This window comes from Neolamprologus brichardi, chromosome 16 (genome assembly GCF_056152115.1).
Source record: "Neolamprologus brichardi isolate AB-2024 chromosome 16, ASM5615211v1, whole genome shotgun sequence".
Lineage (NCBI taxonomy): Eukaryota > Metazoa > Chordata > Actinopteri > Cichliformes > Cichlidae > Neolamprologus > Neolamprologus brichardi.
The window spans coordinates 24580336-24722582 of record NC_142119.1 but is presented as its reverse complement, the minus strand read 5'-3'; the positions used below and the strand labels follow the sequence as shown (position 1 = coordinate 24722582).

Genomic DNA, 142247 nt, shown 5'->3' with positions numbered 1-142247 from the left:
CAGATTAGGCTTTTTATTTGCAGCTCTGCCTAGATTCTCGTCGCCTCCTCACTGTCACTGGTGGGGGTCTTTATTTTACAGGAGCCATTTATTAAAGCTGCGAGCTGAGGATGCTTTCTCAGTTTAGATAGATGTACTTGTTTTCTTTCTTGGTTGTACACAAAGGCCTCCCACTTCTGTTTCTATTCTGGTTAGAGCTTTTTATGCACATCTTCAGAAGAAAGTTCTGTTGGCAATATCATCACATGCACCAAGACTGACAGATACTCAGCTAACTACGTTGTTGCTTCTTTAATCATCAGTTTTTAGCTGTGCCAACATAATTAGTGCTATTAATGAGTTAGCTTTTTAAGGTGATATAGTTGAATTAAATAACATGATGTGCAACAGGAACATAGGAATGATGGATCTTGAAAATGGGCTTCCATAGGCACTAGATATCTTGATATTCTGTTAAAAAATGTCTTTATGACTGAAATTATATTTCAGAAGGAGAAACAAACAAAGCAAAGTGAGGGGTTGATCCTGACAACTACAGTTCATCAGTCAATGAGCATTCCCTTCATATTCCTTATTTCTAACACTTAAAATTACCTTTGTTTACAAAATGGAGTTAATGATTTCGTCAGCGTGGCCGGAAATGAGGGACTGAGCAGACTGGCAGAGGAGCTGGCGGTCTCTTTGCAACCACAGGTATCAGATGGCCGATAAAAAGAAGGCAGGTTGTTCTAATATACTAAATATAGTTTAGATCTGAACAGGGCAGGAAATAAAACATACTACAAAGGAACAAGTAGGGGAAAACTTTTAACATTACATTCATTCTTTTATTTATTAAGTCATACCGTTTTTTGCAAAAAATTGTTGTTGTGTTTTGTGTGTTTTAGTTGTGCTTAGGTCCAACATGTGACCGTTTCCAATTTCGTTGAACCAAGTATGACTGTGCAATGAAAAGAAAGTGTTATCTCTTATCTTATGTTACAGCAGCTGCAGAGTGTTGCTTAAAGAGCTCACAAACACAGTGGCAAACACACCAACGTCCAGCTGCTTTTAAGATTTATTGGAAAAAAAACCAACCTTGATATTTCTTAGTTTTATCATTTACCCATAATCCCAAACTGTAACAAACTGTAAAGATTCCTTTTTAATATTTGCATGTCGCCGGGCTTTGTTTGAGAGGATGTTTAACGGCTCGGTTAGGAGGGTCCGTGTTGAGCAAATGAAACGCTGCGGGGCCGTCCCTACAGATCAATAGGTGGGTCAGAGTCAGCTGCAGTGAGGAAGAAAGAGAGGATTTCCTTTCATTCCTTAAAACAAATTCCTTCATTGTAAGCTTGATGGTCAGCTAACATGTGAAGTGTTTAGATGACTGTTAGTGTAAAATGCGTCAAACTATTGTTTTGGTGCCAACTGGTCCCCAGTGACTCACATCCTGTAGTCTGATGTGTTCTGTTCACTGGCACACAGCTACAGTGTATTAAAGTTTAAAATCAATCAAGCCTGAATATCAGACGTCTGTATCAAATGGCAAGTGTCACAATTTTCTGTTAAGAGCTGAGATTTATGTTAAGATTTTATCTATTTGTCTAAATGATAACAATAATATTATTCACTGTGTCTTTGACCTGTGCAAGAACCACAACACAAGGAGGGAAGAGTTGTAGTTGAGTCTTGATGCATGCTCAATCATCCAGCGAAGGAAATCCCAGAAAGTTGACGTAGCATTTTAATCCAACCGACTTCTTCAGTCTGTGGATGAGGTGATAGTATTTGTTAAAACTTATATGGCATACTGTTATATATGATGTGAGTTTACTTAATCACAAGTAATAACCTTTATTTCCTTTTATTTTTAACAGGCCATCTCAGTTGTGCGTTCAGTGTTACTTTTAGTGCAGGAAGTGGTTCAACCCCACTCTATCTGATCAAGACCTGCTTGTGGTTTTTCTCCCTCACTTTCTTGCACATTTACATGGCTCTGACACTGTGTAAAAAGTCACAGAAAGCAGGTGCTCACTGCATTTCATACCCAGACACAGTATCTAATTACAGATGCACTGCAACTGTATTTGAAGCTGCTGAATGAATCCTAAAAACTTTTTTAAAAAGTGTTAACAATTACATTTTCAAGCCAAGTAGTAAAATGTACTTTATGAGAAGCGCTGTATATCAGTGTATTTTGTACAGTTAATTCATAGAAATTTCATGTTTTTAGACCCTTTCACTTTCTTCCTGAAATAACTGTAAAACACGTTAAAAAATGCGTAAAATGTGACCGTTGCACACTGCACTGCACAGGAGGGACCATGATTCATGTGCAGTAAAAGCTCGAAAGCAAAACATAAAAATATTCAGATATAGTTAAGTGCAAATATAGGTGTATAATCAGCATAATCACACCCAGTCTTACTATTTCATAGTCCTGTAAAATAACCTGGTCTGCACATAATTTTTGGCAGAAACAGGCTGGGTTTTTGAAAACGATTTGTTCATGCATTTGTCTGTGTTTCTTAAATCAATCTGTAAAAAGACAGTCTGTTGAACCCCAGTGACCTGTGCGTAGGTGCTGCGTATGTCATCGCACTGGCTGCTGCTGAAAACATATAAAACACAGAATCTCTTTCTGAGATGTTAAAAGATGTGTGAGTCTCTGCGACAGCGCGGGGTTTTAAAGGGAAGTGTGTTCAAGAGAAGAGAGAGCAACAACCACAATACTGAAAAGCAGTAGTCTGGTTGAGTTCCCCCTTGCCCTTTGCAGGGTGTGAAAACACTAGTTTATTGCCATATTTGGAACTTCTCTAATTTTTGTTCTTAAAAAATAAAAGATGCTCCTGAGAGCCAAGAAAACAAAAAGGTTTTGATGTTTTATTTTATTTTAAACAGTTTAAGAATCGTATTGTAGTATTGTAGCTTAAAGAAACACGCTTTTCAATTGTCAATTGTTATTTCTTTTTGATCTTCTGCTCCTGGTAGTGGACGTCTGGTGCTGCTTGATCCCAGAAGGATATGATGTAATGATATTGTTTTCATTTTTGTCTGGCTTTCTGGTGAAAGTTCTTTTTATTTTACAAATTTTAAAATGAAGCAAACACATCTGAACATTAAAACATTATTTTAACAAATAATTTCTCATAGTCAAGCTTTTGTTAACTTACATTCTGCATATCTGATAGTCACCTAAAGCTGGGTTGTTAGATCATGTCACCCATTGTACTAATAGGGATCATGAAAGGCATGACAGAGAACTGAGTGAGGCAGAAGGGATTTTACTCAGAATTGTGGAAGTGGAGCCATAAATTAGCCTCAGAGATAGGAATACTAGCTCTTGAGGAGCCCGAGCAGGGCCAAAATGATGACACCTGTCCTTTATAGGCAAGAAGCATGGAGTTAAGTAGGGCTCTGAAGTTGTGGGATTTGGTTTTTCTAGCACAAACTGGAGTGTGGGACAGCAACCTGTGAAGGCAATCATTCTTCCATGGACTCCATGCAGATTGAGGCAACCTCATGGCACTCTGTTTAAGAGAGGTGTCGCCATGCAGAGGTTATCATTCTTTTTTCAAGACATTGTGATCATTACTTTGATGGACTGTCTAATCTTGAAGAATCTATCTAGACTTATTGAATTGACAACAACTAGAGCCCCCATATCTGGACCTCAGAATGTCTGAATCAGGCTGTGAACATGGGTATGATGAAGGATGTTTTCAGCTGCAGAATATTTTCAGTTTTGAGGTTGCCTTCGGAGATGAGACCCTCTCTCTGCTTTGTGTGCTCTGACATTTCTTTTCATAAACTTGTCTGTCTGTCTGCTGTTTAAGGGCCTCCAGTGTTGGCTGGGGCATTCTCCTGTTTTCATGTTTCATGTTTAACCAGTTTCAAGCCAGTTCCAGGGTTGAAACCTAATTGTGCAGTTTAATGCACTTTTAGCAAATATAGTTTTAAAAATTCAAATTGACAAAGCAAATAGATTAAGTAACCAAAATTTTAGTTGATTGTTCACAAGTGTGTGAGAGCCAAAAAGGCTCTTACACATTGCTTCCTATTCATTATGCACAGCTCTTGGTGAGTCATATAGTTTGTATAAATTGTGCTAGGTCTGAGACTCGTGCCCCCCCCTAAAGGACAAGAATGAGAAACTGAATGACAGGCTGAACCTCTTAAGCCACCCATCCTGTGACTGTGCAGAGGTGTAAATAAACAGGTTAACTTTGGGATTCTTTAATTGATGCAACTTTATGAACTATAATTATTTTTATTATCAGAGGGGGCTTTACAGTCTAGTGTCTGAGGCTCTAGAATTGAAGATCAAAGTCTGGTTGACAGTGAGTCAGTGTCCTATAGACATGTGACAAATTGAAGGAAAGGCCTGAACCCTTGACCCCTAATTTGAGGGGATCCGGCAGCCCTGTTATCCACTCTTCCTTCTAAGTATTCAATTGTTCCTTTAGAATGAAGGGTCACTTTAACTCAATTAAAAGTTGTTCTGAGTGATAAACTTCCTATCCCGTCCTTTTATCCTAATGAGTGTGGTCTGTTCCAGGATGACACTGCACTCATCCATTGGGCATACTGGGTCAGTAAATGGTTTGATTAACATGAATATGGTGCAGTTCATATGCCATGTGCATAGTCATAGCATATAGTCATGGTCACCACATATCCATGTATTGGAAAGATTTTCATCCCTTGGATAAAAGTTGGTGCCCAGAACTGTGTCTACACCTTACTTATATTTCGCCAAATATCCCACTAACTATTGCAAAGATTTCTGTTCAGAGATTCAAACAGAAACATTTGTCCCCAGTTCATTTATCTGAAAGATTTTGATGATTTTCTCGCTTTTGAGTTCTCACCAACAGTTACCACAGTTACATTTATTCCAGAGATTCATGTTACCCTCAGGATGCACTGTAGCTATAATAGCTATTCTTTTCTTTCTAGGCAAATTTGTGTTCCAAACTGCCTGCAAAATTCATGATATTCCCATCAGCCGTAACATACTCCAGGTTTAGTTTGCATGTCTTATAAAATCATCAGATTCAATAACTGACAGCAATGAACTGCACCCAGTCAGTTGTATGCTCCTGTTTTCCAAATCTGTACATACTGATTCAAGCAGGTTTTTAATGTGCTTTTTTTTTACCGGGAAAAAAAGCAAAATAAGGTCGATTCAGAGCAGAAAGCATGCACACTAAATGCTGTTAGTTTTGTGGTGTGTTGAAACACACTTAGTCACTCTGACTTTGGCTTTCTGGTCATCATTTTGCAGAAGTGCAGCTTCTGTCCTCCAAGCTGCAGGTCGAAGAGTTAATGAGTCTCCTGTTCTGCTGAACAAGCATCCACTTTTTTCTTTTATATTTAGCCTGCACATCTTTTTACACAGAGACTCTTTGAACAATATTTTGGTCTGTTTGCCTTTACTTGATAATAGCAGCGATAAGACAGTCAGAAAACCACTGTGATAAAAATAAAAAGGCATAGCGAAACAAATGAGGGGTGGTGAGGTTGTCTAAACCAAGCCACAAGATGTCACCATTACAAAAGAAGTAGAGGAACCAAAGTCCCCTTTAACCATCAGTATTGTACTCATTTGTTGTTTCCCTTCATTATCACTGTTGATGTTTTTACATATGTGTGTGAAATTCTACAAGCTGTGGCTTTGTTGAATGGTATCCCAGCAAAGGTAACTAAAGCAACAGTTCCCAAACATTTTATGAAATAAGTTTTTGATAAAATATATTTCTGTCTTGTTTTTTGTGTTTTTTTTAGGGTACTGATTGGTGCACCCAGAGCCCAGTCTTTGCAAAACCAAAAAGCCAATATCACTGGAGGCCTGTATAAATGTGAAGTCACCCAGTCTAGTAATTGTGAGCGTATCAAATTTGATGATAATGGTGAGAACTCTGCCTGCATACCTACCTAAACAAAATCCACTGCTTTGTCCAATCCACTTTGTAATTTTGACAATTTGTAGAAACCAAGCTTTCCAAGTAAAATGTTCAATTATGTCTGTTGGCAAATTTTCAGCGGATCTAAGACTTGAGAATAAAGAGAATCAGTGGATGGGGGTGTCAGTGAAGAGTCAGGGACCTGGGGGAAAGATTGTGGTGAGTCAAACTAAGTATTAAAACCATCGTTCTGTGGATCCTCGAGCCCTGGTTCAGTAAAGGTCTTACTCGTATCTTTTTCTTCAGACATGTGCTCATCGCTATCAAAGGCGTTTGAATGTGAATACTCCAGAGGAGACTCATCACATCCCCGGACGTTGTTATATTCTGAGTCAGGACCTAACCATTGACCTTCAGTCTTCTGAGGATGGAGGTGAATGGAAATTCTGCGATGGCAGACCTGAAGGCCATGCAATGTTTGGAACATGCCAGCAAGGACTGGCGGCTACTTTCACCAATGACTACCATTACATGGTTTTTGGAGCAGTGGGAGCTTACAACTGGAGAGGTCACTATGTGATTGTGTCTTTATATGCTGTTTATCTTCATTAGTGGATTTAAGTTTTGTACATGAATCTCATTTTTTAATCCTAAAATGCATTTTTCTCATCACTTTGTGCTCTTAAATCCAGGGATAGTGCGACTGGAGCAGAATAATAGTACTTTTCTGGACATGGGAATATTTGATGATGGCCCATATGAAGTTGGGAATGAAAAAGTCAGGAACCCTGATTTTGTGCCTGTACCTGCAAACAGCTACCTCGGTGAGTTGAACACCCATAGTTTTTTTTTTTCCGTCACTTGTTTGATGTTAGTTCATTAATTTGCACAAGCAAACGTGAATGAGCTAAAACAATAATGTAAAAAAGAGTGAGCCAAAATTCCTTTAAAAAGATGTAAAGACCAATATGGTCATACGGAAATATCCAGATAAACAGAATCAACTTTCTGGGATTTCCTTACCTGGATGATTATGCATACATGAAGATATCCATCAAGTTATTATTGCTGCTACAGGTGACTTTACAAACTACTCAATTCTGGGGTGTACTTAGTTTTTCAGAGGACTTCAGAGAGACCTGTAAAAACGTTGGTTTCATATCATTGTATGAAGGCGGTCATGGGGTCCTTTGTCCCTCTTTGGGGGGAAACTCCCACTGGGTTTAAATCTGGGACTCTCCGCAATTTGACCTTAGAACTGAAGAAGCTTCTCGGATGAGAGGTGAAACGTCTTCAAGCAACTTAAAGAAGTCCAGACGCTTTCCTTGCAAGCTCCTTTGACTACGATGACCTGGATGACTGAGAACCTTCACAGACATTGTATAAAAGTACAAAATTAGGCTTACCAAGCAAGCATGTCCCTCAAACCTGCTCAGGCCAACATCGAAAGAAGAGCTTTGATTGTCCTTCAAGAAGCCTGGAGAACTATTTCTAAAGACGAATTAGAGAAATTACAAGAAAGCTTTCGTCAGAGAGATTTGAAGAGTAAAGCTGGTCATACCAAGCAGTGACTTTCAAGTTTGTTAGATGTTCAGACTCACATGTTTCTGCCTTAGATACTATATTTCCTTGTATTTTTGTGTATGTGTCAATAAACTGCTGCACCTACTTTCCATTTTTCTCGCAAAATATAAAGCAATGAGAGGTAGCTCAACACTTTTGCACAGCACTATAAATCTACTTCATTTAACGCACTTTAGGATTCTCTCTTGATTCGGGACACCACATCACCACTAGGGGTAAGCTAACAGTGGTGGCTGGAGCGCCCAGGGCCAATCACAGCGGAGCTGTAGTCCTGTTCAAGCAGGACATGGTAGCAGGAAACCTCTCAACGGAGTACATTCTGCATGGTCCGGGTCTGGGATCCTGCTTTGGATACGACGTGGCTGTAGTGGACCTGAATAACGATGGGTGTGTAACATTTCTGACTGCCTTTGGGTACATTTATTAGATTGTTCAGAAGAGTAGACTCGATCCAAACTTAACAAGTCACAAAACAGTATAAAACACATAAATTTCAGATTTACACAACTTTCTTTAATATCACTTCATTTTAAAAAATATTTTCCGTTTTTAAATACAATTTACTGTTAATAGCGCTTTTTTTTTTTTTTACTCTATGTGATACTAGGTGGCAAGACATAGTAATAGGAGCCCCTCAGTTCTACATGAAGGGTGAAGACATTGGGGGAGCTGTTTATGTTTACATCAACAATGCAGGAGTTTGGGAAGGAAACACTCCTGTCCGTCTAATAGGGACCAAAGACTCAATGTTTGGAGTGGCAGTAGAGAACATCGGCGACATCAATCAAGACTCATATAAAGGTGATTAAGCTGACCTTTTGCGCTGTGTTTGTATTGTCTTTGTCATTTGCAGTCACATAAATTGTGTTTTTTCCTCATACAGACATTGCGATTGGAGCTCCGCAGGAAGATTCTGGGACAGGAAAAGCCTACATTTATCACGGCTCTGCACAGGGAATCAAAACGACCCCTGCACAGGTGGATATTTGTTTAGAAAATTATATTACATCAGTGTTTTGTTACAGTCTGAATGCTTTCATGAAGTCTGGTTTATGCTGTTGCAGAACCATGTTGCTAGTGATAAACCTCTAAAGCTAGCTGCCAAAGTTCAAAATGACTTTTTTTTTCACCAGCATTTTCCTGATGAACCTAATAACTGCTCCAAATGAATAAAAGTGTTTCTCCATAACTGCTGGACTTAAGAAACATCGGTTTGGTACAGTTTAAAAAAAAGAAGAAGAAAAATACACGGCTACCCCTAATAGTGAGCCTTAACAGTCTTGGAAAAACAGGATTTTGCATCTGAAACTTTTTTCAGACTTGGGATCAAGAGATAGAAAGCCTGTGCTACAGCATTTTCTCATTATTAATATTTCTTCTTGCTCTTAAACTCAGACATACTAAGGTAAAGTAAAATCTTCAGCTAGTTTGGCTGCTAATTTAAAAAACCTCATTGGGACAACTTTGTCTTTACTGTGTTTTTTTCCTCGCTTAATTTCAGTTCTTTAAGTTTCCATCTTTATTTTCCAGATCCTTTCAGGGAAAGACCACAACATTCGATTTTTCGGCTATTCTCTGGCAGGAAACATGGACCTGGATGGTAACTCTTATCCAGACTTGGCTATAGGCTCTCTGTCAGATTCAGCTATGATTTACAGGTAACTGTGGCCTTAACCGTTAGTTTAAATTTAGTTAAAGTCCTACTGACCTCAATCACAGTTTTATTTAACCATCTTTCTTTTAGAACAAGGCCAGTCATTAGCCTCAACAGTGTTGTCAAAGTGTCTCCAAATGAAATAAGTCTTACAAATAAGACGTGTGGGGACCGTGTTTGGTAGGTGTTCTTATATTCTTATATTCAAACAGACTTCAGAGTGAAAACTTTCTTTTTCCTAACAATATCTGTTTTCTGTCCATAGTTTCACTGTGATGGCTTGCTTTTCCTACAAAGCTAATCCTGCATCTTATAATCCAAAGCTTAGTACGTAAAAATTTATTACATTATTTTTCCATTTACAAATGTTTTTTTTTCTAACACACATATGTGCATTTTACTTCAACACTGCAGCTGTTAGCTACACTGTGGAGGTGGACAGAGCTCACAGGAGAGGACTGACTTCCAGAGCGATGTTCTTAAACGACTCCAGCTCTGAACTAGAATACCAGTTCAATGGCACCTTAAAACTCAAAGAGCAAAATCAGCAAAAGTGTATCAAACTAATAGCCAGACTTAAGGTAAATCAAGTGTCACACAGCTACATCACTGAGAAAAAGCTAGGAGCCTCTCTCAGCTTTAAACTGGAGAAATGATTAAAAAAATGAAGACATGTACGTTGACGATAGTAATAACAATTTCTTGGAGATGTCAGTATTCAAAAAATGACCGTGCATGAACATATGTAGTGCTAACTTTGAGGTAATTTATAATAAATAAATAGTGAAATTATATAAATCAAAACTGTAATAATATATATTAAAACAGAGACAGTAACAGTAAATCATATTAATAAATGCATTAAATGCCTTTTTTTTGTGATTCACGAAGGATAACATCAAGGACAAAATGCGTAGCATTCCCGTTGAGGTGTCGGCAGATATAAGTACAAAACAAGAGGAATCAATTAATGGCCTCCCTCGCATGAGTCCCATTTTAGACGCCACTCAACCAAGCAAAATCATTTCTGAGGTAAAGACAACTTCTAAATGTAAACACTAAAACTGTGTCGAGTTTGTTATGTAACATTTGTATATTTGTCGTCATTTCCTGTTGTTTCAGGTGAACTTTCTAAAAGAAGGCTGTGGAAGCGATCATATTTGCAAAAGTAACCTAAAGATGAATTACAGTTTACACTACAAAGAAGCCAACAAAGAGGAGTACCCCGCGTTAAATAAGAGGTTAAAACTCATTCTCAGACTGTAGTAATATAAAGTAGCCTTGATTGAGTTTTGTAATGGGACCAGTTGGACTTTAAAACCCACCCTGCTTTTTCATGCCTTTTGGATGACACACATCAGAGTGAATGGTTGAGTCTCACTGGGCCACCAACCCTACTTAATTTGAAACCACAGCCAAAGACGAGCTCAGACATGCTGATTGCACAACATACACAGTTTGCTACACGATTGTTATCACTGAAGAAGCATGCTTTCTTTGTTTTGGTTTTTTTCATCACTGGTTATGACTGTGTGTCTGCAGCAAGAACGGCATCCCAGAGTTTATTGTGAAATCCCAGAGGAAGGACTTGGCTGTGTTGGTGACAGTAAGCAACATGAATGGTGATGATGCTTATGAGGCAAAGCTGGTGGGGACCTTCCCAAATACCATGTCATATTCTGGAGTCCGAACCGATCAAACAACAGTAAGTCGACTGTAAAATTACTTTGTTGTATTGTAAGAAAGTTACAAAATTTAAAGTCCTTTACCTGCAATTGATTCAAGCCTTAAAAGCATTAATCAAAATACTAAGAAATGACTTCCACTGTGGCTTAAAATACCTGGAACTTGGTGCATTTCCGCTGTTTAATATGCAGGAGGTATGAATACACAGTATGGATATGGATGATGATGATGAGAGAGGTGGGACTGGCAAGAGGAAAATTCAGTATTCAGATAATTAAATACAAATCCCTGACTGATTGAATCCATGACAGTGACTGCTTGTTCCACTCTTCTGGCATATAAAAAAACAACGTAATGGGACTGTTACGGGTTTAAAAGCTTGGCCTTCTTTGTGCATGTTCTTTAGCGTTTGTAATAGTTTGCATGCTAGCAGCTAAGCTCAAGTACAGTTCTACATCATCAACAAGAGAGTCGCCCCCTGTTGGCCCTTTGGAAAATTGCAGGTTTAAGGGGCTTTACCTTTTCTAAAGCCTAGTGGCTACGTCCATTTTTTATATACAGCTTATGACCACGTCATAAAGTAAATACTTGGATATATTACACATGTTGTCCGACGTGTTCTTTTCTAGATGGAAAACCTGATCACCTGTGATGCAAATGTAAACAGCTCTCAAGCAGAATGTGAGCTGGGAAATCCTTTTAAGAGAAACTCAAAGGTACAGAAATGTCACGCTCCTGTGCTAATGCTTTCTAAGACACTTGGCTGTTGTAATTCATATGTAAGAAATGCTACTACTTTTTCACAAGGTTACCTTTAAAGTCATCCTGAGTGCTGCACATCTGACTTTAGACACCACTGAGATTGAGATCAATCTGCAGCTGAATACGTAAGTAAAGATGCTGAGATTCGCTTTCTGTTATGTGCTGCACACTTTCAAACTGGGATGTGTTATTGTTATTAATATTACTATCCTTTTCATTTAGGACCAGCTACCAAGAAGCAATCCATGTAAAAGTAAAGTGTAAAGTGATCATTGAATGGCTTTTGTCTGTCTCTGGGTAAGTTTGTTCTCGCAGAGATTCCTTGACTTGTTTGACTTCACCTTTATACCTATACAGGACCTCCAACCTTCTCGCTTGTTGTCATCAGGGAAGCTAATCCTACCCAGGTGTTTTTTGGAGGTGTTGTGAGAGGAGAAAGTGCAATGAAGTCAGAAGAAGAAATTGGAAGTTCGATTAACTTTACTTTCACAGTAAGTTTATACATTTCACCTATTTTTTATATTAATATTGTTTTCATAAAACTTTCTGGCCACTTTATTAGGTATACCTGTTTGTTAATGCAAATATATAATTAGGTAATTACATGCGAGTATTGTTGCTGACCACGTCCATACCTTCATGATCACAGTGAAACCTCTCAAACTGGTTTCTTGAACATGACAATGAGGTGATTGTACTCAAATGGCCTCCAAAGTCACCAGAACTCAGGCCAATAGAGCATCATTGGGATGTGGTGAAACGGGGGATTCAGATATCAGATATCATGTCAATATGGACCAAAATCTCAGTGTTGAATATTTCCAGCACCTTGTTCAAGCTATAATATGTAGATTTAAGACAGTTCAGGTTAAGGGAGATTCAACCCAGCGCTAGCAACGTGTACCTAATAAAGTGGCTGGTGCGTGCAATGTTTATGTGAAATTGCAGAGTTGTTTCCTGTTAATTTCTCCTCCAGATAAACAACTCGTGGAAGCACTTGAAACCTTCTTTTGAAACCTCACTAAACATTTTTTGGCCCAAAATTCAAAAAAATGGGAAATGGCTTCTGTACCTGATGAGCATCACTTCTGAAGGACCAGAGAAAATCCTTTGCTCCCCTAAAACTGAGATCAACCCTCTGAATATTGCTCAGGTAGCATATTTAAGCGTCCAGCTTCACGTGTTACAGCTGAAATTAGACCATTGATGAATGGGGCCATTATGACACGCCTGCCCTGTTTGATTCTGTGTTGAATTAACGAGAGGAGATGTTCTTTCAGCGGTCCTCTGTGTCTCGAACAAAACGAGAAATTATGAAAGAAGAAAGAAAAACTGGTGGAAAAACGTCGTCACTGAAGGACAAGAAGAGAGTTTTTGTAAGTGATATAAATGGACATGCACAGTTTAATAAAAGTGTTTATATGATGTTTGACTGTGTATTTGCTTTCTAGTCCTGTGAAGATGGGATGGAAAAATGTGTGGTGTTCAAGTGCCCCCTGCAGGGGCTCGATGGTACAGTAGTCGTATTGAGATCCCGTCTGTGGAACTCAACCTTTATTGAGGTAATAAACAGCATATTTTTTGTGTTCACATGTCTCTTCATGTGAGATAAATCAAATCTCATGATTTTGCTTCATTAATAATTGTTGTTTTTTGCACACAGGAGTATGCCCCTAGTTCAACTTTGTCAGTAAAAGCCACACTTGAATTTGATACTCAGAGGGAAAACGTCATACTGACCAATCAAAACACGAATGTAAGCAATTCAAGCTGCATAACGACATTAACCTTATTGCTGTGTTGGTCCCAACTCAGTCTCTCGGTTTTCCTCCCTTTTATGTTTTTTTTCCCAGGTGAACGTGAACGTGTCTCCTGACGATGAAGCAGCTAAGCATCAGGGAGGAGTTCCCTGGTGGATCATCCTGGTGGCAGTTCTCATAGGACTCTTGATTTTGATTCTACTGGTTTATCTGCTGTGGAAGGTGAGAACATGGATGTCACACCTACAGTTACACAATGGACATGGATATGAGAAAAGAACATGAATTTAGAGAACCCCTCGTGAAAATTAGCCAATTAGAAAAGGTAAATGAAGCCTGAAAATAAAGCTAAAGATACTTAAAAATAACATTTTCACCTTTTTTGCTAGGTTTTATGCTCTGATTGCTATTCTCGGTTTGGTTTTATTGTTAGTATATGAGATATTGATACACTATATGGACAAAAGTGTTGGGCCCCACCTCTTATTCTTTGAATTTGAGTGTTTTCAGTCCAATCCCCACAGGATTATAAAGTCAATCACCTAGCCATGCAGTCTGCCTTTGCAGACATTTGTGTGGAAACATGGCCTGTATTTGTATAGCGCTTTACTTAGTCCCTATGGGACCAAGACACATGGCTTTCAAAACAAGTATTTCAGTGCCTTGACATTAGTTGCCAGCCAAGCTCTGATCAGCTGTAATAAAATCTGCCAACCGGCTCCATTAACCCTTAAGAGCCCAGACCTATTTCTACTTTCATGAAAATTACGGGGGTCTTATATCAAATGAATCATATATAACCAAGTCTCTAAGTGTAAAGAGGCAGTGACACCAGTGTCACTGTGGGTCCTTAAGGGTTAATAAAAACTTTCCCCCTTTTTTCACTTTACAGAAGCTGAAGTGTAAAAATGAATATTCACTCTTTAATTATGGCAAATAGCTCTGCACTGGAGAGCTTGTCAGCTTTAAATGATAGTTTATTGTTAGATTTGCATTAAAAGTTTGCACCCACATAAATCTGTTATTTGGTGACTAAAATACACTGTTGGGTAAACTTACTCAGGGTCTGGGTGGGTCATACCAAAACCTGGACATATAACTGATAATAAAACTTGCCACAACACAGTTTTACGAAGGTATAAATCATAACCCGAAGTTTAATATTTTCTATACGTTTGTTATTTGTCATTTAACATTTGCACATCAACACTGAACTCCGGAGGAAGTATTTGCTTTAAAAATGTATGTTTGCTCCTGCTGGACACGTTTGTAACACTTCACCACCCTTGCTCCTCCTCAGTGTGGTTTCTTCAGGAGACCATCTAAAGACCAGTACAATGCTGCATATCAGAAGGCAGAGATCAACATTCAGCCGTCTGAAAAAGACAAACTCAGTGCTGAGGACTGATATATGCTCTCTGAACGTGGGTAAAGTCAGCATGGCGTGTGGTTACTGCAGTGACTAATGAACTTGCTTTTAAGCAAATTCTGCTGACTTGTTGAAGGAAAATTCAAATCAGACTCATATTGCACGTGTTATTTGTGGGGAAAAGGTCACTTTGCTCCTAAATTGAGTGAAATAGACATGCTGAAGAGAGATATTTTCTTCTACATAAGAAAATAAATGTATATATTTTTTTATTAATAAGCTCTTTGTGCAATATGGTTCTGTGGATTTTTCAAGAGTAATGCATTTTCTCGCCAGTAGACTTACTAGTTTCCCCTAGTGCTTCTGCAGGCGCTTTTCCTGACATCCCTGCACCTGTTCTGCTGCAAAAGTCGAGGTTGCAAGCATGCTCTGTTGCCACTGAGCATGCTTCCTCAGCATTTCTGCACAGATCCTTTACAGACTGTGCGAATATTGCTGATACATTTTTTTTAAAGTCCTTAATGCATTGTGTTTTCTTTAAAATTTCTCTTTCCTAGTGTGGATTCTTCAAACGCTCCAAAGAAAACGACAGCGTCCCTCGTTACCACGCAGTGCGGATAAGAAAGGGAACTCTTGAGCACAAAGATGGAAAAGTGAAACCCGATCCTTTTGAAAAAAAGCAGTGGATGACGACTTGGATCGACAATGAAAGTTACTCATGACCTTTTTCTGCTCAGATCTTTGAACAAAGACAAAACTGAACTTAATTAATAATTTCATTAACATGTTGCTCAGATATAGCTTTTTTTTATTGCTAAATGCAGATAATGCTTTTTACACTGTATAGTACTACTATTTTTTCTAATCGTTGTATATATTTGAATATGTCTGCGCATTTTATATTTATACTTTTTTTTTTTTTTGAAAAAAAGAAATCAAATCAAGCAACCAAAGTTTTATCCACTCATGTCTGAAGCTGAATAACAACGGGCAAAGTTTACTGCTGTTTTTAAAGTTGTACTGTCTCACTGGAGGCCTGAGGTCTGTTCACAGAAGGTACAGCCAGTCACTGTAATATGAATGTAAATGAGATTTTTTTTTTTCTGTGAATGGTAAGTATGTAAATTTTCTGTTTTTTCTTCTTTGAAATGACATTTAGGTACATTGTCTTGTCACAAAAAATAGATATTTGAAAATAACTGTGTGTGAATCTAATGTGAGAGCAGCTCCATTTTTCCTCTCTGCTCACATTAGCTCACCTTGGTTCTCACATATGAACCGCATCTACTGTACTACGAGCCTCACTTTTTGGTCTCTGTGGGCAATTCAAAGCGAAGACGGTGAAAATCAAGTGAAACGCTGTAATTCAAAATGCCTTTAAAAAAAAAAGTTTTTGCCAAGTAAAATAAAAATGCTTAAAGAAAATCTTTTCCTGTTTAATTTTCTTGTCATGAACATATCTGACATGAAAGCAGGGCTGAAGTCAGTTATCTTTATAAAGTTATTTCACATTCAGCTGTAACAAACTCCTTTCCAGTAGCGAGTTTTCAGATAGTCAGAAATCCAAACACATGAAGTATCTGATTCAATTCAATCTTATTTATACACTGCCAAATTACAACAACAATCGCCTCAAGGCGCTTTATACTGTAAAGTAGACCCCACACTAATACAACGGGGAAAACCCCAACAATCATATGATGCCATATGAGCAAGCGCTTTGGTGACAGTGGGAAGGAAAAACTCCCCTTTAACAGCAGAACCAGGCTCAGGGAGGGGCGGCCAGGGGTGGTTGGGGTGATGGAAGGAAGACGGGATAAAGACATGCTGTGGAAGAGAACCACAGATTAATAATAAGTAGTGATTCAATGGAGGTGTATAAACACATGGTGAGTAAGAAAGGTGTCTGAAAAAGAAATACTCAATGCATCATGGGAATCCCACAGGAGCCTACACCTAATGGAGGATAACTAAGAGAGAATTCAGGGTCACCCAATCCAGCCCTACCTGTATGATTTAGCAAAAAGCAAAGTTTTAATTAATTATTTGTCTTCAACTTCCAGACCCTTTCTGCCCGACTCTTCCAGCCCAGTCAGGCAGAATGTAAATGAGTAATTACATAAACCATAACAAACAACTATTTAAGGCACTAAAAATTGGAGAATCACTTCCTCTTAATAAAAGCTGTAAACTGAAGAGTTTTTTTTTTTTGTCTGCATTTTTTTAAAAAATAACCAACACATGAAAACTGAAATCTTAGCTTGGCTATCACTAGTTACTCCAGATTTTCAATGAAATGTGTTTTGGGGTTCCTATTGTGGTGAGCCCAGCTTCACTACACAGGAGTAGAAATTGATAGAAAGCTTCTTTTTTTTTAACCTGCTTTTTAAAAATAAATTTCATTGATTTTTTTTGTTTTTAAAATTCAGTTTCATTTTGGTTTGATTCCACAGTGGGTTTCCTTGCTTCAGTTTAGCTGTCATCATTTGAAAGTCTTTAGTTTTTATTAGTTTGGGTGTTTTTAATTTGCATATGTCAGAGACAAGAGTTAGGAAAATCAGTACAGGTAATACCTTAAAAACAGAAATCTTTGAAAGCAGTTGACTTTCAGTCTTGAAGACATTCAGAGTCTCGATAATCATCAAAGTCTCATCAGTTGTAATATTGTAATAACCGATGCTAAAACTAAGATTTACAGTAATTTTTTACTTTTCAGCTAGTTATAATTTCTTGAAACTTTCTATTATAGTTATAAAAAAACTTTTTTTCTTGTTTGAGATCCAGAACAAGTTTCTTCTTCAGGGAAAATAAGTAAATTAAAGTTATACAGTGGTGCTACTGGATTGGCCTACATGCCAGTTTAAGCTATATTTGGCCCATGAACCAAAATGAGTTTGACACCCTGCTTTAGAGGCTAAGCCAGCCGACTTACCAACAAGTGCCAAAATCGGGAAATAGCACTTTAATGAAGTCCCAGAAACTTAATTTAGCATGGTAGAAGTTCATGTTTGCCTTATTTGTCCATCAACAGTTTGTTTTTTGTTTACTGCACAAACTTAAATCTGTAAATACAACAAATCAATTCCATCCACACCTCTCTTATCAAAATATACATGCTTAGCTGTAATTCAGCTATTACAGGGGCACCGGATATGTGAACAAAGCATTCCCTCTGACACAGAAAAGAATTATGTACTTAATGCCCGATAATTAAAAAAACAAACAAAAAAAAAGACTTCCATTCCAAAGGTTTATTTAATCAGACTTTTTAAAACAAACATAACAATTGACATAGAAAGAGAGGATCCTTTTCACTACTCTAAAGGCAAATGCACTGAAAATATCAATCTTTATGCAACCAAGAAAACTCAAAATAACAGTAATGAAGGTTGGATCTACACCATCTAAAGCCCTGATGACACCTCTGATTACAGAGTAAAAATGTAAGCACACAAGTAAAAGTATTTACTGCAGATCAGTCAAATGTTAACCGGAAGGTTTTCTCCTGCTCCTTTCGCTGGGTGTCGCAAAGTTTGGACACTTCCTCGACCTTTCTCTGCAGCAGAACAGAGTTCTGATCGATCCACTGAAGTGAATCCATGTGGGCGTTGAGGATCTTACAGATCTGCTGCAGCTGATGATGAAAAAAGGAAATTAGACATGAATTACGTGAGCAAATCTTTGTTAATCTTATCGATTATCAAAAACTGGAGGCGTCGTCTTACCGGATCACTGGTGTCAGCCGGGCCGCTGGACGTGTTCAGGTGCTCGATGATCTCCTTCAGGTCCTGCGACATCCTCTTCAGCTGTGCGTCCACGTTCTCAGCGAGCTTGTATGTTCTTTCACGCTCCTCGTCGGCGTTCTGCATGTAGATGGTTCCACTTTGTTCTTTTACCGACTCCTCGAGGGGGCAGAGCAGATCTTCCAGCTCCTTCTGTTGGGACAGGATGAAATCCAGCTCCTGGTTCAGCCTCCTCTGATCCAGCTTCACTTTCTCCATCTCCTTGTGGAGGGATGTGATCTTCTCTCCATTCTCCACCAGCATGCGGTCCCAGGCATTCACCTGAGTTGCCTGCTGTAAGAAATGTCTCTCCTGGTCCTCCAGCTCAAGACTCCACTTGTTAATGAGCCCCTCTAGCTGGGCATAGGTCATCACTGGAGGAGCTGTGCTGGTGGTGCTGGCAATGGTTGTGGCTGAAGCAGCTGTCGTGGTGCTTGTGATCGATGAAGTTTTAGCTCCCAGCAAGAAGCCTGTAACAGTACCTGTCGTGGGGGCTGCAGCTGTAGCGGTAGAGGCGGGGGCAGATGTGGTGGTTGCTGGAACCAGAGGTTTGATCATAAAAGTCAAACCTCCACCAGTAGCCGTGGTTGTTGCTGTGGATGTGCTTGCTGCTGAAGCTGAAACGGCATTGAAAGGGAAGCCGGGACCTGCTGCTGTGGCAGCAGCTGTTGTGACAGGCTGAGCGAAGAGAGAAGGCCCGAAAGATGGTGGGGCCTGGGTGGCTGCAGGAGGAGCTGGGGTTGATGACGGTTTAATCCCAAAGGTAAACCCTCCACCCTGTCCTGTTGTGGCAGCAGCAGCGGTGGAGGTTGGCTGGGCAAGGCTGGGGGGAGCACTGGTGCCGAAGCTGAAGCCTCCACCTGTGGTGCTGGTGTTGGTTGTGGTGGTGGAGGCTGCCGCTGATGTCACCTGGACCTTGGTAGCTCCGAAGCTGAACCCTCCAAATGAGAGACCACTTGGTGCTGTGGAGGCTGCCGGTGCGGCTGTTGCTACAGGTTGGGTTTGAGCCTGAGATGCAGCTCCAAAGGTGAAGCCCCCTCCTGCAGGTGCAGTAGCGGTGGTCTGCGCAGACAAAACTCCACCCAGAGTGAACCCCGACCCTGCTGCTTGAGTCGCCGTGGAGCCCAAAGTCAACCCTGAAGCTGCTGTTGTGGTTGGAGGAGCTGCATTCATTCCAAACGTTGTGGTGGGTGCCCCAAAAGAGAAACCCCCGCCGGCTGCTGTGGACTTTGCTGGGGTGCCAAAGCTGAAACCACCAGTGGGGTTGGTAGTGCTCTGGGTCTGGATGGATGAGCCGAAAGTGAAGCCCCCTCCGGCGGCTGCAGGAGTGGACGTTGTCAGTCCAAAGCCGGTGGTAGGGGCCTGGGCCGGGGCCGAGGCTGTGGTTTTCTGCGTTCCGAAAGTAAAGCCCGAAGAGGGCTGCCCAAAGGTGAAAGCGCCGCTCATTTTCTCCTTAAAGATAGAAAAATAACATTATTAAAATCGACGAACGCACAAAATGGTTACTTCCTCGCAGAATCGTTTAGCTTTTGGCGGGTCACAAACACACACACCAGGGGGAACTTACCGAAGAATCGGCTTCTCTTTTACGACGGCTTTCTAGACGTTGGCGTCTAATAAAGTTGACTACACCCTTCTTAATGTTACTTTAGTCGTAACAACGACAGAAAACTGGCAACATATCCTTCTTAAAAACGTGGCCAGCCGCCTCGACACTTTTTCAAATAGGCAGTTCAGTAGTCAACTAAAGGAAATGACGGCAGTTGGCCTGAAAAACAAGCTGTTTATTTGCCCTGTATTTTGTCTAGCGGAGTACAACCCGCCTTTCTTAGTAATATTGGCAGGTCTAACGACCAATTAGAATTATAATTTCAGACAACTCAAACTTTGATTGGTTTGGCTTGTCACCTAGCAGACATACGTCGGAGATTAGAACGCTCACGTTATCAAAGACCAAATTAACAACAAGAGGTTTTACGTTTGTACGCAGTGCGAGCTGCTTCCCACCAAAATCGAAAGTTACATAAAATGAACATTATTCTATAAAGTTAAGATACAAATAATTTTAAGTAACAAGAGGGCGCGTTATTGGAACGTTTTTCTAGAGCAAAACGAATATTTTTCTATTTTGTTTCACACGCCTATGTTTAACTCAAAAATTGCTTCAAAACCACAAGAAACCAGTTCATAAACTTTACGGGAACTTCTGAAAAACTCCTCGATTGTTTTTCAACGTTAATAGTTTGGCTGTGTAACGTTTAGCTATAACGTCACACCAAATTTTGGTCAATAAAGTTTGCTTGAAGAGGTAGCTTATCTTGATTGGTGGCGGTGGCTTTCAGTTGTTTGCCAACCGCCAATACAAATGTAAGAAAGAAAGAAAGAAAGAAAGAAAGAAAAAAAGCTTATCTTGATGTCGCTGTGACATCTTTGAATTTACTGGCCGCACACTCTCCTTTCCATGGTGACAATTTTTTACCTTTGCATCCGACCACGAGAAGCTGAAGTAAAAGGCGATTTAGGAAAACAGTGCCGAAACTCTGACAATGGAGGCTGAAACTGCACCAAATTACGAAAAAGCAAATCATTAATTATTTGTGTGTTGGCAGGCTGTTAAGGTTAGCTAGCAAGCTTGTGTCAACACAGATTAGCAAACCAAGCTGCAGCCCTCGCTAGGCTCTGTTGCTGTGGATGCTAACTGCAATTAAACCTAAAAAAGAGTACAGTTTGTTTATTTATTTATTAAGCAGCAGTCACAGCTGGAAGTGAGGCAATACAAAACGTGCCAGCATGAGGATTTTAAGGTTTCTGAGGAGCAGCGTGTCCATAGGGAAGGACATCGACTACTATTCCAAATTCTCACCATCCCCTCTATCAATGAAGCAGTTTCTGGATTTTGGTAAGAAGCTGCAAGACTAGTAGATATTTACTAACGTAATGCTTTACTACATCGTTAACGATACTCTGACCTAAAATAAGGAGAATCATCATACAACGTGTATGATTCATACACATTCAGGAAACTACCTGAATATGGAAATAGAAAAAACAAACTAATGTAAAGTTAAACCGAGGATAACTGCCATACAAACGGTCCTAACACAAGCTTTTTCTTCTGTAATGTAAAGGTAGTTGATACCACAAGGATGTATTTCACAAGACAAATGATACTCTTAAAATCCTCTAGCCTCCCCTTATTACACTTCCTCGTATTAAACAGGAAGGGATTTTAAAGTATCGCTTAACACATGACTAATGGGATATATGCCCTGTCTGTGTAAATCAAGCTTGAAGACTTGAATGTAAGAATGAATGTTAGGGCCTTGATTGATTGGTTGATTTTCTCTATTTCATACTGAAAATGGTCCAGTTTGCTGAAACTATGGAAAGTTTACAGTTTACAAGAGGTTATGGAGCCTGAATGGCTTGGGGGGTAGTTTTGCATCTGATATGTAATCCAGCCTTGATGCTAACTGGAAGTGGGTGACATGGAAAAACTTTTATTATGTTACTTTTACAGGATTGTGCAAAAGTGTTGATTTATTTGAGTAATGCTTCTAAGGACCAGACTTTATTAGTGTTCATAGTAATCCTTGCATTTGTTTAAACTGGAAACTGGACAAGTAGGGCACAAAAAAGAAGTGCCGGGCCTAAAAACTATCTGCAGTTCGTAGTCATCCTTTGTAGGTTCGTAGTCATCCTGTTCATTGTAGTTTAAGGAGCTGGGAAAGAAAGTGACTGGACTTCTATAAGTGTCTTGAAGACGTTTCACCTCACATCGGAGAGGCTTCTTCAGTTCCAAAACCAAATGTTCGAAAGTCCCAAGTATTTAATTCCTTGTGGGAGTTCTCCCTTAAGAGGTTTGACCAAATTAATAGACAAAACCCACTTCTTCAAGAAACTTACAGAAGTCCACTCGCTTTCTTTCCAAGCTCCTTAGACTATCATGTCCTTTAGAAATGGGGAAAAACTCTAACAAAGAGAGTTCAGGCTGTGTTGCTGAAGTATGGACTATCAAACTATGGACTATATTTGTATTTATATGTATCTTTGCACATGTTCAGTAGCTTGCTCCACCTGTTTCCCATTTTTCAAGCAAAATTATTAAAAAATGTGCCGTTTGTTTCTCTCTCAGGTTCAGAAAATGCATGTGTGAAAACATCCTTCAACTTCCTCAGACAGGAGTTACCTGTGAGGCTGGCCAACATCATGAAGGAAATTAACTTGCTGCCAGACAACTTATTGAGGACTCCATCAGTCCGATTGGTCCAGAGCTGGTATGCAGGTTCTCCTTTTTTTCCACTTAATTTTAACACATTAACAGTATTTAACTCTTACCAGTCTGTGAAATACAAAAAGATAATTTTCCCCCATGTAGGTACATGCAGAGTCTTCAGGAGATTCTCGAGTTCAAAGACAAAAATGCAGACGACGAGAAAGTCACATATGAGTAGGTTTCCTCTTTTAACCACCGCAACAGCTCATCTATTCCTGCAGATTTTTTTCACGCATTGCCTTAATTTTTATGTCTTCAATTAGTTTCACAGATACTGTGATAAATATCAGAAATCGCCACAATGATGTCATTCCCACCATGGCTCAGGGCGTTGTGGAGTACAAGGAGGCGTACGGCACAGATCCCATCGTCAGCCAGAATGTTCAGTATTTTCTGGATCGCTTCTACATGAGCAGGATTTCCATCAGGATGCTGCTCAACCAGCACAGTGAGCACATGTTGTATTTTTTGTAATGTGATTGCTGAGCTGTACTTGTTTGGAAATGAAAGCCCTTGGGTTCAGGAGCCAGACTTCTGTGCTGATAATATATCTGAGGTTTCAGGCTGTCTGCGTCGTTTTAAAACTCCTGCTACAGTAAACCGGGAATCAACAGACCCCACCCAGTGTCATTTTCTGGCAGTTGCACGAAAACTAAATGACTTGTGTTTTATTTACAGACAGCAAAGACCAAAACAAGCTCACTTGCGTAAAGCTACACTATATAAAAACATTGTAGATAAATAAATAAAATATGGCTTATTTTGGACATCGCTAAATATCGTAAGTCATTCAGAAGGGGCTCAGAGTAGAGTTTCCACTTTTCCACATCTAAAGGAGCCAGTTCAAGTGGTTCAGGCATCTGACCAGGATGCCTAATCAATGCATGAGGTGTTTCAGGTATATCCTACCAGCGGAAGGCCCTGGAAGAGACCTAGCACACACTGGAGAGATTATGGCTCTCTTCTGGCTTAGGAACACCTCAATGTCCCCCTGGATAAACTGGAGGAGGTGGATGGGTAGAAGGAGGTCTGGTCATATCTGCTTAGGGTGGACTCTGTGACCTGAACCCAGATAAGCAATGAGTGGATGGAATTTCAGTTAAAGTTTTTATTAGAATTTCCTGCATATGGTGACACTGGAAGAACTCGTTACGGCTCAGGCCCCCTCAGGATGGTACTGCTCTTCAGTTTTTTTTTTAGCTCTAATCAAAAGGTCTCACATTAAACCCTGAACTTACAGAGACAAATATCAGTAAGTATTAAGACTTCACAATGTTCATGTTGTGTGTTTTTCTGTAGCTCTGCTCTTTGGAGGGAAGGTGAATCCTGCACACCCCAAACAGATTGGCAGTATTGATCCACACTGTCGGGTCAGCGAGGTTATCAGAGGTGAGACTTTCTTATATTTATAGAAACATGCCGGAGAAAAGTGTTAATCTATGCTGTTCTTCCAGTTTGCAAGCGCCATGTAACAAAAACAAACCACTTCCTTGTAGATGCCTACGAAAATGCAAGAAACCTTTGTGATCGGTATTACATGAACTCTCCTGAGCTGGTCCTGGAGGAATTCAATGGTAATTTATGTAGTTAGAAGAAATAACACAAACAGTTTCAATGATGCCGCTCTTTGAATTGGTTAATGAATGAATTGTAACGTAATCAAATGTTTTCCAATCATCTGTTTGTCCTGATAGCCAAAGAGAAGGGAAAACCTGTCACCATGGTCTATGTTCCATCTCATCTGTATCACATGGTGTTTGAACTCTATAAGGTGCTTTTTAAAAGCCTGTCTTCATATATGTCAGCATTTTATATTTCAAAATATCTCTTTTCCAATGTTAAACATTTGGATAAACACTTGTCACAGAACGCCATGAGGGCCACCATGGAGTTATACGGAGATGCCATGGAGTACCCTTCTATCCATACACAGGTTGCTCTGGGAGCTGAAGATCTCACAGTCAAGGTAAATGTGCAGATAAACTCCTGTGCAGTAAAGGTTAAAGCAGCAAACTTGGCATTGAAAACTCTTTCAGGTTTTTGTGTACGTTTTGGAGGAGCTTGTGTTTATTCATGCTGTTTGCTTTGTGAGGTGAGCGACCGTGGAGGAGGTGTGCCACTGCGTAAAATCGACAGGCTGTTCACCTACACGTACTCGACTGCTCCGAGACCCAGCATCGACGGCTCACGTGCTGCTCCTCTGGTGAATACTCCTAATTTATCATCGCTAGTGACTGAATCAGTGTCAAAGAGAAATCAATCAGTGAGTGTTTGAAAATGGAAACAGCTGTATCAGCGTCTCCACAGCTGGGGTAGGTATCCAGCTATCCCGTATACGCCCTGAAGTTCTACAGTTCCTTTTCGACACACATACTTGGCTTTTGCAGGGCTTTCACACGTCCCACCTATCAAAACAAAAAGCACTGCTGCAATTTTCCCCTATGTTCCAGAGAAAATCCACAGCCAGTCACTTTGTTCCAGTGAATGCTGTCTTTGTCATGGAGCTGCTAGCTGCTCTGTTGTTTCCGACTTTGTCTGGATGAACTCTGCTTCATTTCTCTTTAGGCTGGTTATGGGTATGGCCTGCCCATCTCACGACTGTACGCTCGCTACTTTCAAGGAGACCTCAAGTTGTATTCTATGGAGGGTTACGGAATCGATGCTGTGATCTACATACGGGTAACCCAGTTCCACAGAAGCAGCATTAGTGCCTCTTTTAGAGAGAAGAGCACATTCCTAAAGAATCTTTTTTTTCTTTCCCCTTCAATCACGTTTTAGGCACTATCCACAGAGTCCATCGAGAGGCTCCCGGTGTACAACAAGTCAGCCTGGAAACACTACAACACCATCCACGAGGCCGACGACTGGTGCGTCCCGAGCAAAGAGCCAAAGGACATGACGACATTTCGTAGCTTGTAGATCAAATGTAAATCAAAGTGCGCAAGAGACGTAACCGAATGTGTGAGCGCGTGGCAGTAATTACATCAAACCCTTCAGTTATTTACAAACAAAGCTTAAAGAATAATAGAACAAAGTTTTAGTGCCACATGGAACAATAGCTTTGTTATGATCAGTACTTCAAAGTGCAGCAGCTCTTGTTTTTCCCCATTCATCTTAAATGTTAACTGTTATCTACCAGGACCAGGTTTCAACAAATGCAAGCTGTATGTTTTTTATGTTTTATATTTATATTTGACATGAAAAACTTGCAGGTGCAGAGAAATTAACAATTTAAACATACATTCATGTTTTCCCTTTAAATGATGAACAAGATGGTACTGCACAGCTGTCAGCGCTCTCTGGTGGACAAAGCTTGCAAAGGTGTCATGTTTGTCTGTGATGAGATATGGATCACCTGATGCGTTTATCAGGACATTTATAATTTTTGTGATGCTTTAAGAATAAGACTTAAAAGCCATGTTGTATTGTTTGTATTAGCAAAACAAGCGGTCTGCAGGGTTCAATGCCATCGGAGTCGGAGGACAATGTATTAAAGCCCTGAACTCGCTTTTATGTGAGGTTGTCCTTACAGGTACCAGCAAAAGTTTAGTTTGCTTTGCTGCTTTGAAGCTTTTCCTTTGTCTGTTTTAATTAGGTGAACTTTAGTTTCTGCTGTTACAGTTTATCTGTGCGTAGAGTTTCTCTCCCCTGTTTTTGTGGAGTCTGTTACTTTGAAAGAAAAGCACAGCTGGTGTGAAATTAAAAGCTTTGCTTTTTGTTAAGCTGCTGTCTTCTAAGCACTTCTCGTGTTTCTTTTGTTTATTTATTCGGGCATTTCTAACAGGGTATTGGTTAAAAAGTAACATGATGGAAAAAAGGTTTGATTTGCTGTCTGTAAATTGTTGTATTGCACTTGTTTTTCGTGCTAGCTTGAGAATGTTGGGGGTATTTATTGGGAGTGTTGCAGCTGGTGTGGTTTATTGGGTCAGTGTTTGTGGTTTTCTGTTATGCTTTAAAAGAAGATACTACAACCTTGAACTCTTTTCCACACTATTCTTCTGTGTCCTATAAGGAAACTTAATACAGTATTTTAGTGCTGTGGTTGTATTATTTGGGTTCATTCAGCTAAACTGACAAAAGTCCTTGTTTTCCATGTTACACTATCTGCAGTTGTCTGAGTGGATCATGTTCAGTATAGTAGGTTATTTTCCAGATAATTACTTTTGTTAAAATAGCTTTGTGCATGCAGAGTAGAGGTGAGAGAAACTTGTTTATTTGTGATCACCGATTTCTGTCAAGTATTTAATTAAAACTGTAACACCAGCAGTTTGACTGTTGAAGGCATTAGATATGAAATCATTGTCATGGGGCAAAAGTTTCAATAAACTGTTACAAACACCGACTACTGCCTGTTTTTAGTTTTAGACCACATGTCTGCTGGATCGAGACTTATGTCACATGTTTAACTCATCCGGCCAATTGACTGATGTGCTGCCACGATGAGGCGTTTGTTACTGCTCTGACAGTATTGGTCAGAATGTAACTGGACTTGCACACAGTGATCTCATAACAAGTTTTCACACAAACTGAGTCCAAGAGAAAAATGGCTTTACTTTCTCAAGACTCACTACTACTCCTATTTTTAGTCGAATGAAATTAGTGCTGGATACGACTTTTGCAAGCTGCCTTAGCTACAGCAAACCAACGATGACAATAACATCACTTTCTTTACACTAACCTGTGAATTGTGTGCCAGATGAGCTACATCACTGACATCTGGTTAAAGCAGACTTTAATAGTCTGCAGCTGTGTATAAAAGCTGTAGCAACATCTTAAGCAATCAAATCTTCACCTTGTTACTTGGGTGGGTTTTGACTCAGGTCTGTGAAGCTAACCCTGAGACTGTTGTGCATACAAGCTTCGCTTTTTGAAAGAGCAGCAACATAAAAGCACACAGGCCACATAAAGTGAAAATTAGTTTATTGACGTTGCATACACCAAGAAACATTTCTGATTTCGCGGTTGCAGTCCAATATGTCTCAATCGACATGCAACATGGAGTCATGCTCGAGAGGAAAGGAAGCACTTCGGTTTTGCGGTGAACTCTTTACTGTTTAGACCTCAAATCCCACATCCCACAAGTCGTTGTCACAGGCTGTTTAATGGACCAGTGAGGTGCACGTGTAGCAGACCTGCATGCTGTTTGTATTTACATGGAGCATCACTAACGACACAGACTTGGGGACAGCAGAGCAGCATTCACCTTGTCCCAGCTTGATTTCATTTTGCTTTTCCATTCAGCAAAAATGATGGCCTAACTATTCTACTTAGTAGAAAATTTTTGATAATATAAAATGAACAATGATATTTAAGTAAAAAAAAAAAAAGATATGCAGTTAATAGGCACATGTATAAAACTCATTTATACATTTAAAACCTTGTAGCCCCTTGAAGCTTAAAAGACAAATATAGTGCTTTTATCCACCTGTACATTAACCGTTCAACACTGAAACGGGCATATCATTTAAGAAAAAATATAAAATGCTTTAACAAAAAAAGAAAAAAAATCAGTATACATTTGACTTTGATAGGCAAATGTGTGCATGATCTGCAGGAACTACATTATGTCTCAATACAGACTTTAATAATTATCACTTCTGACTTTTTAGTGGTAAAAAGGCTAGGATCTCTTTTTTTGGAAAACGTTTTGACGTTTGCCATTTTTGAGTTAAAATTTGATTTTGATGATGCATTTTGGAGAAAACAAACAGTATAAACATAAATCACAGCACAGGGCTGCTCCTGGCACGGATATGTTCTGTGGCTGCCGGCATGGACAATGTCACGTCATTTTAAAAAAACAAAAAACAAAACAAAACATTTCTCTCCGGATTGTGCATGGTGATGAACTTTATGCAATGCATAATCGCCGAAGTGACGCCTCAGCAGACGGAGTCACTGGACAGCGGCAGTTTTGCACTGCGTCGAACCTCCTTCTCTCGTTTTTCCCGCTGCTTCTCCAGCTTCTCTTGGGCCTTCCGCATGTCCTTCAGCTTTTTCTTGATGGTTGAGCGATCACTCTGACTCGTCACTCCAAGTGCCTGACAGAAAAAAAATAAATAAATAAATCAAGCACAGACTTGGGGTAAATATAATTCCACCACATTTTCCATACCATTACTGAAACATTTCAAAATTAGGACATTTCAAACCATTTATTTCATCACAATTTAATTATGTTAACTGTCAGAAAATATCACAACCTGGGATCTTCAAACTGACATGTTTAGTAGAGAGACAGCGCTAACTGTGGATTTATGGAGAAATTGATGCCGTCCGTGTGTTGTCACTGCAAACCCCTCCTGTGCTACTAGGGACTACTTTTTCACAGCAGTTTTTGAATTTATCACTGAGTAAATAACAATCATTACCTCAATGTAAGGACTATATGCCAGCAAATGTTTAAAGGAAGGTTTGCTGAAACCACCAGGATGCATGTGAGGGAATGTACAAAGTGGGAAAGCTTGAGGAACAAAAACCTCACCACATCAAAGAGTGAGGACCCAGGAGGGAAACAAGTCCTGGAGTTTTATTTGTTTCTATGAGCTAACATTGTATATAAAACACCAGGTGATGACCACAAGGCGTTTATGCCACACACACACACACCCATAAATGCTGTCCACGATGTTGGCCTCTTACACAGGTTAGGCTCCACCAAGATTCACTGCAGAAGTCTAAATCAGCTCTAACGCTGCCCTTTTACAAAGAAACAACTTTTTTTAAATATACTTTTTATAACATCTTTTAGTTTCAAACTTGTGTTATATGAAATGCAAATGTAGCAGTGAAATCAGACAAATCTTAGACAAATATTTCGTCTTATAAACACCACAGTCTGACTAATACGCTTCGTGACATGACTTGAACCCCACACCAGTTAGAAATGTGAAACCTAAATCTGGCCACAAGGTGGCAGTCACAGGCTGACCTGACTGAAGATTCTTTTTCTATAACAAACTTTGTTTGATTAATCTGCAACACTGATTCATTTGTAAGTGCTGTATTTGAATTTTGTGTTTTACCTTTAATTTGTCGCTGTCCAAGTGTAAGAGCTGCTGGCCGTCCACTCCCTTAGCGGTGAATTCGGGTGTGTACTGGTCCATATTCATGCCCATCAACCAGTGACAGACCTGTTGATTGGTCCAATCAGACACTGGCCGGTTCTGCCACTGATACTCTTTTCCTGTGGCTGCTGGTTCATCATCCAAAGTCTGCAGAGGAAACAGATATTAACAAATATTAAAATCCTCATACTATTGCTTCTGTTAGAGCAGCAAAGAATTTATACCACCCCCTATACCACTTTTTTTTGGGCCACATGTTTTTTTTTTTTGTTTTTTTTTTAAAGATTATGACTTGAAATGCTGGGAAAATACATTATACAGAATAAAGATGTATAGTTCATGTTCATCGACTAAATAATACCATGGGCTTGTGTTGCCTTGTGTTATTAATGCAAAGTATAGTGATGGGTGTTGAGCAACAGATCTAAAAATGTCAGCAAGCTAAAATTGCAACTTTGTGTAGGTGAGAAAGTTTTGCCAGGAATTATGAGCTGGTCGAGACACCCGAGGAAAGCCAACAAAAGTCCTACGAGTTGATTTGCATTTCCTAATCTAGCTCTGAGAAAGAAAAACAAAAGCGTGCAAAGACAGCAAAGTACCAACAACACTGATGCATGTCAATGTCTTTATGTTTTCCTGAGACACCTGAAAAGAATTGACGACATCAGAAAAAACAGACAGTGAAACATCACTCAAAAGGCAGCGGAGCAGTCAACAAGGTTCTGTGCGCTGCCAAAGCTTGTAAAAAAACAAAAAACGAAGCACTGGTTGTACAAGTTCAAACTATTAACATCAGCTAACAGAAAAAGCTAAGCCACAAGACTCACTGTAACACAAAACAAAAAGATTTAACAGGCACACATGCAGCTCTCTTATATTCCCTCTCCATTCATGATTTAATCTGTGCTATGAAAGGGGGGCGAAGCTCAAAGAGCATGCTTGAGAATGTCCCCTTTCAGCAGCATCAAGGCGTCCCACACGGCTTTTGTGACTGTGCAACAAGGAGAGCACTCACCTCGCTGGAAGAGAAGATTAAAGTGTGTGAGCGCCCAGACAGATTGGGTTCAGCAACTAACCCAGAGATGTCTGAACTGGGACTGGCAGGGTTAGAATCATCTATGACTGAAAAACTCTGGAACAAGTGGAAACAAGGAACTTGTTTACTAGAGTAACACAGCACCACTCAGCAGTTCTTTACGAGAGGCAAACAAACAGCATTAAGTATGAAGGTTAAAAGCTAGGTTGTCTCGCTTAAGACTGAAATTAATCTGATAAATGATTTAATCTTATTACTATGGCAGCAGTCCATGTCATTGATTATAGGCATTGATTGACTGTGATCTTCAACATGTGGAAGGATTGACTATGTAAGAAGTACTGAAGCTGCTAGACTAACACCAATCCACCACCAAAACTACATCGACAACTTCTGAACTACCACAGCTGACACTAGAACACAAACACACAATTATTCAGGTATGGGGTAATGTTTTAATTAATTTGATGCTGGGATCATTCTTAGATATAATGCAGACTCAACTCTGGGTTAAATTTAGAGAGAGGGAATTTTTATCCAGGCCTCCAGGTTGTTGCACCAACTAAGAGCAAGTTCATGTGCAGTTAAATTTTAAGACTGTTAGTTACAAGGTAGCAGTGAGAGCTGGATTTTCACACAAATCTCTGAGTAGATTTCTGATTAGCCAGCGCAACAATCCCTGGAAACTAGTTTTGGCTTCTCCGTTTCATTTAATAAAAGCCAGAAGGCTCTCTCAGCTATAACAAAGGAAAATTAGACAAATGTTTCCTGAAACAGTACCACATACCCACTACAAAAAAACACAAAACAAAACTGTGCACTATACATGGGGGATGCAGCTGAGGTGAGAATTTAGGCATCCAGAGCTATGATTGTTAGTATTTCTCTACTGTGTCATCTAAAACCAAAGGTGAAACAAAAATGTGCATACTGTACCAAATCTAACGAGCGACTGAATAAAGAGGACCAGGAGAGATTTGTCTGTTTAAAGGAAAAAATATGCCATAAAGCACACAGCAATAGAACCAAAAGCAATTTTTTTCCCAGTAATCTCCTTTTGGTGCGATCATGATCTCATTAAAGAGCATTCTGGGAATAATCCAACCACACAGCCTTAAATGAAAATCAGACTTTTCACTGGGGGCAGCTGATGTGTCACTACTTCCAAAGTTACTGAAAAGGGAACCAAATCCCTCACTGATGTGTCTCTCTAATGGCAAACTCATGGATCTACTTACTAGAGCCTTTGGAAAGCACAGTGTATCTGAAGAACAAGCCCACAACAGGAAGTCAGCCTAACACTGTTTTATATAACAATGATAAAGATAGACTACAGTCAAGCCATCAGTACTGAGAGCTGGTCACTCTCTTTAAAGTTCAAGTGAAATTCCATAAAACAGTGTTAATCTATTAAGGCTGTGCTCGATACAAATATTTTCTCTATACTTCTTTACATACATTTTCAGGAACTTCATACCTTATTCTTGCGATCTTGACTTTGCTCGCTGCCAGTTTCATTGGCAGCATATGCCAGGCTGTTGCTGGAGGAAGAGGGCTCTCTGTCTCGGTCCCTGTCTTTGTCTCCAAACCAGGAGAAAGGCATACAGGTGGGGATGGAGGTCATTGATTCTGCGGGGGACAGGTTCCCTCCAGATTCCTCTAGTAACTCTGCTGACCCCCTGGTCATAAAAGAAAAGTTTAAATGTAATTAGAGAGACACAAACTTACACGTGTTTATGCTGAAAATGTGCCACATTCTATAAAATTAATAATTGTTAATAAACACCAGCTATTTGAGTAATGAGCAAGCAAACCTTTGGAAGATTTGGAATCAACAATGAAGAAAACCAAACAGGATTTCTATAAATACTGCAAAATTAAAATCTTGTTCACCTTCCAATGTGGTAATAGCAACGTCCCCATAAACAAATCAGACTTTTTCAAATATATTCATTTTTTTAATAAATAGATTCAACTGTGAGTAGCCATAAAATACCTGCTGTCCAAAGATGCCCTCATTGCGTCTTTCTCGTGTTTTCTTCCTTTTCCACCCGACTTCCTGAGACCCCTGTTTCGATCATTGGAAACATTCATTTAGTTAGTTTAAAAAGCCAAAAGCTTACACATACAATAGTGATTGATTTGGATATTTACCCAAAGTCTGGAAATCTTCTTTTAGGCTTTCCTCCACTTGAAGGCTCATTAAACTCCTCTGTAATGAAACAATAAATTTCAGTCTTGGGAGCAATGCAAGAAAAAGCCTTGCTATTCCACACATCTCAAAACAGACCTTGCATACCTTTGGAATCTTTGATCTTGCCTTTGGACTCCCTCTTCTTCGCATTTCGTGTGATACCGGAAGGAGACTGTGGTGATGAGCTGTGTTTTTGAGGCGACAAAGAGGAACTTTCAATGCTTTCAACACTCTCTCCCTGTGATGGGGACAGAGATGGGCTATTGGAATGCTCTCCTTTACTCCTGGAACCATCTCTAGTCTCGCCTGGATCATCTTTCTGTCCATTCCCAGGATAGAAGACCGGCACTGGGAGGGACAGACTCTCCTGGATGGACCTCCTCCTGCAGGGAGATTGTAGCTCCTCCTGCTCGTCCTCGCCGTCACTTTCCTGTTGGGACCAAAACCATAATTTACAAGGACAATGCAAGGAAGAGGGAATAAAAGCTATTTATATAATAGCTTTATATAAGCTCTGCCTCTAAGTAATGTTTGGCTGTTATTTGTCTCAGTATAATGGCGCACTATTATATTGTTTATTAAAAAAAAGAGAAAAAGAACAACATTCCCTAGTCTGTCAGTATGTTTAAACATCTTCTGGACAGAAGTGGTCTCACATGGCTTACAGTTCAATCACATGCCGATATTATGCTCTTTGACAGGATCACAAGCTTTTTCTTTCAGACCTGTGAGTATGACGAAGCCACAGCAAGACTCTCCTTCAGTTTGCTCCGAGACGGAGGCTGACGCCTGGACCTCTGAGCCAACAGGGCCTTTTCTCTGTGTGCACTGGTGTTCAGGCGTTCCGTTTCAGGAAGCAGCTCTCTCCAGTCTTTTTCTATAGCAGAGAAAAAAGCGAATGCACACCTTTTCAGCAATTTACAAGAGTTCAGAGTTTATGTGTACTTGATTTAGAGATCTCAAAATAAAAGTGTGACATGTACACTTCAGTTTTGGTACCTAGATTTGAGTCAACAGACTGTGTGTGTGTGACCGAGTCCTGGCTGCTCAGTCTATCCTCTGCAGCAGATTCCTGAACAATCTGACTCTCCAAAGCTGACTGAGCTCCTCTGGACTCCAGGACAGCTATCTGTGGACAAAGCATCTCACACTGGTTCATTTCAGTATCTTACAAGTCTGGTTGTATATAAGCATTTATTTTTTGAGCTGCAGTCTTACTCTGTTCTGCAAGCTCTCCAGCTGCTCCTTGTACCACTTGTCTTTTTCATCTAGACTTTTTTTCAGTTCCTCCTCTCTCTTCACAAAGTCGATCTCTCTGGGGAGGAAACAAGGAAATGTGGCTCCCATCAGAATTTAAGCTTATAAACATGTTCAGTTTTATGTGATTATCACTAAACCATGCAATTCCACAGAGATATTTTCTGCGGAGGATCACAAAACAAGAGGCTAAGTTTAGACCCAACTGTTTTTTCTGTTGTTTTTTAATGCATAGACACATTTACATATACTCTTAATTTACACATATACTCTTTTCAACATCTTCCCACCATCCCTGAGTTACATGGTTGATCTCAAGCGACGTGAAGTGATGTAAATCCATGCAAATAATAAATAAGCACTCTCCCACACAACACAGAGACATTATTTGCTGTCACACACTCTCAGACACCCCTTTAGACCAAAACAGTTTTCCAAAAAATATTTTAAGATGCACCACAAATGATTGCCTTCTGGGTGTTTTGATAATGCACTCTGTATAAAACGAAGATAGTGAAATACCTCCGTTATAACGTAACAGTATGGCTGTTAATAAATGTCCATTTGGTTGTAAAGTACTGTGTTGCTACTGGAAATCCCCCTGGCTCACTCTAGTACTTGCTTCCAGTTACAGTGTTAAGCTCTGTTCATATTTGGTGCTAACAGGCATTGTGGGTGATCAAATCACAATTGGGGAGATCAATGTATGCAATTTCAAATGTTCAGTTGACAACTGGTATTATCTGTATATCCTGTAATAACAATTCTATAGTTTGAAACAACAGAAAGGCATCCTTCTCACATTTGCTCATAAACTACTTCAATCAGACCTGACCAACTTAAACCAACTTTTATAAACATCTGAATTCAACAGCGATGATTTTTTTAAACAGTGTTTTGTAATTTATGACAAACTTACTTTTGCTGGTACTCCTTAAGCAGTTTCTTGGCTTTGTTGTACTTCTTGTCCAGGGTCTCATACTGGGTTTGAGTCTCAGCTAATTGTTCATTCACAGTCTTACACAGAGCCTGGGCTTCCAGCCAGTAATTCTCCAGCTTAAGGATCTTGTCATTATTCTCCTCAATCTTTTGCTCCAGTTCAGACTCCCTGGCTTCCCACACCGATTTATCCTCCTCTGCTGCCGTTAGCTGTGCAGAGAGATGGTGAATGTTAGTTGGGGTTGGTAAAATAACTTAATAGATGGGCAGTGTTATTTTATTTGTTAAATACTGACTAAAAAGACACACGTCACAAATTCTGAATGTGTTTTCCTTTCTCCACAAGTCAAACTTTGGGGTATGTAAGGTTTACTAACTCAGACTTCTGAGGTGATAACTTAAAAATCTGGCCAAAAATAAATACATAAATAAATAAACAAATAAATAAAAAATACATATTACTGCAGACATGGGTGAGCAATAAAAGAAACTCAACTTTTTCTATTTTGGTTTCTTTTTTTCTTTTTTTTTTAAATAAAATGGCATGGTACACATTATTTAAACTTAATTTTTTATTACTACTGTATTATGTTATATGTTACATCAAGAGCTTCACCATACCTTTTCTTTTAACTGGTTTATTTCAGCTGTGGCAATGTTGTGTTTGAGCTGGAGCTGGGGGAAAAAGAAAATTGAATATTTTCTTACCTACATTATGTTCATTAAAAACTTGAGTATTAACTTTAAACAACCAAATGTCGATAGTAATACCTCTTTGAACTTGAAGGCCATCTGAGAGCTGTTCATGTTGGTCGGCATAAACAGGGACTCCGAATCAGGGAGTTCAAACACCTCTACATTTCGCCCAGGAGAGAAATTGGATCCCAGAATCCTTTCATCCATTCCATCGTCGTCTTCATACCGGTCCTCCTAAAATTTGATATCACACATGACATTTGATATTGCCAAGAGCAACACACCCTCTGTGCACAGGACAAAGGTTAGCATGTGTCAACAATGATCCCAATGTCTGCCACAGTCCGGAAGAAACACTGTAATTATTTTATCATATTCAAACACCTGTAGGTTGACTACACCTATCTGCAGTAACAAATGTAAATACTATGATGACACAATTTTAGTTCATACCTTGGCTTTTCTTTCAAAGAAATTAATTTAAACAAAAGAAAAAGAATATCTCAAGGAAAGAAAATGTCACTTGCATTTATTTATTTTTGAGCCAAGACTAATGACGTGATCCTTAACTGATCACAAACAAGGAGGTGAATTCACCATTCGAGCATGCTTAAACTGCCATTAACAGCGCCACATGGGAAATCACTGGAAGCGGATGTGACATTCTGGACAACTGTACTGCTCAGTTTTAGAACTGTTACAGCGTGAGCAACTGCTATGAATGAAATTAATAATTAAATGAATACTGGAATTTTGTGCTCCTTTTTCTCAGAATCAACCCTTAAAATATGGTATTAGCTTTAAAAAAAAAAAAGGGGGGTGGGGTGGGGTTGCTATGCTTGATAAGAGTACAGTGTTTAAAATTAAGTGAATGAATTTAATCCATCTTAGAATGAGTCAAAAAAATTAAGAACAATGTGGATCACTTTAAAAAAGTGCCTGAAAACCTCCTGTTTGCACTACATATCCGCTCGCTCTCTCTGTTGCAAAAGCTCAGGCCTGTGGCAGCTTGAACTTCAAAAAGCAAACATTTCACAACTCCAGCAGACAGATGGTAGTTAAATGAACACTTTCCAACACAGCCGAATGGTGACACATGGTTTACTCACAGCCAGCTGCTCATTTGCTGGTTGAGCTGAGTGGGATAGGTCAGGGCGTGGCAAAAGGAGATAGTGCTATTATCGTGGCGTGTGAGCTTTATAATAATTACCAGTTTTCAAGCAGCAGACGCTTAATTTTTCTTTGGACGGTCTGATGTACAACATGGTTTTACAATTTCTGTTCAAAGTACTTTAATGATGTCATGTCATCACCATGGGAATTTTCACATCTCTATCTTTCATCCCACGTGACAACAATATAGCATAAGGATGACCAATGATTAATCCCTTAAAGATATGAGAGGGGTGAAGGAGCAGCTGACTCACCTCTTCTGTTGAATGTTCATATGGGTCATCCAGGTCTTCCTGCTGCTGCTGCTGGTTCTTCTCCTGTTCTAGTGTCTCACTTATGAGGCGGGCTACCTCGCTTTGTGTTCCCGGCTTCTCCCGACCAATCAGAAACCTGTTAATGCTAACCTTGTTAGTAAACTATTTATCATAATACTTTACATGCTGCTTTGAAATACCACACTGCAGAGCATCTGTTATGCCTACTAGGGGGAAATGCAAATTTTGGGTTGCATTTCAAGCCTCCCCGTGTCACGCAGGGGTGTTTGATTTTCCTATGATAAATCAGTAATATAATGCATACTTTGTGCAACCTTTCCTCAAAAGAGAAAACAAACACACCTCTGACCTCTTATGGGAAAAACACAGACTCAACTACTAGCTTTATTTTAATATTTTAAGATAACAGCGATACATCCTTGTTACCAGTAAGGTATTTTAACTAAAGTTGTTTTTAATTAAAGTTTTGGAGTTTGAACTGACCTGACTGTGCCTTTGGTGTTCTTTAGCACTGTGGCAGCAAACAGTTGAGTGACTCCCACCAGACTGATACCATCCACCTCCACTATCTGGTCATTGACCTGAATGCTAAAGACAGAAAATGAGGTGATCACAAAATGGAGTATTTCAAACTACTTCAAATGGGGAGTTATATTACACACATCTAAATATCACAACAAACAGAAACCGAACGATTACTAAAGTGGAGAATTTCTTGAGTATTTCCATTAGCTTCGTTGCAAAGTTATAAATAAACATGTTTTTTCAGGTGTGTCAGTAGCTGTGTGACATTACACTGTGGTGTAGTACACGATGCATTTTATGCATTTTTTTCTTCGAAGTCTAATCAGAAGAAGTTTGGAGCAGTGTGACTCACCGTCCATCTTTCTCAGCTGCTCCACTCTCAGTTATGGTTTTCACAAAAATCCCAAGCTTTTCCAGACCCTGGTCAGCTCCCACTCCCATTCCTATTATGCTGATACCAAGCCCGTTGTCTCCTGGATGAAGAGAAAATAAGCACATTTTAAAGAATGGGTAGAAAGAACTGCATAACAGCAAACTTGAATTCACACCTTTTAACTCTAGATAGCCTCCACATGTGAAAACATAAACGACTGGGTGAGCTCATCTGCAGCCTGTGCTATCGTCAACCTGTGAAACTGCTGGTGTTGAATACAATCTCTAGGAGTGCTGTTGACTTTTGGGGGGGTTTGGCAGCTTCATGCCATGTGTATACTTGGAAGATGCAGATGTAAAGCTTTGGCACGTAGAGTTAAATTTAATATTTTAATACATTAATGATTGGCAAGCTATCACCTCTCTTTATATTTTCAATGTCAGCACATCCTTGCATCCTGTTTTTAGGTCTATGTACACCATAAGCCATCATTTGATTAAAGAAACTGCTGACTGTCATAAATACTATTAATGCAAATCTATTCCAAAGTTACAATGGTCAAATGTTAAGATCTGTGAATATACGGGTGGCTTTGGAGAACAAACTTATCTTATTCTTTAATATGTGTTATTTATTCATTTAGTTATGGAAAACCCACCTTTCTCAATCTCCACGGGAAACACGTCCATCTTCTCCACCCTCTTCTCCAGCTCATACTCTGCAGATGCTGCAACTGGGTCAACATCATCGTTACGCCGATCGTATTCCTCATTAGAGAAGGTACTGAAAACCTGTGGCAAGCAAAATAGTCCATAGCATCAACAGAGTCATTCTACGTCCGGACCTGGCAGATAAGCATCACACAAATTTATGAGTTAAATCCACAGGATCCTCACAGGCACAGGCTTTTTTTTGTTTCTTTTTAATAAATCTGGGCAAGCTTAACAAGGACACATTCTTGATATGGTTTGGGGAAGAAGGAATTTCACTCATGCACTGATCTTTGCTAGAGAAAATAAGTCATCAGTTCACTCACTACTTAACTGTAACAACGTGCTGGGCGACAGCTGAACCCATTGACTTGGACCAGTTTCACTAACATTTGCTCTTTCAAGTTCTGTTGCACTTTCACCATTTTTGTCACCATTGGGTTTAACTTAGGATATATAGCAGCTTACATTTATAGTACTGATCTTTATGTCTTGAATCAAAGTAAAATGTCAGTGACACTAAAGCTCAAGAGACATTTTAAAACATGCTCTATGTAAGAAGTTGTGAACTTTGCAAGCAGGCTTCACAAAGTACTGGATGCGTCCCAAAGGCAGCATGTGTGTGCAATTATAAAGCACACACAAGCCGTATGTCAGAACAAGAGCAGCATGGAAAGTGGGGCACAGCTGGGGGAACCAAGCAGTGGATGTAGCAATGATCAATATTCAAAGACGACAAGTGCGGCCATCAGCACAGGAAAAAGTGACACAGGAGAAACCCCCCCCAAAAACATTAGCCTTGGTTAGCAGGCATTATCCAGGGCTCAGAAACAGCCCCATGGTTTAAAACACACAGCAAGACAACAAATTCCATTTATCCATTTAGCAGAAATTATATTCATAATCCACTTCGAAAAACAACAAGGGTCAAGCCAAAGTGAGCACCATAATACTGGGAAAAATGGACTTTGATCGCCATCTGTGGTCACTCAGTTATTAAAATATGTAACCCAAAAATACTTTGATTAAAATGAGAGGATTTTTTCCAGCAAAATGCCATAAAGTGAAGACAGCAAATTACATTTGGTATTACAGATATAACATTACTGTTTTTTTTAAAAAAAAAAAAAAAAAGAAAAGAAAAAGAAGTAGATTACAGTTTAGCAGACTCCATCAGAAGCTAATGCCTGATTATGCATTGGTAAAATAACCCCCCTGCTTGGTCATTGTTAATCTTAATCTGGGTGGAGTTATAATGATGCCAGTGTCAGTGTTTAATAGTACATCCACGCAGGTATGTAAAGGTTTTAGAGAAAACTGTTCTAAGCCAGAAGGCATCTTTTTCAGCAAAGGCCTCGGATATTTCAGCAAGACAATACTAAACTACATACTGCAGCTATTACAACAGCTTGGCTTTACAGTAGACAAGTATGTATGCTGAGCTGTACTGCCTGCACTGCTGTTCCCAGATATTTATAGATGTTGCTAAAAGAAAATAAGAAAGAATTGGTGTTGTAGATTAAAAGCAATATTATTAATTTCTCAAAATATAAATGTAGGGTTCTAAAAATGTAGGTTTTTTTGTTTCATTAACAGACAATTCTGAGAAATCAACTAAAATATTCACTAGTTTAAACTGTACTGCAGAACCACACATACAACTGCAAGCATTCTCATGAAACAATTTTTTTAAAGAGAAAATTTCACATGAATCTTGTAATTAATAAGCAGATGTATTGTGCTCTAGTGTACATTCCTGGGAAACACTAAAACAAAAATCCTAGAACAAAAGATGACACAAACAAAAAACAGAAACTACAAATTCTATAGGATTGACTGAGACATTTACCTTCAGATTAAATGATGTAATTAAATAAACATTTCCACTGAGGTCTAGATCCTGCAGCATGTCAAGACTTGAGGAATCAACCACAAACAATCTCATCCTTCCTCTGTCTCCTCACAATGTAGCCTTTGGATGAAGCCCAAATACACTGCTGATAGCAAGTTTCCCGAATAACTCGCTAAGCTTTATATTAAATCTGTCAGAGTGAATTACTGCAACATTTCTGTTTTACAACATCCCACTGATTATCATCAAAGTGGGCACATGGAATACATAACACTGCTTCCTTTAGCAGTCTTTTACAGAGGGGAATTCAGACACAGGTCAGTTATACCTTAATGTTCCTCACGGCTTCATTCAGACATAACCATGACAGTGCCGCAGAGTCATTTCCTCTTAGATCCTGTCTCAGTGACGGGGATAATTTATTTTAAGTACTTCAAGAAGTTACTACTGCTGTGCAATAGTACATGCAATTATCTTGCTTTGGAAAGCATGGGGTATATCCAAGATCCTAGAACCTGTTCTTTTACATGCTATATTACATATCTCCAGCAACTTATTTAATTAAGCAGTGCTATGCAAAAGACCCACATCTGAATAGCTTTTGCAGTGTGAGACCACTGAGGAGTCTAGACGGATTTATAGTCTAGGAAGAAACGCTATTACTAGCTACACTAGTAACACAAGTGTCTAACATTTCAAACCCCCCTTTTTAAAAAAAAAAAAAAAAAAATACTGAAACAATGTTATTCCAGGTGTAGAATCAATATTCCTGTGCTCCCTTCCCACATGTCTTTTTTTTTTTTTTTTTTTTTAAATCTACATCAAACTAAAGTAAGGTGTGTATACATAGTGTGTAAGCATAAAACATATTTCTATTTAACAACAAGCCACTCAAACACATGAGGGTTACTAATATTGCAAGTCTGTGACTGTCTGATAAATCCATGTAAACTTCTATTAATTTATGCAGTTTACATGGATTTATCAGAACTCAGCAAAAGTCTTCACTAAGGATAAAATCTACTGTTTCGTTTATACTTTAAAGAGTTAGTAGTTGAGGGATGAAAATGTAGGTTAATGGAATGCAACAAGCACCACTGAATCCTGGTCCGTGGCATTAGCTGAGGAGCAGCTTGGCTTCTACCCCATACCTTTCCCTGATCTCTCACGTCTGACTTCCCTGTTGCCATGGACTCCTGGGCCTTTTTCAAACAATGTCCTGTTCTGTCCAGAAACCTAATCACTCAACCGCTGTCTTCTTTGCAAGAAAGAGAAAAATCTGTCTTTATTAGCGTCTCCCTTTACAAAAACACCCTTAAACACAGCTCGCTGTTTCCAGATCAGACAGATAAATTAATTTTCATTTTATGTGCAGAACGTGCCCAGCACAGTAACCACTTGAAATGTAAACACGCAAATGTCGATCAGACAACTGACTCCAACAAGTATGAGAAACCAAAGAATGGAAGAACTAAAAAAAATCCTTTAAGTTTATACAGAACAAGGTATTTAGTGCGCATGGGAACCAGACAAATCCAAGAGCTCATGTTTCATTTGCTCTGGTTCCCCTCCCGATCAAACAAATTTCCACACAGACTTGCTCGTGCGAGGCCAATCACAGCTGTTTGTGTAATATGGGTGGGTTTAAGATAATGATCAGCCTCTCCTCACACTGTAGTTTGCTTACATTTTGCCATCATTTAGTAGTGCATCACATGCAAGGTTATTATACACAACTAAAGGCTCAACTATCACGCTTTCTTATTTTAATAGAAATAAAACTGGGCTTGAAATAAAAATGACCATAAACTGAAACAATACTTATTTACTACCTTTAGAAAATACAAAACTGTAATGCTGATCATGTGTTTTGTTACTTCTACCCTTAATTGACCCCTTTCTTTGATTTCTGGTTCTTTGGTTCTTTAGTAAATTAATAAAAAAAGACGTATTTTAAGTATGCCATCTATACATTTCCATGTCTTTCAATACACTAGCTGTCTGCAACATGTGATATCTTAACAACTCCCACAACTGTAGTGGTTGTCTGTTCTCTCCATGTGGGCTCACATGCACAGATGGATACATTCCCACACCCAAACTGAAACCCTTTCCATCTTTCCCTCCCCACAACAGAATACCAGTGTGGGAAATGAGTCAGCAGCTGTGAGGAAAAGTCAACCCAGAGAAATATTTTGCCAATGCAAAAAAAACAAAAAAAAAAACAAGGGCTGACCACTGATTTGGAGAGCTCATAATGTAAGCAGACCTACAAAAAGACAACAAATCAAAACATGCTGTGGGAGCTAGATGGGGCAGGGGTGGTGGTCTGGCACAGATCAGAGAGTAAATGGGAAAAAAAGCAAAGGGGCCCAGTGCTGTGATCCTGGGTAAATGCACCAGCAAACAGAAAAATATGCATCTACTACTTCCTGCATGCATTCTCCTGAAATGAGTTTGTAGAGTTCACCATGACTGACTGTAAGTCAAGTTTGAGTTTGCCTTTTTTAGACTTCAAAGTGTAAAGAACTGCAGCAGGAAGAGGTGGAGTCTGAGAAGCGCACAGTGCCATAACAGAGTCAAATTTCCAAAAGGAGCGCAAACATAAACAGGTTGAACAGGTTTGTTTATAAATGGCACAAAAGCCACTTTTGTACAGCAAGAGCTTCTGAAAACTACAGTTATCTTTGAGTGAAATATACACAGCATCTGTTAAATGTGCTCGCTGGTAAAGGGATAATGAAACCGTTTAAGGCCATCACAATCAAGACTCATCCCATGCCAAGCTGTTTAATGAACAGCATTGAGCTGACGGCATTAGTATTCTGCCCTGTTTCGTCAGAGTCACTCGCCAGTCCAGGTGGCTGGAGCAAAATCGAATCCCCTCCATTTGTTGGATCAGGGTGGGACCAAGTCAGACAAATTCCCCAACACAAGACCCATTTTAGTTAGGAAACGGAAAGCATAACGCTAAGGGGTGGATTGGCTGCAGAGGGTAGCATCCAAATGTCAACCCCCCCGCCCTTTTAAAAAAAAAAGAAGAAAAACTTTCTATGTAAAATACAACTAGAAGGACAAGCCTTCTGCCTTGCTTCAATTAAGTTTAGCTTGGCAAAAATGGCGAGACACACACACACACACACACACACACACACACACACACACACACACACACACACACACACACACACACACACACACACACACACACCTGGCTCTCCTGGTTTTTCGCCTCATTTTAAAGTCATAAAACTTAGGAGGTGCGTGCTTGGACGGCAACCCATGTAGACAGTGTAATCATCAACAGTGCAAACAACAAAAGATGTGCTATGAACTGTACAATCCTAAACCACACCCTGTGTTTGAGAAAGGACAATACAGTCACTTGACCAGCAACTGCTAGTAACACTTCCTGTGACTTTGTAAGTGCAGCAAAGCAGCAGGTGCAGATCCTTTTTTTGTGTGTTATGAACCACTTATGTATAATGTTCAAATTTCTTTGTGTGCAACACAACACACAAAACCGTGACAATTTGGACAGATGTAGAAAATATGTGGCCCAACAGTGATTTTGCAGACTTTGACCCCAAATAGCTAACACACCTACAGGAGAGATTGTTTATTTTAAAGAGTTCATTTGATCATGCTTGATGTTTTGCTCTATTACAAACATACTGTGCTACATGAAGATTTGTTTAATGGTTTATAGGCATGTCCTTGTTCAGAATTTGTTTTTCTGAATGAGGACATGCTAAGACACAATAATATTGTAGAACTGTACCAAACTAAGAGATTAACATCCGTCAGGTTTGGTGTCTGTAGCTTTAAATTGATCTGACTAGCTGCTGCACCTGCCTTCCTCAGGAAATCTGTTGGTGACGATTAAAAAAACCAGACAGTTGGCTCTCTGAGAGACCATTTTGCTTTTAAATCCGAGTACGTACGATATGATATATACGAGCATATAGACTTCATCAGACAGTGTCACAGTAACAAAAACTAGACTTCAACAGTGCAGTGCCTTGGTAAATGACTCCAGTGTTTTGGCAGTTTTTCCTTGTGTAAATGGGTCACGTTAATGTCAACATTTCATTGTTATTCTGTTGTCTAACAACAGGAGCAGAAAAATATGCCCGTAAGAAGAGACTGATTGTGAATTCAGCTGTATCGAAATATGATATAAATGAGTGCAGAGAAGAGAGAAGAAAACAAAACAGATGTAAACTGAACAGAAAGCCAGCTGAGTTTAGCTGCAATGAAAAAGACAAAGCAAAATTAAGTCCAAGTAACACCTGACTCTTCTCTACTGGTTATAAATTGGTCAAGTTTCCACAGTTCATGGCCAGCATTTTATTTTCCTGGAGATCTGATCTGTGTACAGTGATGAAAGCTAATCATTATGTTGACCACATCGGATGCGCCAGGCAATGATATTTGGTTTCTTTTACTGAAACTATTAGACTCAAGGGGGAAAAGCAAAAAACTCCTATTACCTCAGAACACCAAGTTACTGTTGTTCGAGTCAGAATTAACATGTTTGTACATTAGTCATACCAACACATTAACTAGTTATGCATTCTGCAAGGTAAAATTACTGTTTTTGTTATCAGCAGAGACTCATGGTTTTAACCAAGACATCAGCTTCAGTTCCTTTTTATAAAGAGTGGTCTGACAACAGCTTAAGCCTCTACCTAAAAAAAAAAAAAACAACTTTAAATACAGCCTACAGTTAAACTCCTAATGACCTTTAAGTCTGCTAAAATACATTTTGCTCCTGACCATGTACAGTAGTGCATGTTAGCAGCATGCTTTGATACTCCGTTATCAGTAAATTCTAGCTCAATTCCAGCCTATTAGTTACCCATTTTCTAAGTAGAAAGAAGGGGAAACTGGCATGCAAACGTTCTTGTTACAAAGGGGCTGAAAGACTGCCGGGAGTAAGAGACTTTAGATATTCACAACTCGTACTTTCATTTAGAAAATTCTCAGCAGAAATGTATTTTAATGATATGGGACCTGTAATGCAGTAGTGCAACATTTTATCCTGCTGATTCAGCTAGAAGGCCTCACAGGCTAACAGCACAGCAACATTTCCTTGTCCTACTAAAGTGTAACTATCCTACCTGCATTATTTTCAACACCTTTATTCGTCTTATATAGAACATCATGAGTATCATATTCATGAAATGCATTTGGTAATCAATCATTTGGTATTTTACATGTTGCTGGACTGCCTTAGAAGAGCTCTTCATCCAGCGGGATTCGTTTTGACACTGGACATGTCTTTCCTTCATAAAGAGGGCCTTTCTTTCACACAGCACACCTCCTCCGTCAATAATACTCAGGTTACTTAGAGAGTTAATACTGTTCTGAGGCAGAGTACAAAGAACTTCCTCTCTCCTAGTCAGCTACAACTCAAGTGCACTCAGTCCCAGTGCCAACTCTGACTAATAGACAGTGGAGAATGATGCAGTGCTAGCAAAAGTCTTTAGTTTTCCAGGTAGGAATGTTCGCTGTGGGACAATCATGAGAACACAACCAGCCCACGCTGTTGTGGTCCAAATCTGGGCAGATATCATCGTTGTGACAAACTCCTGCCCTATGATGCAGTGTGTGCATCAATCAGCCCTACTTTTCAAAAAGAATCACAGTCTAAGGAGAGCCACATAGAATATCCACCTGATCACATATTTGTCTGTTGCATAAGGTATCTGGTTTTCAGTTTCTATATTTGGGCGCTCATTATCTTTTGTTTTCAAATGGGAAACTATTTAACCACACAGCCTTGAAGCCTCAATATACTTTTCACTCCAGACAATGATCATCATGCTTCCGCTCACGTCATTATCGACATCTTGGGGACATCAGTGAAAGATTCCACCACTTTTCTCAGTCTTTTAGCAACTCCCAAACTAAATAAATAAATCACCAACCTAAAAATCTATGGACAGTAATGCTGCCAATCTCAAGTCTTCTCTACCACGAGAATGCTGCTCAGTCTGAGCTAGCTAAACTGTACACACAAAGGTGTCACCCGAAAAAAGTCTTTACATAGCCTGAGGAAAAAAGTAAGAAACATGGTTTCTTCTGTCTTTTTCTCAGAGTGATACTTGTAAATGTAGCTAAAAATCACAGGCATCATCTTCAACAATATCCTTAGTTATTTGTCAAGTAACGTCTCAAATATCTGAAGCAAAAACAAGCTCGTATTGTGGACAGCACTCATACTAACTAACATTAGTCCATACATGTAAATCAACAGGGAAATTCATTTTAACATCATTGATCAAAATCCATCCAACCTACTTATTCACGTGAGGAGGGGCTGGAGCCTATCCCACTGACAAAGGGTGAGAAGTTGCGAGTCAACCAAGTAAGATTAATAACTAGGTGTACTTACTACACTGCCGACTTGCCCACATCATAGATGACAATATCCATAATGTGCATCCACATGCTGTCCACACAGCAATCAGTGCTCTGGTTAGATGTGCCACATATTGATCAAAAATGTGTTTTTTTTTTCCCCAGAATTGACTATGTATGCACCACCTGATGCACCATCAGTGAAGTAAACATTTTGACCTAGCAAACTATGACACACTTGTTTTTTGTTATGAACAAAGTAACTCATTTGTTAGTTGAGAAAACTGATTTATATATAATTCATTATATATAAAATCAGTTTTCTGAAAACGAGATGTCCAAGGCTAAGAGGGATAGTGGATATACTGGCCAAAGGACGTTGAATATGGAGCTGCCAGGCAGGAAGAAAAAAGGAAGACCACAAAGATTCATGGATGCAGTGAAGAAGGACATGCAGAGCATTGGTGTAATAGAGGAAGAAGCTAGGGTGGGATTGACACAAATGAGCCACTGTGGTGCCCCCTAAAGGGAGCAGCCGAAAGAAGAAGAAAACAGTATATTAAAAGGACCATAATTTTCATACTGTTCACATACTTAAGTGTCATGCCAGCAGTTTAGTATGTGAAAATTTGGAACAGCCCTGCAGATGCCCACTGATACAAACTTATATATGAACTAATCTAACCTGATATCAAGGAGTTCTCTTTTACAGACAGTGAATTGCTACAGAGAAGACAGCTTAGTGTTTTGCTGTGACATGTGTCTATAAAGCTGTGTTTATTCCTGTCATAGCTAGACTTTGGGGGCTGAGGCACACAGTTTGTGTCCCCTTCAGGCCAGGTCAGCTTCTGGTCCCCTCTCTCAGGACCCCCTACCAGGATGACTGGGATAGGGAGAGGACCCCACACCCTCAGATAACAGCACATTTCAAGGCCTGGATAAACACTGGGCTGTTCAAATGCTGTGTGAAATCTGCTGGTGATTCGTTTCCCCTGTTTTAGCAAAAAGTTGATGAGACATGATGACAGTTAAGTATCAGTAGTGGGAAAAAAGAAAAAAAAAATCACTTCTGCTTCACACCCCCTAATAACTAGGTGGTGATGTTTGCGCTTGTGATCTGTGTCAATACCAAAGGAGATTACATCAGCTGAAAAACAAGAATGCAAACTTCTACAATATATAAAACAAATGATAGTACAGGGTTGTCTTTTCTAAATCTAAATTCAATATGATGCATTATCCCCTAGTCTAGAAGTCTGTATATTCCCACTTATGTGCCTACTCTAGGAAGATGAAATTCACCACTGCTTATTTGGGGAATTATTTTTTTTAAAACAGGAACTGAAAGAGAAACATCCCAGAGGAATTTGCTACCCCCCCCCAACAAAACCCAAAACAAACAAATACAAAACAAAAAAACAAGAAACAAACTAGCATTTAAATTTTTTAATTGGCCTTGTTAATTGACAATGCCTTTGCTCAAGTATAACTAATATTTGTGTTTAGTGGTGGGTAATAACAGGAAAATTGAATAGTTTAATAAGGTGACACAGACTCTTTAATGTCCATGAATTAATGTTTAGAAGGTTCCTTTAGGCGGTGACTAAGCCTGGAAAAACCCCCATCTCTGGGTAAAATGAGATGAGTCATAAGAAAGAAGTCAAAAATATGTTAATTACAATTGTCCTCTCAATGTTCACCAACACCAACAAAACTAGAGACTCAGGTGGACTATAATGTAAATAAAAAACAACAAGTGTTACTGTTAGCCAGGGTCAACCAAAAAGAGTTGTTGGACAAACTGGATAAATACACACATCCATGTTGGACAGACATGAAAAATCCCTTATGACAGCAACAAATAATTCATGATCAAAAGGATAACCTGTCTAAATGAGTTAAAAAAAAAAAATCGTACAGTGCAGTTTCTATGCGTCTACCTCCCTGCAGTCTTGTTCAGCAACACCTACTCTTGAACGCTTTTAAGCAAAGTCAACATTATTATAAAAAATATGACCAAACAAAACCACTACCCCCTTATCCCCAAACAGCTTCCCTATTAGTCATGGGGATTAGGGGGACAAGGTTGTCAGACTACCTGTTTTCCTTGACCCTATGATTAAATGAAGCATCGCTTAGATTTTCTCAGCTGTGGCAAAACTCATCTGATGATACAGTGCAGCAGCTGTGACGTCAACAAGTCCAACAAAAGCATTCATTCTGAGCATACACTCATTTGTCTTGTGTCTTCTGGGAAACACCCCAGTCAGACACCACTGCTGAGTCAGTGCGACGGTGGTTTATAATGAAGGTGCTGTGCAATTTGTTTTAGGTTTTTTTGTTTTTGTCTCAGATGAGCAACAATGCTTCAGATGCAAACAACACAAAATACTTACCAGAATGGGATCCGTAGAGAACTTGATTTTCCTTTTTAAGGGAGGCTCTTCCTCATCCGACAAACCAAGGATCTCATAACAGTCATCGTATTCCCCATACATCTGATCCCCCTCATCTTCCTCCTCCTCTTCCCTGAGGACCTGGTCCATTTCCCTGTCATCCACAAATGCTGCATTTTCTATACCATACACTACTGGAGAAGCTCTATCCTGTATGCCCTGGCCCACCTGCTCCTCCAGCTCACCCTCTTCTTCTGCTGCTTCATCATCTACGTCACGCGTGTCTTCACCATCCCGACTCACAACTACATTGTCTTCCATTCTCTCTTTCAGCCCAAATTCCCCATTATCCTCTAAGAGTGTACCTTCGCCTACATCCTCTGCAGTCCATTGTGCCTCTTTTGTGTCATCTCTTAATAAGACCTGGTGGGCAGGGGTACAGTTCAGTTTTTCTGGAGCATGGGTTCTTTTCAGGTCTAACTGCTGATCTTTGGGTTGCTGAACCTTCTGAGCCTCAAAGACATCGTCATTATTCTCATCTTCATTCTCCTCACTTTCCGAGGACTCATGCTGAACCACTACCAGTTCAGCACGTACCATGCCCACCCCTTTGGATTCTGGAGAGGAGTTTTGACTGGGAATCTTGTCCCCAACAGGACTGCGTGCTACACGGTCATTACTCTTGGCTTTTTCAGGGTATTTGCCCTTGTTGTCATTCTGTAAGCCACCAGCTGATGGAAGAGGCTGTTTCACGTCCCTTGGGGGTGGACTTTGTGGTTTGCCCCTCTCTGAGTCAACAGATGTCCTACTAAATCCATCACCAGATGATGTCAAGCACTTGTGACCATGGCTAACTGGGCTTGTTTGCTCTGGTGAGAGAGGTTTGTGGGTGGCATCGGTTGTAAAAGAAACCGATTTGGATGCTGAACTGGTAGCTGGAAATGTTGGTTTTGGCCCAATATTTGTCCCTAAAGGTGCTGGTTTGTTGTCTCTCTTTTTGTTAGTGGCATCAGAGAAAGAGTCTACGGTGTCTTTAACAGGAGATGTAGGTTTATGTAAGGTGTCCCCTGTTGGAGAGGTAGGCACAATGTGTGCAGTGGTACTGTGTTGTTTAGCAGATGTTGTGCTACTGTCTTCTGAGTCATTCTCAACTATATAATTCTCCAACCTCTTTGACAAGGGCCCCGCATTTAGTGACACCCGAGGCCGTTTCTCAATATCAGCCTTCTCATCTGGCCGACTTTTAACTGCAGGTGAAGGAGTTTGCTCCGATTTGTTAGTGGTCTCTGATCCTGATACTCTCCTCGTGCTTTTCCCTTCATCAGAGGCACTTCCAAGTGACAAACGATTTACTACTCTGTTTGGAGATTGTTTTTCCACGGCAGGCTGCTCTTTAATGCCCCTTTCAAAGAGTTTTCTGGTCACAGAAAACTTCTCTGCCAAGGCCACTTTGTCAATCTCAGCATCTTCTCCCTTGGGCGTTTTATCCATAATGTGCGATTCTGGGCTTGCTGCACTGTTCAAGTTAAGTCTGTGAGTGCTGACCGGAAACTGCACCTTTGGTGGAGACACCTGGGTCACATCAGATTTTAAATTCACTTTCCCATCTTGGCTCTCCTGTTGCTGACCATCCATCTGTAGGAATATATTCTTTATCTTGTTCACTCTGGTCCCAAAAGGCCTCCCCCTTGAGTCCTCCCGGTTGTCACTGGATCCATTTGCAATGGTATTAGACGCATTTTCGGACTTTGTCCCATCAAAGGAGCACTTAATGGCGTGGAAGTCAGACTTGTATGCATTTCTGTGAGGGGACGCGCTCCTCAGGCTCCTCTCGCCTGCTTTACTCTCCGCTTTGATCATTCTGTTTGTTTACGCTGCACACAACTCTTAAAATCCAGCTCTGGAGAGAGTTACAGTGTTTGACGGTGAGCAATTGTCCCTCGACAACTTTACGCAACTGATGTCATTGGTCCGGCGGAGATTTTCTGGAGCACGGTTGTATCAACTAAGCACAAGCAGTAAAGTCTCCTACAGAGAGAGAAAAGCAGAGCAAAGTCTATCAGTGCATGGACGAAACAAAGCGGTCTCACCACAGATAACGACGACGTTAGCTATTTTAGAAACTGCACGCAAATAGGTCGTTCAACTTTCAAATCAAAACAGCCTGAAATGTAGCTTCAGGTAAGCCTGCAACATGTTGCACTTCATTTGGCTAGCAACTTGGAAAGGTTAGCGTGAACAGCCGATTGTGTGTATTAGCGCTAAGGTACAGCAACATTACGAGGCTCTAAAGCCACTTTAATGAACTACGAACTTCTTTTTGAACAAATTCAACCGGTTAAACATTACTCAAAACGTCGGCACCGCCAAACATTGATTAAAAAAAGCGCGACCAACTTCAGCTTAGTCGGCCAACAGTTCAATAGGAGCGAACATTGGTATCTCGCTCTCGACAATTCATTGTGGCAATTCCAGCACGAGTTGTTGACAATATTTCAACATAAAACAACACACCAAGGTGAACAACTTTCTCAGCCTCTCACCTTTTTGTTGTTCCATCGTGCTAGCCCTCTAAAAGTCGTCAAGCGTTTCAGTTTTACACTACCAAAGTTGTCCCTTCTTGCTCACCGCCATCATTCCCCCGCTCCAGCGGCTTTTTCCCCCCCGCCTCCTCTTTGCACTTCCAGACCTGCCGCGGAGCTGCGCGCGCACACGAGTCTTTCTGTCTGTCTGCACGGGCGCGCCGCTGGGACAGACGGAGTGATCGGGAGCGCGCGCACATTCCAGGACTGTAACCCACCGCTCTCCTCGCTCCACCCTCCACTCTATTTCTCCACAGACACGAGGAGGAGTGGAGGGAAAGGCGTGGGAAGCTCACCCTAAAAGTCAGAGAGCTCACCTAAACCTTCGGGCGGATAAAATGAAAACTTTTAACAGTACTCGTTGCAGAACATGTAGAGCTTGTCAACAATACTATTATTTTTCTTTAGATAGGCCCCAATGAAAAACCTTTCCAGTAGAATGGGATCTCTGACTTTTTGCTGTTATAATATGTCACACATTAAGTTCAGTTTGGCCAACATACCACAGCCGGAGCACTCCTCAAGCTGTATCAAAGTTGTAAAGCTTGACGTCTGGCTTGGTCAGGTGATACCGTTAGGTGTATCTGGGCTTCGGATTAAAGATTAATATAAAAGCAATAAAATATGTTGGTAGTGTGGAGCAAACAGATCTGAGATTAAGCAGGCAAAGGCTGTGTAATAAAAAATGTCAATGATCATAGTGTCACGTACGGTATTGTGCAAAGTTTTTGAGCCACCATTCATTTTTCTATATTTCACTTCCAAGGAGTCAGGCTTTCTTGTAATTTTTAAGATGGTCTGGAGCAATATTTCTCCAGGCTTTATATAGACATAGCTGCTTTTTCACTCATTTCCAGCCCAGCCTTTGTATCTGACCATTTTCAGAAGAATGTTTGTGCTTACATACTGACCTATGAATCATTCAAGCATAAAAAGCGCACTTAACGCAAGAGATGGAGTGTTGTGTCTACGCAAAACTGTCACACACAAAAACACATAATATTGTGCCCCGATATGTTCCTATTTCTGTTCCTGTTTCTTTAACTGAATCTCAAATGTCAAACATAAGAAACTGGCAGGCATACAATAATATTTCTGAGTCAACAAGCTGATTCCCAAAAAACTATTAGTTGAAAACTCTTTGTATTGTGTACTGTGTCCTTAAGGAATCCAAGGAAACTGGACAGAAGAAATGGCAGGCATAAGAAAACAGCTGAACTATGTCCTTAAGAATTGAGGAAAAAAAATCCAACAAAGACCTGACACAGAATGTCATGTCTGTCATGAATTGGCCTCAGAGCCTGGAGCTCAACATTGCAGAAGTAGTGTGGGATCATCTTGAAAGAGAATAGCACAAAAGGCAACGATCATCCAGCTTTGACAGCTTTGAATGTCTTTCAAAAAGCCTGGCCTGTTTCTGAGAACTGCTTATGAAATGACAAGAAGTCTTATCTAAAAGAGCTCGGGCTGTGTTGATGAATAAGGGTGGTCATACCAAATATTGAGTTTCAAATGCGTTAGAATTGTACAACCTCTGCATTTGCTTTTAATTACAACACTGACGTGTATGTTTGCATTATTGTTTAAATAAATCAATGAATTTGCTTCCAACTTTAATAACAAAATATAAAGAAATGAGGGTTGGATCAAGACCTTTTGCACAGTGCTGTAATTGAAAATCGTTTCTGCTTTTATAGTTTGGACATCTTTGACCTTCCTCAAAGGCCCAAGACCCAGGGGAGTCAGTAGTTTCCGGTATCAGATTAATAGGTCTTTTGACACCACACAGGTGGAGTAATAAAATGAAATTGTAGTTTACTGATTTCATGCTGAGCTTTTCACATAAGGACGGTCAGTGTTACACTGGAATATTTGAGTAGAACAGAGTGGTTGTTAATATTAGCTGCACTGACATTTTTTCCTTCAATCACAATTCAAAATGTGTGAAAAGGGCCCATTGTTCAGAGCAGATAATAGGGTCATGTAAAGCAAAGAAGTCTTATTCTGTGAGCGAGAAATGCATTTCTATGCTTGCCTTTCTTATCATTCTCTTATCACATCTTTTGACCACTCAGATTTATCTCAGGAATGATGCTGGGGTTGTTAAAAGCCTCCAATTCTAAAGCCACTGGAGCAGAGCTCATTTCATGATAAGGTCCAAAGTATACATCCTGTATGTCCTCAAGGCAGATGGTTAGAAATTTACAGAAATGTATAGCTTCTGGAGGGAAGTGCAACCAGGAATATGGCAAAGCAGAGAAAGTTTGTAACACATAATCATACAAAGACATGCTAAAGAGCCATTTTGGGTTAAAATATGAAACAGGAAGTGCAGCGTGAAACGCTGAGAGACAAATTAAACAATTCCAAAAAGACCAAACTGAAATGCATACGGTTAGGTCCAGAAGAATTTTTGCAATCTTACCTCTTTCCGTCTTTATGACCAGTTGACACTTGTGGATTCGAAGCACTGAACTTGAATTCTGTAGATGTTCACTTGAACTCTACAAAAAGATGCTGATGCTAATGAAGAAGAGCATCATTTGACTGGAAAAACAATATAAACCTATCAGACCGAGGGCAAAACATTTAGGACTGGCTAAATGAAAAATCTTGTACATCTTAAAAAAGAAATAGAGAGAATGCTTTGACCTGTTCAGCAGCACAACTTTTGCAACCTGTTCTTTAATCTGTGCCTTTTCTATTACGTGCCTTTCTCTTGTTTTGTATATATTTCTCCTGTTTGTTATTTTTTCCTGCTATTTTACTATTTATATTTTATTCCTACAGATTTGGTGTGAAGCTTGGACAATAAAGGGCTATTCTATTCTATTCTATTCTATTCTATTCTATTCTATTCTTCTATTCTAGCCCTGGTGGACCACAAAAGATAACTAAAGTGCATGATGGTAGAATTATTTCTATGGTTAAGAAAAACTTCAAAAACACCTTCATAATATCAAACAAAGTCATAAACACTCTCCAGGGGGTAGGCGTATCATTGTCATCAACAGACGCCTTCATGAATGTAAATACAGAGAGTTTTCAGAAGGTTTTCAAATAGGTGCAAACCACTGATTATGTTCAAGAACATAAAGGCCAGATTAGACTTGGCAGAAAACTCTGAAAAGAGCACGCACAAAATAATTCTTTAAACAGATGAAACTAAGATTAATTTGAACCAGAATGGTGGGGGTGAGAGAAGTATAGAGAAGAAGAGGAATGGCTCATGATCTGAAGCATACCATATTATCTGTCAAACATGGTGGAAGCAATGTTGTGACATGGGCATATTTGGCAGCCAGTGCAACTAGTCACTAGTTTTTATTGATGATGTGACTGATGCTAGAAGTAGCAGGATGAATTCTGAAGTGTACATGGTTTTAAGCACCGGTCAGATTCAGGCAAATGCTGGAAAACTGACCAGGCAGCTCTTCACAATGTAAATGGATAATGGCTGAATGCATAATGGGAAAACAACCCGAGAGAAATGTGATATTCAACTCAACAGAGCTTTTCAGTCCCTGAAGACAATTCTGAAGAGAGGACTCACAAACAAGCAGCAACTGAAGGTTGTTTGTATAGCTGTGGGCGTGACAGAGCATCTCAAGGGAGGAAGTGCAGCATTTAATGATCTCAATGGTTTGTAGACTTCAGACATTCATTGGCTGCAAAGGATTTTCACCCAAGTATTAAAAACAGTCCTCATATTTCAAATCACTGTATTTTGTTCAATTACTTTTGAGTTAATGCAAAAACTTTTGTTACACTCTTTGAATTAAAGGTGAAAGTCTACAAGTTCATATTTTAATTGTTTGATTTAAAATCCACTGCGGTTGTACGCAGAGGCAAAACAAACAAACAAACAAACAAAACTGCAGAAACTGCATAAATATTCAATTCAATTCAATTCAATTTTATTTATATAGCGCCAAATCACAACAAATGTCGCCTCAAGGCGCTTCATAGATACAGAGAAAAGCCCAACAATCATATGACCCCCTATGAGCAAGCACTTTGGCGACAGTGGGAAGGAAAAACTCCCTTTTAACAGGAAGAAACCTCCGGCAGAACCAGGCTCAGGGAGGGGCGGCCATCTGCTGCGACCGGTTGGGGTGAGAGAAGGAAGACAGGATAAAAGACATGCTGTGGAAGAGAGACAGAGATTAATAACAGATATGATTCAATACAGAGAGGTCTATTAACACATAGTGAGTGAGAAAGGTGACTGGAAAGGAAAAACTCAATGCATCATGGGAATCCCCCGGCAGCCTACATCTATTGCAGCATAACTAAGGGAGGATTCAGAGTCACCTGGTCCAGCCCTAACTATATGCTTTAGCAAAAAGGAAAGAAAATAAAAATCCTTATACACAGAACCCTTGTCCATAAACTGATGTTAAATGTGACAGACATACTGACTACAAGTGCAAGGCAGTTTGGCTCAGCTGTAGTGTGTAGTGTAATACTTTGCTCATGTTAATGAAAAATATAACACATACTAACGGTGTCATGAATTCAGCGATGTCATGTGTCTCAGCAGTGATCGTGACTTGGTATTTCTCCATACAACACAAAGTCTGTCAGAAGTATCTACTGAGAATATACATGACCTCAATAAAAAATGGGTCACCAGCAGAGATCTTATATCCTTTATGTGCTCGCTCTAGCTTTAATTAGTATTTTGGGTCAATTTTTAGTACCTAATTTCATATTCATTATGCATAAATTATCTGTCAAAGTGAGTGTACAGGACAGTCAGTTTCTCATCGTAGCAGGATAAAAGTCCCAAAACACAAAGCCTGCAGATTTTACTTGATATTCACTTTACAAATCAGGTCCCCTCCCAGGAGAGCCATAGTTGTGCGAGTTAACTCTCCACTACACAGTCCATGTACAGTGGTTTGATTCAGAAAAAAAGACACATTCTGTCTTTTGAGCTCAGCTACAAAGATGCTGAATGAGAGCGCAGTCAGATTTCCTCAGTGGCTAAGAACCTACATTGCAAAAATATCATCCAGCCAAGCTGACCTAGGAAACAGAAGCCAGATCAAGTGGGAGAAGACATCAACAGAATATTTGAATATGTTGTTACAAACTGGCGAATCAGAGTCCACCTTTGAATTAATAATGGTATATAGATTTTAGCTTAGCAGATATTTGTTTGGATGTTTTAAACATGTGTAGTGTTACATTTGAAGAAATATTTATATGTGTTGAAGACAGTCTTTAGTAAGTGTATATGCAACTACAAGGAGCATTATATAACAAAATGCAAATAGATTAGTAATTATTGATAAAGAGAAACCAGACAGTAGCAAGAGCTTGGAGCAGATGGTGTTATTTATTCAGCTGCCTAAGGAATAATCCCATCTACATTTTTAATTGTATAAGTTATGAAATATTAAATGAACAGCTCTGATTTTTTTCCTATCACAGATCACTACTTTAGGACCCCGATTACAAAATTCTCCTCAGAGTATATTTATAAATAAAATAACAAACCATTTTGGGCTGTTTTAGCCCATCATTGTAAATTTGCGCCTTAAAACATTGATGGAGATGTCTCTGGAAAAGATCCAGTCCTCAGGCATTTCCTCTGGAGTTATCTGCCCTAGCATTCCATCTGAGACGTGGTTATCTGATATATGAAGTTTTATGTAGCTCTTTAAAGCCGCTCCCATGTAGTTTATGCAAGCTTCTTGCTTGTTTACGCCGTACTGCACAGCTTTCAAAGGTGTTCTGTGCTCATTTGTTTTATGTAAATCCGGTGACATTTAACCGCCATGGGAATGCTGAAACTCAACAGGGAACAGTGTAAATTATGGAGCACATTGCTTTAAACACAACTTCCTTTGAATGTGGCATTGTAATTCAGTAATTTAGGTCTGCAAACACATATATCATGGCTCAGAATTATTATCTGACAAGAAGAAACCTCCAACACAATTTAACACATTTAATCCTGAAGATACTTTTTTGTGAAGCACGGGTTTCAAAAGAGTTATATAACAGCAGTAGCAAATATTTCTCCAAATGCTCATCAGCATTTTGGAATTATGCTGTGTGTGCACATAAGGGTTGCATGTGTCCATGTGTTTACCATTTTCAGCTTGCAGGAGCATCTCCTAGCAACTGTGGGCCTGAAAAGCCACATACACAGTCAGTGGGCTCAGGATACGATGGCACATTGCAGCCAAGCCAGTGGTCCCTATAGCAACATTTCAAACACCATCGAACGCACAGGGAAAACCAAATGGAAAAAGGAGCAGGTGAGCTGCTGAGAGTGGAACCTTTGAGACAGTGTCTTAGACTCTTGCAGGCACAAGAAATACTCCACACCTGGTGTCTTGTCTTTTTTCTGCAGAACTACTCTTTTCTGTTTTCTTTTACAACAAATATTTGTTTGCAGCAGAAAGAAATGGAAACCCTTTCAGTCGTTACCTTTGTAAATCTTTTTGTTATGTCTTAGAATTACTTTGTGAACTGATAGCTTGCAGAGTTGCAGTGCATGGCAAATTACTGCAGCGCATGTTGACGTCTTCGCACATTGTTATGTGTTGGTCCATTGCTGCTGTGAGTTAGTGGTATGCAGCATTACAGGAATGTGTGTTTTGTGTTATGCATGCCCTGGCCTGAACTCAGCCTTACACCTCAGCTATTTATTTTAACAAGAAAGGGCAAGATATGTAAGTTCAGCTCACTGGGAAGAAAAACATGTGGGCTGACAACGTAATCTTAATTTAAGGTCCACTGAAAGATCAGAAACAGACAGAGAAACACTAAAAGTTTCCTTCAGTTGCAGGGCACAGCTCCGTTTGGTTAGACGCCTACATTTTTAAAATCAAAACAAGACTGAGTGCATAAGTTTGTGCCCTGATTCATCTGTTCTTAGGTGTTTTTTTTTTTTTAGAACAAATGCTGCCATCTTGCTGTCGGTAAAGGAACTGGATTTTAAATATTGGCTTGGTGAAATTCTCCTGAAGGAGAACCACTTTGGAACCGGTGTTGGGTGCAGATCTGATGTTTCGAAACATTTCCTTTATCTTTAAGATCTTCCATTTTTATCACTGCCTTATTATTTATGTAATGCTATCCCCACAAAGAAGGTTATGCAGTGTTTGCAAGCGTGTCGAGTTGGGTCATATTAACACTTTGTTGAAAATTGAAATTTGTCTTTCACCCACCAAGGTCACCAAGGTCAACTTAATGATTTGTTGGTCAAAAATTGACATTTGACCTCTGACCTCTCCTTCACCGTCAATAGATGATCTGAAGGTCAAAGTGATAATAATGCTACATAGAGTTATTTGAAATGACAATAGTTGTCAGACTGACCAGAACATGCTGGCTGATTAATTTTATTATGGCTTTGTTGTGTATATTACAATAAGAGGTTATAACCATTTAAGTATGTAATGATATGAATAAATGTAAAATATTCCTAAATAATAATAATTATTATTATTTGAAAAAAAATTAACTTGTGATAACAAAAAATCACTTGATATTTATTAAACATAATTTTAATAAATGAACTTTACTAAACAGGAAGATGAATGCTCGGTATTTACTGTATCTACTCAAGTAAAAAATAAATAAATAAAAAAGTAATTATGTCAGTTATATTAAATCTTCCAGTAGTCACAGATTTCAAAAGGCCAAGTAAATCTTTGCACTTATTTTTACTGCACTACAAAAATCTTAACGTAAAACAAAATGAATATATAGAAAGTACAATATTATTCCTGCTCTGGTCGAGGGTTTTACTCTTGGACTGCTTCTTGTTTGGTTTTTCTCTCAAACTATCCAAACCTCACTACCTCCTGTTAATCCCACCCTGAAAGGCATTAACTAAATATTTAGTTAAATGATGGAAACAGGACTATACTTAGAAGCCCTACTTTTATTATGATTTAGTCAACTTGTGGATGAAACTTTCTTTACTTGAGATTGGGGACAAAAATCTTTTTTTAGGAAGAGTTTTCTTTTATGCCTTTTATTGCTGATGACTTGTGTTCAGTAAAAATAAATAAATAAACATAAGCCTGTAACTTAGGAACCAAGGTATCGGAGCATCAGATGATGGAAAAGAAAATAATTACAGAGGCTTGGTATTTCTTTCTATGAGGTACTTTGTTGCCAGGGTAACTGAAGTAAAGCAATGGGCTTTTTATTATGTGGCTTGTCATAACAAAGCCCAATTTTCTCATGGCTATTATAAAAATGTTCCCACTTTGATATGTTGGAAATGTCATCAACTATACAGGGATGAGAGGCGTGCTGCAGTCAGTTAAAACAGCTATGTGTACTCAGATAGTTTGCTTCAGTGTTTTGGACTTGACTGTATGTAGTCTGTAATTGATCAGGTCCACAATCTATAGGAAAAAAAAAGATTTTGTTGCCATTTTGCATCTTTACACCATCACAGTGATTTTAAATCAGACAATTAAAAATGTGACTTAAGTGCAGAATTTTAGCTTAAATTAAAGGGATTTAACTTAAACCGTTTAGGTGGTAGCCATTTCTATGCACAGACCTCCATTGACAGATCCCTAAAATTAAACTAATATTAAATAAATAAGGGGTTGTTTTAAATACATGTCCTAACATTTCCAATCAATGACTGCGTGAAGTCCAGAATCTATGGATTTCACCAAATGTTGCGTTTCCTCCCTTGAGATGCTCCATTAGGCCTTTTGTAAAGCCACCTTTGGATGCTGCTTGTTTGTGGGTGTCTCTCCATTCAGTTTTGTGTTAAATGTCTGAACAGCATGCTCCACTGGGTTAGTTCAGGTGACTGGCTTGGCCGTTGAAGACTATCCCATTTCTTTGCCCTGAGAAATCTTGGGTTGCCTTTGCGACTTTGGCTCATTGTCCATTTGCACTGTGAAGAGCTGTCTGGTTAGTTTTTCAGCATTTGCCTGAATCTGATGGAGCTTATATCCCTGTACACTTCAGAGTTCATCCTGCTACTTCTATCGGCTGTCACATCACGTTATTCTGTGGTCTTCCGGGCCTTTTGTTGTTGTTGAGTCAACCTATTCTTCCATTCTGTTTATAAAAAAACTAAAGTGATTTGCTGTTGGTTTATTTTTGCATCACTTTGGATCATATTGAATATTGAAAATGCCAGTGGAAAACTGAACAACAGGTCTCACCTAGCCATGGAGCTGCTTTTCAGTCAATTTTCCAACTAATTTTGATCTTCTGAAAATGGGGGAACTCAGAAAATAAAGTCTGTAAAAACCAATAAATCAAAGCTGAAAGTCTGCACTTCAATCACATCTCGATTGTTTGATTTTAAACCATCTGTGGCGGTTCACAGAAGCAAAACTACAAAAGCTGTATCCCTGTCTAAATACTTATGAACATTAATGTGATTACTACCAATCACAGGTCACCTGTATGCCCTCCACCTCACCTTTGCAACAGTATCCTTCAGTAGAGAAGTGCCACTTTGTGCTGACTCATCTCATTCAAGCAACAAAAGCTGCTTCTATTTACAGCTCTCGGTGTAAGTTCAACAGCTCTAAAAATGAAATGACTGGAAAATTCCAAGCAACAGTTTGATCATAACACGAACACTGGGACATACTGATCTATGAGACTGCGTTCATTTTACCTGCATGTGCCTAAAAATTGCAATAGCAGAAACTGACCTCCATTGCTGAAAAAAATAATGAGTGACCGAGCTCTGTTTTTCCCTCAGCCACATCTCTGCTGAAAACTGTTGCCGTCCTCAGTTTGAGATTTTCTTTCATAACAACCTAGCTTTTCACTACAGCCGCATAAAACCCGTCAGTGTGGGCTCTTTTTCGTCCACGCTGCTTCCGCCCAGGTAAGCAGGGACAGCGAGGACTGTCAGCAGTGAGTGAGTGAAGGCAGATGAAGCGCTGCTGTCGTTGGTCCAGCCCTCTCCTCCGCATTAGCAACAGCAGCAGCAGCAGGATCGCAAGATGGTAGCAGCGCACACTTCTTCACATTCCTCGGAATCTGCCGAGTGGATGATTTGTCTGGATAAGAGGTAATCACTTTATACCATTTCACCCGACCCATCTCAGGCTAGTGTAAGAGCGATGAATTAACGAGGAAATAACGCGATTTGGATTTTTATCCTGTAAGGAACTTGGGCGTTGTGTTTCAGTGGCTGCATTTAAACATTCAAATAAACGGAATTAGGACGTCGCGAGTGAATTAGTGCATCCCTGGACGCGCCAAGGTTACCGATCCTACAGCCTCTGACCTCACTGTTGGCTAAAGGAGTCACGCACAGTGATCCACTTAGCTGTAGAGTTGGGGAAAGCAAAGGCATCAGCTTCAGACTGGGATTTATTAATTATGTCAAAGCCAATTACTTGGCTCTTTGATGTATTCTACTTGCTTCAATTGCTCACTATCTCGGATTATTGTAATAATCAGCAGCAAACTGCTTTCTGTGACTACCAGAAGATCAAAGATCAAATACTGATATCATTATAATAATACATTAAAAGATATTTAATATGTGTCATGGATTGTTAGTTATAATGTATAGTACTTTTTTATTTGAGAGAAATTTGTTCTGCAACTTTTGGCGTGAGCAGTAATGAAATTGCTGAATGCAGGCGGACATAGAGGATTATTGCAAGGGTGGCCAAGCTATGACCATTAACTATATTGGAGTCCTTCAGCTAGCAAAAATCTTTTTTCTGCTTGGCATAATGCTGCAGGAAAATCAGTCAACTTTTCAATCTTGTGCTCTTTTGACTTGATTGTGCAAACATGGCAGCCATGTACAAGTATTACTGAGGACTCATATAAAGTACTGCTTCTTTCTGCTGCTCCCTTATTCACAAACAGTCACCACAGCAGGTAACTCTGCGTGTTTAACCTCATAGATTTTTTTAACGATTGCCCCTCCTTGACTCTTTCTATCTTCTGCTGGATCAAACAGGGATCTTTCACTTGTTAGGTGAATGTGTTAATTCCTACACTATGAAGTCAGAAAAACTGCAGCCAGGCTGGCTTCACCATTTGTTGTGTTGATGGTTTTGTCAGAGAGATGTGGCCCTTTAGTCTGTTTTGGCCACGGCCACCCCGACCACCCCGTGGTTCTGCCCCTGCTGTCAGAAGAGAATAAAGCAGCTGTATTGAGGACCTGTAATATTAGATCTATCTATCTATCTATCTATCTATCTATCTATCTATCTATCTATCTATCTATCTATCTATCTATCTATCTATCTATCTATCTATCTTAATTCTTACTGCATGGTTGTTGTTTTTTTTTACACATTATTTTTACATTTACATGCTTAGACAGTTTGGCCAATATGCAAGTATATACTGGATGCAGATCAGGTGTTAGTGTGTTGCTTACTATTGATCTACAGGATGATGACAATAAGGGGTGCAGCATATATCAAAAGGTCCAAAGTACAACAGCTACACACAGCAACGTGTTTACACAGTAATATCCTCTGCTTGCTTGTAGAAGCCACCTGTGTCCCTCAAGTCAAATGGTTCTTGGGTGACTCACCTTTTCCAAACAGCAAACAGCATCCATGAGTCACCCTGTCATTCATTTGACACTTTTACATTGATAGATAGACATCTAAGTTTATCCAAACCGCTTGACTATTTGACAGTTTGGAAAAGATTGGTGAATACGAAAAGCAGTTGTGTCATTTCCTGAACTAAGCTCACAGAAAGATGACATCTCACTCATCAATATGCTCATTATTTGACATCTCAGGTTGGATTACTGGTCATTAGATTCATCATTGTTTGCATTGTACAAATTGTAACAAGCTTGCATGATGAAAATAATAGTTTCTCACTTGCACGTCAAACTGGCACTTTCTGCTTTTTTCTCTGTTCTTTCTGTTTTTTCATCTAGGTCAGTTTTCAAACAGACACTGGCTTTGAAAGTCAGGCTCCCACACATCTCGCTCTTTCTCTCAGTCTCTCTTTCTCTTGCCTTGTCCTGATTATGATAATGCAGGGTAGAAAAACAGAATACATTCAAAGCGGCTGCACTGCTGAACATAGGGTCTTATCAAGGAGTACATACAATTATAGAGGCATAATGTGAGGTTAAAGGTTTCCAGGGAATACACGATGAAAAGTCTTTTTTTTTTTTTTCGCAAGCTGTTACTTAGTGTATTGTAAAACTATAGAGCAGTACATTTTCAAAAAACAAAAGCACAAAGGTTGTTTCCATCTTTGAATTATTGATAATGTTTGGTTTCACTTTTTTAAAAAGCCGGACCTTGTTTCAAAGGTGATGTAAGCTGCAGTTCATCCACCCACAAGTTACATCAGAGGCTCTGGACTGAGTGTAACAAAAGTGAGACAGGCACAGAACAGAGAGGTAAAAATTCAGTGCAGGGATTAGTGCAATAACAAATGATATTCAGTTTGAACGTGTCATTAAAAATGGAGCAAGAGTCAAAACTGGGTCAGGCTTTTCAATTTAAATAAAAGGACAAAAGAAATTTTTACTCTAAGGTCTGTGCAACTTTGGAAATAAAGCCTTTCTTATTGCTGCAATGCAACTCATGAATGCAGCAGCCGTGCACACTGGAAAATTGACAGTTATTGTTTGAGAGGAACGAAATTATTGGTTCAACAAAAATCTGACTGTAGAATAAAAACAAATTGTTCTAAATGAGACAGATGCGAGAGATAGTCTCAAACAAAATTTGGTGTGCTTTTATTAAAGAGTACATATTCTGTTAATTGCTATATTTTTATTCCTGGACTCAGTTAAAATAGGTTTGCATGATCCACAGCTCAAAATAACCCATGCAAGAGTCTTGAGACTTTCTTTTAATTTTTAAGGTGCTCTTGAGCAATAGTTGTCCAACATGCAAACAAGATCTTTTGAGAAACCTGGAAAACTATTACCGACGACTACTTAATTACAAGAAAGAATTTGTCAGAGATTTTCAGGCTGTATTGAAGAACAAATGTGGTCATACCAAATATTGACTTTCAAGTTTGTTAAATAGAATAGTACAGTGTGAGAATTTAATGGTGTCTTCTGCAGAGCTTCATGTTTCAGAGTTCAAAGTAAACTTTACTTAAAAAAAAGTTCAGTTGCTTTGAATGATGCAGGCTCTGCAGCTCTGCAGTTAGCTTTTCATGTAGATTTTTAGTTAACTGTACATCACGCTGTTCTTTGTATTTCTCCAGACCAGCAGAGCGCTCGGGGGCAGATGTTGACATAATCCTGGCACGGCTGAAAAATGTGAAGGCCTTTGAGAGATTTCACCCCAGTTTGCTGCAGCAGATATGCCTGTGCGGATTTTACGAGTGCTTAGAGAAAGGCATCACCAGTAGGTGAAAATGCGAGCTCTGAAACTAATCTGAGGACAAGACGGTGCATCCATTTTATTTTCTCAAACCATTTTTTTTTCTTCCCAGTATTTCGACAAGGAGATATTGGCACGTGCTGGTATGCTGTTCTCTCAGGTTCGCTGGATGTAAAGGTGTCCGAGACATCAAGTTATCAGGTATAATTTCACGAGCATCACATAAAGCCCCAGATTAAAATGAAGGCTGATGAAGTAATTGATAATTAAAAGATATCGCTCTCTTCTTTCATGCGTATCACACAAGATCACACTCATCTTAATCGATCTTAGCTTCACACACTAATGCTCCAAATTTGCACCCAAAGCTGAATTACTCTTTCTGTGAAGACCTCGGTAATTTTGTAAGCAAAGCTCCACCTTGAAAAATAAAAGTTAGATGAGGGAATATTACTGACCATTTGTTAACAGTGGAACTTTGCACACCTTAGCCTATTTGTCTGGGAGCTTACTGGAGTGATATATTTGTATCTTGTTGAGTGTATGGAGTGCTCAGGAGTTCTCCTTTAACCTTTGAGAGTTGTGCGATCGGCATAAATTCATTTGCTAAGAATATTACATTTGAACTTCACAGCATTCTCATCTAGTTGAAAAATTTTAATCCCAATGAAGGAATGATCTAAGAGGAATGTGTGTGATGTTGGTGTATCTCATGTAGGATGCTGTTACTATATGCACACTGGGGACGGGAACGGCCTTTGGGGAGTCAATCCTGGATAACACTCCCCGACATGCTACCATCATTACACGGGAATTCAGTGAGCTCCTACGCATCGAGCAGAGGGAGTTTAGGTCTCTGTGGGAGGTATGTGCCTCGTTTTGCTCCATCTATACTTGTTGCAGAATACAGAAATTATCTGGGTCATTACGATTTGTGGCACATCTCAGACATCAAAGTCTCAAAGTAAGATTTGAAAATGCTATGGAGTAAATGTGTCCATAGGAACTAACTTCTCTCATTTTAGTGATAAACAGAAAATTCAGACCGCTTTTGATCATTTGAAGACAAAGCAGCGCCTTATCAGCTGAGTGGGTAGCTCAAAGGCAGCACACGCTGGTTTCCAGTTATCATTTAATTTGTGAGTAACTGAGGGGGCTGCTTAAAGTCAGAGAACAGCCACCTGTCCTAGCCTGTTCTTGTTGCAGCTGAAATGTTAAATCTGAAAACTGTGACCAATTGAGCTGAGCGCTCTCCAGAGCGTAGGTGGTGTACACCACCTGTGGATCAGTGAAGGTTGGGTTATGAATTTATTGTTGGGCCTCTGGAGGAAAAATCTGTCCAATTCTTTTACTGTAACCTTCTGCTAGTGCTCCGTCTGATTTTGACTTATGAACGGTTGGTTTATCCCTTTTGACCACTAGATGGAAGTGTAGCTCCGAGGAGAAACTTTCTCTCCAGCCTTGTGTTTTCACTCACACTAACATCATTTCAGCAGTCATTCAGTGTAAGTATAAAACTGGGTATTAACATTCAGTATAAAACGTTTAAGTACTTGTAAGAAATGACTTTGTTCTGTAAATTAAAGACAAACATAATGTTCATGGACCGCTTCAGTCAGAAATATCTCACTCATATTTCTGTCTCCTGCTGCTGTGGGCTGGTGGGTGCCACGCTGTGTAGAAGTTCCTCTCGTCACTCACCTCCCCCTCAGCTGGGCTGGGTTCCTGAGAGAGAGACAGCCCATTTCCTTTGGGACCAAAGGGCATCAGCGGGTTAAGTTATGGGCTGTGTGTCTGTTCCAGCACACTGGCTATCAGAAGCTGTGTGTGGCTGGATACTTTAATTTGGCTGTGTGTATGCTCACGTGGAAGTTCAACGGGGATACACATTTCACCTCTGCCCCCGGGCGACCTCTTCAGTTCGGTTCGTCTCAAATTAGATTTTCGAGCTTCTGTATCTGCTGTCCAGATTGTCTTATCTCACTCTTGGATCTTTTTGATCTTGTTTGTTACTTAATATAAAGACTCACTGCAAAGTGATGGTGAAGATGCTGTTTGGCGCATGAAGATAAACAGATACTATTTTTTCGAGGCTTCTGATTTTTTAAAATTAATGAGTGTCTATATTTGGAAAGAGTTCCCCACAGCTCCAGTCTCAAACTCAGGTTTAAGTTCAAGGTTTGTGAAGGGCGTCACACCCACGATAGATGCATTCCTTAGATAATGGCACTGAAATGCTTTCTGCTCAACCTTGGTCCTCTTTGTTGCTTGTGTGACGGTCCATTCTTGTATTTTCTAACTAATAATATTACAGTATAAGTGTTTAAATCTAACTTTAAGACTTGGGCTTGTAAGTATTATTTTGCAGCATCACAGGCACAGCTGTTAAAAGGCAAGGATCTTACCAGGCACTTTTCTGAGTTCTCCAGTGCTCATTATGATTTTAATGTGGTGAGTTTGCACATGTAATTTTGAGGCTTTTTAAAATTTTGTCAAGGTAATTGGTATTTTTGTGTAGGAAAAAAAGGATAATGGGTAGTTTAAAGTTGAAGCTCTCTAAATGAGATATGTCCTACGCTGAGATGTCTCCCGTCCTTGCAGTGTTTCTTGTACAGAACTTCATCTAAAAAAACAGAAAAGTGATTTACAGCATTAGCATCAATACATGGATCTTCTATTGTTAGATGTGCTGAGTTAGCCAGCCTGTACCTGAGCAGCACTGCGGTCAAAATTCACACGATCGAGACAGATAATCATTTCAGTATTTTGCAGTTTGTTGGTCATACAAACAGTTCGCCTGAATGTTCTTCCAGGCATATGTGCTTATTTTTTTCCTCATAGTTTTACTGCAGTGCTGAACGATTGTTTAAGGTGTATCTTGTTACTGGTGGCATCAGACATCAGACTGTGTGAGTCACTTCTGATGTTCTGTGGTGACTCTAAGTTTCCTGTGTGTCTTGATGGTTGCTTTTGCAGATAAAGCTCAGCTGCTTCACAGGGTCTTAATTTAAGCTGAATTGCATTCTGTGGTGCATGTTGAATGTTAAGCTGCATCAGGTCAGTGTTCTTACTGCTTCCAGCCCCTGAAAGATTGGGTGAAAAGAAGAATACAGCTTGATTACAGCTAATGTGAGGAGATGGGAAAAGAGTGATGCTAAAGGAAATATATTACCTGCTCTGATCTGAGCCAAAGGAAGCATTTAAACAAAGTTACACGCCTTCTCCTTCTCCTTCACCGGCTCCTCCTCCACCACCACCTCCTCCCTACAACACAGAACTGTCCCAAGAGTGAGAACAACACTAGCTTTATTTATGATTATACTTGTGAATAATTTAGTGTATTTTTTCTGTAGGTGTTTCAATCTTCTGTTTGGAATAATACAGTAAATAAAAGAATTACAGAGAGGTGACAAATTGGATAAACGTAACATAGTAAATGCATTTGGGAAAATACTTTGACGTGCCTTAGCACGTTGATTCTTCAAGTCTCCGGAAGTCACTTGGAGTTATAAAGTACACTCACCGTTCACCATTTTTCCATTAGAAGTGCCTCAATTCTTTGTGGAATAGAGTCAACTGGGTGCTGGAAACATTCTTCAGAGATTCTGGTCCATATTGATATGATAGCATCACAAGGTTACACCACCTTTATTGCCTTCAAATCTATTACATGACATGTTATCCTGCCTAAAAAACACTTCTATAACGCTCGATGGATCCATGCTTTCATGTTGTTTACACCAAATTTTTACCCTGGCACCCACTGCATCAGAACTCAACGCAGTATGCCAATTTTGGCTTGAGTTGTCTGTTTACAGCTGACAGGTGTGGCACCTGGTATGGTCTTTTGTTGCTGTGGCCCATCTGCTTCAGTGTTTCATGTGTTGATTATTCAGGGATGCTCCTCTGTATACCTTGGTTGTAATGATTGGTTGTTTGTATTACTGTTGCCTTCATCTCTGCTTGAAGCAGTCTGGTCATTCTTCTCTAACATCTGATATCAACAAGAGTTCTCCTAGAGAACTGCTGCTCAGTCACTGGATATTTTCTCTCTTTCAGACCATTCTCTGTAAATCTTAGAGATTGTTGTGAAGGAAAATCGCAGGAGATCAGCAGTTTCTGAAACTCTCAGACCAAGTCGTCTAGGACCAACAATTGTGACACGTTTAGTGTCACTTGACCCACCTTTTGCCCCCATCCTTGACCATGTCTACATTCGCAAATCTAATGAGTCACCTCCAAATTTGAAAGGTGCAGTAGATGGTGGCTGTAGCTCAGGAGGTAGAGCAGGTCACCTACTGATCGGAAGGTTGGTGGTTCAATCCTTGGCTCCTCCAGTCTGCATGTCAAGTATCCTTGGGCAAGATACTAACCCCAAGTTGCTCTCCGATGCGTCCATCGGAGTATGAATGTGTGTGAATGTAGTTAGATAGCACTAAGTATAGATAAAGTGCTTGTGAGAATGGGTGAGATTGGGTGAATGTGGCATGTTGTATAGGACGCTTTGAGTACTCCGAGAGAGTAGAAAAGCGCTATATAAGAATCAGTCCATTTACCAGTAAGGAGCAGTTGAACAGATATACCTAATAAAGTGGCTGGTAAATATATATTATCTCAATTGGTGTTTTGATGATGGTTGTCTTGTGAAATGGCCATTCAGATGATGATAAATTACGTCAACATCTGGTCCACAGGGGGTCAAAGGTTCAGGTTTTGTCCTTTCATTTTCACCATTTTCACCAGTTCATATAAAGAAAGGTTTTCTACACAGAGCTAATGTTAACAAGACACTTTGCTCCATATTTGTTCCTTAAAATGTTGTATGTCTTGGTGTATGACATCTATGATTATTAAAGCCTGAGCGCTCATGCGTGCAATTTTAATATTTATGTTCTTATGGTGAATCGTCCGAGCACCGAGAGTGCCTTTCATGTAGCTCGGCACGTGACAGAAGCTGTCCGTGTGCTTGTTTGTTTAACACAGCAGACATGAGCCAAGCTCAGCATACACAGGGAGGCTGACTGAAGCATAGACGGCCTGGTCATCAGCTTACTCTTTACTTTGTTTCCTGCTTCCGATGGCCACAGTGATTGAAACAACACAATTGTAATATGTGCTTGTTGGGTGGCAAGGCGGCTGTATTACAATCACATCAGCCTGCAGGCTTTGTTATCTTCTATCAGATCTGACAAATGGAGTTTTATAGGCATGTGCACACTCAACATATAGTATATTGAGTAAAATGGAATTACAGATGCTTATATGTGCAGTGTTTTCATCCTTAGGGCAGGTCTGTTGGTCGCTGAGCCCAGCAGGGAGGTTGGTATGTCATTATCATCAGTCTATAGAAGCAACCCGGTGTGCAACCTGTGGAAAAAAAGTGATGAATAGGAAGTGGCAGGGATGCAACATGCCCTCTAGGGTCTGAGGACTGGGTAAGGGGGAGGTTGGAAAAATCAGGCCACATATATCCTCTGATAGGAGCGGTCGGCGGATACGTGCAACGAAAGGGCAGGAAGATTGTATCAACATCGTATAATTGCCTTATCTCCGCCCAGAGTTGTTACATCATCGTAAGCCTGCAACCTGAATTTCTGTAAAATAAAACAGCACCTGTGAAGCTGCAGCCGCCCTTGCTGATCTTTGTAATCGTATTCAGCCAGACTAGAAGAATTGCTCCGTGGATAGCAATGTGGCTGACCGATTCATCACAGTCATTGTGTCAAGAGGATGAACCCTGTTGACTTTGTTGAGACACGTTTATTTTTTTTTTATATGGCAAACCAAATTTTACAACCAACTATGATAACACTGCCAGCATGGCTGCTTATTTTTCTTAATTCACAAAAACAGAGCCAAATTGCAAGGCAGAGTAATGCAACCAGCGTCCCCGACCTCAGTTAAACTTGCAAGTTAAGGCACATAGTCATACAGATCAAATTTGTGACATGAGGGGAAAATAAGAAAAATGGGATATCTCCTTCTTCCACTGACTTTAGCAGCTACAAAATATAATTTATGCTATTGCCTGTTCAGTACAAGCCTGTATTAATTCAAATTCAAGATTGTTAAATCAAAATAGGATTTCATTTGCAAAATTCTCTTGAAGTTGTTGCAGAATCTAAGCCCATTTTTGTTCTCTCGGTGTGTTTCAGCACCTTCTCTCATTAGTAATCCCATTTTCTTCTCAGTATCAATACCTGTAGAAAATGAATAACTATTTAAATTTGTAGGTATTTTCATATTGTCTTATGTTGAGAAATTAGAATGTAAATGACAAAATACTTAATAAATAAGTAAAATGACTCTCGGTTGTCTTTGATGGATTAAGAGAGATAAGACATGTGATGTGACTAATTAATAATTAAAATATTTTTAAAATAAATAAACATCCATTAGATGACACTTGATGTAGTATTTTGCTTTCTGGCTTCTTTTACTTTCTACTTTTTCACTTTGCTGATGATATATTCTTTGTATACACTCCCTGGCCATGTCATTAGTTATATCTTGATTCATTAGTTAATGGGGACTCTCTTTTACCTTCAGAAGTGCTTTAAATATTTGTAGCATAGATTCATCAAAGTGCTGGAAACATTCTTCAGAGATTTTGATCTATATTGGCATCATAGCATTACACAGTTGCTGCAGATTTGTCATTTGCACAATTTGAATACAGTTAACTCTATGTCATGTTTGTGTCAATCAATCTCAGGTATGATTTAGGCTCAAAATGTGCCCTAAAGAATATAAGGCAGGATGGATCTGTGCTTCGATGTTGTTCATGACAAATTCTGACCATACCCTACTGGAGACATCCCAGATTGGGACCTTCTAAAAATGTGATTTAAACTTCAGCAGGTCATCTTAATCGTGTTGTTGAGTTGCTGCCATGTGGTTGACTGATCAGATATTTGTGTTAATAAATAATTGAACAGGTGTATCTAATGAAGTGGCCAGTGAGTATATAGGTTAAACACTTAATAGTGTGAATAATCACCTCCAGGAATCCAATATGGCTGTCTTGTGTCTCTGATAAGTAACAAAGTCAGAGATAAGATTCAGATTTTCTCTGTTCTTGAAAGGGACATTAATAGGAATTTAAATCTTTATGTATCTCTATTACTGGGAATATGAAGCTAGTATTGGGTTATTTTGATAAGTTACACCAGGAAATACGCAAAACAACATTTTTTTTCCTTTTTGAAAAAACACAACACCACTGATTGGTTCAGTGTCTGTGCTGCACAGTTTTTATGTACTTCTTCAGCCTTTTATAAGACACACATAAGTTCTGGAAATGCAATAAAAAAACAACTCATTAACTGTCAACTCACACATTTTTAATGTCATATGTCAGACAATCATAAAAAGCCAAAATACAAAAATGAGCAGTGTTTTAACTCTGTTTTAACTGCAAAAAGCTGTTGTTTTATGAGACAGCACAGCTGTACTGAATCATATTCTGTTTAAAGATTGGCACAATTTTTCAGTGGAAAATTAAAGTGCACTAAACTGGAAACACTGAACTGTTTTATATTACTTAGTATTGGGTGTAGCTCAGCAGCCTATGCTACTCATTCAGCATGTACTACCTATGTACTTTTAATTAAAGTTTTTCTTTATATTGTATTCATAGTTTCTTGGTATTCTAAAGGATTTTTCAATTATTTCCCTGTTTGATTTCTTAATATTGATTGAAGTATATTGAAGTATATACTTCAATATATACTGGCAGATGTCAAACACCTGACAAACTAGAAGCAGGGTGGTACTTTTCAGGTATAACACATAATGTGCAAAGCCACAAGACTTTTTCTGTCTGCAAATGAAAACATCCAAACATCCAAATATCCAATTTTAGACTTTACTTGAAATAAAAATCAAACCACAATTCAGCTTTGATTGGCACATCTGCAGTTCATTGCAGTCAGTTTTAGCTTCCTGAACATTAGTCTTCGCATCCTGTCTGTGACTGGCCTCACTTCGCTTTTGCTCTTGCTTTATGAAGGTGGCCATGCTGAAAATGAGCAGGATTGTGTGAATAGATAAGCTTGAGCTTGTGACAGAGAGAGGGAGAGAGAGGGAGAGAGGGAGAGATTGAGCATGCTCTCCCGTGTGCTCGGTGACTGGAGTTGAGTAATCACCTAGCAACTGCTGCTCAGAAGAAGTCAGCAGCTGACTCGCACACTGCTGAGCTCTCCGGCTGACACGGTCTGCTCACACTGCTCTGAGAGCAGTTTGAGGGCGTTGCTGGATCCTGCTGGACCATGCTGACTGTGACCTGCGACTGACTGCTTGATACCCTGGAAATCCTAAAATCAGACATACATGCTTGGAGTGTTTGCCAACATCTGGATTAAGAGAACGTGGCGAAGCTTTCAGTAGCAGGCTGCATGGGACTCTGGTAGCATCTTTAGGTAACATTTGCAAAGCTTTCCAGCGATCAAATTGATTTGTTGCATTTGAAACAAAAGGTAGAAATGAAAAATGCTTCATAGAAATGTATCTTTCTAGTTGCAGGATAGTTACCTTGTAATTACCGGGGCAAATTTAGATATATGAAACTGAATGTTCAGTTTAAAAGCTTAAATTTACTTTTTTCAGTCCTACCTCATGGTTTGAATTTAGTTTGGAAGAAAATCTATTACTGCAGAAATGAAGTTCTTGGGAGGGTTTTCCCTAAATGGTTTCCCTTTAACTCAAAGCATCCCTATAAATATTCAGAATAACTGCTGAACACTTTCAGAACAGTTTGCACTACGTTTGCTTATGTAATCTCTCGTGAATTATTCAAAATACAGGCGTGCATTCATGCTCGGTGATGCTCACAACGCAATAACGTACTCAAGCGTGAAAGACCGTGAAGGAACTTGAACTGAGACTGCACTGAGATGACTCGGTTAATAGCTTCACTGATCTGCTGTTATGACATAGATAATATAAAACATATATGTCATCTCTTTAAAGTACACCACCTTTGTGCATTAGATGTTTATTTTCATTTTCACGGTGACAGTTTTTTCAGTTGTTTAATGCATATGGAAAAACATCAAATGACATATCATAAGAGAACAGAGTTAAGAGATGTATAAGAGCACATCCAGGCTTATTCATTTGATCTTTCAGACGCCACTATACTTACACACTCCTAGCTAATGTGACAGTGTTACAGCGTTACGTGGCTCGTAACACAGTTTGAACCGTGTTTTTGGATGGTTGTGACCTTTTCTGGTTGAATCCTTCCTAACAAATTAAGATGAGCAAATGGAAATCTAAATTTTGGCTCTTTAAAAAAAAGTCAGATGTGCACAACAAGCAATCACCAAGGGTGATATTAGATATTACACTTACACAAAATAACAAAAAAATGAAAGTAGTGATCCTCTCTGAGAGATTATGATGCAAAATGAATTAAAAAATCTTGACTTCACTATTGTTAATCTGTGGCATCGCTCAGAAGTGCAAGATTACCTTTTCTGTTGAAATTTGTTCACTTTTAGTCTCTATAGAGTGAATGTGGGCAAACATTACATTTGAACCTTTTGTTTTCAGAAATTTCAGGAACATTGTTTTTTTATTATTTATAATTCTTTGAACTTGAACTTGTTCTGGGTTCAGCTTTGAAGATGCTACTTCAAATGAGTAAATTCATATTTTTGAAGCATGTTTATACCTCATTTCTATACTTCAGGTTGAAAAGAGGACCTTTTTAAGCTGCTCTTTGAGTTGAACTTTTTAGATCTATTATCTATAGTTCTACTTTTACTCCGGGCGTTCGCCTCCAACGACAACCTCTTTCTCATTGCAATTTTTTGAAATATTTATGAAATATAGAGTTTTTGCACAAAGGTAAAAACCAAACTTAACAGTAAGTGAAATGCAATTGTAAAAATGAATAGAAAAAAAGGGATGAAAACAATATTCCCATGTTGAATTTACACCAGTGTCTTGGATGAAAGTCCTATTTCACCATGTTTGATGTCCAAAACTGTAAATAATTGTAAATAATAATTTCATGACTGTGTTGGTCTGCTCTACTATCAGTTTAAACAGCATCATTCTTGGTTTTGAAGTATTTGTAAAATTACTGATCTGCTTTAAGCAAAAGTTCATGAATTTAGTCATGGAAATAAAACAGTCATTCATTTGGATAAAGGGTTGAATCAAAAACTGTGGGCTGACTAATTGTGCTTGCTGACTTAATGACAAACTGTGAAGGATAATTTGATTTGCATATCTTATTTGGTCTTTCTAATTGATGCTTTGCACATTATGCTGTCAGAATCAGCTCAAGTACAAGTGTGGATGTTATTTTCCAAACTGCCTGTGAGTCCTAATACGGACTCTGTGTTAAAAACTTGAACCAGTACATTCTCCCTTCCTAAAGATACTTTCACACAACCAAAGGCGAATCAAAGGCGAATTGATAAAATGCTTACAGCTGCTATAACACTTGCCAGCAACACTTGTTACAACCAACGTATGCAGAACATCATATTGAAAGCACAACACATTAAACCTTGAAGCAGTAGAAGACCAGACCAGGGTGCTGCTCCAGTCAGCTAAGAACAGGAAACTAAGGTTACAATTCATATAAGCTCACCAAACTTGGATGTTAGAAGATTAGAAAAAACATTTCTGCTACAACATTTGGATAGTTTGATCACAATTTGTTGTAAACAACATGAAAGGTGGTTCATGTTCACTTTGTGGTGTAATTGCTGTGGATAGTGCAGTGCTGTATGTGCCCCTGAGTGCCAATCAAGCATCATTTTTTTTTTCAATGCAATTCAGTTTTATTTATACAGCACCAAATCACAACAGTCGCATCAATGCACTTTATATTGTAAAGTAGACCCTACAATAATACATACAGAGAAAAACCAAAGAATCATATGACCCACTGTGAGCAAGCACTTTGGCGACAGTGGGAAGGAAAAACTCAATTTTAACAAGAAGAAATTTCCGGCAACGGATGTATCTCCAGATATGTTATTTATTTTTTTATTTATTTTTTTATTTGCCTGTCCCGTTTGGCTCTTTTGCCATCAGAATTATTGTCTAAAGGCAAAGAAAGATGCCCAACGGATTTACTTTACCAAATCGACCAACCCAACCTTGCCATATTGGTCTATTTGATTCGCCTTTTATTGTTTATTTTATTTTAACCTGCTAAATACGGGGCAGACTTGACTGGGGAAAAGAAAGAGAGGAATCAATCAAGCATCATTTAAAGGTCAAAGGCTACCTGAGTATTGTTAGTGTCCATGTTGTCATGGTTGAAAGATTTCTGGATCCAAGTTACCTACCAAAGTTAAGGACTTTAATTATAATAAATGAACAAAAAGGCTGATTCGAAGTTGGCTCTAAATTCAGTCTTAGGAATAAGGTAATGTCTGAGAGGCACAGTTAGACTGGGCAGGTATGGCTGAGTAGGGTTACTGCGAGTTTGATGAGTCTGGCAGACCACAGAGCAGCAGATGCTGTTGCTATTTTATTGAGAAATAAATATTTGAATTAGCATTTCAGAGGAGCATTCCAGGCACATTTAGACACCTTAATAAACAAGCCTCATAAAATGTCAGAAATGACTTTTGTGCCAAATCTACTTATCAAAGTAATTGTAGTATAGCTGCAGTTTTAACCAGTCTAGCTGATCTGCGAGCTGATTTGATGCTCTAATAATCTTCTAATCTGGATGAAAGCAATAAAGGCCAGTGAGTGAATAATCAGACTGATTCATTTCAGTTAAGCAGCAGTTTGACATTTCTGGAAGTACGCCTCGACGAGATTGTTGCCTCTCTAATGTCTGGCTTATAAATGCTAATTTTCTCCAGAAGATACCGACTAGATTGTTTTATGTTGTGTTTTTATACATTAAAAATATAACTGTCTAACTATTTGTTTAACTTGTTGCAAAGGAATAACAAATGTCAATTTTGAATGTTCACTTTGCATTTACAAAAAAGAAAAAAAAAATACATTTATTAAATAAAAGAAAATGATATACATTTTGAACTAATTTTCTCATCTGAGACTTTTATGAAAAAATGAATGTTTTTTTTTCCATTTAATATACCATCAAACCAGAAGAAACTGAATGAAGAATGATGATAAAAAATGACATCTGAGTGAGAAACATCTTTTTTAATGACTTAAAAGATTTTATTATTACATGCCTGTTGTTTTAAAATAAAACAAAGACAGTTTTTATACAGGCAAAAGGTTAGACAGTCCTGAAAACATGGCAGGTTACAGTGAGCTGGTATTAAAACAATTCCCTGCAGAAAATATCGTGTTGTGTGTCACAAGAGTCAAAGACGTCATTACGAATAAAATAGAAACTGATTGCTTTTTACACACCTGACAGCGGTCCTAATCCCCCTCGAAAACAACGCTCCCATCCCATCTGCTGCATTCAGTCCCTCAGGGAGCATGGCTTTACTGGCTCAGAGGGATTGAGTTCATTTGTTCATGCGTGCCTCAGTTTAATCCTAAATCCTTTAATTGTCAGTCGAGATTGATAGAATTGCCGGACTCTTAATGAATCACTGCTTTTGCATTGATTAATTAAAAATGAAATATCTTGTTTTGCATGTTCACAGCAGACACATTATCAAAATCAGAGCTTGGAGAGCTTATACCGTTTAGTATCTTGGTGAGCAACAAGTCAAGTTACAACCTGAGGCCGCTGAGGTATATCTAAAAGGCTTGAGGGAAAAGGTTGTGTGCCACTGAGGGGTTGCTTAAGTGATTAACTGACTTCAGAGTGCAGAATTGAGTTTAAAGCATGACCTCTGAGTACGCTGCCATCAGGGGAACAAAAGGCTCTAGCATTCTTGCCTTCATTCAGTCTCCACTGACCAGAAGATATGATGGTAGGGAAAATTGGTCTGGCACTAAGTGGTCCTCAATCAGCTTTTTATTGACCTAGTACACGGTTGCTGCAGCATATAATCAGTTTTTGTTCGTCTTTCACCCCATATTAATCTTGAGTTGCCAATCTACTTGGCAAATTCCTATTAAGAAAATATAATTTTAACAATTAGCTGTGCTGGAGTGACATATAAACATGGATTATAGCGAGTGACTCTGGGAGCTGGATTGTGTGTGTAAGAAATAAGGAAATCAGCTATAAAATATATAAGATGTTCCACAAAAAAATTGTCAAGAACTTTAGGAAAATGGTGTTCTCTAGGAAAAACTAAATGGGCATCCAAATATATTTTCAATTATAATATTGCATTAATTTGCAATCCTAGCAGAATAGCTGGTATTTATGTATGCAGATCTCGTTATTTGAGTGACAAAGTTTAAAATACGATAACAAATGCACACTCACTCAAAGGCTTATTAGTTGTACCCTTTTAGTACCAGTTTCAACCCAATTTTGTCTTCATAAATGCTTTAATTTTTTTTGGCACAACAATGAAACATTCCCCAGAGATTTTCAGATATGCAGATTCTTCAGCTGCATGTTCATGATGAGAATCTACCACATCCCAAAGGTGCTCTATTGAAGCTCCGCTGACTATGGAGGTGACTCGCATACAGTAAAATCATTGTCATATTCAAAAATAAAGCCTGAGTTAATCTGAATTTTGTGGCACATTAACCTGGTGCAAGCAGCCATCAGAAGGTATACACTGTGTGTGGACCTGGGGTGGTCTTCTGCTGTACTTTCAGAGATGCTCTTCTGCATACATTGCATGTTAAAAATGGTTATTTGAATTACTACTGCCTTCCTATCAGTTCAAAGCAGAACTGTTGCTCACTGAATCTTTTCTCTTTTTAGACTATTATCTTTAAAGTCTAGAGGTGGTTGTGTGGGAAAATCCCAGCAGATTAGCAGTTTCTGGAGTTTCAGTCTGTCTTCCGCCAACAATCACGGCATGTGCAAAGTTCCTTAAATCCCCTTTCTTCCCCATTGAAATGCTCAGATCGTACTTTAGCCGGTCACCTTGACCATGTCTACATGCCTAAATGCATCAAGCTGCTGCTGTGTGACTGGCTAAGTGTACGTTATTAAAAGGTAGTTGTCTGTACCATCTAACTATACTTTACTTCCAAAGCTGGCTGAACACAATTTGTACAGTAATATGCTGCTAGGAAAACAGTGTTAGTTTAAAAACCACAGAAATAATTTGGAATTAAATGGGGAAGGTGGTATTCTATGCATCTTTAGTGTTTTTTATTCCTGAATTTGAAAAAAACTGTCTCGCTGGTTACTGTTGGAGTGTCCTATTAGTGCTCCAGTGTCATGAACATTGCATTTGTAAGTGCACGGGTGCAGTATGATGTTCATTATGTAATATCTGTGCTGCCTCAGGACACAATTATGGTGCGAGGGAAGTACACTTGTATTGTCTTGCTGTGCTTGTTCTGTGGCTCTCTGCGGTTGGAACAGCATTAATGGACATGTACTTAGTGGCAAAAAGAAATATGCAACATACAGGAGGTATTTGTATGGGGTTTTCCCCTATTTTTAATAATTATGCACTGAACTGTTCTTACATTTGCATGTTAGGACTAATAAGAATGAAATATCATCAGACACCCGAAACCCTCATTGACTTTTTTTTTATCCACACAGCCTAGAGACAAGTGATGACAGTGGGGGTGATTTCTATTCCTCTTGTGCTGCCATTAATGAGAGGCAGAGATGGGAAATGCTGGAAAAGAGGGAGATAAAGAACATGGAAAGACATTTAAGAAGTATAGATTTTTGAGTCCTAGAGTGATTCCTGAGATACATTTAAGTATTTTTCCAGTTATTGTGATCTTGATGAGTCAGAAGCAGCTAAATAAAGGCCATCGAGAGTATATTTTAATTGCAGTTTTGGTGTAATAATGATGGATTGACTCCACCTGTATGCATTTATTTGATTCCTATTGATACATATTATATATATATATATTATACAATTTATTTTACATTAAACATTATTTTATTTATAAGTGTAACTGGTATGTGCTTTTATTTTTATAGAAATATCATCACTGTATGGCTGGACTACTCGCCCCACCCTATGGTGTCATGGAAAGCGGTTGTAACGCAGACAGTAAGTGACCTCGTTTGGACCTAACAACTATATATTTCATTCCTAACATTGTCAGTTATTATTGGCAGTTACGCCATCATATTCAACAAATGCCTCAAAATCACAGCCTGTCCTGTGATTTTGAAGCGTTCACTGAACTTTGCATAAAATCTCATCCTAACATTCAACTGTAAAATGTCGCAGTGCTGATGCTCCGACACGTTTAAACACAGTAGCTTGCACAGATGGTTATAGTCTTAAAAGCTTGTGGATTTGTTTTACTTTTAGCAGCTTTTATGTCACAAATGATAAAACATTTTTGTGACCGATGGTGTAGAGAGACAGGAAATTTAGAGAAAGGGCACCTCCGTTTCACTAAATGAAATGGAGCAAGAGTACAGGCAGAAAAAAAGTACTCACTGCTGATGTGCTTCCTAATTGCTCGGCTGTCATGCCGTCCTCAAGTTGATTCAGTTTACTTCAGTGTTAGTATGTTGATTGTCTTCAGAGTTTATCAAGATGAAGAAGAAATTCTTCATTTTACAGTAAATGGCTCCTCTGACTTTATAAATGTTTTTACAAACAACCAATTTTTCTGCTCCTACGAATAAAAAGGATCTATTATTGTATTTCTTTCTGACTAACTCCATTACTGTTGGAACCTCTGGCATTGTGTCGAGGCTGATACTATCATTTCTGCTTTTCTGTTGCAACCTAACTCGATATTGACTTTGCTCTGCTCAAACAGAGCACTTAACTTGCTTCAAAGTCACGTATCATAAAAATGATGAACGGCAGTCCATAAATCCAGTCTGCTGGTTTACCAACACTGGGGTCACTGTCTATTGTTATGTATTTTTAATGATGATGGACATATTTTAAAGAAAATGCTTTTTAAAGATTTTCCTGTAAAGTACTCCCAGCCTCAAACTTACAGTCCCTAAAGCTAAGATTTGATTAACTACTGTAGCTTTTAAAAGTGGATGTGCCTTTTTGATTGCTGCATGCTTTGCTGCAGCAATATAAGAGCTGGGGCTTGAGTATTTTTGCAGCATAGAGTTGAGTACTGAGGGGTTTTACAGCTTTAACTCGATGCACGGATGCAGAAAGACATAAGTCCCACAAGCACCGGCGGTTACTGTCACAGCAAATTAAACATGTTTTAAACTGTTTTCTTACAGTGCGCTTTTAAATCACTTTGTTATTAACAGGTCAGCATTGTTTTCTTCACTCCAGTCATGCACTCCACCTAAGCATGCATTTGTTTGGCCACTACAATGGAAAATATTTCTTCTCAGAAACAGCATTTTTCTTTCCTGGCAAATGACCAACACTTGGTTTAACTTTCACTTTACTCTACATTCCTGGATGAATGAACTGATATCACAGCTTTGCAAACAAAATGATGGGCAGATGTGTTAACTTCTGTAAACATGCACAAATTCTATACAAACACATAACATGAAAAATATCATTCATACTAAAGCCGTGCAAGGCTGGTACATGTCTTTAATGTTAGCATGAAATGCAATGACCCTCTCTGCTGCTGAAGCTTTCAATAAAATGCAGAAATCCTCCGGGCTGAACCACGTATACAGTAGGTTATATAAGATGTTTGTGCTTTCAGTGTTTTTCACTCTTTTTTGCACTTGTGGTGAGGAGAACTTTGGGGAAATTTATTTTTTTAAGGATTAATATTAAACAGAAACCATGATGTCAACTGTAAAAGCAACTATGTATGGCATTTGCTCACAAAATGTTGTACTAAAAGTGAGTACTTTTATTTTTATTTTTATTTTTGACAGTTGTTTGCACGCTGGCAGTAGAGCAGATAGAAATGAAACAATGAGATACAATTTTAGGCATGTAGATATTTTCAAGACATCTTTGAACGTGGTTTGGTTGTTGGTTCTTGACAGGCTGGTTGGAGTATTTCAGAAGCAGCAGAAACGACACAACTTACACTATTGGTTTACAGAGAATGGTCAGTAGAAGAGCTGGAGTTCTCTTCGTAAATATGCCTTGTTGAAGCCAAAGGTCCGAGAAACATGGCTAGACTGCTTCAAGCTGATTTAAAGGCAAGAGTAACTCAATTAACCATGTGTTACAACCAAGGTTTGCAGAAGAGCAACTCTGCATATGTAACACATTGAACACAGAAGCAGATGGGCTGCAGCGGCAGAAGACCACAGTGGTGCCACTCCTGTCAGCTGAGAACAGGAAACTGAAGCTACAGTTTGCACAGTGTCACCAAAAACTGGAAAAACATCAAAGATGTCCAGCTGAGAAATCTGCAGCAACTATGTGATGTTATCGTGTCAATATGAGCCAAAATCAGCACCTTGTTGAATGTATGCCATGAGTAATGAAGGCACTGCTGAAGTCAGGGTGGTCCAACAAAAAGAAATAGTATGAAGAAAGTATAGTAATGCAGGCCAACATAATCTGACATTCAAACCACTGACGGTTATTCTACATAGTCTATGGAGGAACCTAATTATTCAGCACAAAAAAATGACCATTGAATATTCTAAGGCAGCGGTCCCCAACCCCCGGGCCTCGGACCAGTACCGGTCCGTGAGTCGTTTGGTACCGGGCCGCGAGAGTTGAGGCTCAGGTGTGAAATGTATGGTTTTCAGGGTTTTTATTGGTTTTCAGCGTTATTTTGTTATCGTTTTGATCGTTAACTTGGTTTTCCTGGGTCTTTTCACGTGTGTTATGAATAAATCTTCTTTTTTTCGGTACCGGTACTAGTTTTATTTTGTTGTATTTATCCGCGACACCTTAAAGGCCGGTCCATGAAAAACATTGTGGGGCATAAACCGGTCCATGGCGCAAAAAAGGTTGGAGACCGCTGTTCTAAGGAGCTTGGAAAGAAAAGCGTCTGGACTTCTTTGAGTTGCTTGAAAACGTTTCACCTCTCATTCTTCAGAAGCTTCTCGGATGAGAGGAGGTGGAGGTGACGGAGAACCTTCACACCACCACTGAATATTCAGGATACAATTTTTAATTAAAAAATTCTAACAGAACATGTACAGTATATGCATCCTTTTTGTTTTCAAGGATTAGTTGATTTTTGTTATAGTAAATTTGATTCCCCTGTAAAGCTTCTTGTGTGTGTGTTTTAATTATAACTTGCGGACATCTCAGCGATTATAAAGTCTTTTTTTCTCTGCAGCTTTGCAGGATCTTTACAGATCCTTCATGACTAACATACATCCTCTGTTTTTCCCCACCAGGACTGCCTGACAAAGAGAACATAAGCAACAACTCGTTTGTTGTCTCCAAACCTCTGAATAAGGTAATTCCTCTGTCTCTATTTAGAATGAAACCTTTTCATTTTATGAGGCCGCAAGAGCATCCTGTACTGTTGCTCACCTCCTCAGTGGGGCACAGAAATAAGTGTGGAATGTGAAGTTTGTTTAAAGTTGCTCTAAATATAAACACAGTGACTGGATTTCTCGTCTCCATCCAGAACAGTTCCTGTCCCCTCTCCTGCTGTCATTTCCTGACCACTGAGATGATAACAGCAGATTTATAGAACTACATGCGTTGTTCACTTATGGAGTTTAGCCACATCACAATCGCTCTCTTACATAAAAAGAGAAACTGAAAGTGTGCATTCTTGTTATGTAACCAACAAAGACAGAATTAATTTACTATAACATATATAAATAAGCCCAGTTTCTTTGGCAACTGAGTGGTCTAATGTCTTGTAAATAAATGATGAGGCTTTAAAGCTTTCACAGAAATGCATGACTTGCACTGCTCTCTGAAGCATTCAGAATGCATTTTAAATGTCAAAGTCCTGCAGCCCACCCCGTGGCCATCCTAAGCTGGAAAAATCAAAAACAACAACAAAAAAGCACTCCCATACTGTAATTCACAGTATCTGTGTCCCATTAAAGCAACTGAATGCATCAGTCAAGACTGTGCTAACGGAACGGTATGGAAAGTAAATAAAAAGTAAATAAAAATCAAATTTGAATGCAATAAAATCATAATGTCAGCTGTGAGTCATGCAGTAACAGCAAGGATGAGATCCTGTGGCCCCACAGTGAGAGGAAAAACATCAGACCGGACTTGTCTCTCTGACACATTGTTTCTTCCCCGATGTATTTTATCGCAAATTACTGGACTGTTTTGTTCTTTGGCGAACCTTCAGCTTTACCTACTTTGTGAGATTCAGTGTAATGCCATCAGTAGAGCCTGAGTTTCAGTGTCATGCATGAGGCATTTTATTTCACCTCCTCTCGTTTTTTTTTTTTTATGTTTCACTTTATTTTGCAGAAGTCATTCATTCAAAGTCCAGCCAAACCCCACCCTAAATGCTTTTCTCAGGTAGTAAACACAATCACTGCACTCAGTCAAACTCCACAGTGTGCTGAGATTTAACTGAAATTCTACCGGGCAGGTCCCCTCCGAGAAGATCCTCCATGCAGGGCAGATTCTCCGGAACGCCATCCTCTCCAGGGCGCCTCACATGATCAGAGACAGGAAGTACCATTTGAAGACGTACAGGTTAGTTCAATAAGGAGAGATCATTAGACAGAGATGAACATGATTTACTGATGCAGAGAATTTAGATAGAGGTATTTGGTGGTTAGACTTCAACAGAAGCCCAGCGGTGATAGGGAATAGAGCATGACCCCCCCGGGTTTAGACGCTGGTGGTGGAGATGATTTAAAATACGCAGTGTGAATTAGCCTGAAGACGGCCAGGAGAAAGATGATTGGACTAGATCAGTGATGTCACAAACAGCTTGACGGCATGGGAAAGTGGAAGTGATGTGAAGCTTAGATTTAGCTGGCAACACCTGGGAACAGAAAGATGTGAGACCCCTTATTGAACTTATGCATAAGCTTCATTTGGCACCCCTTTCTTTTTAATGGAAACACTCAAGCAAAGTGTATTTATTATTTTTTTTCTATTTTTATCACTCTCTAAAAGCGAAGAAAGCAGTTGAAGAACATTAAGGATTTATGCCAGTATCCAACATCAAAAACTGGGATGTGTGGGATGAACTTTGGCCAGTGTCAGATGGTTTAGTATGGTGTTTTGCCTGAGTAGAGCTGACAGCTATTGGACTGAGGAGCTTCACCAGGTAATGTTCAGAAGAGATCAGGGTTGTTGTGCAGGTGTGAAAACACTTTATGGTAAAATCTCGAAACTCTAATCTGCATTGTAACCAGAGGGGCACAGATGAAAACCCAGCCAGTGGGTGGCCATCGGTTCTCTTCCGGTACTCGAGCTTCCTCCCACAGTCCCACAGTTATTTTGGTGATTCTAAATAGCCCATAGGTGGGAGAGTGAGTGTGAATAGTTGTTTTTCTCTCTGTGTTAGCCCCGTGATAGACTGCCAACCTGCCTCTCCCCTCAGTAACAGCTAGGATAGGCTCCACCACATGTTCTGGAGCTTATTTTGGACTGACAGGTGCAAAAAGGGCAGTAAACACACGCAGCCAGGTAGATTTATCTGGTGAGAGCTAAAAGGTGAGTAAATATCCTTAGTGGATTCAAAGAAATGATAATGTTGAACTGTGTTTGCCTGATGTGTAAATGTAAAGGTTCACCACGTCTTAGTGTTGCGTTTATAGTTTGTTGTCAATCATCAGTTATATTTATTTTAATAAATCTTCATAATTTTGTTTGTTATGAAGACATTAAATGTATTCACATAATATTCAATTTTATTTACCACATCTATCAGTACAAGCTGTAGACAGCGGCTGAATATAAAAGCTCTTTTATAGCAAAGCCCTGTTTGCACTTCAAGAGAATAAAATATAACAGCAGAAAATCATGAAAAAGGAAATCAGTTCATAAAACACAGAACAAACAGAAAATCAAAGTGATCTTTTGTACCTGCTCAGCCATGTAGGAGCTCATATAGGCATTTGTCTTTCCTAGGCGGTGTTGTGTGGGGACAGAACTGGTTGACTGGCAATTGCAGCAGAGCTCATGCGTCCACTCTCGCGTTCAGGCTGTAGGCATGTGGCAGGTGCTGCTGGAAGAAGGTGTTCTCAACCACGGTGAGGCTCTGTGTGATGTTTGTCTGCACGTGTGCAGCGCGCGATCCAGTGATTTGAAATTGAATGCCCGCTGTCTGCGCTGTGTTTCTGTGATGCAGTGGACCAGGAGCTGAGCTTCCAGGACAAGTACCTTTTTTACCGCTTTCTGGACGATGAACAGGAGGATGCCAGTTTCCCCACTGACGACCAAAGAAGGGAGAGCCAAGAGGAGCTACAGGATACCTTGCTGCTTCTCTCACAGATCGGGCCTGATGCCCATCTGAGGATGATCCTGAGGAAACCGTAAGAATCTGAAGCAGAAATCAGTAAAGGAATAAAAAGGGTGATTGTTTCATGACTTCTTTCATCTTCTGTCTTTTAGTCCATCTGAAAGGACAGCGGATGATTTGGAGATCATTTATGAGGAGTTGCTTCATATTAAGGCCTTGTCACACCTCTCCACCACTGTGAGTACAGTTTACCTGCATTTTGTGACCATATTATTCCTTCTCTTAATGCACAGAATGAAATTACATCTTTCTCCTGGTGAAAAACATCATATCTGGCGCATTAGACCTTTTGGTCCCATTTGAGTGGTGAGAGTGAAGAAAAATGATGCAAAGATGAAAACTTGCGTTATCTATTAAACACTCATTCACTGATCCTGTCCAAGAACACTTTGACGTACACGCTGGATAAGCAAGGCATCAAATATGTACTGCCTAGCTTCAGGGGATTATTCTACAACTAAAATCATCCATTTGTCTTGCTGCTCGGATTCAGTCAAACCAAAAAACAAGAAATGTGATGTGAGGACTGCTGTGCGTTTCACTCACATTCAGATTTATAGAAATCTTTTAAACACCTGTGCTGCATTGAATAGCTGGAATATTAAGCTTTGCACACATACAGCATGCCTGTACTGTTAATTTGGCTGCTTTCTCTTAATGTTGATCCTCCTGATCTTCCTCTGCAGGTAAAGAGAGAGCTGGCCGGAGTGCTGATCTTTGAGTCCCATGCAAAAGCAGGAACAGTATGTAAGTAATCTGATAAAAATAGTAATGTGTAATAGATGCATTGTTAATGCTGATTAACGATTGAATTTGCTCAGCACACAATCAGTATTACTTCAACAAGGACAGCCTATATGAAATCAAATCTTCTCTCCCTTAGTGTTCAATCAGGGTGAGGAGGGCACATCCTGGTACATCATTTTAAAGGGCTCAGTCAATGTTGTCATCTATGGAAAAGTAGGTATTTTCCTCTTGTGAAATCATGTTACTTCTAGAGACATCAAACTGATTATACTGCTTTGACCGGGACGTTGATTCATCACCCAGTAACTGATCAGTATGCTGTCCTGGACAGGGTGTTGTTTGCACTCTTCATGAAGGAGACGACTTTGGGAAGCTGGCGCTTGTCAACGACGCCCCCCGCGCCGCCTCCATTGTCCTGCGAGAGGACAACTGTCATTTCCTGAGAGTCGACAAGGAGGACTTTAACAGAATTTTGAGGGTTAGTGTCTGTTTAAACTCATCTCATTAACAATGAAAAAGCACCAACACCCTCTGTTGGCAAAAATGTAGTAATGCATCCATAAAAGTTATTTAATGCATCTTTTGTGATCGTATGCCAGCCCTTTGCACCCACTTGCTCAATCATCCCACTAAATATGAAATATGTTGATAATGACCTCTTTTACTGATTTGAGGTTAAATAGGTGTGGATGTAAACTTGCGTTGTGGAAGCTAACATCTGGGAGCTCTGACACGTCATAGATTTCCTGCTTGAAATAGAATATAGAAGCAGAGATTTTTTTCTAGATTAAGTAGTGATGGTCTGCAGATCTAAATGTGTTGAAATTACACATGTGACTGATTTTCCAACCATCTGATAATGCATGTCGTAGTGTTGGAAAACTGAGTGACATCACATGTTTTTATAACAATTTTTATTAAAGTTGTTAAACGTGTATGATTGACTTTCAGAATATCATATTAGGTCTGCATTTAAATCTTTGGACCACATTAAATGTATTAAACATGCTATTAAAATGCTTATACACAACCCATTAAAAAAATTGTACTGAAATTTAGCCTGAAATACAGTATCTGATATTACAGATAGTTTATGCATGCTTATTGCATGGCTCAAAATAGTGCAATGATGGTTCTGTATATGAAATAAATAAAATAGGGAATGAATAATAAGAATAATAATAATAAAAAAATTAATTAAAAAGCATATATTTATAGTAAAATATCCAAATATGTATAAAAATTTTAAATATCATATAATAACTGCTACTTTACATTTCTAAAGAATAAAATTTTCATGAAGCTGCTTATGTACTGGCAAACACGTCACTACTGTTTAACACTGTTTAAATGTGACCTTTGGCAGGTGACCTGGGTTGATCAGGTCAGGTGACTTTATAAACTGAAACAACATTTTCATAGGTTAGTGGTCTCCATAGTAAATGCATTACTGTGTTTGTGTTTATTTGTATGAAGGATGTGGAAGCCAACACAGTGCGACTGAAGGAGCATGGTCAGGACGTTCTGGTGTTAGAGAAGAGCCTCAGCAGCAGTCGAACATCTGTCCAGGGATCCTCTTCCTCTCATTACAAGTAAATGTGTACACCACTAATGCATGTATAATGCAGAGCTGCACTTTCTGGCAGTTGTCTGTTAAACTTGTATCCTTAACTGTCTTCATGTTACAATATAAATTAAGTTGCTGCTTTTATTTAACAGCAAAGAAAAATTGATACTTAAAAATATTTTAAATTGTTTCAGCCATCCTTTTTCTTTGAAGTAATAAGTATGAACTTTTAAAAAATATATTTGTCCAATCACATGACTATCCCAGGTTGCTGCAGGAGTGATCCTTTCATGGTCACTTTTGAACTTGTGATTACATTTGTGAACAATAGGAAAAATGCTGGACGCTAACAGTCAGTGTGACCAGCAGATAACATGCAGGCAGCACACACACAGCAATCCTGTGAGCTGCAGCCAACGAGCATTATCTTAATAGAGGCATCTGTCACTGTAGCACAGTTGCTAGAGAGACATATTAATGGTTATGATGGCCTTGCTCCTAGGGGGAAAAGAAGACCTGGCAAGTCACAATTACTTGTTCAGGGTCGCCCTCTAATCAACTCCACTCCTCAAACGTAAGAGTGTCAAGACTGTGTTCTCCCCCATGAGTGGGGAAGACATGGCGTTGCTTGTGTAGCTCCCTCTTGCCATGCTGTTATCAAGTAATGAAAACAACCGAGGCTGGATTGTGTTGATTCTCCTTCACGTAGAAGATGCCCCCTCATTTTTTTTTCTCCCCTCGGCTTTTCTCGTGGCACTTAGCCCAGACTCCCCTTCATCTTCAGCTGGCCAAGAACACTGATTGTAAATAGGATTGTTATCAAATGAAGCAATCACAGACACACGTTGAAGGAACAGTCGAGGGCCATAGCTGTGTCATCAAGCATTAAGAGCCAGTGTTTCTTGATTAGTGAAGGGTGTGTTTTATTCTGTTTTCCTGCAGATACAACGTAATGTCTGGGACGCCGGAGAAGATTTTGGAGCACCTCCTTGAAATGATGCGATTGGATTCTCAATTCACAGAGTCAGGTACTGCTCACCATGACACATCCCATGTGTCAAATTAGTGCCATCTAACACGGCCTGTCAATACGATGATCATTTATTGTGGAGAGTTGTCACCTATGCAACATTCTCCTCCGCCCTCCCCGGCTCTTTCTCTCCTCTGTCCTCTGCCAACTGTTCTGCACTGACCCGTTTGTTCTTGCCTATAATTAGCCACACATCACAGGGTCGATCTAATTACTCTCGCTTGCGTGGATACATATGGTTTTCATTCGTCGGCAGAGGTGACACAGACGGGGCCACGAGGATCAAGGCCCGATGCTACTCTTTGATGCTCTCTTTCACCGGCTACACAGGTGTTTGACACAAGCGTCTTTCTTTTTTTGTTACAGACTCAGCCTTAGATGACTTTGTGCTCATGCACTGTGTCTTCATACCCAACAGTCAGCTGTGTCCGGTGTTGATGTCCCAATATCCTTTCAGCATTATGTTCCCTAATTTTTTTTAATGTTCTTTACCATTCCTGTGAACCTGAAAACATAGAGCTCACTGGTTTGCTGCAGCTACATTGTTTCAATCTTTAACTACTGTGCAGCTACCATGCCCAGGCCTCGCAGGGATCTGAACAGGAGAAGCTGGACTACACGCTTAATAACAAGCGCAGGGTGATCCGGCTGGTGATGCACTGGGCTGCCGTACATGGGGATCACCTGCAGGAAGAGGATGTCTCAGTGTTGTTTTTGGAGGTCAGCCTAAACATATAGGAAGGTTGTTCTAACCTCTGATATAGGTACAGAATAGTCACAACAGCAGAACCGTCTGCAGCTCTGACCAAGACTTGTTCCAGTGTTTCAGATGTGTTCCTAATCAGTTTGGAAAGTTGGGAATTTGCAGGGTAGGTTTGTGATTTTTCTTGAGCCATTCGTGGGCAGTTTATTGAAGTGGGATCATCTTGCTGAGGTAAAATTCTGCTGTTAGGACGTGTCATGGAGAGATATGTGAGTGAAAGACCTAACGTTTTCCAGCATAAAGAGTTGTAAGAGATGATCAGTGTTATCCATTTCACCTCTCAGTTAATCCTGACAATGTTGCGGCGAATCAGTATGCTTTACTTAAAAACAATTAATTGTTCATAATCCTCTTAGATTCTTTGATTCTTCATAATGATAAGATTTTGAAATGTTTTAATAAAGCGAAGGCGCCACACCACTAACCATAACTGATAAATTGATAGAAAATCAGATGTATGTGTGAGTGCATGATGTCCAAATCCAAGAATATTCACAGCTATAATGCTGACAGCCACTCTTTTGTTTCATGGTTGATATTATAATTTACAGCTGTAAACACATACCTTTGCAGTTATGCAAGGTGTTTGCACCTTCTGCTAAGTTTAATTGCACTCTCTCCTCACTATAAATAAACAGACACATGTCAGAAAATCAAAATCACTGAAACTGCAATTTAAAATGTGCATTTATTGTAGATGTGAGCATTAGAATATATATATATGATTCTTGATGATATGCTAACTTAATGTGATGTGGTGCTTGAGAAAAACTTTGTAAATGTATGTTAAAATGAGTTTTAATTAGTTCTTCTGAATCATTGTTTTGCTCAGAGCTTGCTGTGTTTTGCAGGAGTTTTTCATGGCAGTATCTAATGATGCCAAAGCCTTTCCAGCCCTCAGGGATCAACTAACAGAACTGGAAAGAATAGTAAAACGCAAGTAAGTCAGAGCATTGTTTTTTTTGTTTTTAGGTTTTGATATGGATGAAAGGTGCTGTATGTGGTTAGTGCTGAGAATTTAAAGCAGAAAGGCTCTTTAGATAACGATCAAACTTAACTAAAGAGTCATTAACTCTTTTTTAAAAATGTTTTTATTTTATTCTTCAGTGCTGAAGATGCCAGATCCTCACAGAAAAAGGTATAAGACCGACTCTTTTGGTTCCAAATTAAAGTTTGTGTTTTTTCAAATGTCTGTGAACCTAAACGGTGAACCTAAAATTCCCACACAGCACAAAGTCCTGCTGCGGCATTTCAGTGTGGGAGAGGAGAAGCTTCAGAAACGTCAGCCCATCAGGAGTAACGATGAAAGTGAGTTATCATCTCCTGTTATCATAAACATAGATAGCTGGGCTGCTGTCTGTCACATTCAGCTATCTATTTGGAAGTCTTTATCATGCAGTGATAGCGATAGTCAGTATTTTGAAATAGCGACAGAGGTTCGCTACTCATAAACTCAAAGGATGTTTTCTGTTAAAGTATGATGATTTGGTACCGTTCAGTTCAGTGGTGCAGTGATTAGCGCTGTCACCTCGCTCAGCTGGAGCCTTTCTGTGCAGAATATGCATGTGTGGGTGGTCCAGTTTCCTCCCACAGTCCAAAGAGATGCTTGTTAGGTTAATTGGTGACTTTAAATTAGTTGTACATGAGGATGCGTGAGGTTGTGGGTGTCTCTCTCTCTATCTCTGTGGTAGCTGTGCTAATTTGGATAAATGTTTTGGTCTCTTTAAGGCCATTTAGTGATTACAACATGCAGAGTCTTCCAGGTAAACAGTGTTTGTCAGAAGTAGCAGTAAATTTTTCTTTGCCTCCACATATTTTGTGTAGAATTAAACATGGTAGTTTCAGTCTTTTACTTTTACTTTCCACAATCACATGGAGAAAGGAGCAGTTTGTGGCAATGACAGATCAAAAAATACAAATGATTACTTGGTTGCATCGGTTAGTCTGATGATGTTACTAATGTCCCTCAATTGGCTGCAAAATCATAGATGGAAAATTCTATCATACAAACCGATGCTTATATGAAGTTATGTGTTTCCCAGCATGCCGCTCCAACATCAGAACTTTTCAGAAAAGGTTCCCATTTTAGTCAATGGAGTTTAAAACGAGTGAGTAAATATTTCCTGCTTAAGGTATATTACATAAATTAAGTTAAGCTTTGGGTCACAAGATACAGCCATGATCTAAAAGATGCATTTGATAGTCATGTTGAGTGGGCCTCTCCTATATCTGGGCACTGAGCCATCGCACGGGCTTCCCATCAAAGGTTAATTCCTGTGGCCAATACATATAAAGGAGTATATTTTCCCCCCCCTAGCTGGTTTTTCTACCAAAACAGTACACACAGAAAAAAGTACTGACACATTTATGGAATATATTTTTTCTTTCTGCCAATTTCTTATCTCCTGACACTTGCACATTAATCTGACTAGTACATGCCCATGCTAAAGTTCAGTTTGGGATGCTCATGCTGTTGGCTAACTCATACACTCAAATCAAGTGAAAAAATTAGAGGTGGTAGATTTTTATATGTAAAAAAATGGTTTTTAAAAAAACTTGTTACATTATGTTTGCTACATAATGGGGTCATAACATGTGGCATAGATAAGAACCTTCAGGGGCCTAAGATGTACCGCTGCTGCTGAAATGCTGATGGTCTAGAAGGAGTTTACATGCAATAAAACAAACAAATACACACCTACACACACAAAGAGTGAAAGCTAGAGATCTAGAATATTATAGTGACATCTTGCCTTTTTCTCTTCCTTGCTACTTTACCATGCCATCATTCCTTCTTGTTTACAGTCTTATTTTTGTTCTAATTCATTCCTTCAGTCCTGTTCAAAGTCTACTGCTGTGACCACACCTACACCACAATCCGGGTCCCTGTAGCCGCTTCAGTCAGGGAGGTTATCGGTGCTGTGGCTGACAAGCTGGGGTCAGCGGAGGACCTGCTCCTGGTCAGCCTCAGTTCGGCAGGAGGTGAGAGCAACGGCAGTTACTTGTCAAATGATCGGAGATGACAAAAGGTAGAGCTAAAGTCGGGTGATGTATTAAGTCTTTCTGGATGATGTGTGACCTTTTGCGGTGAGCTTGGTGACGGTAATAGGCTGCTTTAGTAGGGGCTAAAGAATGGTCTTTAAGTGGCCCAAGAAATAACCTGAGCTCAGTTTTACTCATTACATTCAGCAGAAAGCTGTTGGTTCAAGTGGCTGCTCTTTATTGTACTGATATTTGTGTCCGCCAGAAAGTACTAATGGAGCTCTGCCTTCCTCTGAACTTGACCTGGACTTTCCTTACCAGTGGCAAGTCAACAAAGCTGAGGCTGAGGCCAGAAAGTTTTCTGGATCCTAAAATCGATATATTTATTTTTATAGTCACAAATGTACACATAGTTATCCGCAATGAAAAAGCAAAGCAGGTTTTGAAGTTATTCTCTGGTGGCTGTGCAACTGTGTCGGATCCACTGATAAAAAAGAAAAGATACAAAAGGACAACTGCGTTAGAAGGAAAAAATAAAACTATCAGGTAGAGGGAGAGATGTCGTCAAGGAACAGATCAAGCAAAGGACACAAGAAAATTCTGCTGCATTGAAAGTACCCATGAGTGCAACATCCTCTATTATTCCTAAATGCTGGATTTAAAAAAATAATTACCAACAATGTGTGGATGAAACTAGGCATCATGTCATTAATACCATCTCTGCAGTCATAAACAGTGCTGTGGGGTTGTTTTCCTGCAGGGCATTGAGACTGGTCGGTATCAAGTAAACTTTTTTCCAGGCTACTCAGGATCTCAGGCTGGTAAAAGAACAATACCAAAGAAAAGCTCTTTTGGTCTCATTTATAAACTGTGCCTGCTAAAAATTCTCTTCCCCACGCATAAAATTATATTTATAAAATATGAATTTTGGAAAAAATTAGACTTTTTTTGAAAGTGAGCCAAGCCATATGTGAAATGGAGATTTTAAAAAGCATGACGGGACTTATCATAAAAGAAAGCAGACTATTCTTAGCAAACCTAGCTATATTAAAATGAACTATTTATTATTCACAAACCTCACTGCAAATTTACTATCTAATTGTATCAGTCCTTTTATTAATGTTAATAATATTTGTAGCCAGTGTTGGTGCTAAAATCTCTGGAGCCTTGCATAATGATCTGCTTTTTCTCTGTGAACCGATGTGCTTTTGTGCTTTTTGTTTGTAGTCTGACTGTTTATTTTTTACCTCTGCCAGAGTCCTTTGGTATGAACTTCACAGCTCAACCTGCATTACTTTTTTATTCTTCAGTAGCCTTTCTTCTCTTTGTTAGGTACTGACACCAAAGACACCTTTTTTGTTTTGTTTTCTCTGTGTCTCTGGTTGGGCAAAATGCACATCTTCCCCTGTTTAGTAAATGGATGAAGATGAGAAAAAAAATAAGAGGCACATGTGGTAAATTTTAGGTTGACGTTTATAGAAGTCTTTGTGTTAGAGCAGCTTCATAAATCTAATGAAAAGAATGTGTATGCACTTTTCGTCCTTTTTGCATACACAAAGTTGTAGTCATGAGTTTGAATGATTATTGTGCGTCTGATCTGTAAACTTAAACCCAAAAGTGCATCTGGTGAGACCTGAAAGGCTGGTTGAGTTTGAATATTTCTGCCAAGAAAAATCTGGGCATGGCTTTCAAATAAAGACTTTATGGGATCAGGTTTGTTAAGTTTGTAGGAACAAGTCCGCAGGCTATTGCTGCTGCTAGAGTGTTTAAAGGTGTTTTAACCAAGTAAGCTAGCAAGTATGATGCTAGTCTTTTATTGGTAATGCATTTGGATAACACTTCATGAAATATTGTGTCTAGATATATAAAAACAAATAAATAAATAAGCACAATTTATCTGAATTTCAGGACCAGGAGCACACCTCATACATACACCTTCCGGTTCTTTGTCTATTTGTAATATAGAGAGGGCCGGTACTACAAGCTGTTCTCGTTTCCATGCTTCACACTTTCTCCCTTTTTCAGTTCATTCACCTCTCATAAGAACATGCTTACAGTTCTGTCTGAGGCCTTCCTCAAACCACAGCCTGAATTCATGCTCATGCCATCTGTTCCAAAGGTTTTGAAGCACGACTTCAATTCAAATTAGTGCCAATTCGCAACAATAGTTATACTGTAAGGTAAAGCCTCTAGAATATTAGAAAGAAGACCGCTACTATGAACAAGCATTTGGCAACAGTGGGAAAGAAAAATGTCCTTTTAACAGCAAGAGACCTCTAGCAGATGCAGCCTCAGGGAGGGGCAGCCATTTATTATGACCAGATGAGGGTGAGAGGAAAAAGAGGAGAGTAGAGGGATTCAGGAAGAATGCACACTAGAAGACAGCCATAAATTAATAATTACTAACTTTGGCTTGAACCTCTAAATTGTGGTCTATAAACATATGCAGAGTAGTCCATGAAAAAGAAATCCTCAGTGCATCATACAAAGTCCACAGCAGTCTAACCCTATTGCACTATAACTAAAGGATGGTCAAGGGTCCAAATGTATGCAGTGTTTTCTATCAAATACACTACAGCAAAACTAAAGCTTTAATCACCTGGATATTAAAAAAAAAAAAAAAAAAAAAAAGCATATGCAGACAAAGACAGGTTATTCTGGTTGTTTGATACTACACACAGCAGTGAATATCTAATGTCACCATGGTAACTTGTTTGCAAAGAAAATACTATTTGATTTCTGTAGTTTATACATGCCAATTAATTCTGATGGTATTATTTCTTTGATTATTTGGACAAATGTTTAAAAAAGAATTGGAGGAAATGTTTTGGGATCACATAAGGTGTGAAAAATGTCAAGAAAATCTCATCCTCATGCTAAAAATAGAAAAAAGTAACAACTAAATAGGGCACTGAGCACCTGCATGCCTATTCTAAAATCTTTCGGCAAGCCATCTAATGGTTATTATTTTTCAGTGTGAGTGAAAACGGTAGACAAATGGATGTTTTCCATTCATTTTTTTAACCTTTGTGTGTTATGGTCTTCCTTTTATAGAGAAAACCATCTTTAAGCCCAGTGACATGTCGGTGTTCTCCACACTCAGCATTAATGGACAGCTGTTTGTGTGTCGGAGGGACCAGTTGGAGTCTTTGGTGTGTTACAAATTACATTTACATGAGAAACTTGCATATTAACATGTTGATCAGCTGCAGCTCCAACCCCAGCTGTACACTATATCAATATCACCCAACACGTCATGTGTATGAACTCATCTACACTCCCAACCAGTTGGCTTTAAACACTCCATCAAATTGATAGAAATGACAGTTAGTTACCTAATTCAGCTTTCAGCCTCTGTTTTATAAATGTAATGTGTTTTTCATGCTTTGGAGACCCCTTTACCTGAGCAGGAGGGTCCCTCTACAGGATCACTGGCCAGCTTTGAGTTAATGAGCTCTAAGGACGTGGCTTACCACATGACTTCCTATGACTGGGAACTTTTCCACTGTGTACATGAGGTATTCAACAGCAACTGAGTCTGATTAGAAGAGCTGAATATATATCTTTCTTTTACTTCTTTTGTTTATTGGTATGAAATATTCAGTTACTTCACTTGCTTATTTTACATGAAAATCAGTTTCTTCTGCATCTTGCAGCTTGAACTCATCTATCACACATTTGGGAGACAATATGTGAAGAAAACCACTGTGAACCTGGACCTGTTCCTGAGGAGGTTCAATGAAATTCAGTTTTGGGTGATCACTGAGATGTGTTTGTGTCCTCAGCTGAGCAAGCGAGTACAGCTTCTTAAGAAGTTTATCAAGATTGCTGCCCAGTATGTGGATTTCATGTTCTACTTCAGTTTGTAGTTTGGTTTATTTGCCACACTAATTTCATGTTTCCTGTTAAAGCTGCAAGGAGTACAGAAATCTGAATGCCTTCTTTGCTATCATTATGGGCCTAAGTAACCCGGCTGTTTGCAGACTGAGTCAGACCTGGGAGGTGTGTATTTGTGTATTGTCTGTCTTTGGAAAATTATTAATTACTTAACTGCAAGCAAACTTTTGTCTGGTGTTTTTGTTCGCAGAAACTTCCCAGTAAATTCAAGAAGTTTTATGTGGAATTTGAAAACTTGATGGTAAGCTCCAAAGTAAAAATTTAAGATGAGCCACCTGATCAGAGTAAAATATGAGGTTAGTGTCCAGACTGTGATTGATCCACAGCATGACTGTCTCCACAGGATCCGTCCAGGAACCACAGGGCGTACCGGCTAACAGTAGCCAAACTGGAACCTCCCATCATTCCTTTCATGCCCCTGTTGATCAAAGGTTAGGCCAATTTATTGGATGACAGTTTATCATTTTGGCCTGTAGACCACAATTGTTGTTGCTGAATTGCTTCAACAGCTTTAACACTTTCCAATTGGTCCTTTTTTTTTCTAGACATGACATTTACTCATGAGGGCAACAAAACATTTATCGACAGTTTGGTCAATTTTGAGAAAATGGTGAGGCTCTGCTGTGCATCTGTGAATCTTTTTTTTGTTCTTCTCAGCTAATTGGCGATATTTGCTGCTGATCATTGCTCTTTGTCTTGCAGCGGATGATAGCTAACACAGTGAAAATAGTGAGATACTGTAGAAGCCAGAGATTCAGTAAGTTTCAAATGTTTTCTTTGTTTTGTACTAATTTCACATTTGTTGCACTTAATACAACAAAAGGACACTTTATAAAATTAAACATAAAATATATATATACAAAATATACCTTAGAAGCACAATATCAAAAAACTGTATGATGAAGAAACAACAATAAAAGACTTTATGTCCTGTTAATTTGATGTATTTTGGCTACATCTTAGAATAAACCTGCAAGCTGGAATAGAACTAATAGAAGAGGCCGTTCTTCTAGAAAGCACATTGGGAGAAATTCTGACAACAACTAGCTTTCCATAAATTAAATTTCTTATTTCCAAAATAAAAAATAAAGTAATATTCTATAGATTGAGAAAAGTACCTGTTTTGACTGACTGACAGCAAGCTGTAATATTGATCTTTTGAAGTTTAGTTGGAGTATATTATTGGTATCTCTGAACCTTTAACATCTATATTCGATCATTTATCCAGCAGTTTCCCATTAATCCCTTTATATTGATTGCCCATACAGCTTAGATATACTCAATCAGCACAAATATTTTTTTAAAAAGCACAAATATTTTGGGTTCCTATATGATGAACTTACAAATTTTTCTTGCATTGTTTTCCTGACACTGCCCATCTTTTCAATTAAATCAGGTCCAGAGTCACCACTGCCAAGCAAGAACCACCCTGACGTTTGGACTTATATTCGTCAGCTTAACGTGATCGATAACCAAAGGATGCTTACTCAGCTCTCTCATGGACTTGAGCCCCGCAGGTCTTGAAATCCACTCAGGGACAGAAACATTACACGAAGACGCTACTCCATGACGTGATGTGCGCTCGCATGGGATGAGTTTACTTAGTACAGGATTGAGGACCTGATGTTGTATCAGATAATGAGATATTGTTTCAGAAGCCTGCCTTGTTAAGCCTTTTCTTACAGTAATTAGTGATATTTTAGCAGTAGTTGTTGGCGGGTGATGTACCTCCTCGTATCATTGTCGTACAGATATCACAACAAACAGCATGAAGAAATGAATGATGTTTGGAGGGATCTCATTCATCAAACTGTGTAAGATTTTAGATGTAAACGCTATATGATGCTGACGCTTACAGGTCTCAGTATTCCTGCTATTCAGCTGTTTCGTATATTTTGTATCAGACAATATTTATATATATTTAAGTTTTTAAGACTTTTGTGTTGTAAATTGTATACAGATATTTATTTTGACAAGCATGCAGAGGATTATGATTGTTTTACTTTTTATTCATGTGAGCACATTTCTCTTTAAAGCCTGAGATATCATAAGTGTCTGAAAACCTTTTTGTGCGCTCTAAATAATAAAAAACCTTTAGATGTATTTGTTCAACTTTATATTTATTATCTAGTATAAAGACAGTTTGGTCAGCATACTGTTAGTGTATAAGATGGAAATCAACCAAGACTCATGAAACGTTTTCTTACATCTTATTGAATTAGAGCAGCAGAGCAGCAGCAGAACAGGTCAGCTGATCACAGTCTGTGCATTATGAAAATCTACTGGAACACACAATAGAAATGACTGTGAGCTGTTCAAATCATTGTCGATATCTACGGAGGAGGTCAGGAGAGTGGTGCGTGCTGTGAGTGTCTGCAGCCATTTGTAAAACATGGTGGAAGCGCTGCAATAATTTGGAGCTTCATTTCAGCCAGTGGTGTTGGACCTCTTGTCAGAAATAATGGAAATATGAACATAGATGTACCATCAGATTTTGATCCACCATGCAATACCATCTGGACACCTCTGACTGGCTTCATTTTTCAGCATAACAATCATCCCAAAAGGGCTATGCTGTAAAAAAAACAAAACAAAATCCAAAAGAGACATGGATAACAAAACAATAAAGGATTATCACTCATGGATTAGCCTCCCCAGACCCTGAACCTTAACATCACTGAAGCAACATGGGATCTTAACAAACAACAGAACAAAAGTCAGCCAACATCCAAAGAAGAGCTTTGAATAGCCATCAAGAAATGTCCATATTCCCAAAGACCACCTAAAGAAATTACAAGATGTTTACCTAAGAGAGTTCAGGCTGTGTTGAAGAATAAAGGTGGTCATACCAGATGTTAACTTTCAAGCTAATTTGAATTGTATAAAGAAATAAAACAAAAATATAAAGAAATGGCAGACTGACAGACTGCTTTCTATCTTGTAAATCAGGTTCTGCTTTAAGAAATAGTAATTTATTAGTGCTGGTAAACCTCTAGTGTATATTTGTTTAGTTAAGAGCTGGTTTCATAAATGACTTTTTTCTGAAAGCTTAAGCTGAAAATATTTGGGGCAGCAAGAAGGAATTAAATGTAAATTAATTCTTATCTCAGGTTTAGCTTTGAGTGATTTGGCGTGTCTGATCAAACATTAATCATCATCACTTCCATTCATTTCTACAAGTGCATTAAACATTTTTATTGTTGACTTATACTGTTGACCTGTGAATTGTGTCAACAGTGAAGCAGATGGTTGCTTTATATTTTCCATTCGCCACTACATGAGGAAAGAATGAGTCATTGACAGCTTTTAAGTTTGCAGAAATGTATTACCTAGATTTAATATGCGATGAATAGAGAATCAGTGAATCTGATATCTCACAGTGTTTCTGACGTCACAGTGGAGACTGAAGAAGTACTCATATTCTTCCTCCTGGAGCAGGGGTGTCGAACTCCAGGCCTTGGGGGCCGGTGTCCTGCATGTTTTAGATCTCACCCTGGGTTAACACACCTGAATCAAATGATTAGTTCATTTTCAGGCCTCTGGAGAACTTCAAGACATGTTGAGGAGGTCATTTAGCCATTTAAATCAGCTGTGTTGGATCAAGGACACATCTAAAACCTGCAGGACACCGGCCCTTGAGGCCTGGAGTTTGACACCCCTGTCCTAAAGCATGTAGTAAAGGTACAGTTAAATTTATAAGCTGTATTATTGTTATTAGTGAGGAAGCTCTGATGTTGCTCTGATGTAGCTGGTAAACTGGTTTCCTGATGGTAAACACTTATAGACAGTTGGGGTACACATGTACGCAATAAAACACAACCATGAACTCATCTGATATTTTGTTTATAAAGTCTCGATGTGGAACATTAGTTCTTGTGGAGTCAAAAGTGAATTGAAGTGAATGAAAAATTGTTTTATATAAATTGTACATTATTCTTAAATGCTTTATTAAGATGAAAAACACTTTTGAAGAGTTTTTGAGTGATATATTTCTGTATTAGTTCATATAGATAGTACAGTACATTTGAATGATTCCTTTGCTTTATGTGGTCTTATTGATTAAGAAATCCACATTGTCATGAGTTTACATGGATTAAATGAGTGGTTGGTGATCTTATTGATTTCCCACCAAGCTTCCTGAGTTGCTGAAATGATGAAGGTCTTACAGCAATTATGTTTTTTGATGGATTGGGACATGAGTATAGGTCTTTAATAGAGAGAAATCCACAGAATGACTTTTCGATTTCAAGTCAAGGATCTTGTTGCATATCTGAATATATCAATTTTATTACATCGTGTCATCACCCCAAAACCCCCCAACAATCTAACAATCCAATGAAAAGATTTAACACTGCAGACTGATCTAAACTTTTGCACACATACAAATACATCTGAGAACATCTGTGATGAACAACTGCATAGTGCAGTTAATCCAAGATAACATCATGCATAGATCACATATTAACAATTGTAGAATGTACCTCGTGGGCTTCACGGATACAAATGTTCCCAAATTTCTAGTAAATTTCCACTTTCCAGATTTCTGAGTCACAGCTTTGCACTGTGCTCACCTTTTTGCCTTCTATCAGTCATCTTCACCTATAATAACAACCTAACCTCTCAAAAAAACACTTAAGCAAGAAATCAGGGGAAAGTTGACAAATCTCAGTTTTTTGTTGCCATGCATCTAAACTATCAGTCAGTGGAATGAATCTCAGTTAAAAAACAAACATCCATGCATTTTCTTTACTGTTTATCCCAGCTTTCATGGCACAAATGGCATCTTACACCACAGACAGGTTGTCAGTCGATCACAGCGCTACCGCACGCTCTTGTACAGTTAACCTAACATGTATGTCTTTGGACTGTGGGTGGAACCTGGTGCATCCAGAGATACCCCACCCAACCAAAGGGACAACCCCATTAAAAAAGGCCCCACCTAGGCTGACCAGGAGGTTTCATTTCAGAACCTGGTTGCTGTGAGAAGTCACACACCTCATCAACCCTTAACTTTCTTGACAGTGGCAATGCAGAAGTCTTTGGGTGTAGCCTGGGTTTAATTGCTAATTGTGTATACCTGAAAAGGTGTTGACAAAGACATTTCTTAGACTTGATTTGGACTGTCAATGCCTTTTAGAGCATTTAGAGTGGTCTCATCCAGATATCTTTTTTTTTAGGGAAACCCTTCCATATTTCAGTGAGACAATGCTAAACTACACACTTTTATTACAACAGCATGGCTTCATATTAGAAGAATGTGGTTGCTGAACTGGCCTACCAGACCTTTCTACAACTCTAAACATTTGGCAAAGAAGACCCGGGGGAATTAAGCAGCTAGAATCTTATATAAGGCAAGGAAGGGACATTCCTCTTGCAGACGTCCAGCTGATCGCTCTTTTCAGATGTTCATAGGCTATTGTCTTGATGCATGCTCAATCATCCAGGTAAGTAAATCCCAAAAGGTTTATTCTGTTCATCTGGATGTAGTGTTTTCAATGGGAGAAAGGTTTCATCACTCATCTAAGTTCATAGGCTATTGTTATACAAAGAGGACACACTGTGCATTAGTAAGCACGACCCTGTCCAAACCTTTTTGAAATGTGTTGCTGCCTAGAAATGGCCTTACATTTTCCTGAAAATTGTAATTTTCTAATTAGAAACATGTATGATTATATGATTTCTATTATTCTTTTGTGTGTAAAATATCAGTTTCTGAAACTGCAAATCATCACATTATTTTTTATTTACATTTTACACATTTAAAAAAGAAATTGCGGTTTTAAAAGACATTTTAAAACATTTTTTACAGAATCAAATTAATTAAAACTATTTTGTTTTTAGTGTACCACTGAGCTGCCCAGTAAGAGCTTGTTAATGAGAAAGAAATAACTGTAATATCCACCACCATGCACAATGTAGGCGTTCGTGCTCGCGTCCAGCAGGGGGAGCTGTTGCCATCAGTATCAAAAGCTGGATGCTGTCCAGTTCAGCTGGCTGAAAGTTGTGCAACCAGTGAAACCACACTGGATCGGGGAAATCAAGCAACGTCACGTGAGGTTTCCCGGAACTATCCTTTCTTTCACAAAGTTTGTCTTGTGCCCGGTGCTACCTGCGTGGAGGAACAGCCACTCCGGAGCGCCAGCCTTCACACTGAATGTCGGTATGTGTATTTCGATAATGTTCACCAGTTATCCAATTAGTCTCAATGAGCAGTTTCGACATAGGCTCACTGTCCAGCAGATTAAATATAATGCGAGTCTTGTTTGATATTAAACACACATTCGTGCAGATGTGTTGATGCGGGCTGTTGAGTGTGACGTGGTGCATTAATATAAGACTGTTATAAATATGTAATAATAACAAAGTAATACCGCTTTAAGTTTACTCCTAATGTTGCTCATACTGTATCTAGTTGTTGTTGAATGTTTTGAGCGGTGATTTAACCCTCACACAGGTATTATCTGCATCTCATACACAGCATAGTAACTGAGTAGGGGTTAGATTGGTTAAGATTGTAACATCTGCATATAACCACACTTTTAGCTTAGAGGACGTGACACAAAAGCTGACCTCGCTGTCTCAGTGATTAATTCATCATTTAGTTGCGATTACAGTGACTACCTGTGGTTTGACATATGGCTGTCAGGCCTTATTGTTGCGGCGCTTGCAGTATTAAGTGAGAAACTGCCAGCGATGACTGCAGGAGTACTCCCGTATCCCTGTAACCCTGGCTTCTTGAGTGGTCAGACAATACTTGGGGGGCTGGTCCACTGAGCAAATTGCTGCCAGGCTAAGTATAGCATGAATACAAGTAAATCAGCAGAGAGCAATGGCTCCCCTCTGTGACAATGGTGGCATTTCTCGTTGTGATGGATAGTAATCCCAATGAGGACCCAGGTAACAGCCTTTTAAAAGCCGTAATTGCTCAGCTGTAAATGGGAAACCTATGAACAATAGCAATGCTATAATTTCCTGTAATGATGGAATTATTTCTTTACAAGATGCTTTTATGTCGCTACAGACAAACAAAAGGATATGATAATAAATCTCTGTGGTGTCCGGTTTGGAAGCATTATACCACTAACCCTGGCTTACACACACATCATCATGTTTGGCCTCAACACAAGCAAGAAGAGCTAATCTTTTCTGTTAAATAGAGAAAGAGAATATGTGGATCTCTCAAGGTGTTTTTGTCTTGAAACAAAAGCAGCTTTTATTGTCAAAATTGTATGATCTCCCAGCTTGTTGTCCTACTTGAACCAAACCTGCTGGAGTAATCTGCGACTTTAGCTGCATGATCCCAGCATACCAGACATGCCTTTGTCCTTATACAAGCAGAGTCTGGACCCTGAGTCCATTGCTTACTGGTACTGATGAGGAGGACTGTATGTGTAAAAGTGGAAGAGACAGGGGATGGTAGTTTAAAATGAGCGATATCACCCTGCTATGCTCAATCAACCAATGGCAAAACAGCCTCAAACCTGCAGCCACACTCACAAATGGTGTCTGACAGTGAAGCTTCGCTTTGATGGATTAAGTTTCTTTTACCGCAAAGGATTTTGTTTGTGAACCCAACTTCCTTCCTTTCCCGTAATCCCCCTCGCTCTTTTAGGAGCTGACTTGGAACTGAGTGCCATTATGAGATGATGTCTCCGAGCTCGTCTTTCGTGCAAGTCAAGTTCGATGACATCCACTTCTTCGAAAACTGTGGTGGCGGCAGCTTTGGAAGTGTGTACCGGGCCAAGTGGATTTCCCAGGACAAAGAGGTGGCGGTGAAAAAACTGCTCAAGATTGAAAATGAAGTAAGAGTCTTAATTACCTGGATCTTTTTTTTCATATATTTTTAATTGTCAGCATAGTAATCATTTTAATTGCTATCCCATTTAGCGAGATCTGGTGACTTCTGTACCCATCACTCATGGTCATTATACTCCCCCTCTCTGAGCAGTGTGCTGCGAAAGAAACATTATTGCCAAATGAAAGAAAGTATTTGGTCCAATTACAGCAAAGGCTGCTCCTGAAGTGTCTTTGAAAGCACAGGCCCATTGTCTTAAAGACAAAACAGAATTATCTTTGAAATCTTTTCAGGGAAATTGTATTATGTGTGTCGGCCTGTGATCGGATGTTCAGAAAATTGTTCATTGTTTCTTTTATGAAATTGTAAAAGATCACAGATATCCATTCAACTTCACTCAAGTGTTGGGGAGATGATTGTTCAATGGGAATAATAATGTAATCCTTGCACATTGAACCAGATGTTCCTTTAATTATAGTGTTTGGTTACGATTAAATGAGATCGTTTTATCAGGTTTTTGTTCATTCAAAAAAAAAAAAAAATGGTTACACATTAACCTTTCTGGGCCACGATTATGCATTGATACGTCTTTGTATACGCTCCAGAAGACTCCATAGGACCATTGGCGTCCAGTCAGGGTTTGAGAGCCATGCCACTGAGTTCTGTAAAAGTCTGAAAAAGTCAAAGTCTGCTTTGACCTTTCCTGTTGGGGCATCAAGATAACCAGCAAGTTCTCACTTCTGCTTTTTATTAAATCCTTTTTTTATGAATTCACAAATGGTGACTCCTTCAATCATCCAATTTAAGTTAACTGGGTTCTAAATGGATTGCAGTAAATCTTATACAAGCACTCATTTCTAGGTTAGGGTGGTGGAGCTTTTATAATCAATTTGAGGAAATATTTTACGCAGTTATCAGGTCATAATTTTAACTTTTATACTTTGGGATACTTTGTGGTTTGGTGCTAATAACAGTCATGTGAAAAAAAAAAGTTCTCACAGGACTCTGTGTAGTCCTTTGAATAACCAAGCATTAATTCCATAGGAATTAAGAGGTAAAACAGCAGCCAAATGCACGTAACAAAATGATCATCAGCAAGTGTGATCAACTCTATAAAGTTAGAAGTTTTGACAGTTTGCTTGTTCGGGGCATTCAGGGATATGCCACATTCTTTCCAGGACCAGATGTCCCAGTGAAATTACCCCGAAGTCAGATCACGCAATGCTCTGACAAAAAGCAAAAAACCCAAGAGCTGCATTTCAGACTTTACAGACCACAGTTAGCATGTTAAATCTCAAAGTTCGTGAAAGCACAATTCAAAAAAGTCTGAACAAATATGGCTTTTTGGAAGGATCATCAGGAGAAAGCTTCTTTTGTCTAAAAAAGAACATGGTAGCGCAGCTTAGGCTTGTACGGTTGTATCTGAACAAACCACAAGACGTCTGGGACTATTTTTGACAGAGAAGATGTATATCAGCATGAACACCTCATACCAACTGTCATGCATGGAAGTGGGAGGAGTGATTTTTTAGGTTTGGTTTGCACTACAGGAAATGAGCACCTTGAAGTCACTGAGTTGATCTTGAACTTCTCTGAATACCAAAGTATTCTAGAGTGAAACGTCAATAAAGTTGGGCCATGCAACAGGACAACAGCAAAGGAAAGAATGAAGGTGTTGCAATGTCCAAGTCAAAGTCCAAACCTCAACAGCAGATTTGTCAAGAAGTGTGGTGGTATGAAAGACTGATGAAGTCATACAGAAAGCGATTATTTTAAGCTATTGCTCTGAAAGTTGGTTCTGCAAGGTATTTCATCATGAGGTGTAGTAATCAAATACGTAGCTTGTTCGTAAAAGAATGTAGTTATCTGTAGCATAGTAAATCTGCTATAAGGAAAGTATACTCAGTGCATGCATGGTATGTGCAATTCTGCTATGTACATGCTGAATAGAGTGTGAATGTTGTCATTTCCTGAGGCTTAAATGAACCTTTGGTGAAGGTGATTTAAAGATAAAATATTACTTCACACACTGAAATCATGTGTGTACTAAATTATAGATCCAGACTTCATTTATTTAAACTCTAATGCAAATAAGGCTTCTATTATCTCTTCTATTCTTATGAAAATTCCAAATGGTCTTATCTTCTTGTGTGTGTTCACTTGTCAGGCTGAAATCCTCAGTGTCCTCAGCCACCGCAACATCATCCAGTTTTACGGCGCAGTTGTCGAGGCTCCCAACTATGGAATTGTCACCGGTAAGTTTATAAATAATGATGCATATTTACAGCAAAGAAACCTCCGTGAAAAACAGCATACAACAGAGCCACCAGATAACATCATGATAGAAAAGGCAGCAGCCAAATCTGTTCGCACCAGTTGCTCAATGGAGCAGAAGTTTCTATGGAAGTGTGAGTGAATGCCAGAGGCCTCAGGAAGTGCACACATTCATACAGTAGTTGTATGAGCCTGTTTTCAGTTTTTGTCTAGGTCAAAGACCGAAAAGAATAAAGCCTCAAATGCTCGTGTAGCTGTGAACTGCTGTAAACAAGGGGCCCATCATGCTCGCATCTATCAGGGAATCCCGCAGAAAAGTCGTTTAAATCGAGCCCCAGCTCAAAAATGTGTCTAACATATTGTTCGGCCTTCACTGCAGAATGGTGTTTATGGAGTTTGACTGTTAAATGTGCCTAATGGTGTTGCTCAGTATAGGTAGAAAGGATGCTATTTTAGGCTCGTAATGTAGTTACTCATTCGATATAAAAGATTCAACTTCGCTTTGCTTCTAGTGGTGAACTGACACCTAGAGTTTCGGTTTCATTGTGCTACTATGAAAAAAGAATGCCCATGAAATTCAGGAACTGCTGCATGTTTGGAAATCCTGGTTCTTCCCTTCATCCATCATCTTTCTAATATGTTGTCCTTGCTTTGACAACTCACTATCTGTTTACAAAACAGTAAAAAAAAAAAAACAATGAATGAATGAGTGAAACACCCAGACTCACAACAAACATAAGGCATCAAATATAAGATCTTTGTTCTTCTGAAGAGGAAAAATGATAAAGCAGTAGTTTACATGAGTCTCCACTAAATACTTAAAATCGCTTTGAAAGTAAAGCCACGGGATGCAATGCACTTTTTTTCTCCCTATAAAACATGGCTCTATTTAATAAGTGTGTGGCATTACAAACAAGTGAGAGAGACATGCTAACAGATTGTGGTTTTCTGTATTTACCTTTATGCAAATGTTTTACAAGGGTGTTGCATTTCCTCTGCAGTTTGTAATATCTAATAATGAAAACATGTCAGAGAGATTCATGATGATCTTTGTTGTCCTGGAAATGAAATTGAATATTTAGCCATGGCTGAAGACCAGGCCAACTAATATTATGATATAAAAGGAAAGTTAGGAAAAACAAAATTATACAACAATAAAAAATATTTTATAAAAAGTAATAAAACAAAAGAATTCACACTTTTAAAGTTTGTTGACATATGAGAGAACAAGAGGTAGTTAAATGAACAAAAGATAACAATAAAACAGTAAAACAAAATTATTCTTGATCAACTTCAACTGAAAGATAGATCCATCATTGTCAGCACCGGATACAATTGTTCTTTAAAAGCTACATTTTATTGTGGAGTACCTCAGGGTTCCATCGTGGGTCCCATCTTGTTCTCTCTGGACATGTTTCCCCAGTGTCAAATGAGCCATAAAAATGTCTCAAGATTTTTCAGAGAGATTTCTCACGCGCTCATTTCTACTACTACCTTAGTTCTGCTGGACACTGAGGACTTTCTCAAAGCAATCAGAAAGGAAAGCAAATTTCTTTAAACAGCTTAAAATGGTAAATGGCCTGTATTTATATAGCGCTTTACTAGTCCCTAAGGACCCCAAAGCGCTTTACATATCCAGTCATCCACCCATTCACACACACATTCACACACTGGTGATGGCAAGCCACATTGTAGCCACAGCCACCCTGGGGCGTACTGACAGAGGCGAGGCTGCCGGACACTGGCGCCACCGGGCCCTCTGATCACCACCAGTAGGCTTAGATTATTTCATGCGAATCGAATCTCTTTTGCACATGCAAAACCTTCCTGTCATTAACTGCTGCTAGCCACTTTCCACTGTCCCTTATTTACAAGGGATTGCCACAGCAGGTTTGCATGTTTGATGTGGCAACATTTTTGTCTTGGATTCCCTTCCTGATGAAAATCCAGGATCGAACCGGGATCTTTTGTGTGTTAGGTGAAGGTGTAATCTACTACACTATGGAGTCAGTAAAATGTTATTACTTAAATTATTTTGTGTAGCACAGTTATGTAAAGCCAAGTCCATACTTTCAGTGTAATTATTTATCTGTAGACGTTATCTAAGTGTTCTAAGTGTCTCTCTTATAGAAGTGTAGAAAGACCTTTGATATTCTTAAAGAGGTGCTCTTTACACAAGAATATTTGGCTGCATCAGAACGAAAACTAAGATTATTATGAAAAGAGGAATCAGGCCTAACCATATTTTGTAAAATGTTATTCATTTGCCATTTTCTATGTAATAGTGGTAAAAAAAAAAAGAAAAAGCACAAAAGAATCAGAAATCAAATCAAAGTTTAGTGGAAAAACGATCAATGCACTCTACTCCTTTGCAGGATCGGTTGTACTTCAGAGATCCGAGAGGGAAGGTTTTGTTGTCAAGGAGTAGGTTGTGGTCTCTATTTAATAAGGCAGAATCTAATTAGCAGCAGATAGAGGGAAAAAAACGTTTGCCGTGCTCACATTCATCATCTCTGTTATGACTGTGTTGACACACAGCATCAGTTCCCTCTTTCTCGCAGCCACTATCTACAACCTATCTGAGATACCTGATTGTCTCTGTTGACCTGCAGGAGTTTAACAATAACTGCCGTCATTCAGCGGCTTCATAAACCTGATGAATTATAGGAGAGAATTGTTTCAGGGTTAAAGTACATTTGCCAGTTACAGTCATTTTAAGGCGTTTTATTTTTCCTTCCACTGATTAAGACTCTGCCGTGACACTACGCTAAACTGAAAGTGCATTTTACATTGAAGCTGGCACAGATTATCTAAGGAATGTGGATGGGTGCAAAGTGCAGAAGGAGACATGTATTTGCAGTTGAACTAGCTGCATGATGTCTCACACATGAGTTTGCTTGTCCATTTTCATTCAGTTTTTGCTGTATCAAAGTCAAAAAACAAACAAAAAAGGATCAACAGGGTCAACAGAAAACTCTGGCTCATAATAATAATAAAAGTCCTCTGTGTATTTTATGGTTGTTAATTATGTTCCTATCTCAGTGCTTGTGCATATTTACAGTATTGTGTTGGGATATGATGGGGTTATTGCGCACAAATGGAGGGTCCCTGCTGTTTAGCTGGTGCTTGTTTATCTCTGTTGAAGGACTTTACTTCACAAGATTGCCTCTTTCTACACATAGTAAAGCTTAAAGTTTATGTTCTTGTTTCAACCATCTTTGTTTCATCATAGTTGTCTTTTAGTGTTGTCAGCGGTCTTATGAAGGAGATTTTGCAAAAGTTCACATAATTTGCAAGTTTCATACATTTCTAATGGCCCATTAGAAATGTACGAATCCTTTGACAACAGAGCACGAGCAACTTTGTGTTGTAGAAGTTTAACAGCCATGTCCGGAGGGGACAAGAGCGCTCGTTACGACTGGTGCTCACCCACAGCATCAAGCCGTAGCAATCTAGCGAGACACTATGAGTGGTGTGGCCGAATATCCATTTTGTTTTTGCATAACCCTTTCGCATACTGCACTCATATGCATGCTGTAAAACTCGTTTTGCCACTGTAACATCATTCATTTTTATTCATTAAGCAGCAGTATAAAGTTTTCATGTTTCCTCAGAATATGCAAGCGGCGGCTCACTCTATGATTACCTGTCCAGTGATGTCAGTGAGGAGATGGACATGGGGCAGATCATGACATGGGCTGCAGAGATCGCCAAAGGTAAACTTCAGATGTATCTTACTAGTAAATAACAGCTGAAATGTTGTGAGATTGATTTATGAACTTAAAAGCCTAATCCTTACTTAAGGACGGTAGTAAATGTTTTTATTTCATTTCATTTTATTTATTTGACAGTTATTTAAAAAAAGTTAGCTCCATAAAATTTCTGGCCAATTCTTAGAAATGCAGCTTATAGAATAAAATGAGGTATATTAAAAAATAAAGATACACGCAATTTAACACCCAAAGTAGTAAAATGAATACTGATAGCTTGTTATATGTTAACCAGCCATACAGTAAATAGATCTACTGCATTAGCAGCAGTCTTGCTTTAAATGACATGACAATGTCATTTAAAGCATGCATTATCTTCTCATCAGAGCAACTACAAACCTGTGTAAAATGTAAATAAAAACTGAATGCAGTGGTTTGCAAATCTCATAAACACATATTTTATTCAGGATGGAACAAAGAAAACACCGGATGTTTAAACAGAAAATGTGGCATTTTAAGGAAAGTATTAGCTCATTTTGTATTTGATGTCAGAAACACGTCAGAGAACAGTTGGGACAGAGCCATGTTTACTACTCTGCACTATCCTCTCTTTCTTTAACAACACTCTGTAAACATCTGGGGACTGAGGAGACCAGCTGCTGGCTGCTTTTTCCAAGAGGAGCGTTGTCCTGTTTTTGACTGATATTAGGTTCTAGCTGCTCGACAGTCCTCGCTCTCATCGTGTCGTATTTTTTAATTTCATGATGTGGCAGATATTTTAGTTGGGGAAAGGTGTGGACTTCAGCAAACGGGCTTTTCTCTATGAAGCCATACTGTTGTAATAGCTGCAGTATGCCTTTTAGTGTTGTCTTATTAATATATACAAGACGTCATTGGGTGAGAGCATATGTTGCTCAAAAACCTGTATATACCTTTCAGCGTTGATGGTTCTTGTCCAGATGTGCAAGCTGTCAATTTCATAGACGGCGGTGCACAACCACACCATCAGAGATGTAGGTTTTTAGACGAGGCACTGACATTCCTCCTCATCTTTAGTCATCTTCAGTTTTGTTTTTCAAAAATGAATTCATTTTTTTATTTCAAATTTGGATTTATCTGACCACAGAACAGTTTTCCGCTTTGCCTCAGTCCATTTTAAATGCTCTTTGACCTAAAAAAAGACAGCAGTGTTAATCTTAATGTAGTTCTCCCTGAAGTCATGAAAATCTAAATATGGTTTCATGAGGTTTGCATATCTTTGCGTTCCCCTTTTTATTTATGATTTACACATTGTCCCAATGCTCGTGTTATTAGGATTGTAGTTTCTAAATGAGTTTTTAGTAATGTTCCTCTGAAAATTTGTCTTTATTTCTGCTTCAGGAATGCACTATTTACACTCAGAAGCTCCTGTTAAGGTGATCCACAGGGACCTGAAGTCCAGGAATGGTAACTGACCATGACATGAGTTTACCAAATTTAATTTCTTAAATATTTTAAGTAAACATCTGCATTTACTGACTTTTTTTTTTCTCTTTCAGTTGTTTTATCTGCAGAGAAAGTTCTCAAAGTAAGCCTTTTTATATAACCTATGGACTGAAACCTAATCTCAGATGATCATAAAATAATTGGAAATAATCCGAATTCTGTAATCATAAAATCTGGTCCTTCCCAGCCACCTTGAAACACCCCCAGACACTTTTTAGGACAGAAACATTATTCAAAAAAAAGTGTTTACAATGTTGAATTTGTCTTAAATTTAAGTTTTAACAGCTTTTCCTGACTGAGAAATTGTACCTTGTTGCTGTTGCATAGATTTGAATTCAGGATTCTGGGAGTGCCGTGTCTCACTTCTACAAACTCAACCTGCTCTTTGATGTGATGGCCCTGTTAGCTAAGGATTCACATTCTATTCAGTGTTAAAAGAAATATAAGCACAAAATCCTCATTTGATATTTTCAGCAGTACATAGACACAAGAGGGCAGTGACTAACTTGGCATGTTCAAGTAATCAGGGACAGTGTTACGGTGTTTCTCGCCATAGGTGGATTAGATTGAGAGAAAGGAGATCCTCTTTGCTGATCTGCTGCTAACCGGTGACCAGTTCTTCTCTGATAAGACTTAGATAGATAGACACAAAACGTTGATAGTAATTGTGTTGGTACAGTATGTGATTGCTTTAAGAGTCCTGCAAAGTACATCCACTTGTAAATCTGCAGAAACCTTATGTTATATATGTCAGTGCTTTGAGGCTTTTTCTGTATCATAGAGACATTTAATTTGCCCGTGACTTCACAGTGACTGAAACATACGATGACTCCAGGAATAATTATATGATTACAGTGCTGCAGATTTGTTGCATCAGCAGCAGGTGAATCTAAATCTGCATGCTGCTATGATTGCTCTGGATACCCAAATAAACATTAATATTATTATTATGTCTACAGATCTGTGATTTTGGGGCATCTAAGTTTGTCACCCACACAACGCACATGTCCTTAGTGGGTACGTTTCCCTGGATGGCTCCGGAGGTGATCCAGAGCCTGCCTGTATCTGAGACCTGTGACACCTTCTCCTACGGAGTAGTAAGTGGCAAAAATGAACCTGAGTTGAAACACACACACATAAAAATGGTAGAAAATGCTGATTTCAGCTAATTTAATTGCATGTACATTTTCCCTTGTAGTTGAATGTAATGGAACCTGGTGAAATTAAATATACTTGAGTGTTACATCACTTTATACAGAGCACATTTTCCTAAATGACTAATTGTTTGAATAAATAAACCATAATTGCTTCATATTTATGGAGGGTGAAGATTTTTTTTTATTGCATTTTCATAAATCTGATGTTTATTTTTCGTCCTCAGGGCAACATAAAGATCTTTAGGGGTGTCATAAAAACATCGTGTATGAATTAGATCATTTGGACACAAAATATACCATCTGTTTCCTGTTGTGTTTTATGATATAAATATTGTTATGCACGCTTATACATCTAAACTATTTCATAATAATATACTTCTTCTATCTCAGTGCCAAAAATGTTTGGCATCTTAGCCCTTTGATTTTTATTTTTTATGTTTCAGTTTTAAAAAAAAAGGAATAGTTTTGTGTGGTTTTCTTTAGTCTGAGTTTTGCCGTTTTAAATCTAAGCCCTGTGAAGCTGGAGCTGGTGCCATTTTTCTGTATAGTTACCATTTATTCGCCTCTATTCTAAGGTTAATAGAAAAGTCTTAGTGTTCGTGTCCCTTTGCCCTCCCTTAACACATGACCTCCTCTGAGTTAATACAGTTAAAGTTTATTACTTGCAGTCTCTGACTGTTTGAACAGACCTGCTTTCTCCTCCTGTCCTGCTCACCTAGCACCTAGACTCTCCCATACAGAGCAGCGTAGTCATTCAGAGGACAATTTACTTACGTCTACACTAAAATCAGCTTCCTGCCTGGGTTTAACAAGAAAAGAGTGGTTAGGTAATAGCAACACATTTCTGCACAAGTATTTCGTTAGAGATCCTAGAGGTCTGGAGTGTCGTCATTAATCCTGAGCTGACTCATTCCTTTTGATGTGTCACGAAAGACATCAGACTGAACGTAACGCTAACATTGCACGCACACAATTTGTGTTGCAGTAATGTTGTTACGTCTTTTTAATGTGGCCTCCTTGTATTTGTTGAATGCTGCCTGTGTGTTTGTAGCTTGTCTCAACCTGTTATGTGGCCACTTCTTCTCACTGTGACGAGTTTAGATCATAAACCTGTTTTTGTCCAGGAACCAGTAACTCCAAATGGTATCATAATGAAAGACGCAATAAGCTTCTTATAAGAACCACAGAAAAAACAGATAAATTTACTGAACATGAACGATTTTTGGCAAACTAAACTTTTTAGGAGCTACCATGAGGGATTCTACAGATGCTGTGGATTACTTTTTTTTTTTATCATGAAATAACAGCAATAGGTTGATGATGAGTTGATACTCCCAGAAACACAAAACACTATAGACTCAAGGACTGACGCCTGTTTTTGAAAAGTGAAACAAATGAGGAAGCGTTGATTCCAGAAAGTTTATTCACTTCATCCAGATGTTTTTTCAGTGGAAGAAACATTTCATCACTCATCCAAGTGACTTCTTCCATTTCTTTCAGCTGACTGCAGATTTCCCCGACCTTATAGAAAGTACAGTTGCATAAGGATCTGTTTATACGGTTGGGGGAATTTGCCGTCAGCTGAGACGCAAGAAGTCACTTGGATAATGTTTTCTCACGTCAACAGCGTTGCATCCAGGTAAAATGGATCACCTTTCTGGCATTGAGAAAGTATTTTAAACCTGCATTCTTGCTGGGTGACTCTTGTGGTTGCAAAAAGAAATGTGATTTTATAGAAGAAGGGATATCTCTAATGAGTGATGTCACAGTGGCTATATCCATTTGTTTTGTGAACTACTGGCCAGTGGGTAGTGTGGAGACCTACGCTTGTGAATGCAAGAACGAGGCGATGTAGGATCTTCAAATTGAAACCATAGTAGTATCTACTAAAAATCTTGAACGAGTTACAATCTCTGTGACCTTGACCTCAAGGTCAGAGGTTAAGTTTTCTGAAAATCAAGGCCACGTAGGATTTTGAAATTTATACCATAGGTGTGTCTACCAGGAAGCTGAGGGGTATTTTCCTCGTATATTTATGTACTGTATGATTATATTTTATAAAGAGTAAATGTAAAGAAAATAACAAATAGCAGCACTCTTTCAAAGAGATGAATAATTAGACAATATATCAAAACTGATGACAGCTTTAGGCAGAATCAGTGCTTAAAGGATGCCATTGTATAACACGTATAACAGAGGTCCTTCACAACAGGAGTCTTTGAAGTCTTAGACTTTGAAGAAAGTTTCTTTTTGCTTCTTTTTTTCCAAATCTGTAAAGTTGAGCAAGAATCCATAGGTTTATAGAGCAGGTCAAAGCCATTTCATTGGAGCTTTGTACCACCTGCTAGATTTCTGTTATTTCTCTTTCAGTCTTGTGGTAAATAATATAATCAAAACCATTGAAAAGGTGCTCATTATTGTACTTCAAAGATCACAGAAGTGAATAATTCACCAGGAAGTGCAGCTACAAGCCTGAGGTCAAGAAGTTGGAGCCAATTTATGTTATTTTTTCTTTTTTTCTCTCTTTTGTTAGAGGAAACATATGATTGGCAGGCTTTTTATTTCAGTCTAAAAATAAGATTTTATCAAATAGAACGAACGCAGTCGACCACATAGCACTAAAATCTCTCAAGAGGAAAAAAAACAAAAAATAAAATCAGGCAACCGGTCCCATTGATGTTTTTCATTTGAACATTTCTTCTCTCTAAGTGGAAAAAAACAGCATTTGCGACCTTTGCAGGATTACAGCCTCTTAGAAACTTAGTGTAGAGAGTAATTTGGAAGTAGTTTCACTATGGAATCGCTTATCGGTTGCCCCAAAGTTGTTTTAAAAGTTGCTTTCACTATTATAAAAGATTGAGTCACTCTGGTAAAATTCAAACGCATTAATTAAAATTATTTTTCCTTGGATCTAGGTAGGATTTTACAATCTGCCGTTGGTAAAATTACCTCAGCAGCCGTGAGTTTCTCGCTCAGACGCCTGCACGTTCATCTGATTTCTGTAGTCAAATACATACGTGTAATTAGACACAGCTGTCAAGAAGCATACATTTAGGAATGTGGTATACATATACAGTGTTACTCTTTGATGTTTGAAAGCGGCGCTCCTCCACCTTTTCATTATGTGGTTTTTAAGATGTTGACACAGGTGATTATTTCTGACACTAGTGAAGCCCAGCTGAAAAGAAGCTGACTTATGAAGGGAGTACTTCAGCGGCCCAACAGCATTTAAATCATACATGATTCTTTTTCAATGTTTTTAATGTTTCGTGTGGTCTTCAAGGGAAATGCATAAATATTTTTAGTGTTTTATTTGTATGCTATGAATACACATGCTATATAAACAGACAGTATTGATATATTTATGATATTTCTGTGTAATCCGACCATGTGGTGAAGGGTAACAGCAGCAGATCCATGCTTATCACGGCTCATGTGTACATTCACACATGTAGTGTGCTGTTGTGTAATTTTACAACACTGTTACCTGACTCTTTACCTTCTGTGACAGGTGCTTTGGGAAATGCTCACCCGTGAAATACCATTCAAAGGCCTGGAAGGCTTACAAGTGGCCTGGCTTGTGGTTGAGAAGAATGAGGTATTTTACTGCATGATTACATGAATGCAATTCTGAACGGAGAAGTGAAACTGGCATATAAAAATATATAAATAAATAAATGAAAAAGTAAATAAATGACTTACCGAATAAATCCATAATCCACTAATTACACCAGAATAATATTAGAAGTTTCATTAATTTATAACGTAATTTCCTCTTGTGTTTAATTACCTTTGCATCAATAACCCTTTTCCGAATTATAAAAAACAAAAAGTTCAACCTTGATGTATGCCAAACTGAAACGCACTTTTATTCAGAGTATTAAAAACAACAAGTAATAATCAACACGTATCATGCCATCGGCCCCTCTGGCCAACACTAGTAGGTGAAGTGTCTTGCCCAAGAACACAACGACCAGGACAGAGAGTCCGGGGCTCAAACCGGCAACCTTCCGGTTACAGATGCACTTCCCAAACCCCTGAGCCACGGTCGACCACAAATAATCATTACTGGGCTTAATTTTTGGCTAGGTTAGCTAAGCGCCTCTGGGTTTCGGGGACCCCCGTTTGCGACAGTTGGTTGCATCCTTTTAGATGCGTTTTCCCTCCTTTGGTGGGTGTCTGAAGCATTAGGTCAGCGGCAACTTGTACCCTAGGGCCTACAGTATTCAGGCAGTGCACACACTGAATCAGCTGCAATTGGTGGAACATTTTGGCAGTATAACAGGGTGTTTTGCCATATTTTGTCAGGACTGAATGCAGGCCTGGCAACTGCTGTGGGGAGCAAGGCATGATGGAGATTAGGCAGTAGGTGGAAACTTGACGAAAATGATACAGTGTGAATGAGTCTTGGCCTCATTCACATAATGATTTCAGGTGTACTCAATAAAATGGTCGCAAGTGTATTTATGTGTATCTTTATTTTTTGATTATGGCAGTTGTGATCCTTCATATAGAGCAATAATTAAATGCTTGACAAACAGGAGACCCTTTAGGACAAAGGCAATCTAACAGACACAAGAATGGTATTTAGCTTCTTATCTAAGTTAGCATATTAAGGTTCCTTTAAAGCTGTTCTTTCTTCTGCCTGTGTGTGTGTGGTTTAGAGGCTAACCATCCCCAGTGGCTGTCCTTCCAGCTTTGCTGAGCTCATGAAAAAGTGTTGGGCAACAGAACCAAAAGTAAGTTGCACAAGTGCAAATATGAAGCAGATATATATGAATTATATACACTGCTAATGGTTTTATGTTCATTTAGGAGCGACCAATGTTCAAGCAGATCCTCTCTACTTTAGAGTCCATGTCTAATGACAGCCAGCTTCCTCAACAGTGCAACTCTTTCCTTCACAACAAGGCTGAATGGAGGTAATGTGATCATCTATTCTTCAAACCCAGTAAACGTATTTATAACTGTCTTTTTTTCGCCGGTATACTGCCTTAGTGTAGGGAGATGTGCGACTGTTTTCAAAGAATGATGTGGAAATGTAGCTGACGGGGGCCGTGAAACACAAAAAAGGACTTGAGATCATGCATATAGATCTTTAATAATCACACTGATAGCTACATAAAGACATAAAAACCCCCCAAAGAATCATCCATCTGGATATACTTCCTCTCTTTACCCATAAGACCCTAAAAATAATCACCATCTTTTTCAAGTAGAAGTGTTTAATTGGCCTGTATGAGCAGCTGGAGGTTTGGTGGTGTTCGGCACAGCCTGAGTCTCAGCTGTTACTTTATTCTCTGTCTGCCTCTCCCCGGGCCTTGTCTGCGCTTGGAGTTTTTTTTCTTCAGAAGTTGTGTTGGTGTTATTGTGTCCAGGCAGCCATCTGCAGGTGGAGCAGGTTGAAGTAAATCTCTGCTTGAAAACAGAAAGTGACAATGTGTTTTGGCCCAAGAAGTTAGATCCGGCAACATTAGAGGGCTCAAAGTGAAAGATGGCACCTCCAGTCGTAAAAAAGGGATGTTGAGAAACCTGTTGTACCTGTTTCTAGCTTCCCAGGTATCTGTGTTACCAAGAAAAGCCCAAATAGTTCTATTTTTATAGATGCTATTTTTGGCTCTTTATTTGATAATATTTAACTTAAATTGAAAGATTTTGAGTTTCATTTTAAGGTTCATATTCTTTCCTGTTTTAGCTGTATTGTTACATTTGTCACATTTACATAATGGACCTGAAGTGCTTGTGTAAATTAAAAATGAACGCATTCTCCCTTCCAAGTACAATAACTTAAAAATACAATAACTTGGCTGCTGGATAGTACCAGTATGTAACTGGTGTATGCAGCTGAGATGTGGGGCTGGAAGCTGACACGTGGTCAATACCTTCATTGCTAGGATTCATACGCTGATTATTTCAGTTTTAAGTACTTTTTTTTTTCTATAAAAGGTTTTTATCTGTTTATAATGCTCACTGAGCAGGAAGGGTCAGGGCAATGCCAAATGCAGAGGCCTGTCAGTACAGCGGGAGGCCGTAGAGCTCTGTGAAGGAAGTGGGTGGAGGAACTGGAGGACTGGGAGGAGTAAGTCATGGCCTTCCTGCCTGGGCTGCATTTGTTTATGAAAAGAGTGTGGGAGTTTTAGCGGGCTTGAAGTTCAGCATGGCTTTCTGCGATACACTGCGCAGCCCCACCTGCTGGGCAAAACAAATCCCAACATGCTTTGTCCTGCACTTGGTATTTAAAGAGTCGGCGTAATTGTAATCACCTCCTGAGTGCAGGGCTTTATTTTGGATTCATTTTAATGTTGTGTCACTGGATGCTGTCCTAAAACTCTCACTGTCTTATTTTGTGGTTATATTCTTTATTTTTCTCACTCTACAAATCCCCTCAAAGACCAAAAGCAACAGTGGAATTATTCTTCTCACAAATTTCACTAAAGTCAGACTGATATATTGAGATTGCCAGTGGATTTCTCTTTTGTTCCCTAATCGTCTTTCTGAAATGTGATTTGTCAATAGAACTCGGAAACCAGAAAACTTCCCATACCTAACAATATTATCCTTTGTTTGTGGTTGCTGTGAGTTATACGCATATTTAAGAAAAGAAAAAAGAAAACCTGGATTATTATTGAGCCACTTTGTTTATTCCTTCAAACACATACCTTGTCCTGCTGTCATGAATAGTCTAACTGAATGTAGTCCCAGATCCGTTGGATGTTTGATCACTGCTTTACAGAGGTTCGTTAAAAACTACAGGGCAGCTGTTTTTGGAAATTATGTATAGAGTGAGGTTAGACTGAGTGGTGCAGACTGTAGGGAAGCCAGAAAATAAAGAGACATAGTTTAAAAAAAGAAAAATGTTGGTTTTGGTTTTTATAAGAAAAATCCAGCCATCCTTAAATGTTAACAGTTTTCTCCTGCTGTATGATGAAGGTCTGAGATTGAAGCTACACTTGAGAGACTTAAGAAGCTGGAGAGAGACCTGAGCACTAAAGAGCAAGAGCTGAAGGAGCGTGAGCGGCGACTAAAGATGTGGGAGCGCAAACTCATCGAACAGTCCAACAGTCCGGTGAGTTCCTCATTATCCCCTCTTCACTTTGGTCCACCTTCACCTTCAGGACAGCCGCATCACTTTGTCAAGTGGTCACGGCAGCAGCACGTCGACTCTGCGCTGTTGTTCACGTTCGCGTTTTCATGTAGAGGCTTATTTTCTGAGCTACCTTCTGAAGTCCCCTCAACCTTATTCTGAAATGAGAAGGAAAGTAGAAGAGTATGAAACAGAGTTGTGAACATTTGCATCGTGACAATAAAAAATTACTATTAGATTGTAAGCATCCAGCCTCTGACATGACAGTCACAGCTTTAATTCTATTCTTTTTTTGCCATGTAGGAAATGGAATCCTAATCCATCCCTAATATCCAATGCAAAACGATTTAGGGCTCAACTAATGATCATTTTTATTACTGACCAAAATCTTATCAGCCCACAGCTCCTCCACCAGGAACTGAGTAGCCAGAATTGGCACACAGGTATATCTGGGGCGATCGTGGCTCAAGAGTTGGGAGTTCGCCTTGTAATCGGAAGGTTGCCGGTTCGAGCCGAGACTTGGACAGTCTCGGTCGTTCTGTCCTTGGGCAAGACACTTCACCCGTTGGCTAGTGCCTGGTGGCGCCAGTGTCCGGCAGCCTCGCCTCTGTCAGTGCGGCCCAGGGTGGCTGTGGCTACAATGTAGCTGCCATCACCAGTGTGTGGATGACTGGATGTGTAAAGTGCTTTGGAGTCCTTTAGGACTAGTAAAGCGCTATACAAATACAGGCCATTTACCATCTTAGGCCCCTGAAGTTTCTCATCTATATTAGATATTAGAACATCATAATGTTGCCAAGCAACCACCTACTAGAGGGACAAGATGACCCATTTGTAGCATTTATACACCTGATTTCATTTATGTCCAAAAACCTTGATTTTTTGGTATATTGTGATATCATCATGTTGCTTAGTAATCGCCTACCAACGTTAAAATGATCCAGCTTGTCCGGGGAAACATCAAGGGGTTCCCAGAACAACTGAGAGATATAAGCTTTCCAGCTTGTCCTGGGTCTTCCCCCTGGCCTCCTCTTGTTGGGACATGCCCAGAACATATCACCCAGGAGGTGCCAAGGAGGCATCCTTGTCAGATACCCGAACCAGATCATCTGGCTCCTTTTGATGTGGAGGAGTAGTGGCTCTACTCTGAGCCCCTCCTGGATGGCCAGTATCTGTAAAAATGTTCGTGTAGTCACTACCCAGCGCTCGTGACCTTAGGTGAGGGTAGGGGAGTAGCTCGACCGGTAAATATTACGCTTTTATGCTCAGCTCTCTCTTCACCATGACAGCATCCGCTTCACTGCAGTCGGAGCACCACTGCTTCACACTCGGCTGCAAACTGCTTCAGTGCAAACTGAAGGCCACCACTTAATGAAGCCAACAGAACCACATCATCTGCAAAAAGCAGAGACGAGATTCTGAGTCTGCCCAGGTGGAAGCCTTCCACCACTTGGCTACGTCTAGAAATTCTGAAAATTATGAACATAATCGGTAACAAAGGGCAGTCCTTTAGGGAATCCAACACCCACCGGGAACGAGTCCGACTTATTGCTGGCTATGCGGACCAAGCTCTAGCAACGGTTGTATAAGGATCAAATGGCCCGTAGCAACGGGACACGGTCAGATGCCTTCTCCAAGTCCACAAAACAAATGTAGACTGGTTGGGCAAACTCCAATGCACCCTCAAGTATCCTCAAGAGCATAAAGACCTGGTCCAGTGTTTTTTGTGAATGATACCTAGTCATTTGTCTTAACCTATATATGGCCATGCATCAGAATCATGCACATGTTAGATACCTGGGAGCTGTCTCTCCCACATAGATAACTCACAATTTCTTTAACAAATCAGTTGAGCCTTTGAATAAACTGCATTAAACGTGCTTCCTTTCTATGTGCTCTGTCATTCTGCTGTCCTGTTAACTTCACTTTAACATTTGGCTTCTTAAATTATTTTATTAAGGGTTCATGCTACGTCCAAATGGACAGAATCAACTTTTGGGGGTTTTAGGGTTCACATTGTTGATTTTTCTCATTTACCTTTTTCTTTGTTATTTACTTCTATGTCTCTTCTTTTATATCCTCCTTTCTTGTCTTTCCCCCGGTGTCCCTGCTTTTGACATCGTTCTGCCTCTTAGCTGTTCTTACCTCTAAAGATAAGTATTAATCCGTGCTTTCAGTCTGTGATGGAGGAGTCTAATAATTCACAGATGTCAACTCATATCACAACCTCTGGAAATGAGTACGTGAGTCTGCAGTCTGTGATAGAAGACTTGAGGCTTTGTTGGCTGGCCTGTCCTGCACTCTAACATGCAGGTCAACACGTGAGTCGAGCAACTCCTCCAGGTCTGTGAGTTGTGTCAACATGACAGTGGAAATGGGACACTTCCTGTGGTCTGATGACACTGAATGAACCCTTCAAGTGTTTGATATTGTTCCACCTGCATCCATCACATAGTGTGATCTCACTGAATACAGTGGGGGAAATAATTATTTGATACCCAGTTGAATTTGCATATTTTCTCACTTACAAAGAAATGAACAGTCTCTAATTTGTATGGTAGCTTCATTTTTAATGGAAAGAAAAAACTTGTTATGTATATAAACACAGCAGTTTATCTACATAAACACACCACACTATAAAGCACACCTGTCCACCATCATGGCCAAGACCAAAGAACTTTCAAAGAGACAAGATTGCAGATCGTCTCCAGACTTCAATCCTATAGAAAATCAGCAGAAATGTTGAGTTCCCAAGCAACAGCCATAAAACTTAAGGGTTTCGAGAGCTTCTGTAAAATCCCTCCCCAGATGTGTGGAAACCTGGTGACCAACCGCAAGAAATGTTACGGGTTTTTCCACCAGGGTACCAAGTCATGTTTTGCTTGGGAGATGCTAATAATCAAATACTTTTTTTAGACAATGATATGCAAATCAGTTTATAACTTTTATGTAATTTATTGATTTTTGGTTTGAAATTCAGTTTCTCTCCATTAAACTAAAACTACCATATAAACTAAAAACTGTTCATTTCTTTGTAAGTGAGCAAACTTACAAATCCAGCAGGGGATCAAATAATTACATCCCCCACTGTATATTACTGGTGTTGTGAAAGCACTAATATGAACAGCTTGTTAAGTTGCCTTATTAATTATTCAACAATTATTTCATTAATCATTACTTTGTCACACCATAAAAGAGCATTTATTCTGCTTTATAAGCTATATTCATGATGTATTTCCACCACATACGGCGCGGGAACTTGGTCACAATTATAGAACATATTTGAAGCCCTCCACCTGTGGATATTATGGATGTAATTTGCCGTATGCCTAATGTTCTGGATGTATAGTGCCATGCTGTGAAGTAAGAGCCATGTGATCCAGTTGCCTAGAGAAGGCCAGGCTTTTATGATGAAGTGACATTTTGCTGACATTAAGATTGGCCAATTTGTTCTGGTTGTGGTGGAGTGCAGTTGTTGAGACACACTCTCTTACCAGGATAAGAAAGTACATGTTTTTTCCTCTGAGTGACCCAGGTTCAAAACAGTAGGAGAGGGACTTTGCTGTGTGGCTGTCAGCTTCATTCTCTCATTTTACTTTTGAAAACAGGTTTCTTCCTAAGGCCTCCAAAAAAGATGAATTTTCAGCCAAAGAATTTACATTTTAGAGCTTAACAAAGTAACATCTTTCTATAGACGCCACGCTGTATTTATCCACACAGAATCACGTCTCAAGAGCTGCTCTTTACAGTACAGAAAATCATATTAGCATTAGTGTTCACTTAGGTATTATGCCTCTTGTGGGGGAAGGACATGCTTCCTTGAGCATAGCCCATTAAATTGTCCCCTTCGCTTGTTATAATCAGTCAGTCTCATGAGGATGTAATCCTCTGTATTCCTCTGTTGTTGCTTGTTAGCTTCTTGCCATGAGCTAATAATCCTGTACAAATATTGCCTATCCTCTTGTGCCATCAACTCCTAGACATATTACACTAGACATAACAATCAGCATTTTGTGTTTTTTCATGTGAAAACTTCTTATTTCCTTTATTTTCAATTATAATAGTGAAACTTCTTCATCTGATTTGTTTTTCTGTTAACAGATGATTTTCTTTTTACTTTCTCCTAATCTGCCTTGGCTCGATTTCATTACTTTCCACATCTGAACAGTTAGTGACAAATAAAACAAACGTTTTGCTATTAAAATGATATTAGTTACATTTCTATAGCTAGTATTAATAAACTTAATGATAACAGAGCATGGCTTTTAGTGTTTTCATTTTAAAAAAAAGTAAAATATGCATTTCCTGTGGCCATTTTTCAATCTTTTGTTGAGACATTAACTACATGCTTCTTTATAAGTATATCCATGGCCTGACTACCCATCATCCACTTAGTCCACATGGGGGCACAATTGTGTGAATTAAACCCAACTCAAAGTGCTTTTCTCCTGCATGTTCCACATATAAATCTTAAAACACAAAGACTGTATCCCCCATTTCAAATTTTTAGATTTAACCACACTTGCCAATGACGTGCAACACAAGCATGGCTGCTCATTTGTGAGATACAATATGGCTTTTGAAAAGCGATGTTAAGTCACTCCAGTGGGATTCTGGCATTGGCTTAGTGTTTCCGAATCTGTTTACTTCTGAACTGCATTACAGGAGGAGGCGAAAAAGCGCTGTAGGGCTGAGTGGCTTTATGAGGCAGCAGCCTCAGCGACTGTCGACTGAGCCCGGCATATAGTTCATAATCCGAGCTGTTACAGGATGTCGTGGGAAGAAGACAGTGAATGGGGGATTACTCATTCATTTAGACGTATTTTCTCTAATTTCCCATTGCATTATTTCTGTCATTACACACCAGTCTCATAATCACAATGATGAAATCTTTATTTTGGCTGGCAAGTTTCTGCCTGATTGCATTTAATGAGCAATAAATGATTTTTTTTTTTCATTCAAATAGATCACATTAGATCAGTCAGATGGGCATTTCTGTTGGATATAGTCCATTACGGCTACATCCAGTCTTCTTAATCACAAAGCACAATAACTGAAAAAGTAATGGTTTCAAAGATGTGGAGAAAAATATGGATATTTTCCATTTTAATAATATTTACTAGTCTTGTGAGTTTTACTTTGGAGTTCTGGCCTTTAGATGGACACATGATGCCTATATCCAACCACATTCTGTTGCTTTGGATTAAATTTGTCTTGTCTTCGCAGTTGCTCCCCACGTTGGACATATATACCTGGACAGAGGAGCATGTGGTTGGTATCAGTGTGTTTTGACTTGCAGCCATTTAAATTGTGATACAGTCATGATTGCTATTAAAACGATTAAATCGTAATTTTCTTCCTTTAGTATTTCTGGATGCAGCAAATATTTGGCGCAGGTTTGTTCATTTACTTTCTAAACAGTTCAGATCGTCTTAAATGTTTTCAGTTTCGCATTCTTCATTTTTTCCGCGCTCGTTTCAATGTTTGGTTGTGTCTTTGCCAGGAGACAGCGCATGTGACATGCAGCTTTATGCCGATCTGTTTAAAGAAAACCACATCACCGGACGGAGGCTGCTGCTGCTCACAGAAACCGACATGCGGGACATGGGGGTCAAGTCCAAAGGTCACGTCATGCACCTTAAGGCAAGACACGGTTAACCATTAACCGAAAACATTTACGGGATATCGGCAGAGCTCTCTGATATTTGGCTCTGCGGTGGACTCAAAGGGAATTTTCTTCTTTTTCCAGTGTGAGATCGAAAAGCTAACTAATGATTACCTCGGGTTCGTCCACTTCCCGCCACTGCTGAAGGTATCTTCATCCGTTAGATGTGTTACATTTTTATTGTCACGCACCTTTTGGGGCTTATGTTTATGTACTTTTGTTTTCTTCCCCAAGGATGAACTAGAAAAGGAGGTGGAGCAGAGTAAAACTGTAAATCTGGAGCTGGTGTTTGGGTACCACTGGAAACCAGCAACAGGAAAGTCTGTAAGTCTGTCAGGAAACACATTCAAACACTGACTGCAACATATTTTGCAGCTGTGAGCAAGCGACGAGACCCAAAAAAATAAGAATATCACAAAAAAATGTTGTCTGCTTTGAGCATTTTTGGCATAATTGATACTTTCTAAGGAGATATAGAGACATGCGATTGAATCGGCCCACTACAACTGAAGCTGTTTGTTCTGACGATTCGTGATGGCGGCTGTTATGCTGACCATTCAAGGCATCACTAGACATGTATTAAACCAGACAAATAAACATTTCAGGCTCAGCCATGTACCACATCCACCTCGACTTGCTCACAGCCCTTTGTTAGGGTCTCAAACTGTGGAGAAAGGGTGGCTCTTCACTTGCTGTTTGAATTTAATCAAAAATAGCCCATTTAGCCAGAAGTCATTTTCTTTTAAAAGGCAAACGTTATTTAATCTTTCAGCTGTTCATTGTCCCATCATAAATAGTCCTCTTTCAGTGTGTTCGGCAGGGCTGAAACGAGCCTGCTAATTGCCTCCCATTTCTTCTGACATGTGGTGGTTTAGTGGGTAGAAAACACAGCAGGGAGAAGGAAACAGGAGGCTGAGAAAATGAGAGCTAATTATTTTCCCCTGCCTGGTGTCAGGTTCCATGTCAGCCTTGTTTTTACAAACTGGAAGGTTTTTTGCACTAAATAAAACAAACCCGCACTGCATTTTTTTCTTCGCCCCTCTTTGCTGGCGATGTCATGGAAGCAGCTGCACTTCTCAAAGACAAAATGAGGGCCTGCGATTGTGCGGCCACCATCTGACAGCCACTGAGGGTCCCCTACTAATGAGGATATCACCGTGCAGCCAAGTGAAAGGTGCTGAATTATGTATGAGTTGTCATTAGACGCACTCGGGTCCTAGGCATCATTACCAGACATTGTTTCTGCTGGAGTGATTAGACTAGCATAGACCTGGGAGCCCCGGTGCGACCGTCCAGGCCCGACACCAGGCCAGCGTTGGGCCACTGGTGTGTTTCTGAGCCAGAGGCTTGCTCAAGCTTCCCCCCTTTGAGTCATTTCCAGCCCCCGGGGACGATGAAGGAGAGGGCGAAGGCTCCTCAGACGAGTGTGTTAGTGCCACTCCTCTGATGTCTTTCTCTGTGATCACTGCACAATGGATTGGCCTGTGCCATGAACCCTGTGTGGTTAAGCAGTGACCTGTAGCTTCCTGGCAGCTTTTAGGGATTGGCGAAATCATTACGTGCGTCGTCAGCATTCAGTATGCAGAAGAAGAGGGCTGGGGAACCGCTTCAATTTGTGCCTCCCCAGTTTGATGTGTGTCTCTCTGCAGCAGTCCATGAGGAGAAAAAAAAAGGGGTTATCAACTAAAATCAGACAGTTTCCTGCTCCAAAAAATTAATCCTGGATTCTGAAAAAAGCCTAAATGTTCGGAATTTAGAATAGCGGCATGAAAATATTTGCTGCTGATTTTTGTTTCTGTTTCTCTGTTAGAGTAATTTAATGAAATGTGCCAAATTTGAGGTATATTTATGTAGAGAACCTAATTCCCTAAAGATCAGTCTTTTAACTTAGGTTTGCATTGCTGTAGACATTACATGCAAACTGCATTTTACATGTATACTCTGTCTTTTCTCCCCTTTGGTCTGCTAGCAGTTTATTTTAAAAGTTTTATTTCATACTTATCTGTCTTCACCCACAATGTGAGGCTTTCTGGCCACTGTCATTCAACTACCTGTAGGTTGTGCTGTTGGTTTATATACAAGATTTACCAAGTTCGCCACACAGATGAGTGAAATTAAAAACTTTTACATCTATTGTCGCTGAGAGCTACATTATCTGACCGGCAATTATTTTATTTCAAGGACTGCAAATGGAAAATGTACATGGAACTCGACGGCGATGAAGTCGCTATAACCTACATCAAAGATGTCATCTTTAACGCCAACAGACAAGATGTTGAAATCCTGCGGATGACTAAGGTGCCGTCAGAAACGCATTTCTGTAACACGCCTTGTTTTGATCGGTGCATTTTAACCTGACGTATTGTGGTGGTTGCAATTTTCTTTTTTTTTTTTGTTTTTTTCAAACAAAATAATGCTATTCAATGCAGCCACCTTTTGTGATGGACAAATGGATCACTGGGCTACAGGAGAACCAGAGAGTGGACTATACCGTCAATTATGAGGTGGGTCATTTTAGCAGCTGCAGTTTGAAAATGCATCACACAGGCAGTCACGCACAATCATGTTTAACAACATACATTAAATATCACTACTACTCAGAATGATGTCAAGTCTCCCAAGTCCACCAGACACAGCTGCTCGATGACATGGAGCGTCATTGGTGGACGAGACGAGATCAAGACTGTGGAGCTCGTCATTGAAACAGCCCCAGCTAGCACAGACTGGAACCTCAAGGACAGATCAAACCGCGGTAAATATTTATTATTTATTCATATCGTTTTTTATCAGAAAAAAACAATCTTCATATAGGAGGTGTATATGAGGTACGTCTTTTCTGTTTTAGATATTGATCCAAAGTGGATGTACAATGTAAGACTGAAGCAGATGATAGCCCAGAAATCCCAGCCGACGACTGCTGCTCACACTGCCTTCATGAGCTCTGATGCTCGCACTCTGCCTCAGTTCCTGTCTGCACATGAAAGACATGTGTCTTCTTATGCTGCAGCTGTGCGCCGCTCTCCAAACCGCGTCAACTCTTCTCACTGGGCTGACTCACGCAGCTCGTCGCCAACTGCCAGCCTGTCGGCCAAACTCTCAACGCTCTATCTGGGGTCAAAGGGCAGCAGTCCCTCCAGCACTACGTCAGAGAGCACCTCAGACAGAGAGCGCCCGCTCAGTGCAGGGGCAGTGCATAACTATCGCAGAAATAGCAACATGGGCAATACATTTACTGTGGGTGGGGTGCAGGGTTGGGGTCATACAGGGAGTAGCGGTAGAGGTGGACATGCTCATAATAAAGGTGACAAAACCTCCCGACATCCATGGAGACCGCCGTCCAACAGTTACAATGCCAGACCACAGAGCCGCACACCATCGATACCGGGTTTATTGTCTGTGACACAAAATGCCAGTGAGGAAAAGGAGGGGGGCAAAAGCAGTGACGGAGGGTGGATCAAAGTGGAGCGTCATAAGAGATTACCACGGCAGGACAATAAACAAGTCAGAGGTCGACCGAGGAGAGGGGGCAGGGGAGGGCGCGGTGGTGGTGGAAGAACTTAATGTAGGCCACACAAGAACTGAACATGTTACACACTGAAAAGGTTTTACACGTGGATTATGTCTGCTCACATGACATAATTAGTAACTGGGATTTGTATTTAAAAAAAATGAGCTTATTTGTTCACGTATTTTTAAAAACGACAGTGTAGTCTGTGATTTTTGCAGATGACATTCAAAACCGTGGTTCGCATTGAAAATATGATGCTATTTATCAATCTTAAAAATAAAGATTTAAATTTAAACTACATTCCTGCCTCATCAATTCTATTGTGTGTGTGTTTTTTTTAACATATAATAATTCAGAAGTGCAAAGTTTTATTTGAACTGATTTACCTCACCCCACCCCATTATTCCCTTTGATGTATAAGCAATCATGCCCACTTCCTGTTGTTTACAGCCATTCTTTTGTCTTATCGCATTTTCACAGCAGTCTGCAGGGTAACTTTCTCTTTGAAATGTAACTTAATTCAGTTAAATTCTCTTTTTTCTATCTCAATCCCACATTGGCCAACAAATCTATCCAATCTATCCTATTTAGCAACAAAAACCCATATAAATTCCACCATAAATATTTATATGTATAAATATAAATCAGGTTTCATAAATTGTATTTGATTTCCTGGCTTCTAACTTAAGTGTGGATGCTGAATTTTGGTCTGAACATGAAATAACCTTGCAGAAAAAAATGGGGGAAATAGTCTGTTTGTGAAGTTGGAAAAGAGTCAACATTTTACCCGCCTTGTATGCAAATAGCTCTGTAAAAAAAATTCGCGCCGCGGTAAAGGCCGTGGAAGACACATATCTCAAATGATTCATTAATTCATTAGTTTTTAAGTCTGGCGGTTCACATAAATATAGAGGACACTTCAAGCAATTATAAAGCCTTGTTTAAGAGTTTGGCACTTGTGCTTTCCATAATAAATTTGCTCTGTTACTTAAAAAACGTGTCGCTGCGTTTTATGCAGCTTTCAGGACTTTGCGTTGGCGCGGGAAATGAACGGAGTGTGGACCGCTTGCAGCTGCAGGTCCTGCTTTGTTCGCTGCAGAGCTGCTGCACGGATTGGATCCATTTCTGTTCGCTTGTGACGAGTTTTAAAAGAAAAAAAATGCCTCTCACTCGCTCCAAGGTAAGAAAAACACCCTGAAGTTTTTAATAAAATTGCTTCCTTTATCATTTATAGTGCTTTTATTAACTTTTTGAGTGGATAATATACTTTTTTGAACAAATGATCTTGGTTAAGTTGGACTGTAAACACCAACTTTCCCTTATCCTTATAGTCCGTGTTTATTGTTGGCGTTGTTGAAAAAAACGAACTGAAATGCAACATATACGGCGGAATGAACGTTTTTATTGCGTACATCCACGTTTTTTAATGCAAATCAATCATGGCCCAGTTGTCTGCCTTTGCTAGCTTTATAGTCAGGGGTGTGTCCCATAAAACTGAAGCTCAAACATTAATGAAAAGCCCATCGAAAGAATTAACTGTGAAAGTGGTTTTAAGTCATTGCTTTTCCTTTACCTTTTGTTTTTTTAAAGAACCTCTGTCTGGTTTTTGGACCTCAGCTTGGGCTTCAGAGACTTTTCTTTCTTGTTGCTAAGTTTTCATATGAAGCTCCACCATTTCTTTTCTTTTGAGGCTTTGCAAGGAAGTCTTGTAGTTTTGTTAGCTTCTTCATTGAGGAGAACAGTAAATCACGTGGCTCTATAGGCCCTCCTGATTTTTGAGCAGTTGTGCTCCTGTACCTGTTCTCTAAATGCTCTTGCTGTTCTTTTGTAGAAACTGGCCGCCCAGTCTCCATCCACCAGGATGAGCTTGAGGAGCTTCCGCAGCGTCCCGCTAGTCCCCATTGAGACTTCCTCCTCTTCTTCTTCTGATGACAGTTGTGACAGTTTTGGCTCCGATGGAGGCTATGCAAATATGGTAACGATAAAATGCCAATGAAATATTTAGGCTAAATGTTATTATGTGTGAACTGTATGAAACGAATGCTCGTGTCCGTTGTAGAGGAACAACTTGAGACAGACGAGGAGAACGGTGGAGAAGCAAAAAGTGTTTGAGGCTACCTCGGAGGAGGACACGTGCAGCGGGTTTGAGGAGAATGTGATCAGCAGTCGGATAAAAGCTATGGTAAGGTCTGCACAAAGCAAAACGGAACTGAACATCTTTAGAAAGCACAAGCATTTCCTCTAATTTCATGTTTATATTTTTGTTTAGAAAGTAGATACTGAACCCCCAAGACGTGGCCGCAAGTCCAACACCCTGAAGGTTGCCTTAAATTTCCCCACCAAAAAGACGGGCATGAAGAGGCCTGCATCTGAACCACTGCCTCAGCCTAAAGTGCGAGACTCTGACTCGGAGGATGAAGAGGAGAACTTCATGAGCAAAAGAGCCCTGAATATTAAGGAGAACAAAGAAATGGTAAAATTGGTTACATTCAATTGACTTTGTAAACTGACTATGGTTTGGCCTTATTTACTTATGGTGACTTGTTTTACAGCTTGCAAAGCTCATGGCAGAACTGAACAAAGTGCCTGGACTCTTTCCTGGAAGGCGGATGTCGTTAACTATGGTAACGGAGATAAACAAATCGTCTGTTTTATTTTTACCTTGCCAATTGGTTCTCTATACTATATTAACATTTGCACATCTTCAGCCCCGACAGGCACCTCGGCGGTCCATGGGAACCCCGGGATCCTGCAGGAGAAACCAAGAGCGTTTCTCTCGGCCCCACACACGGTCCCGCTCCCTGGTGGACGGACCTCCCAGCCCACCTCCAGAGGAAGAGCTTGAGGACAAGTTCAGCCTGGTTCGCAAAAGTCGCTTCTATGAGGAAGTTGATGAACCTGTAAGTCAGATTGTACCGTTAATCATTTTAGACAGTTCTAGACTCGCTTAAAAGACATAATAGCATGCTAATTAACTTTTTAAAAAAAAAATCAAATTGGTGTGCAGCCCCGTCGCCGATCCTTCACTGGATGCAAGGCCATCCCCCATGTAGTGAGGCCTGTGGAGGACATCACAGAGATGGAGCTGCAGCGCATCTGCCACAATGTGCGAGAGAAAGTCTACAACAGCTCCACTGTAAGTCTTTGATTGACTCAGAATCTGAAACATTTGAGCAGTTTAAAACAAACAAAAAACACCCCAACTCGGCTTCACAAACCTCCTTTCTTTTCAGGGAACCACTTGCCACCAGTGCCGCCAGAAGACAGTCGACACCAAAACTAACTGCCGTAGTCCGGAGTGCGTGGGCGTCAGGGGTCAGTTCTGCGGTCCGTGTCTTCGTAACCGCTACGGAGAAGAGGTCCGAGATGCTCTGCTGAATCCGGTAAGTTTGCAAACATGTACTGTGTTCTGTGTATGTCTGCGTTGTATGTGTGACTCATTTCATTCTCATTGTTCCGGGTAGGAGTGGCAGTGCCCACCATGCAGAGGGATCTGTAACTGCAGCTTCTGCCGAGCCCGAGAAGGCCGCTGCGCGACGGGAGTGTTGGTGTACCTGGCCAAATACCACGGCTTTGACAATGTGCACGCCTACCTGAAAAGGCGAGTAGCACATTTGTCTTAAAATCTTTATCTCACTTTGTTATGGGGTAAGGTTATTAACAGATTTATTTTTCTCTCTGCAGCTTGAGAAAGGAGCTGGAAGAAAGCAGTGAGTGAGACGTGAATGAGAAGCAGCTTCTGCACCTGACTGACTTGCTCTGTGACCACTTTTTACACACAAAGCCATCACGATGTTCATAGCTTTGAAGCGTTGTAGCACGTTGCATTTATTCCGCTGGTTAATCTGACACTTCATTGACAGAAGAAGAACAAAGGCTGTTTCTCTTCTGCACATTTTTCTTGTCTGTTCTCAAGAACTGAGCTTTACATTAAGGCTAGTTGTTTGTAAGCTAGGGTTGAGCGAAACACTCAAAATCTGCAATCTTAACTGTAAGATGATTCTTAAATTCTACAATGCACATATGGCTCGAATGTAAAGTCTGTTTTTATTGCTGAATCATCATATTTGCTGCAGAAAGGCTTGTTTAGATGATCTGCTGTGTTTTACATTGTTTTAAATGTAATGATTTTTGTACTGCACTCATTGACTGACTCCCAGTTGCAAATTTATGCTTGTTTCTCACCTCTGTTTTTTTTTAAAAAAGATGTTTGCTTGGGATGGCCTGTAGGAATGGTCCAGTGATGTGCATGCCGTGAGTGGGAGGGGGGTGCAGCTGGGAAAAAAAACCTAGAGGAACTGTGAGATATACTACAGCGCCTGGTTAAATATCCTTCATTAGATAACTGTCGCTAATGGTGTGGAAACAATTAGCACACTCTAATGGGAATCTCATACCTGTAAATCATTTTATCCTGTTAAAGCACATTCTCGCTTTGCTCCAGTCTCTTTGGCTCATTTTCTGCATTACGCAGTTAAGTAGGAATGGTTGAAGGTGCAGTAGAGTTATGGCCTGCATTTTCTGTTCAGAAGTGATACTCGTATGCACAATGAGATGAAATTAACCTTTGTGCAGTTCGCCTTTGAAATGTACTTCATTTGACCTGGAAATACTCTAATTGTATGATACTATTTGACAAAGAATTAAAAAAGGTTGGAGTTTCCTCACTGTAGGTGGAGGTTATCTTACTGCTGCTTGGTTATAAGGCTCTGTACACCTTTGGTGATGCTTGCTTTGTGTTCATTGGGTTCGCTGTACAGTTTCAATAAAGTGTTGATTTCTGCAAAGTGCTGTCAGTGTTCTTTGACCATCACTCCATCCACGACAGCGGCAGCTGCACTTACTCTTGACATACTCGAGGTGGGGGGGATTCTGTGTGATTGCAGTGACGTAAAAGGCCAAATACATTATACTGGCAAAAGTATTCACTCACACATCCAAATTACTGAATTCAGGTTTTTCAATCACTTCCATAGCCACGGGTGTTTTTAAGAAAAAGAAAAAAAAGTCAAGCTGGCTGCTTCTAAAAACATTTGTGAAAGAATGGGTCTCTCTCAGGAGCTCGGTGAACTTAAGCGTGGTACCGTGCGAGGATGCCACCTGTGCATATTCCATAGTCAACTTATAAAAAAGTGGAAGCGATTGGGAACGACAGCAAATTAGTGACAAAGCGGTAGGCCACCTAAGACCACAGAGCAGGGTCAGCAGATGCTGAGCCACATAGTGCACAGAGGTCGGCAACTTTCTGCAGGGTCAATCGCTAAAGATCTCCGAACTTCACGTGGTCTTCATATTGGCTAAAGAACAGTGTATAGAGCGCTTCATGGAACGAGTTTCCATCGCCGAGGGCTGAGTTCGAGTCTGAGTTTAGCAGTTACCAGGAGAATGGTACTTGTATGACTGCATTGTGCCAAGTGTCAAGTTTGGTGGAGGGGGGTTGTTTTTCAGGAGTTAGTTGCAGTGAAAGAAATTAAATGCTTCAGCATACCAAGACATTTTGGACAATTTCATGCTCCCGACCTTGTAGGAACAGTTTGGGCAAGGCCTCTTCTTTTTCCAACATGACTCGAACTAGTGCACTAAGCAAGGTCCATAAAGATATGGATGAGCGATATTGGTGTGGAAGAGCTTGACTGAGTCCTGACCTCAACCTGAAAGAGCACCTTTGGGATGAATTAGAGCAGAGACTACGAGCCAGGCCTTGTCTTCCAACATCATTGTCTGACCTCACCAATGTCCGCCTGGAAGAATGGTCAAAAATTCCTATGAATGCACTCCTAAATCTTGTGTAAAGCCTTCTCAGAAGATTTTAAGCTGTTAAAGCTGCATAGAGTGGGCTGACATAATATTAAACCCTACTGATTAAGAATGGGACATCACTTTTGTCACCTAGCATGATGTTAGCTTGGTGTCATCAGGGTTTATGGTAAGCTGGAATTTCTTCACACAGAGTAAAACATTTAACAAGGCAGACACCATCCTTCAGGGCTGTCACAACCACTGCACTGTGAGGGGGGTGTAGGTTGTCATTCATCTGCCGGCACAAGCTTGAATGGGTCTGATAATCACCATTTACACCAACCATGCTGCATTAAAGGCACCACACAAGTCAAAATAGAAATAAAAGTGGTTTTGCTGATCTGCTGAAGTGTGAGCAAAGCATCCAGTGTGTCTTCAGTCTAATATTTTTTACATGCTCACAATCAGGATTGCCACAAACAATTCTTTTCATTTTAGCTCAGAACTGGAGAACAGTTGACATTTTTATGTGATAAAAGCCCAAAACAGCTTTTCCCTAAATCCCACTCATTATTATTAGACTAAATAAGGATGCACATTAAATTAATGCAAAAACAAATATACAAAATGCTGAATTGATATTAATACTGTAGTTTTAAATAAGCAATATTTTTGTACTTAATTAATCTCACTTCATTACCCAGAGCACAGAAAATCCTTATAATAACAAATACCTGTCCACTCTTCATCACACAATTTTTATACATCGAACCGTTCCTCCAAATTCAATCATTTTTGAAGATTGAGTAGCTTATAAAATCACCTTTACCAGCAACAACTTGAAGTTATCATTTCTCAAGCTCCCACCACAGCATTTTAGTTGGATTCAAGTCTGGACTTTGGGCCACTGAAACACACGTAGATGAGATTTTCAGCTGTGATTGGGATCATCGTCCTTTTGCATCACCCAGTCTCAGCCAAGCTTTAGCTTTCAAATAGGCGCTCTTATATCTGACTCTAGAATATTTTGTATGCAGAGGAGTTCATGGTCGACTCGATGATAATAAGCCCAAATCATCATTCCTCTACCACCATGGCTAACTCAGTGTTTGGCTTTCTCTGAACTCGGCCAACTTCTTCACTTTGGTAGTGTGTCTATAAGGATTTTGTTCCAAATGTTTTGTGGGTTGTTCAGATACAAACCTTGCTCAGCCATGCTGCCATATTGTTTTCAGAGAGATGAGGCTTTCTCGTGGCACTTCTTCTGAAGAAGCCATACTTTTTCAGTCTTCTTCTGATTGTACTGTTGTGAACTTTGATATTTAGCAAGCTAACTGAGGCCTGTAGAGTGTGAGATGTAGGTTTTTTGCAGTTTCTCTGAGCTTTGCATGGTCTGACCTTGACAGGAATTTAACGGGACGTCCACTCCTGGGAAGATTGGCAACTGCCTTTAATGTTTTCCACTCGTGAATAATCTTTCTCACTGTAGAATGATGGACTTCAAATTGCTTGGAAATGGCCTTATAACCCTTCCCAGATTGATAGGCACCAACAATTGCTTCTCTAAGATCATCGCTGATGTTTTTCCTTCTTGGTATTGTGCTAACGCACACCTGAATGCTCCACATCAACAAACCGCCAAAACGTATGCTTTATAGAGCTTTATGCTCACACTTACAGCTGATCAAATGCATTTGATTAACAGCACCTGGCTGCTACTTACCCTCTTAAATACAATCGAAGCAGTAAAGGTGCACTTAGTTGTTCACACTCTGCATTTTCTGCTTAGTTTTTGTTAAATAAATAATGAAAATGCCAGGTGTTATTGCGCACCTGAGGTTGTATTTAAAGAATTTTAATAGCTGCTGAGGACCAGATGATTTTTAAATTATGCCGGATATAGACAACCTTCAAATTGAAACAGGATATACTTTTCTTTTCACATGACTGTATGTGCCGTACAGAGGTTAGAAGGCTTTGTGGTGTTGCAGCAGAACAAATTTAAGCTTTTCCGTGTTGTTGTTTATCAGTAAGTTTGTTACAGCTGACCTTCACTGTGGGCCCGTCTGTCTAGTCCCTCATTACTGCCCACATCGTCACTGCTCTGCATCCTGCCATTTGTTGAAGCAAAATGTACACAAGAGAGGAGAACTAAAAATAAATAACATTAGCTATACCCATACAATGCATGCAGAAGGCTAAAAAAACAATGCAATGATCTCTCAGCACAGCTGCAGAGTCTTAATTCTCTGCAGATCACTGCCTGCTTGACATCATCCAGGATTTATGCCTGAATTCATTCATCATGCAGGTCAGTATGGTGGCTTCAGACCAGTCCATACACACGGAGTGCAGACAATCTGATCAATAATCTAACCAATAATCACTCGTTTAAAGACAGTAAACACTTATGAGCAGACATCTTCAGGATATTCCAACTACTGATTCACAGAGATTGATGAAGATAGCACAGCTGTAGGATTTGTCCGTAGCCTAATATGCACCGTGCACAAACAAATTCATTATAAAAAAATTATAAACAGAAAATAATTTAACATTTGTACACACCTAACATCGCCACATTATGACTGTTACTATCTGTGACATGCAGCAGCTTATCCTCAAAAAAGTAGAAATGTGATGTACAGTAGAGATAACTAATCTATGCTACGTGCCAGTGTCATGTTACTCCTGATTTGTATGAGGAACGTCAGTCCTGAGGTTTCTTCGAGTGAGGAATAATATAATCAGTGGCCTCTTCAGAGGAGCTAATGCATCCCCACAGCATGACAGTGTTTGCTTCAGCACTCTAGAGGAAAAATGTATGCGTTCAACAGCATACATACTCATCTGTATATGTATTTGAAAGTTAAAACCATCTTAATGAGAGTTGCCTGCTCCAGTTTGAGCCTCTCATGAATATCATTGCACTGAAGCCAGAGAGATGAAAATCAATCTCTCTGAGAAATATTTTCATTAAAAAATTATTTTAAAGAACTGGGTGATCTAATTAATATCCTTCCAATGTCTGCATAATTAATGTGTTTCTAAGGCCAACAGCTTAAATTAGCAGAATGTAGAAAATGGGGGAAACCAAGACAGACTATAAAAAATTATTTGCAATGCTCTCGTTTAATGTTAATTGAAACTGGCTGAGGATTGTAATGTGATGAATGCAAACAATAAGAACACTTAACATAACTTGCTGAGGAGGAGGAGAGAGATGAGAGATGAGAGATATGCTAAGCTAACCAGCTGCTGGCTCCTGCTGCATGTTGGCAGCACAGACACGAGGGTGATATCTTCTTTCGGCTGCTCCCTTCAGGGGTCACCCCAGCAGATCATCCTGCCTCCTTCTCACCCTGTCCCTAGAATCCTCTTCTGTCACACAAACCCTCTGCATGTTCACATCCACGAATCTTCTCTGTGGTCTTCTTCTTTACCTCCTGCCCTGCAGCTCCATCTTCAACATCCTCCAACGTAACCCTCCTCAGCACATGTCCAAACCCTCTGAGCCTTGCCTCCCTAACTGGCTCCAAACTGTTCGACCTGATCTGTCCCTCCAAATGTACTCATTCCTAATCTTGTCCATCCTCCCAATGAAAGTCTTCAACTCTGGCACCTCCAGCTCACTCTCTTGTAATTTTGTCAGTGCCACCATCTCCAAACCGTACATCACAGCATGTCTCACTACCACTGGTCTTTGGTAGCACGGTGAAGGGATTGCTTTAAGGTTAAAAAATTGCTATTGTTAAAGACCACCATTATTTGATTGAAGCTGTTGGACCATGTGATGGTATTTTAGTCACACTTTAGACAGACTATGTGTGTAAAAATGACTTCAATAACACTAGCTCATAATAATTCTGTCAACTTACAAATTTGTAATCTTCTCTCATTTCTAATTAAGTCTGCGAGTCTGGTGTTTCTTAATTAATAATTAGAAAATAATCATCGTATCCTCACACTTTTAAAGAATGCATTATTATATATATAGCTACCAATACAACATCTCTTCTCTTCACCCCCCCCCCCCCTTTTTTTTTTTCCCTCCAAAAGCAACATTTCAAAAACTATTATTAGTATAATAAAGATGCACTTGAAAATACTAGTCCTGTATTAAATACCAATGATCATCCACTTTGGGGTGATGAATATTTAGGGAAGTAATTGTTTACAACGCTCAAGCATTGAGCTGATCTGGTAATCAGGCTATGAAATACAATATTTATTCATTAGAGCAGATTTAATGAGGCCTTGCGGCGCTAATTATGAAAACCAGTGTAGCAGTAAATGAGTAGCGCACGGTGGTGTCGGGGCTGCTGCGGGGTACCTGTAAGGAGGGACTAGGGGTTGAAGTGCCCTGAGTGCCATGGCACAGTGAACAGCAACACACAGCCCTGACTGTGACCGTCCAGCCCACAGCAATACATCACCGGACCTGCAGACAGGTCGCAGATGGGCTCCACATCCCTGCATGCCCTGCTCTCCCACCTCCAGGTATTAAGGCTGGAATCCCCAAAAGCATCTTAATGCCCAAATCATCTCTTCTATTGCAGGTCAACAGACACAATGGCAGTGTAAAAAGACTCAGTACAGTGGCTTTTAAAAATTGCTTTATTGATGTACTTCCAGCGATAAAGCCAGAACAGGTGGAGCGCTTATTCTGCAGTTACTATTTGTATGCAGGTCTGGAGATATGTGGTAGGATTTCACAGCATAATATGGGTTTTGATTGACTGATATTTTCATTATGGCTGCAGGGTAGCGTGAAGACTGTTAATTTGCTTGAGAGTCCTGCAGGTCTATGGTGATTGTAGCAGAGCCAGAAGAAAAGCTGAATAAATGAAACTCACAGGGCACAATCACAATCTGTGGGTCAAAATCAACTGATTAATTATAATTTTGAATCAATCTGTCAGGCCTCTGTAATAAACACCCTTTCAGGCTTGCTGCTTAATAACCAGCTTTACATGGTACGAATGTAACATGGTACACTGTTGTAGACCATGTAAAGCTAAGTCCTTACTGTGAATATGCTAATTAAACACGTACATATTTCCCATGATAAATCGAGACAAACAATAGGACGTGAAAGAGGAGTTACACCGGGGGCTCCTACTATTTGATGCCGCTCAGCAAGAACACTTTCCACACAAGAGTCACCCACTGGCTCTGACCTCTACATCCTGTAAAGTATAGTGAGGAGAGTGCTGTTAAATGCATAGTGAGCGACTCTGGGGTGGCAGGAGACTCATGACATGTTCCTTTCCCTCCTGTTCCAGCCTAGAAAGTGATAGAAACAGCAGTTTGGTCCAGGTGTCAGGGACATTATCAAAGAAAAGGGCTGCCTGCAGTTGCTCCATCTCACAGGAAATTGCCAACTCACCCTAACAAAGGAAGGCATAAGTGCACTTGCTGCTGCCTTCAAGGGGAGCGTGATAAGATGACATTATAAATACAGAATTGTTCATGGAGGTGGAGGGGTAGGCACATCAGGCAGCTGAACTTGACAATTCAGTTTTTCATGTACACTTCCAAAGCCAGTACGGGTTTATGTAAAACAAAACCTGCCTCTTATCCACCTTTGACTGCAATCGCGAATGTTAATCATTTAGGGTAGTTGAGAGAGGAGCATTGCGAAGTTTGCAGCTTCACTTCCAGGATAAACTGACGAGACAAAAAAATAATAATGACAGAAAGAACATTTAAATGGGGAAATTCTTTCATGTATATTGTTTATATAGCAGATGCGCCATTACTGCAAGTATACAGGTAAGTGTGCAGTCTGCTTTAAAAGGTAAAGATGGATTTACAGGAGAGTGTCTGCACATTTAACAACTGGACAAATAATTAAAGGAATTTAAATCACGTTCTTCGCGTTTCCCTTGCAGTTATCACTAAGGCACTGCCAAATATATTTTTAAAAATATCAATAACGATCTAAAAATAGACACTCATGATCTCACTGTGTGTCTGGTAAATAATGCGCTGTACGC

General features: G+C 39.5%; 7 protein-coding genes across 12 annotated transcripts in view; 5 read left to right on the top strand and 2 right to left on the bottom strand.

Annotated features, from left to right (window-relative positions):
• itga6a (integrin, alpha 6a) overlaps positions 1-16098 on the top strand; it is a 20533-nt gene extending 4435 nt beyond the window's left edge. The window contains exons 2-26 of one of the 2 annotated variants that reach the window (XM_087829767.1): positions 5770-5894; positions 6028-6107; positions 6195-6456; positions 6581-6712; positions 7649-7859; positions 8080-8273; positions 8356-8450; positions 9003-9130; positions 9217-9306; positions 9392-9453; positions 9541-9707; positions 10018-10158; positions 10249-10367; positions 10669-10831; positions 11442-11528; positions 11620-11699; positions 11797-11871; positions 11963-12065; positions 12551-12727; positions 12855-12950; positions 13026-13136; positions 13238-13330; positions 13428-13556; positions 14635-14758; positions 15261-15396. In XM_087829767.1, the coding sequence (XP_087685893.1) occupies positions 5770-5894; positions 6028-6107; positions 6195-6456; positions 6581-6712; positions 7649-7859; positions 8080-8273; positions 8356-8450; positions 9003-9130; positions 9217-9306; positions 9392-9453; positions 9541-9707; positions 10018-10158; positions 10249-10367; positions 10669-10831; positions 11442-11528; positions 11620-11699; positions 11797-11871; positions 11963-12065; positions 12551-12727; positions 12855-12950; positions 13026-13136; positions 13238-13330; positions 13428-13556; positions 14635-14742 (3028 nt within the window). In that variant the 3' untranslated portion in view covers positions 14743-14758; positions 15261-15396. Of the gene's footprint in view, positions 1-5769; positions 5895-6027; positions 6108-6194; positions 6457-6580; positions 6713-7648; positions 7860-8079; positions 8274-8355; positions 8451-9002; positions 9131-9216; positions 9307-9391; positions 9454-9540; positions 9708-10017; positions 10159-10248; positions 10368-10668; positions 10832-11441; positions 11529-11619; positions 11700-11796; positions 11872-11962; positions 12066-12550; positions 12728-12854; positions 12951-13025; positions 13137-13237; positions 13331-13427; positions 13557-14634; positions 14759-15260 lie in introns of both variants that reach the window. The other variant, XM_087829766.1, reaches the window with a different exon arrangement.
• A 1841-nt stretch (positions 16099-17939) lies between these two features.
• Positions 17940-20305, bottom strand: nup62l (nucleoporin 62 like). Its single transcript, XM_006788474.3, has 3 exons — positions 20053-20305; positions 18429-19937; positions 17940-18337 (listed from the first exon to the last, which is right to left on the bottom strand). The coding sequence occupies exons 2-3, from the start codon at positions 19929-19931 to the stop codon at positions 18179-18181; spliced, it is 1662 nt and encodes a 553-aa protein (XP_006788537.1). The 5' UTR covers positions 19932-19937; positions 20053-20305; the 3' UTR covers positions 17940-18178.
• Positions 20306-20878: 573 nt separating this feature from the next.
• Positions 20879-27103, top strand: pdk1 (pyruvate dehydrogenase kinase, isozyme 1). Its single transcript, XM_006788473.3, has 11 exons — positions 20879-21384; positions 22621-22762; positions 22864-22935; positions 23025-23209; positions 24061-24150; positions 24258-24335; positions 24456-24532; positions 24629-24727; positions 24854-24964; positions 25327-25440; positions 25540-27103. Exons 1-11 carry the CDS (start codon positions 21276-21278, stop codon positions 25678-25680), a joined length of 1218 nt encoding a protein of 405 aa, XP_006788536.1. The 5' UTR covers positions 20879-21275; the 3' UTR covers positions 25681-27103.
• Positions 27104-27664: 561 nt separating this feature from the next.
• ppp1r9ala (protein phosphatase 1 regulatory subunit 9A-like A) lies at positions 27665-52300 on the bottom strand. 3 transcript variants are annotated; one of them, XM_087853014.1, is made up of 20 exons: positions 52164-52300; positions 49621-51648; positions 38955-39087; positions 38276-38396; positions 37882-37986; positions 37378-37513; positions 36026-36184; positions 35876-35929; positions 35235-35464; positions 34277-34373; positions 34058-34187; positions 33784-33935; positions 33164-33488; positions 33019-33076; positions 32861-32932; positions 32342-32543; positions 31801-31845; positions 30844-30960; positions 29787-29975; positions 27665-28802 (listed from the first exon to the last, which is right to left on the bottom strand). In XM_087853014.1, exons 2-20 carry the CDS (start codon positions 51478-51480, stop codon positions 28644-28646), a joined length of 4344 nt encoding a protein of 1447 aa, XP_087709140.1. In that variant the 5' UTR covers positions 51481-51648; positions 52164-52300; the 3' UTR covers positions 27665-28643. The 3 variants fall into 3 exon arrangements, with proteins under 3 accessions (XP_087709140.1, XP_006788533.2, XP_087709141.1); XM_006788470.3 differs by lacking the exon at positions 31801-31845; XM_087853015.1 differs by lacking the exons at positions 30844-30960; positions 31801-31845.
• A 9674-nt stretch (positions 52301-61974) lies between these two features.
• On the top strand, positions 61975-99934 carry rapgef4a (Rap guanine nucleotide exchange factor 4a). Of its 3 annotated transcripts, XM_087829845.1 has the most exons (31): positions 61975-62229; positions 65382-65524; positions 65613-65701; positions 66219-66365; positions 80493-80565; positions 83784-83845; positions 84835-84885; positions 84959-85065; positions 86455-86576; positions 86675-86858; positions 86938-87022; positions 87532-87592; positions 87729-87805; positions 87924-88070; positions 89069-89184; positions 90102-90187; positions 90556-90634; positions 90759-90909; positions 91804-91892; positions 92060-92090; positions 92182-92260; positions 93788-93934; positions 96989-97086; positions 97327-97452; positions 97591-97769; positions 97846-97936; positions 98022-98072; positions 98175-98262; positions 98377-98441; positions 98534-98588; positions 99228-99934. In XM_087829845.1, exons 1-31 carry the CDS (start codon positions 62162-62164, stop codon positions 99353-99355), a joined length of 3075 nt encoding a protein of 1024 aa, XP_087685971.1. In that variant the 5' UTR covers positions 61975-62161; the 3' UTR covers positions 99356-99934. The 3 variants fall into 3 exon arrangements, with proteins under 3 accessions (XP_087685971.1, XP_087685972.1, XP_087685973.1); XM_087829846.1 differs by lacking the exon at positions 84835-84885; XM_087829847.1 differs by lacking the exons at positions 61975-62229; positions 65382-65524; positions 65613-65701; positions 66219-66365 and adding an exon at positions 73809-73920.
• A 3961-nt stretch (positions 99935-103895) lies between these two features.
• Positions 103896-130754, top strand: map3k20a (mitogen-activated protein kinase kinase kinase 20a). Its single transcript, XM_006788468.2, has 20 exons — positions 103896-103991; positions 105444-105633; positions 107794-107881; positions 111515-111616; positions 112991-113056; positions 113149-113177; positions 114055-114192; positions 117764-117850; positions 118917-118991; positions 119068-119174; positions 121183-121318; positions 126563-126607; positions 126702-126732; positions 126840-126979; positions 127086-127148; positions 127236-127325; positions 129183-129299; positions 129431-129505; positions 129603-129753; positions 129847-130754. Exons 2-20 carry the CDS (start codon positions 105475-105477, stop codon positions 130560-130562), a joined length of 2415 nt encoding a protein of 804 aa, XP_006788531.1. The 5' UTR covers positions 103896-103991; positions 105444-105474; the 3' UTR covers positions 130563-130754.
• An 842-nt stretch (positions 130755-131596) lies between these two features.
• Positions 131597-135290, top strand: cdca7a (cell division cycle associated 7a). Its single transcript, XM_006788467.2, has 10 exons — positions 131597-131689; positions 132341-132484; positions 132569-132691; positions 132779-132982; positions 133062-133133; positions 133218-133409; positions 133517-133645; positions 133743-133892; positions 133974-134110; positions 134194-135290. Exons 1-10 carry the CDS (start codon positions 131669-131671, stop codon positions 134225-134227), a joined length of 1206 nt encoding a protein of 401 aa, XP_006788530.1. The 5' UTR covers positions 131597-131668; the 3' UTR covers positions 134228-135290.
• The last annotated feature ends 6957 nt before the right edge of the window (positions 135291-142247 follow it).

Excerpts from the sequence above, each read along its gene's own strand:
- rapgef4a (XM_087829845.1), top strand. The coding sequence starts at position 62,162 with ATGGTAGCAGCGCACACTTCTTCACATTCCTCGGAATCTGCCGAGTGG. Across the intron at positions 65,702-66,218 it reads CCGAGACATCAAGTTATCAG|GATGCTGTTACTATATGCAC; the intron begins GTATAATTTCAC and ends TATCTCATGTAG. Across the intron at positions 85,066-86,454 it reads TACCATTTGAAGACGTACAG|GCGGTGTTGTGTGGGGACAG; the intron begins GTTAGTTCAATA and ends TGTCTTTCCTAG.
- pdk1 (XM_006788473.3), top strand. The coding sequence starts at position 21,276 with ATGAGGATTTTAAGGTTTCTGAGGAGCAGCGTGTCCATAGGGAAGGAC. Across the intron at positions 24,336-24,455 it reads GGTCCTGGAGGAATTCAATG|CCAAAGAGAAGGGAAAACCT; the intron begins GTAATTTATGTA and ends TTGTCCTGATAG. Across the intron at positions 24,533-24,628 it reads TGGTGTTTGAACTCTATAAG|AACGCCATGAGGGCCACCAT; the intron begins GTGCTTTTTAAA and ends CACTTGTCACAG.
- nup62l (XM_006788474.3), bottom strand. The coding sequence starts at position 19,931 with ATGAGCGGCGCTTTCACCTTTGGGCAGCCCTCTTCGGGCTTTACTTTC. Across the intron at positions 18,338-18,428 it reads CGGCTGACACCAGTGATCCG|CTGCAGCAGATCTGTAAGAT; the intron begins GTAAGACGACGC and ends TTTCATCATCAG.
- ppp1r9ala (XM_087853014.1), bottom strand. The coding sequence starts at position 51,480 with ATGATCAAAGCGGAGAGTAAAGCAGGCGAGAGGAGCCTGAGGAGCGCG. Across the intron at positions 39,088-49,620 it reads TCTCTACGGATCCCATTCTG|GTTTTCAGTACCTTCTCTAA; the intron begins GTAAGTATTTTG and ends TGCTTGCCACAG. Across the intron at positions 34,188-34,276 it reads TGGAGAGCTTGCAGAACAGA|ATAGCTGTCCTGGAGTCCAG; the intron begins GTAAGACTGCAG and ends CTTTGTCCACAG.
- map3k20a (XM_006788468.2), top strand. The coding sequence starts at position 105,475 with ATGATGTCTCCGAGCTCGTCTTTCGTGCAAGTCAAGTTCGATGACATC. Across the intron at positions 111,617-112,990 it reads GGCTGCAGAGATCGCCAAAG|GAATGCACTATTTACACTCA; the intron begins GTAAACTTCAGA and ends TTTCTGCTTCAG. Across the intron at positions 127,326-129,182 it reads AACCAGCAACAGGAAAGTCT|GACTGCAAATGGAAAATGTA; the intron begins GTAAGTCTGTCA and ends TTTTATTTCAAG.
- cdca7a (XM_006788467.2), top strand. The coding sequence starts at position 131,669 with ATGCCTCTCACTCGCTCCAAG. Across the intron at positions 132,692-132,778 it reads GCAGTCGGATAAAAGCTATG|AAAGTAGATACTGAACCCCC; the intron begins GTAAGGTCTGCA and ends ATTTTTGTTTAG. Across the intron at positions 133,134-133,217 it reads GGCGGATGTCGTTAACTATG|CCCCGACAGGCACCTCGGCG; the intron begins GTAACGGAGATA and ends GCACATCTTCAG.